This window comes from Pristiophorus japonicus, unplaced genomic scaffold (assembly GCF_044704955.1).
Source record: "Pristiophorus japonicus isolate sPriJap1 unplaced genomic scaffold, sPriJap1.hap1 HAP1_SCAFFOLD_465, whole genome shotgun sequence".
NCBI classification, from domain to species: Eukaryota; Metazoa; Chordata; class Chondrichthyes; family Pristiophoridae; genus Pristiophorus; species Pristiophorus japonicus.
In genome coordinates, this window is record NW_027254369.1 from 19033 (window position 1) to 162400 (window position 143368).

Genomic DNA, 143368 nt, shown 5'->3' on the forward strand with positions numbered 1-143368 from the left:
GTTGGCCATTTAGGACTGAGGAGGAACTTCTTCACTCAAAGGGTGGTGAATCTTTGGAATTCTCTACCCCGGAGAGCCGTGGAGGCTCAGTCGTTGAGTATATTCAAGGCTGAGATCGATAGATTTTTGGATCCTAATGGAATCAAGGGATATGGGGATCGGGCGGGAGTGTGGAGTTGAGGTCGATGATCAGCCATGATCGTATTGAATGGCGGAGCAGGCTCGAGAGGCCATGCGGTCTACTCCAGCTCCTATTCTTAAATATTTTAATAAGGCCGTTTGACTGGGTGGGCCAGTTGGAGGCTGGAGGTCACGTGATGGAACCTCCAGGAATACGTCGGAACAGATTTGGTAACTCTCTGCTCCTCCGACCTGACGTTCCTGCTCCAGCCAGTCCTAGCTCAACTGTGGGCACAAAGCAAATGGACAGGGGAGGAAGCAAAACAGACGAAGCCCTTTAATGCACTTTTGTTTTACTCAAAGTGAATGTCTAAATAAATTATATATCTAACGTGGACCTCACAGATATGTTAATATAATTGTGGGACTTGAAATACCAAAGTTTGATGCGTCATAACTCTGCGCTTTTTTTTTTCTACAGTGAACCCGATTTGCGACCTGGGCTGGGGCTGCCTCTACACTGATTCATCGTGTTTGTTTTCTTTCGGATGAGCCGTTAAACTGAGACCCCATCCGCCCTCTCGAATGGACGTCAAGGATCCCACGGCACTGTTTCAAAGAAGTGCAGGGCAGTTATCCCCGGTGTCCTGGGGCCAATATTTATCCCTCAATTAACGTAATAAAAAACAGATTATCTGGGTCATTATCGCATTGCTGCTTGTGGGAGCTTGCTGTGCACAAATTGGCTGCTGCTTTTCCTACACAAAGTCTCAGTGCTTATCATTCAGTGAGATCATAAGAAATAGGAACAGAAGTCAGCCATTCAATAAGATCATGGCTGATCTGATCATGGACTCGGCTCCACTTCCCTGCCCGCTCCCCATAACCCTTCACTCCCTTATCGCTCAAAAATCTGTCTATCTCCGCCTTAAATTTGTTCAATGACCCAGCCTCCACAGCTCTCTGAGGCAGAGAGTTCCACAGGTTCACGACCCTCAGAGAGAAGAAATTCCTCCTCATCTCAGTTTTAAATAGGCGGCCCCTTATTCTAAGACTATGTCCCCTAGTTTTAGTTTCCCCTATGGCTGATCTGTATCCTAACTCCATCGACCGGCTTGACTACATAGCCCTTGATATCCTTGTCTAGCAAAAATCTATCGATCTCCGATTTAAGATTATTAATTGAGCTAACATCCACTGCATTTTGTGGGAGAGAGTTCCACACTTCTACCCCACTTTGCCTAAAGAAATGTTTCCCAACTTGTCTCCTGAATGGCCTGGTTCTGATTTTAAGATTATGTTACATAAGAAATAGGAGCAGGAGTAGGCCCCATACGGCCCCTCGAGCCTGCTCCACCATTTAATAAGATCATGGCTAATCCGATCATGGACTCAGCTCCACTTCCCTGCCCGCTCCCCATAACCCCTTAATCCCTTACTGGTTAAGAAACTGTCTATTTCTGTCTTAAATTTATTCAATGTCCCAGCTTCCACAGCTCTCTGAGGCAGTGAATTCCACAGATTTACAACCCTCAGAGAGAAGAAATATCTCCTCATCTCAGTTTTAAATTATCGGCCCCTTTTTCTAAGATCGTGCCCTCTAGTTCCAGTCTCCCCCATCAGTGGAAACATACTCTCTGCATCCACCTTGTCGAGCCCCCTCATAATCTTACACATTTTGATAAGATCACCTCTCATTCTTCTGAATTCCAATGAGTAGAGGCCCAACCTGCTCAACCTTTCCTCATCGGTCAACCCCCTCATCTCCGGAATCAACCGAGTGAACCTTCTCTGAACTGCCTCCAAAGCAAGTATATCGTTTTGTAAATATGGAACCAAAACTGTACGCAGTATTCCAGGTGTGGCCTCACCAATACCCTGAATAGCTGTAACCAAGATGTAGTCCTTACTACTAGGGGGATCAAGGGGTATGGCGAGAAAGCAGGAATGGGGTACTGAAGTTGCATGTTCAGCCATGAACTCATTGAATGGTGGTGCAGGCTCGAAGGGCCGAATGGCCTACTGCACCTATTTTCTATGTTTCTAACAAGACTTCCCTGCTTTTATACTCCCTCCCCTTTGCAATAAAGGCCAAGATTCCATTGGCCTTCCTGATCACTTGCTGTACCTGCATACTAACCTTTTGTGTTTCATGCACAAGTACCTCCAGGTCCCACTGTACTGCAGCACTTTGCAATCTTTCTCCATTTAAATAATAACTTGCTCTTTGTTATCTTGATTTCGACTCCCCTGCCGGTGCAAAAAATGCTTCTCCGCCCTATCAATCCCTTTTTAAAATCCTAAATGCCTCAATTAAATCGTCATTTAGGAGGTGCGCTACACACACAACATATTATAAAATGTTAGCAATTTATATAGCACATTTTACGACCTCGATGTCCTGGATGGCGTTAGGATACAGATCAGCCATGATCTCACTGAGTGATGAGCACTGAGACTTAGTGGTTCAAAGCTCAATCAGGATGTCTCAAAGCGCTTCGCAGCCAATGAAGTACTTTTGGAGTGTAGTCACTGTTGTAATGTGGGAAATGCGGCAACCAATTTGCGCACAGCAAGCTCCCACAAACAGCAAGGCGATAATGAGCCAGATAATCTGTTTTTAGGGATGTTGGTTGAGGGATAAATATTGGCCCCAGGACACCGGGGATAACTCCCCTGCTCCTCTTCAAAATATTGATGTGGGATCTTTTACGCCCACTCGAGAGAGCAGACGGGGGCATCGGTTTAATGTCTCATCCAAAAGGCAAGAAACAATACGATTCAGTGTGGAGGCAGCCCCAGCCCAGGTCAAAATTCGGGTTCACAGTAGGGTGCGGAGTTATGACTCATCAAACTTTGGTATCTCAAGTCCCACAATTACAGTATTTTTGAAGTGCAGTCACTGTTGTAATGTAGGAAACGCAGCAGCCCATTTGCGCATAGCAAGCTCCCACAAACAGCAATGTGATGATGACCAGACCAGATCTGTTTTGGGGGGTGTTTGGTGTTATGTATGCTCCCATGAGTATGCTCACAGATGTGTACAGCTGTTAAGTTGTGAGTGGTTTAGCCAGTCACGTGATGTTTACAAGACTCAATGAAACCCCAGCCAGTTGGTTCTGGGTCATCCACGATGAGGTATGCAGTTGTGAGCCTTGTGGATGAACTGGTAATGTGTAGTGTGATTGTCAAACCTTTGTTAATAAACCAAATAGTTCTTAATAGCAATGTGTTGCTATGAATTCTTAAACAAAGAACCCTTAAAGCAAATACATTACAGTTGGTTATGGATAAACATTGGCCAGGACACCGGGGAGAACTCGCCTGCTCGTCTTCAAAATAGTGCCCATGGGATCTTTTTCATCTACCCGAGAGGAGAGACGGACCTTGGCTTGACGTCTCATTTGAAATGCTGGCACCTCTGACAGCACAGCGCGCTCTCAGTCCCGGTGTTGGAAGCGTCAGCCTGGATCGTGTGCTCGCGTCTCTCGACTGGGGCTTGAACCCACGACCTCCTGACTCGGGCGAGTGACGAAGCCTTTGGGAATGGAGAACGGAAAAGCCGCAAACAGCTTTTGTCAAGGCTGGCATTGTGTGTATCTTCCCCCCCCCCCCCCCCCCCCCCCCCCCCCCCCCCATTTCATCGGGCCCAAGGGGCCCCGCAGTAGCAGCTTGCGGAGCGAGATTGATGTGCTGCCTTGCGACTGTCACACTCCGAGGCATCAACTCGGTGTTTTAAATCGTGATCAGAGCCTTGATGGTCTCGCCGGTTCTTAGTGTCGTTAAGGTCACACATCCTTTTCGACAAGGAAATGCTGCTGTAATCCTTACAGTTATTACCCTGGGACATTGTGTAACTGTTCAGAGCTGTCTTGTGTTTTAAGTAGAACGTGTTGTCAGTTTGGGACTTTGCCATTCCTTTACTGCAGCTGTAAGGGTGAAAGTCCAAAACTGTATTTAGCATTAGGCACCTGTGGTACAGAGGGAGGGTGTGTGTGTGTGTGAACAATAGTTAGGCCACAACTGTAATACTGCGTGTAGTTCTGCTCACCCACAATACAGGAAGGATATGATTGCACAAGAGAGGCTACAGAGGAAATTTACGAGGATTGGAGAATTTTAGCTATTTTAGGCTGGGTTTGTTTTCTTTGGACTAGAGGAGGCTGATGGGGGACCTTATTGAGGTGTGTAAAGTTATGAGGGGCTGAGATCGAGTGGATAGGAAGGACCTGTTTCCCTTAGCAGAGAGGTCAACAGCCAGAGGGCACCGATTTAAAGTAATTGTTGGGAGGTTTTGAGGGGAAATGTCTTCACCCAGAGGGTGGTGGGGGTCTGGAACTCGCTGCCTGAAAGGGTGGTAGAGGCAGAAACCCTCATCGCATTTAAAAAGTACTTGGATGTGCACTTGAAGTGCCGTAACCTACAGGGCTACGGACCGAGAGCTGGAAAGTGGGATTGGGCTGGATAGCTCTTGGGTCAGCGGGCGCGGACACGATGGGGCGAAAAGGCCTCCTTCCGTGCCGTAAATTTCTATGCTTCTATGAAGGAGGAAAGAGAGGTAGAGAGGCAGGGCCACCGATGGTTGAGCAATTATATTCAGGGATGCTCAAGAGGGCAGAACTAGAGGAGCGCAGACATTTCGGAGTGGAGTGGGGGTTGGTTGTGGGACTGGAGAAGGTTACAGCGATAGGGAGGGGCGAGGCCATGGAGGGATTTGAAAACAAGGATGAGAATTTTGAAATCAAGCCGTTGCTTAACCGGAAGCCAATATTGGTCAGCGAGCACAGGGGGTGATGCTAGAACATAAGAAATAGGAGCAGAAGTAGGCTATGCGGCCCCTTGAGCCTGCTCCTCCGCACCTGCCTTCCGCCACAGCTAGGGGGAGTTCAAATTGAGACCGCGGTTTCTGTCTTCAGCGGGGTGGGGTGGGGGGGGGGGGGGGGGGGGGATCAATGGATGGTCGTTGGGCCAGTACTTTTCTCTAGCCAAAACCAAAATTTCTCCCAACATTTCAGCAAAACAGCCATTCATAGATGCGTCGCCCAAGGTAGTGCGTGTCTGGAGGGGATTTGACCACTGGGTTATCGAGGCAAGACCATGCCATTCTCATAAGAACGTAAGAATTAGGAGCAGGAGTAGGCCATTCGGCCCCTCGAGCCTGCTCCGACATTCAATAAGATCATGGCTGATCTACCTCAACTCCACTTTTCTGCACTATCTCCATATCCCTTGATTCCCTTAATATCCAAAAATCTATTGCGTATATGCAACGACTGAGCTTCCACAGCCCTCTGGGGCAGAGAATTCCAAAGATTCACCACCCTCTTGAGTGAAGAAGTTTCTACTCATCTCAGTCCTAAACAGCCGACCCCTTATCCTGAGACTATGACGCCTGGTTCTAGACTCCCCAGCCCGGGGGAAACATCCTCCCTGCATCTACCCTGTCAAGCCCTGTAAGAATTTTGTATGTTTCAATGAGATCACCTCTCATTCATCTAAACTCCAGAGAATATAGGCCTAGTCTACTCAATCTCTCCTCATAGGACAATCTCCCGCCCCCCGCCCCCCCCATCCCAGGAATCAGTCTGGTGAACCTTCATTGCACTCAATCTATGGCAAGTATATCCTCCTTTGGGTATATCCTTCTTTGGGTAAGGAGACCAAAACTGTGCACAATCCAGGTTGCGGTCTCACCAGGGCCTGATATAATTCTCGTGAAGCCCTTTCCCACCAGGAATCACTCGACAGTGATCAGGATCAGTCACCCCGCCCTTCCTCCTCCCTTGGGACTCCCGGTACTTTCTCCTGCCTTTTAGGATTGAGTCGTGGTTTCTTGGGCGAGGTTCTAGAATGCTGTTAATACCTGTGGCACCCGAGCCTCTGCACGGGCAGCGTTTCAACAAGAACGGTTGAACACTACCAAGAGGTGCTTCAGGTAACAGCAGGCGGCCAGGAAGGGAGAGATTAGCGCGGGCGAGGAGAGACGTGAGAATCTGGCAAAGAGTGGAGAGGCATAAATTGGTTCCGGGAGTGAGCAGCTGAATGTTCTCTTACCTAGGCTGGCCAAAGTCACGATGACACAAGAGCTTGTTCTGCGTCTCGCGTGTTTACAACTCCAACCGCATCTTTTTATGTTAATTTAGACTTGTTTCAGCTCGACACCAGCTTATGCAAATCTCCACCAGAGCAGTGATTTTTTTAGCGCCTTTCACAACCGCAGGGCGTCACAAAGCGCTTTACAGCCAATTAAGTACTTTTTGGGGTGTAGTCACTGTTGTAATGTAAGAAACGCGTCAGCCAATTTGCACAAAGAAAGATCCCATAAACAGCAGTGTGATATTGACCAGATAATTTGTTTTTTTTAGTGATGTTGATTGAGTGAATGGCCCCAGGACGCCAGGGATAACTCCCCTGCTCTTCTTCGATATAGTGGCTGTGGGATCTTTTACGTCCAACTGAGAGAGCAGACGGGGCCTCAGTTTAATGTTGCATCTGAAAGACGGCACCTCCGACAGCGCAGCACTCCCTCAGCAGTGCACTGGGAGTGCCAGCCTGGATTTTTATGCTCAAGTCCCTGGAGTGGGACTCGAACCCACAACCTTCTGACTCAAAGGCGAGGGTGCTGCCCACTGAGCCACAGCTGACACATGAGTAACTAGTTGTGTGCGGTTTGAGAGCGTGCGCTCAGGGCTGGGAGTGACTGTGGGCTTATGATTGGGATGTCGGTTGTTTCCTGGCATTATAAATGAGGCCGACTGATGACTGATTGATTGATGAATTGGCAGTGAGCAGGACGGAGTTCGATTGCAAGGTAAAAGATAGTGATGAAGCTGGACCACACGATAAAACGAGAGAAGACATTTGGTCCGTCCAGCTCATCCCTCCATTGAGAGATTCAATCCACCATTGCTCCCTCCCGTTGCCGCTTGAATGACTCTCATCTCTGAGTCAGAAGGTTGTGGGTTCAAGGCCCACTCCTGAGACTTGAGTACCAAATCTAGGCTGACACTCCAGTGCAGTGCTGAGGGAGCGCCCGCACTGTCGGGTGAGAAGTGATTCAATGGAGGGGGAGAGGGAGAAAGTTGTCATTCCACTCCCACCGGAGGAGACCACCCCACTGGACGTCAGTCCACTATTCAGAGGGTGGATCTGTGGGGTTGCCTGGAAACATAGAAACATATAAAGTAGGTGCAGGAGTAGGCCATTCGGCCCTTCGAGCCTGCACCACCATTCAATATGATCACGGCTGATCATGCAACTTCAGTACCCCATTCCTGCTTTCTCTCCATACCCCTTGATCTCTTTAGCCGTAAGGGCCACATCTAACTCCCTTCTGAATATATCTAACGAACTGGCCTCAACAACTTTCTGCGGTAGAGAATTCCACAGGTTCACAATTCTCTGAGTAAAGAAGTTTCTCCTCATCTCGGTCCTAAATGGCTTACCCCTTATCCTTAGACTGTGACCCCTGGTTCTGGACTTCCCCAACATCGGGAACATTCTTCCTGCATCTAACTTGTCCAATCCCGTCAGAATGTTATGTTTCTATGAGATCCCCTATCCTTCTAAATTCCAGTGAATATAAGCCTAGTCGATCCAGTCTTTCTTCATATGTCAGTCCTGCCATCCCAGGAATCAGTCTGGTGAACCTTCGTTGCACTCCCTCAATAGCAAGAATGTCCTTCCTCAGATTAAGAGACCAAAACTGCACACAATACTCCAGGTGTGGCCTCACCAAGGCCCTGTACAACTGCAGTAAGGCATCCCTGCTCCTGTACTCAAATCCCCTCGCTATGAACTTGAACTGAAAGTGGGACTTGGGGCGGGGCACTGAGGGAGGCGTTGCACACCCCTTTTAGGGCGCTAGGCCGGCTGAGCAAGGGAAAATCCCAAGCTAAGCAGCCGGCCTCGGAGCGCCATAACGGAGGCCGCGGAGGGGGGGGGGGGGGGAAGAAAACCTGGAAAAAAAACCCCATCAAAAAACATTCCCAATATATAGCTCACGCCACCACAACATAAATTGCCCAAAAAAAATGTCTTGACCCGAGGTCGACATTACTTCCCTCGCTGAGGCCGCGACAGCTCGGACCACCCGCTTTCACAGGCGGTCCCAGCAGGCCGCTTTACGGAGCGCTACGGGTCGGGCGGCAACCAAGCATCGAGCCGGCGCTGCACACCGGCTCGCCACTTTCGGGCGGTAATGGTCCGCTCCCCGTCGATACCGGCACCGAATGTCCCAGCGGGGCGCAGGAAGCTAACGGGGCCGGCAGAAGGCTGAATTTCCACCCCTTGGTGTCTTATGACCTATATAAAAGCCTCTCCCATCCAACTGCTGTCAAGGCAGAAAGTTTTTCATCGTAACAGTCCTCTGTCTGGGGACTCGCCCCGGCCATTTACAACTCCTGGCACCGGTGGCACTCGGTCACCTTTCTGCTCCGTGGACATTTCAACTTATTTTTCATTCTCCCTCTCAACAGATCCCTCTCCCTCAACCCCAAGCAACGGGACAGCAGTCACCAAATCTTCACAAGCTGACCACTTGAAGATGTGCATCAGTGATCCACCGGAACTTGGTAAGTGATGAGAGGAAATCGATATAGCCGAGGTTCGGTTAGTCGTGATTAACGCAGTGGGTTTAAAACACAAAAAACACTTGCATTTATATAGCGCCTTTCACGACCAACGGCCATCTCAGTGCTTTACAGCCAATGAAGTGTAGTCACTGTTGTAATGTAGGAAACGCAGCAGCCAACTTGCGCACAGCAAGCTCCCAAAAACAGCAATGTGATAATGACCAGATAATCTGTTTTTGTTATGTTGATTGAGGGATAAATATTGGCCCCAGGACACCGGAGATAATTCCCCCTGCTCTTCTTCGAAATAGTGTGTGGGATCTTTTACGTCCACCTGAGAGAGCAGACGGGGCCTCGGTTTAACGTCTCATCTGAAAGACGGCACCTCTGACAGTGCAGCACTCCCTCAGCACTGCACTGGGAGTGTCGGCCTGGATTTACGTGCTCAAGTTGCTGGAGTGGGCCTTGAACCCACAACCTTCTGACTCCGAGGCGAGAGTGCTGCCCACTGAGCCACGGCTGACAGAATAAAAAAGTTGGCTGTCTTCGTATCTTGTCCGCCATCCAGTACAGGATGAGCAGAAATTTCCTCCAACTAGATATCGAGAAGAGCGAAGCCAATGTTTTTGGTTCCCGCCACAAACTCCGTTCCCTAGCTACCGACTCCATCCCTCTCCCGAGCAACTGTCTGGGGGTGAACCAGACTGTTCGCAACCTTGGTGTCATATTTTGACCCCGAGATGAGCTTCCAACCACATCCGCGCCATCACAAAGACCGCTTACTTCCACCTCCGTAACATCACCCGACTCCGCACTGCCTCAGCTCATCCCTCAGCCACTGCTGAAACCCTCATCCATGCCTTTGTTACCTCTAGACTCGACTATTCCAAAGCACTCCTGGCTGGCCTCCCATCTTCCACCCTCGGTGAACTTGAGGTTATCCAAAGCTTTGCACCAAGTCCCACTCACCCATCACCCCCTGTGCTCGCTGCCCCGTGTCCTAACTCGCACCGAGTCCCGCTCACCCATCACCCCCTGTGCTCGCTGTCCCCGTGTCCTAACTCGCACCGAGTCCCACTCACCCATCACCCCCTGTGCTCGCTGTCCCCGTGTCCTAACTCGCACCGAATCCCACTCGCCCATCACCCCCTGTGCTCGCTGCCCCGTGTCCTAACTCACACCCAGTCCCACTCACCCATCACCCCCTGTGCTCGCTGTCCCCGTGTCCTAACTCGCACCGAGTCCCACTCACCCATCACCCCCTGTGCTCGCTGCCCCGTGTCCTAACTCGCACCGAGTCCCACTCTCCCATCACCCCCTGTGCTCGCTGTCCCCGTGTCCTAACTCGCACCGAGTCCCGCTCACCCATCACCCCCTGTGCTCGCTGCCCCGTGTCCTAACTCGCACCGAGTCCCGCTCACCCGTCACCCCCTGTGCTCGCTGCCCCGTGTCCTAACTCGCACCGAGTCCCGCTCACCCATCACCCCCTGTGCTCGCTGCCCCCGTGTCCTAACTCGCACCGAGTCCCGCTCACCCATCACCCCCTGTGCTCGCTGTCCCCGTGTCCTAACTCGCACCGAGTCCCGCTCACCCATCACCCCCTGTGCTCGCTGACCCCGTGTCCTAACTCGCACTGAGTCCCGCTCACCCATCATCCCCTGTGCTCGCTGACCCCGTGTCCTAACTCGCACCGAGTCCCGCTCACCCATCACCCCCTGTGCTCGCTGACCTACACAAGGTTCCAGGTTAAAACAATGGCTCGATTTAAAAATTCTCATCCTTGTTTTCAAATCCCTCCGTGGCCTCGCCCCTCCCTATCTCTGAAACTTCCTCCAGCCTCAAACCCCCCCCGAGATCTCTGTGCTCCTCTAATTCTGCCCTCTTGAGCAACCCTGATTATAATCGCTCCACCATTGGTGACTGTGCCTTCTGTTGCCTGGGCCCCAAGCTCTGGTACTCCCTCCCTAAACCTCTCCTTTCCTCCTTTAAGACACTCCTTAAAAGCATACCTCTTTGACCAAGATTTTGGTCATCTGCCCTAATATGTGGCTCGGTGTCAAATTTTGTTTGATAATCGCTACTGTGAAGCGCCCTTGGGATGTTTTTTTACTACATTTAAAGGTGCTATATAAATGCAATTTCTTGTTGCTCTGGTTGTTATAGCTGAAACGCTTTCTGAGCCATTTCTGAGCGAGCTGCCGCTCAAATGTAATTGGCGCGTATTTCCCTTGTGTTGAGTCGGTATAGATCGAACTAACAAAAGCTCTCTGGCTTCCCGGTTGACAGTCGGCCCCCTGAGGATCGTGTTTGATAAGGAGCATTCGTTTGAGCAGTTGGCAGAATTGAATCCCTATGTGGAGTTTGGAGGCCACTACAAACCCAAGGACTGCGTCCCCCTGCAGCGAATCGCCATCATTATCCCTTTCCGCAATCGGGACCATCACCTAACACACTGGCTCTACTACCTACACCCTATCCTACGCCGACAGCAGGGTGATTATGGGATTTACATCATTGAGCAGGTAGGAGCCACTTGGGGGCAGTACTCTTAAAAGGCTCAGGGACTTCAGCTGTGTGAACGTCACCCGCCTCCGCCCCTGCCTCAGCTGTTCCGCTGCTGAAGCCCTCATTCCATGCCTTTGTTACCTCTAGACTTGACTATTCCAACGCACTCCGGCTTCCCAAATTCTACCCCACCTAAACTAGAGTTGATCCAAAACTCTGCTGCCCCGTGTCCTAACTCGCACCGAGTCCCGCTCACCCATCGCCCCCTGTGCTCGCTGCCCCGTGTCCTAACTCGCACCGAGTCCCGCTCACCCATCACCCCCTGTGCTCGCTGCCCCGTGTCCTAACTCGCACCGAGTCCCGCTCACCCATCGCCCCCTGTGTTCGCTGCCCCGTGTCCTAACTCGCACCGAGTCCCGCTCACCCATCACCTCCTGCTGACCTACATTGGCTCCCGGTTAAGCAATGCCTCGATTTCAAAATTCTCATCCTTATTTTCAAATCCATCCATGGCCTTGCCCCCTCCCTATCTCATCTCCTCCAGCCCCACAACCTCCCCCCTCCCCCCCGAGATGTCTGCACTCCTCTAATTCTGCCCTCTTGAGCATCCCTGATTATAATCGCTCCACCATTGGTGGCCGTGCCTTCAGCTGCCTGGGCCCCACGCTCTGGAACTCCCTCCCTAAACCTCTCCGACTCTCTACCTCTCTCTCCTCCTTTAAGACACTCCTTTAAAACCTACCTCTTTGACCAAGCTTTTGGTCACCTGCTCTAATTTCAACTTGTGCGGCTCGGTGTAATTTAAAAAAAAATCTCATACTACTCCTGTGAAGCGCCTTGGGACATTTCAGCACGTTAAAGGCGCTGTATAAATACAAGTTGTTGAGACTGGAAAAACCTGGCTTGTTCTCTTTAGAGCAGAGACAGTTAAGAGGATGTGTACAAAATCTTGAAGGTTTTTGATGGAGTAAATAAAGAGAGACTGTTCCCATTGGCGGAAGGGTCAGTAAGCAGAGGACACGGATTTAAGGTGATTGGTAGGAAAACCAGAGGCGACAGGAGGAAGCATTTATTTAAACAGGGAGTTGTTGTGATCTGAAATGTATTGGAGCGTCGTCCTCAAATTTGGCTGCCCCCAAAATTTTGTCGTCATTCTCTGCCTGCTGCACGATGACATGCAGGCCGTAATCCTGACCAACGGATCCATCACAGATCCGTTCTACGTTCGTACTGGGGTCAAGCAGGGCTGTGTCATCACACCAACGCTCTTTACGATCTTCCTTACTGCAATGCTCCATCTCACCCTCAGCAAGCTCCCCGCTGGAGTGGAGCTAAATTACAGGACAAACGGGAATCTGTTCAACCTCTGCTGCTTGCAGGCCAGATCCAAGGTTGTCCCATCCTCCGTCGTCGAACTTCAGTACCCGGACCACGGCTGCATCTGCGCACACTTGGAGGCCGAACTCCAAGCCATCGTCAACACCTTCACCGAGGCGTACGCGAGCATGAGCCTTACACTAAACATTCCGTAAGGCAAAGGTCCTCCACCATACCTGTCCCTGCCACACAGCACCACCCCCCCACCCGGCCCCCGGTGGTTATCAAAATTCACGACGAGGTCTTGGGACAACATGGACCATTTCCCATATCTCGGGGAGCCTACTGTCAATAAGGGCAGACCGACGACTAGATCCAACACCGCCTCCAGTGCGCCAGTGCAGCCTTCGTTCTCCTAAGGAAGACAGTGTTTGGAGACCAGGACCTCAAACCCAGCACCAAGCTCATGGTCTGCAGAGCACTGGTGATACCCGCCCTCCTATATGGCTCAGAGACGTGGACTATGTACAGCAGGCACCTCAAAACACAGGAGAAGTACCACCAACGCTGCCTCCGCAAGATCCTGCAGATCTATTGGCAGGATAGACGCACCAAGGTCAGTGTCCTCGCTCAGGCCAACATCGAAGCACTGACCACGCTCGATCAGCTCCGTTGGGCGGGCCACGTCGCCTGACACGAGACTCCCAAAACACGCGCTCTATCTACTCTGAGCTCCGACACGGAAAACGCGCCTCAGGTGGGCAGAGGAAACACTTCAAGGGACACCTCAAAGCGTCCTTGGAAAAAATGTAACATCCCCACCGACACCTGGGAGTCCCTGGCCCAAGACCGCCCAAAGTGGAGGAGTAGTATCCGGGAGGGCGCTGAGCACCTCGAGTCTCATCGCCGAGAGCAAGCTGAAGCCAAGCGTCGACAGCGGAATAAACGTCTGGCAACCCATTGTCCCCACCCACCCTTTCCTCCAACCACGGTCTGCCCCGCCTGTGACCGAGACTGTAGATCCCACATTGGACTCTCAGTCACCTGAGAACTCATTTCTAGTGTGGAAGCAAGTCGGCCTCGACTCCGAGGGGCTGCCGATGATGATGATTAGATAAATACTTGAAGGGAAAAACTTTTCAGGTACAAGGGGAAAGAGCGGGGGATTGGGACTGATTGGATCGCTCTACCAAAGAGCCGGCACAGACTCGATGGGCCGAATGGTTTGCTTCTGTGCTGTATTGGTCTATGCCTCAAGAAACATTGACCTGAGCTGCATTTATCCGGGGGCGTACTTCAGAAAGAAAGAAAGAAAGAAAGAAAGAAGATTTAGAATCTCCAACACTGTCTCTGGTCTGAACTCACTCAAGCCCCGAGATCTTTGTGTCTTCATTCCAAACCGATTCTACACTGAACCATTAAGGGATGTACTGAAACTCAGTAAATTAGAATGATTGCCTTTAAGGGGAAGCATGAGGGAGAAAGGAATACATAAGAAAATAAGAAATAGGAGCAGGAGTCGGCCATTTGGCCTCTCGAACCTGCTCCGCCATTCAGTAAGATCATGGCTGATCTGATCCTGGTCTCAACTCCACTTCCCTGCCCGCTCCCCATAACCCATGACTCCCTTATCATTCAAAAATCTGTCTGTCTCTCCGCCTTAAATATATTCGATGACCCAGCCTCCACAGCTCTCTGGGGCAGAGAATTCCAAAGATTCACGACTCTCTGAGAGAAGAAATTCTTATTTTTGTTGTAAATGGACCACCCCTTATTCTGAAACTATGCCCCCCCTAGTTCTAGAATAGGAGGATATGCTGATAGGGCGAGATGAATTATGGGTGCAAGGAGGCTTGTGTGAAGCATAAACTCCGACATGGACCAGTTGGCCTGTTTCGCCGCCATACACTCGATGTGACCGACAGGGAAATGTGACACAGTGTGATTTAACACTGAGTAAACGTTTACATCGGATTCAATCCCTCGATGGTGTACTGAGATTGGGGTGGCCAAACATTGCTCAACCAAGACCATTTGTATTTCCGAGTGTCATGTTTAATCACTCATTCACCTTGTTGGTCAGATTTTCCGATTGGGTCTACCTGATTTATAGCATCGTAGAACAATACAGCTCACAACAGGGCCATTCGGCCCATTGAGTCCGTGCTGGCTCTTTCGAAGAGCAATCCACTTAGTTATATACGGGTACGGTAGCATAGTGGTTATGTTACTGGACTTGTAATCCAGAGGCCTGGGCTAATAATCTGGAAACAAGAGTTCAAATCCCACCACGGCAGCTGGGGAATTTAAATTCAGTTAAATAAATCTGGAATTAAATGCTAGTATCAGTAATGGCGCCCATAAAACTACCGGATTGTCGTTAAAAAACCCATCTGGTTCACTGATGTCCCTTGGGGAAGGAAATCTGCCGTCCTTACCCGGTCTGGGCCTAAATGTGACTCCAGACCCACAGCAATGTGGTCAACTCTTAACTGTCCTCTGAAATGGCCCAGCGAGCCACTCCGTTGTATTCAAGAAGGTGACTCACCACCAACACCTCACGGGCAATTGGGGAATGGGCAATAAATGCCGGCCTTGCCAGCGACTTTCACACCCCCTGCACTTTCTCCATATCTCTGCGATTATTTCTCCTTCAAGTCTTTATCCAATTCCCTTTTGAAGGCTACGACTGAATCTGTATCCACCACCCTGTCAGGCAGTGCGTTCTAGATCCTAACCACTCGCTGCGTAAAAAAGGTTCTCCTCCGGTCACCTTTGATTCGTTTGCCCTTGAAACGTTTCCTCTGCCCACCTGGGGCTCGCTTGCCGTGTCGGAGCTCTGAGTAGAGCGCTTGCTTTGGGAGTCTCGCGTCGGGCGTGCGGACAATGTGGCCCCGCCCATCTCGATGTGTAGCTCGTTGGCGACCAGCAGCGCTGCAAGACGTGCCCTTCCCACGGTCCCTTTATTTTAAGGCAGTCCGTCGTCTCGCTATCCTTTGACCTGGCTTCAGGGAGATAAAACTGTCCTCTGTCGCCATGGCCACTGACGCCTGTGCAGTTACCTAGGATATGAGCTGGTTGCCCCGGAAGGTCCATTCAGCTACCTGAGTAATCACTGAAAACGGCATTGACATGTTGAAGGTGCAAATAACATTACAGCACAGAAGAAACCATTCAGCAATAACTTGTATATATACAGCCCCATTAACCTAGTAAAACTTCCCCCATGGTGCTTCACAGAGGACATTATAAAACAACATTTGATCTTGGGGGGGCAGGTGACCAAAAGCTTGGTCAAAGAGGTAGGTTTTTAAGGAGCGTCTTCAAGGAGGAGAGAGAGACGGAGAGGTTCAGGGAAGGAATTCCAGAACTTGGGGGCCCAGGCAGCTGAAGGCACGGCTGCCAATGACAGAGCGATTATAATCAGGGATGTGTCAGAGGCCAGAATTAGAGGGGCGCTGAGATCTCGGAGGGTTGTGGGGCCATCGAGCCTGTGCCCGGCTCTCTGAAAGAGCTGTCCCACTCCTCTACTCGTACCCCATATCCGATTTCTTTTTCAAATATTTATCCACTTCCCTTTTAAAAGCTATTCCGAATTTGGGTTCCACCACTGTTTCTGGTGGAGCATTCCATGCCCCAAAGTGCTGTACAGCCAGTGAGGTTCTTTTGGAGTGTAGTCACTGTTGTCATGTGGGAAACGCGGCAGCTGATTTGTGCACAGCAAGCTCCCAAAGACAGCAATGTGATAATGACCAGATCATCTGTTTTAGTGATGTTGACCGAGGGATAAATATTGGCCCCAGGACACCGGGGATAACTCCCCTGCTCTTCTTCGAAAAAGTGGGATCTTTTACATTCACCTGAGAGCGCAGACGGGGCCTCGGTTTAACGTGTGCATAAGTGTTTCTAATTACTAAACAGGACAAAGCAGCCCACTTAATTGACCCCCTGTCATCCACCACCTTCAACACTCACTCCCTCCACCACCGGCGCACCGTGGCTGCAGTGTGTACCATCTACAAGATGCACTGCAGCAACTCGCCAAACCTGCGGCCTCGACCGCCTGGGGAGAGGGAGGGGGGAGAGAGAGAAGGAGATGGAGAAGAGAGAGAGATAAAGAAAAGAGGAGAGAGCCTCCCTCTCTTTCCTCTCCTCCCCTCTCTCTCTGTGTCCTTCTTGCCTTCGAGCTAGCATTCTTCACTTGAATTACCTCTGGGAGCGATCAGCCGGCCTCGAGATTCGCAGCGCACATATTTCTTGTAGGGGGTGTCACAACGTGTTTTTAAAAAAAAAAAAAAAAAAAAAAAAAATGAGGTTGCGACGACTGTTGGATTCTCTCCGCTCCCCCGGTAAATCCTGTAGGCCAAGGCCAGTGACTGGCTGAGCTGCACCAACTGAGAGAGCGCCGGGTTTGACCCCTGGACTGTGTTGGGTTGGTGAATCGGGGACAAGGGCAGCAGGGGCATGGGAACACCACCACCTCCCAGGTTCCCCTCCCAGTCACACACCATCCCGACTTGGAAATACATCGCCCGTTCCTTCATCGTCGCTGGGTCACAATCCTGGAACTCCCTCCCTAACAGCACTGTGGGAGCACCTTCACCACACGGGACTGCAGCGGTTCAAGGCGGCGGCTCACCACCACCTTCTCGAGGGGCAATTAGGGATGGGCAATAAATGCCGGCCTTGCCAGCGACGCCCACATCCCGGGAACGATTTTTTTTAAATACCAGCGGTTGAGGGGTGGGGGTCGAGCTGCTGAGTGGTTGAGGTTGTGCGGCAGTAGTTATTAATTTGTCTGTACTTTTACCAAAGGCTGGTCAAGACACCTTCAACCGAGCGAAGCTGCTGAATGTGGGATTTGTGGAGGCTTTGAAAGAGAAAGATTACGACTGTTTCATCTTCAGCGATGTGGATATCATCCCCGAGAATGACAAGAACCTGTACCGCTGCTCCCATAATCCTCGCCACCTGGCCTGTGCCATGGACAAGTTTGGATACAAGTGAGTACCTGGGCTGGAGCCGGGCATCGCGAGGTTGGGCTGGGGGTTTCTCTCTCGCTCCCCTCCCCCCCCCCCCCCCCCCCCCGCGCTCCCCTCCCCACCCCCCCTCACGCTCCCCTCTCCACCCCCCCTCACGCTCCCCTCTCTCCTCCCCCCCCCCCCCCCCCTCGCGCTCCCCTCACCTACTGTTGGTTTCTGTCCGCGCACCCGGTAGATCCCGTGGGCCAAGGCAGTAACTGGCTGAGCTGTACCAGCCGAGAGAGCGTAGGGTTTGATCCCTGGACTGTGTTGCGTTGGTGAATCAGAGCGTCTGCGCCAACGTTGTTGGGCTGGCATTCTGTGCGCTTTGGCGGGGGGGGGGGCGAGGATGGGAACCTTGCTAGAGTTCCCGCTGCCCTTGCCCAAGCTGGGACGTGCACGTGTGTGAATGTTGCTCAACTTGTGAAGCCTCCCGTGGGTGAATAGTCTGCATTGGTTCAATGGCTCCTTCCTCAAGCTAATTGGCCCCCAGTGAGGAGGCAATGTATTCAGGAGGGAATGGGGAGATAATAGACGGAGCGAGAGAGGCATTTTTGAAACCTGCCTTGACATGTTGTCGTTCCGCTATTCAAATTGTTGGTGAGATGTCTCCTCTTGGGGGTGTGGTGAGCCAATCAGACAAAAGCTGCAGTGGGATCAGGTTTCATGAGTTGTTGCAGCAGACATTAGATTCCTGGGTGTGTTATTAAAGGAGGCATAATTGGGGTAATGTAACAGCTGCTTTCTGCCAGGCTGAAATGGAAGAAGTGTCAAATTTACAGGCGGGGCAGAATTGATGGGCATGGGAGGAATATGCCAAGACTGATTTGCAGAAGTAGCGCTTCACCACGGTTCCGATAAACTTGCAAGGGAGGGGGGAACAACGGATGTAACTGATCTCTCAAATCATTCTGTGTCAAAGCAAAAAGGAAGGGGAAGAAAAGGTCAAGATTTGCATTCTAGGGCTGAGCGAGGCCGCAATTAAACGTTCATAACGCGAGGTTTCGATTCGCCAAATGCTGACCCGGTGAGGGAGAACTAAAGCGGAGGGGGGGGCAGTGAGGTTATCTCGGCAAAGGAGCGACGAGCGATTGCAGAGGGACGGGATCGGGGCCCAGAAGAGCCGAGGGCCCAGGGGCAGCACGGGCCCAGCCCACACTGTGCGACATGTGTGCGCGCACTGGGTCCGTGCAGCCGAGCAGGTCTCCAGTCGTCCTGGGTAATCCTCGCCACTGGGCCAAGGCCGAGCTCTGTCAAGCCCGTGTGGTGGCTGGTGTGCAACGGTCACCCCACGTTAAAAAAATCCACGCACAGGCATCTTCCTCCCTTCAGGATGTAGTTCGGGATCCGGAATATTAGGTCCTTCATCGAAACACCTGTGAACTCGTCCTTTTTTGGTGTGGAAGCAAGTCATCCTCGCTTTGAGGGACTGCCTATGATGATGACGATGATGTTTCCTTGCACAGCTTGTTAACGTTTTCCGTCTGTCGGATGAGATGTTAAAACGAGACTCCTGTCTGCCCTCTCAGGTGGCCGTAAAAGATCCCACGGTCACTATTTCAAAGAAGAGCAGGGGAGTTCTCCCCGGTGTCCTGGGGCCAATATTTATCCCTCAATCAACTTCACCAAAACAGATTATCTGGCCGCCATCACATCGCTGTTTGTGGGAGCTTGCTGTGCGCAAATTGCCGACCGCATTTCCCGCATTACAACAGTGACTACACTCCAAAAGTACTTCATTGGCTGTAAAGCGCTTTGAAAGGATCCGGTGGTCATGAAAGGCGCTATATAAATGCGAGTCTTTTTTAAGTCGACCCATCCCCTGATACAACGGTGTTTGCTAATGTTGACATGTTGCTGGCCCTATGCCCTAATATATCCCGATGTGGTTCCACCCATCCCTCCGACCAACCCTCTGCCCCACCTGTGACAGAGACTGCAGATCCCGCATTGGTCTCATCAGTCACCTGAGAGCTCATGTTAGTGTGGAAGCAAGTCATCCTCGACTCCGGGGGACTGCCTAAGAAGAAGAAGTGGTGCCTTGGGACGTTTTACTATGTTAAAGGCGCTATATATGCACGTTGTTGTTGTGCAGTGAGAATGTCCCTGGTGTAGCACCTTGGAGGAGTTAATGAGTCTGACGGTGCGGAGGAGTTAATTTCCCCACACTCGTGGTTTTGTCAGCGACTATTTATCAAGCTCGTTAAATCACTGGCACAGAATGCATCTGTCGGTTTTCATTTGTAGGAGTTTATATTTTCAATTTAAAATAGCGGTCACTTTTACTTTCCCACCAGTGTCAGTTTAGTCGCCACACACTATGCCAGCCGGGCGCCCAAAGAACATAAGAAATAGGAGCAGGAGTTGGCCATTCGGCCCCCTCGAGCCTGCTCCGCCATTCAATACGATCATGGCTGATCTGATCATGGACTCAGCTCCACTTCCCTGCCCGCTCCCCATAACCCTTCACTCCCTTATTGTTCAAAAATCTGTCTCTCTCCACCTTAAATATATTCAATGACCCAGCCTCCACAGCTCTCTGAGGCAGAAAATTCCCAAGATTCACGACCTTCAGAGAGAAGAAATTCATTCTCATTTCCGTTTTAAATGGGCGGCCCCTTATTCTGAAATTATGCCCCCTAGTTCTAGATTCCCCCATGAGGGGAAACATCCTCTCTGCATCTACCCTGTCCAGCCCCCTCATAATCTTATATGTTTCAATAAGGTCAACACTCATTCTTCTAAACTCCCAACCTGCTCAACCTTTCTTCATCTCTGGAATCAACCGAGTGAGCCTTCTCTGAACAGCCTCCAATGCAAGTATATCCTTCCTTAAATACGGAGACCAAAACTGTACACAGTACTCCAGGTGTGGCCTCACCAATACCCTGTACAGTTGTAGCAAGACTTCCCTACTTTTATACTCCATCCCCCGTGCAATAAAGGCCAATATTCCATTTTCCTTCCTGATTACATGTTGTCCCTGCATGCTAACATTTTGTGTTTCATGTACAAGGACCCCCCAGGTCCCTCTGTACCGCAGCATTCTGTAGTCTCTCCATTGGAACTGATCACAGACCTAGGAAAGAATTTTCTAAAGCTGCTATCCCCTCAATTTCCCGCACCCTCGAACATCTACCCAACGTTCCCGCTAAGCCGCGCAGCCGTCTAGAGGTCCCGCATGGGCCACTCACCGGCTCTTCAATGGAAGAAACAGCACACTTTAAAATAGCTTACGGGATCCTGGACTTCGTGAATAGAGGCATAGATTACAGAAGCAAGGAAATTATGATGAACCTGTATAAAGCACTGGTTTGGCCCCAACTGGAGTATTGTGTCCAATTCTGAGCACCGCACTTTAGGAAGGATGTGAAGGCCTTGGAGAGTGAGCAGAAAAGATTTACGAGAATGGTTCCAGGGATGAGGGACTTCAGTGACGTGGAGAGACTGGAGAAGCCGGGGTTGTTCTCCTTGGAGCAGAGAAGGTTGAGAGGAGATTTGATCAAGGTGTTCAAAATCATGAGGGGTCTGGACAGAGAGAAACTGTTCCCGTTGGTGGAAGGGTCAAGAACCAGAGGACACAGATTTAAGGTGATTGGCAGAAGAACCAAAGGCGACACGAGGAAACACTTTGGTCGGAAGAATGAGGAGAGGCAATATAAACTAAAGGATACAATCATAAAGTGGGTGCCTGAACAGAGAGACCTGGGGTATAGGTGCACAAATCGTTGAAGGTGGTAGGGCAGGTTGAGAAAGTCGTTAAAAAAGCTTACGAGATACTGGGCTCCATAAGTGGAGGCATAAAGTACAGAAGCGTGGAAGTTATGATGAACCTGTATAAAACCCAACTGGAGTATTGTGTCCAATTCTGGGCCCCGCACTTTAGGAAGGATGTGAAGGCCTTAGAGAGGGAGCAGAAAGGATTGACGAGAATGGTTCCAGGGATGAGGGACTTCAGTGACGGGGAGAGACTGGAGAAGCCGGGGTTGTTCTCCTCCGAGCAGAGAAGGTTGAGAGGAGATTTGATCGAGGTGTTCGAAATCATTCACTATAAGCAGAGAGACTTGCACGTGCTCTGACTGGATTCACTGGAGACTACATTCTCAGCGATGCTTTCTCCCCCCTCTCTCTCTTTAATGCAGGTTGCCATACACAGGGTATTTTGGAGGCATCGTGGCATTCACAAAGGAACAGTACTTGAAAATAAATGGCTTCTCCAACAGTTACTGGGGCTGGGGTACTGAAGATGACGATACATACAAGAGGTAAAATTTACCGCATGAATGAAACTGGTGTTTATAAAATAACGCCATTATCAGGGGCATGTACGTTCGATGGTTTTCCAAGTCCATGTGCACTCTTGCTTTGAGTAAGGTCATCTCATTTTTACCTATTTTTAAAAATAATATTTTAGACTTTGGACCGGTGAAACCGAATTGAGACAAAAGATTTTTGCAACTTGTACAAACTTTGGAAAATGGATTTCCTGCTGTTTGAGTTGAGGGAGCTGTCACCAAGTCTACTTCAGTGTAATGCGTGGCTCAGTTAGAAGCAACGCGCGCTCTTGCATCTGAGCCAGAAGGTTGTGGGATCAAGCCCCACGCCAGACAAACCGAAGCCCCGTCTGACGCCTCGGGGGCACATAAAAGATCCCTATTTTAGAGAAGAGCAGAGGGAGTTCTTCCCGGTGTCCTGGCCAATATTTACCCCTCAATCAACACCACCAAAAACAGATTATCTGGTAATTTATCTCCATGCTGTTTGTGGGAGCTTGCTGTGCGTAATTGTGACTGCTGCCTTTCCCACATTACAACAGTAACTGCACTTCAAAAAGTACTTCTTTAGCTGTAAAGCGCTTTGGGACGTACTAAGGTCGTGAAAGACGGTGTATAAATGCAAGTCTTTATTTCCTTCTAACTTCTTTCATGCTTTGACATGAAACATAGAAAATAGGTGCAGGAGTAGGCCATTCGGCCCTTCGAGCCTGCACCACCATTCAATAAGATCATGGCTGATCATTCACCTCAGTACCCCTTTCCTACTTTCTCTCCATACCCCTTGATCCCTTTAGCCGTAAGGGCCATATCTAACTCCCTCTTGAATATATCCAATGAACTGGCATCAACAGCTCTCTGCGGCAGGGAATTCCACAGGTTAACAAGTCTCTCAGTGAAGAAGTTTCTCCTCATCTCAGTCCTAAATGGCCTACCCCTTATCCTAAGACTGTCCCCTTGTTCTGGACTTCCCCAACATCGGGAACATTCTTCCCGCATCTAACCTGTCCAGTCCCGTCAGAATCTTATACATTTCTATGAGATCCCCTCTCATCCTTCTAAACTCCAGTGTATAAAGGCCCAGTTGATCCAGTCTTTCCTCATATGTCAGTCCAGCCATCCCAGGAATCAGTCTGGTGAACCTTCGCTGCACTCCCTCAATAGCAAGAACGCCCTTCCTCAGATTAGGAGACCAAAATTGAACACAATATTCCAGGTGAGCCCTCACCAAGGCCCTGTACAACTGCAGTAAGACCTCCCTGCTCCTATACTCAAATCCCCTAGCTGTGAAGGCCAACATACCATTTGCCGCCTTCACCGCCTGCTGTACCTGCATGTCAACTTTCAATGACTGATGAACCATGACACCCAGGTCCCGTTGCACCTCCCCTTTTCCTAATCTGCCACCATTCAGATAATATTCTGCCTTCGTGTTTTTGCCCCCAAAGTGGATAACCTCACATTTATCCACATTATACTGCATCTGCCATGCATTTGCCCACTCACCTAACCTGTCCAAGTCACCCTGCAGCCTCTTAGCGTCCTCCTCACAGCTCACACCGCCACCCAGCTTAGTGTCATCTGCAAACTTGGAGATATTACACTCAATTCCTTCATCCAAATCATTAATGTATATTGTAAAGAGCTGGGGTCCCAGCACTGAGCCCTGCGGCACTCCACTAGTCACTGCCTCCCATTTTGAAAAGGACCCGTTTATCCCGACTCTCTGCTTCCTGTCTGCCAACCAGTTCTCTATCCACGCCAGTACATTACCCCCAATACCAAGTGCTTTGATTTTGCACACCAATTTCTTGTATGGGACCTTGTCAAAGGACTTTTGAAAGTCCAAATACACCACATCCACTGGTTCTCCCTTGTCCACTCTACTAGTTACATCCTCAAAAAATTCCAGAAGATTTGTCGAGCATGATTTCCCTTTCATAAATCCATGCTGACTTGGACCGATCCTGTCACTGCTTTCCAAATGCGCTGCGATTTCATCCTTAATAATTGGTTCCAACATTTACCCCACTACTGATGTCAGGCTAACCGGTCTATAATTACCCGTTTTCTCTCTCCCTCTTTTTTTTAAAAGTGGTGTTACATTAGCTACCCTCCCGTCCATAGGAACTGATCTAGAGTCGATAGACTGTTGGAAAATGATCACCAATGCATCCATTATTTCTAGGGCCACTTCCTTAAGTACTCTGGGATGCAGATGATCAGACCCCGGGGATTTATCGGCCTTCAATCCCATCAATTTCCCCAACACAATTTTCCGCCTAATAAGGATATCCTTCAGTTCCTCATTCTCACGAGACCCTTGGTCCCCGAGTACATCCGGAAGGTTATTTGTGTCTTCCTTCGTGAAGACAGAACCAAAGTATTTGTTCAGTTGGTCTGCCATTTCTTTGTTCCCCATTATAAATTCACCTGAGTCCGACTGCAAGGGACCTACGTTTGTGTTCACTAATCTTTTTCTCTTCTCATATCTATAGAAGCTTTTGCAGTCAGTTTTTATGTTCCCTGCAAGCATCCTCTCGTACTCTTATTTTCTCCCTCCTAATTAAACCCTTTGTCCTCCTCTGCTGAATTCTAAATTTCTCCCAGTCCTCAGGTTTGCTGCTTTTTCTGGCCAATTTATATGCCTCTTCCTTGGACCTAACACTATGCTTAATTTCCCTTGTTAGCCACGGTTGAGCCACCTTCCCTGTTTTATTTTTACTCCAGACAGGGTTGTACAATTGTTGAAGTTCATCCATGTGATCTATAAATGTTTGCCATTGCCTATCCACCGTCAACCCTTTAAGTATCATTTGCCAGTCTATTCTCGCCAATTCACGCCTCATACTGTCGAAGTTAGCTTTCCTTAAGTTCAGGACCCTAGTTTCTGAATTAACTGTGTCACTCTCCATCTTAATAAAGAATTCTACCATATTATGGTCACTCTTCCCCAAGGGGCCTCGCGCAACAAGATTGCTAATTAGTCCCTTCTCATTACACATCACCCAGTCTAGGATGGCCAGCTCTCTAGTTGGTTCCTCAATATATTGGTCAAGAAAACCATCTTTAATACACTCCAGGAAATCCTCCTCCATCGCATTACTACCAGTTTGGTTAGCCCAATCTATATGTAAATTAAAGTCGCCCATGATAACTGCTGTACCTTTATTGCACACATCCCTTATTTCTTGTTTGATGCTGTCCCCAACCTCACTACTAGTTTGGTGGCCTGTACACAACTCCCACCAGCGTTTTCTGCCCTTTGGTATTCCATAGCTCCACCCATACTGATTTCACATTATCCAAGCCAATGTCCTTCCTTACTATTGCATTAATTTCCTCTTTAACCAGCAACGCCACCCCGCCTTCTTTTCCTTTCTGTCTATCCTTCCTAAATGTTGAATACCCCTGGATGTTGAGTTCCCAGCCTTGGTCACCCTGGAGCCATGTCTCTGATGTCAATTACATCACATCCATGAACTGCTATCTGCGCAGTTAATTCGTCCACCTTATTCCGAATACTCCTCGCATTGAGGCACAGAGCCTTCAGGCTTGTCTTTTTAACACACTTTGCCCCTTTAGAATTTTGCTGTAATGTGGCCCTTTTTGTTTTTTGCCTTGGGATTCTCTGCCCTCCACTTTTACTATTTTCCTTTCTATCTTTTGCCTCTGTCTTCCATTTATTTCCCTCTGTCTCCCTGCATTGGTTCCCATCCCCCTGCCATATTAGTTTAACTTCTCCCCAACAGCACTAGCAAACACTCCCCCTAGGACATTGGTTCCGGTCCTGCCTAGGTGCAGATCGTCCGGTTTGTACTGGTCCCACCTCCCCCAGAATCTGTTCCAATGCCCCAGGAATTTGAATCCCTCCCTTCTGCACCACTCCTCAAGCCACGTATTAATCTGAGCTATCCTGCGATTCCTACTCTGACTAGCACGTGGCACTGGTAGCAATCCTGAGATTACTACTTTTGAGGTCCTACTTTTTAATTCAGCTCCTAGCTCCCTAAATTCGTCTCGTAGGACCTCATCCCATTTTTTACCTATATCGTTGGTACCTGTATGCATCACGACAACTGGCTGTTCACCCTCTCTTTTCAGAATGTCCTGCACCCGCTCCGAGACATCCATGATCCTTGTACCAGGGAGGCAACATGCCATCCTGGAGTCTCGGCTGCGGCTGCAGAAACGCCTATCTATTCCCCTTACAATCGAATCCCCTATCACTATCGCTCTCCCACTCTTTTTCCTGCCCTCCTGTGCAGCAGAGCCACCTATGGTGCCAGGAATTTGGCAGCTGCTGCCTTCCCCTGATGAGTCATCCCCCCCAACAGTACTCAAAGCGGTGTATCTGTTTTGCAGAGGAATGACCGCAGGGGATCTCTGCACTACCTTCCTTGCGCTGCTCTTCTTTTGGTCACCAATCCCTATCTGGCTGTGTACCCTTTACCTGCGGTGTGACCAACTCACTAAACGTGCTGTTCACGTCATTCTCAGCATCGTGGATGCTCCAGAGTGAATCCACCCGCAGCTCCAGTGCCGCAATGCGGTCTGTCAGGAGCTGAAGGCGGATGCACTTCCCGCACACGTAGTCGTCCCTGACTTCCCACATTTATATTAATGCTCGAAGGCAGAAGGTGTGAATCATGTCCCAAAATAGGGTGTCTTCGGCAGCACCTCTCAAACCCGCAACCTCTACCAACCAGAAGGACAAGGGCAGCAGCGCATGGGAACACCGCCACCTCCAAGTTCCCCTCCAACTCGCACACCATCCCGACTTGGAAATATATCGGCCGTTCCTTCTTCGTCGCTGGGTCAAAATCCTGGAACTCCCTCCCGAACAGCACTGTGGGAGCACCTTCACCACACGGACTGCAGCGGTTCAAGAACGCGGCTCACCACCACCTTCTCGAGGGGCAATTGGGGATGGGCAATAAATGCTAGCGACAGCCACATTCCATGAACGATTATTCATATAATTCAAACAGGACAAACCATGAGCAAGAAATAGAAGTGGAAATAGGACAGAATTGATGGCTTGAGGGAGAAGGTATCTGGTTCAGTAACCAAGCTATTTGCGACCTTGTTAAATAGTTGATCTGATTTAGTGGATTTTACATGAGAACATAAGAATTAGGAGCAGGAGTAGGCCATACGGTCCCTCGGGCCTGCTCCGCCATTCAATAGGCTCATGGCTGATCTTTGACCTCAACTCCACTTTCCCCATATCCCTCGATTCCCTTATTGTCCAAAAATCCTTCCTTGGGTACGGAAACCAAACCTGTACAGAGTACTATGCCCTATATAATTGCAGCAAGGTGTCCTTACTCTTATACTCCAACTCCTTCGCAATAATAACTTTTATTTATATAACGCCTTTATGTAATAAATCGTCCCAAGACGCTTCACAACAGTGTTACAGAACAAAACAGATAAATTTGACACCGAGCCACAAAAGAAGAAATTAAGGCAGAAGCTTGTTTAAAGAGGTAGGTTTTAAGGAGTGTCTTAAAGGAAGAAAGAAAGAAAATGTACCATTTGCCTTCATAACTGCTTGCTATAGCTGCAGGGTAACTTTCCGTGAGCCATGTACAAGAACACACAACTCCCTCTGAATAACAACATTTGCTAGTCTCGAACACACTTGTTCTTTTCATTTGCTTTTCTTCCAAGTATTGTACGGACTACTCAACAGGATTGTTGGAAATGGCGAATTAGTGCCAATGGAAGGTGCCTCGACACAATTTTCCTCTCCGCCATAGTCCGATAACTCCCCTGCTCTTCTTCGAAATAACTCCTTGGGATCTTTTACGTCCAGCTGAGAGGGCATTTTTCTTTTAAGTGTCAGCTGGGAGCACCCTCGCCTCTGAGTCGGCAGATCATGTTGCAATGTGGGAAACGCAACAGGCAATTTGCGCACAGCAAGCTCCCACAAACAGCAATGTGACAATGACCAGATAATCTGTTTCTGTTGCGTTGATTGAGGGATGAATATTGGACCCAGGATAGCGGGAATAACTCCCCCTGCTCTTCTTTGAAATTGTGCCGTGGGATCCAGCACTGTGCTGGGGCGTCGGCCTAGATTTTTTGTGCTCGGGTCTCTGGAGTGGGACTTGGACCCACGACCTTCTGACTCAGGCGTGTGATTATGGTACAAATAGCCCGAAAAGCATGTTATCTCAGAGCAGTAACAGCAACTAAAAGCAGCCGAGCACCTTGGGGGATAAATTTGGTCGCGCCTCGGATGTGCGTTAACCCGGGCGGGGCGGTAACTTTTGCGCCGGGAAATGGTTTGCATCTCCAGCCGCAAAATTCACCAGCCGGGCCCGGAGTGTGGGGTGGGGCGGGGCGCTAAGGGAGACGTTGCACACTTGGCTTAGGCCGGTTGAACAACTGAAAATCCCGAGCTAAACAGCCGGCCTCAGAGCGATCCAAGAGAGGCCGGGGGGCGGGGGGGGGGGTGAAATCTGGAAAAAAAAACACCAAAAACAATCCCAATATATTACTCACGGACACCACAACATAAATCGCAGAAATAAAAAAACAATCCCCGTTACCTCAGGTCAACATTCCTTCCCTCACTGCTGCCGCTACAGCTCGGACCGCCCGCTTTCCCAGGCGTTCCCACTAGGGGGCGCTACGGATCGGGCGCCAACCGAAAATCGAGCCAGTGTCGCGACCAGGGGCGTTGCACACTGGCTCGCCTCCCCCATGGCGGTAATGCTCCGCGCCCCGCCCAAACCGGTCCCGAAAACCCCGTCGGGGTGCAGGGAAGCTGGCCGGCCCGCCCGGAAATGCTTACCGCCACCATTGTCGCCCCTCCAGGGCGCTAACAGGGGGGCGGCAGAAGGCCGAAAATCCAGCCCACTAAGCGAAAATAAAGCCGATCGTTTCCTGCAGTCAATATTTGCCACGAAGCAGCTCAAAGTCAGCCAGGTGCTTTCTAAATCGAGTTGGAGGAGGCGAGGGGAGCAGTGAAATGGATTGCAGACTTTATAATCTCCTGTGAGCTTTCACAGATGCATTTAAGGGGAAAGAAAGAAAGACTTACATTTATATAGCGCCTTTCACAACTACCGGACGTCTCAAAGCACTTTACAGCCAATGAAGTACTTTTTGAAGTGTCGTCACTGTTGTAATGTAGGAAACGTTGCAGCCAACTTGCACACAGCAAAGCCACAGTGCAACAGCTCTACAACTATTTGGTTAACAAATAAAGCCATGTGCCCCCTTATTAAAGGGACACTAGAACCCACAAATTCACAAATAAAACTTTACCTGAACCTTAAACGATCAAATTTAAATTTGGTTGCCGGGCGTGACGATGCACTCCAGTCCCTCCGGCGCCCACCTCTCGCGGAAGCCCGCGAGCGTACCGGTGGACACCGCGTGCTCCATCTCCAGGGACATCCTGGTGCGAACATAGCCGTGGAAGAGAGGCAGGCAGTCGGGCTGAACGACTCCCTCGACCGCCCGCTGCCTGGACCGGTTAATGGCCACCTTGGCCAGGCCCAGGAGCAGTCCTACGAGGAGGCCCTCCGACCTGCCCGCTCCCCTCCCCACAGGGTGCCCAAAGATCAGAAGCGTGGGACTGAAGTGCAACAGCTCGACAAACCTGTGAGCATACTCTCGGGTGCGAACATTACACTATGTCGCTCTCCCTTTGTACTGACTGAGGGTATAGCAGTCAGGTACGGGAATGGTCGGTAGCGATCCCCATCAGTTCATAGCACTGAACATCTCCCCTCCGTTAAGTGGTACAGCCCAGCCAGGATGCAAGTCCGCACCTGCAGAACTTCCTGCCCATGCAAATGGCCGGGGCTGAGGGGGAGAAACGATACAGCCAGCTGCTTCCTCCCAAGACGCAGGCAGCATCGGCTCCACCGTGACCACAGAGCAACATCTCCCTTGAACATCATTCTGCCCAGTCATTACGGTGTGACTCAGTGGGCGGGCTCTCGCCTCTGAGTCTGTGGGTTCAAGCCCCGCTCCAGGAACTTGAGCACATAATCCCGGCTGACACTACCGAGGGAGGTGCTGCACTGTCGGAGGTGCCGCCTCTCAGATGAGACGTTAAACCGAGGTCCCTCTCGGGTGGATGTAAAGGATCCCACGGCACTATTTCAAAGAAGAGCAGGGAGAGTTATCCCCGGTATCCTGGGTAGCCAACATTTACATAGTACAGCACCACAGAGGGCGCTGAGCACCTCGAGTCTCGTCGCCGAGAGCGTGCAGAAACCAAGCGGAAGGAGCGTGCGGCAAACCAGTCCCACCCACCCTTTCCCTCAACGACTATCTGTCCCACCTGTGACGGGGACTGTGGTTCTCGTATTGGACTGTCCAGCCACCGAAGGACTCATGTTAAGAGTGGAAGCAAGTCTTCCTCGACTCCAAGGGACTGCCTATGATGATGATGATGATGATGACAGCACAGAAACAGGCCATTGGGCCCAATGGCTCCGTGCCGGGGTTTATGCTCCACACCAGCCCCCTCCCACCCCTCTTCATCTCAACTCATCAACATATACCTTCTATTCCTTTCTCCCTCATGTGTTTATACAGCTTCCCCTTAAATGCATCCACGCTATTCGCCTCAACCCCTCCCTGTGGCAGCGAGTTCCACATTCTCACCCCTCTCTGGGTAAAGAAGTTTCTCCTGAATTCCCCATTGGATTTATTAGTGAGCATCTTGTCTTTTTCGCCCCTAGTTCTAGTTTCCCCCACAAGTGGAAACAGCTTCTCTACGTAAACTCTATCAAACCCTTTCATAATCTTAAAGACCTCTATCAGGTTACCCCTCAGTATTCCCTTTTCAAGAGAAAAGAGCCCCCGGGCCTATTCAATCTTCCCTGATTGGTATAACCTCTCAGTTCTGGTATCATTCTGCTATAATATCTCCTCCTTGGCGCACATGTGTGTCTGGCTTATACCCCTGTTTGAGCGCCTTGGGACATTTTTCAACTTTATGGTCCCTTAAAATGCCAGCTGTTGTTGATATGGTCTCATGGCGGACATATCTTTAGGCACAAAGTTTTATTAATCAAATCCCTCCATGGCCTCGCCCCCTCCCTCTCTCTCTGTGACCTCCTCCAGCCCTACAACCCTCCGAGATCTCTGCGCTCCTCTAATTCTGGCCTCTTCCGCATCCCCCGATTTTAATCGCTCCACCATTGGCGGCCGTGCCTTCAGCTGCCTGGACCCGAAACGCCGGAATTCCCTCCCTCGGCGCCTCCACCTCTCGCTCCTCCAAGGCGCTCCTTAAAACCTACCTCTCTTCTCTCTCCTAATATTACGTAGCTCGGTGTCAAAGTTTCTTTGATAACGCTCCTGTGAGGCGTCTTGGGACTTTTAAAAACGTTAAAGGCGCCATATAAATGAAAGTTGTTGTTGTTGTTGTTAAATCGAGACTTTAAATCATACTCATCAGATCCTTGTATTGAGGAAGTGTCACTGCTCTAAATCTCGCAGGGTGACGTTGAACGGGATGACTGTGGATCGACCCGATCGCAACATTGGAAGAACTAAAATGATACGGCACCAAAGGGACAAAGGAAATGAGGTCAACGAGAAAAAGTGAGTCGTAAAAAAACTGTCCCATTGCACACCTGGGTCCGGTGGGCAAACACATTGGATCACCGAGAATGGAGGCATTCAGGGTTACATGAGCATGATGACATTCACATCGAAAATGCAGCAACTTTTATCTCCGTAACTTCACTCTCTCCCACCGCTGCTTCGGCACATCTGCTGCTGAAACCCTCATCCGTGCCATTTGTCCATCTCCAGGCTTGACTATTCCAGTGCTCTCCTGGCCTCTGTAAACTTCCAACTCATCCATAAACGCTGTCGCCCGCATCCAATCCCGCACCAATCTCCACTTGCCCGCTTATGGGCATCGCTGGCAAGGCCGGCATTTATTGCCCACGAGAAGGTGGTGGTGAGCCGCTGCCTTGAACCGCTGTTCTTTATAGCGGTTTGGTACAACTGAGTGGCTCGCTGGGCCACTTCAGAGTTGCTGTGGATCAGGAGTCACATACAGGCCAGACCCCGGGTAAGGGCGGCAGATTTCCCCTTCCCTGTTGCATAGGCACCGGCAGCAACTCCTGTACTTGCTCCAGTGGCCAACCTTCGTCGGAGGCTTGGCAGGCTAGTCGAGGATGGAGAGAGCATCGCAGCCCGTTGCAATTCTGTCCTCATACGATATCCACACACACCTGTACACTCCCGCAGAGGGGGGTCACTGGATACTGATGGGCAGGAACCCTGGCTCATTCTCTTCCCCCGGATCTCCCAACAAACAGGGCCACGGTTTCTGCTCACCGCAAAGCTTGTTTACTGGCTCTTGATCCACCAGGAGTTGGATGAGGCCTGAGACTAGGCCGCACGCCCTCTCAGCTGGTGCTCTTAATTAAACTTAAGAACATAAGAATTAGGAGCAGGAGTCGGCCATTCGGCCCCTCGGGCCTGCTCCACCATTCAATATCACAGCTGATTTTCTACCTCAATTTCACTTTCTTCTACTATCCCCATATCCCTTGATTCCCTTAATATCCCCAAATCTCTGCCTTGAATATACTCAACGACTGAGCATCCACAGCCCTCCAGGGTAGAGAATTCCAAAGATTCACCACCCTCTGAGTGAAGAAGTTTCTCCTCATCTCAGTCCTAAATGGCTGACCCCTTATTCTGAGACTGTGACCCCTGGTTCTAGACCCCTCAGCCCGAGGGAAACATCCTCCCTGCATCTACCTTGTCGAGCCCTGTAAGAACTTTGTATGTTTCAATGATGATATCCCTCATTCTAGAGTATATACCCAGTCTACTCAATCTGTTGCACCTCATTGCACTCCCTCTGTGGCAAGTATATCCTTCCTTGGGGAGGGAGACCAAACTTGTACACAATACTCCAGGTGTGGTCCCACCGGGGCCCTTAACGTAGCAAAACATCCCAAGGTGCTTCTCGAGTGCGGAAGGAACCTGTTGAAGGAGCTAGGATTGCGGGGGGGGGGCAGGCAGAGAGGGTGGGGTGAAATGCAGATGTGGTGGGGGGCAATGATGGGCCTAGAAGAGTTGGACCGTATTCGCCGGGACATAGGCTGAAGAAAGATGAACATAAGAAATAGGAGCAGGAGTCGGTCATACGGCCCCTCGAGCCTGCTCCGCCATTCAATAAAATCATGGCCGATCTGATCATTTGCTCAGGTCCACTCCCCATAACCCCTTTATGTTTAAGAAACTGTCTATTTCTGTCTTAAATTTATTCAATGTCCCGGCTTCCACAGCTCTCTGAGGCAGCAAATTTCACAGATTTACAACCCTCTGAGAGAAGAAATTTCTCCTCATCTCTGTTTTAAATGGGCGGCCCCTTATTCTAAGATCATGCCCTCTAGTTTTAGTCTCCCCCATCAGTGGAAACATCCTCTCTGCATCCACCTTGTCAAGCCCTCTCATCATTTTATACGTTTCGATAAGATCACCTCTCATTCTTCTGAATTCCAATGAGTAGAGGCCCAACCTACTCAACCTTTCCTCATAAGTCAACCCCCCTCATCCCCGGAATCAACCGAGTGAACCTTCTCTGAACTGCCTCCACAGCAAATATATCCTTTCGTAAATATGGAAACCAAAACTGCACGCAGTCTTCCAGGTGTGGCCTCACCAATACCCTGTATAACTGGAGCAAGACTTCCCTGCTTTTATTCTCCATTCCCTTTGCAATAAAGGCCAAGATACCATTGACCTTCCTGATCACTTGCTGTACCTGCATACTATCCTTTTGTGTTTCATGCACAAGTACCCCCAGGTCCCGCTGTATTGCAGCACTTTGCAATCTTTCTCCATTTAAATAATAACTTGCTCTTTGATGGAGCAAGACTAAAAAAAAAGGATCAGGAAACAAAGTCATGAATTTTGAATTCAGTGCATTGAGGGCTGATGGGACGTTGTCAGGGTTGGGGGCAGGTGCAGAAAAACATTCTGTTAAAAACAAAGTGTGCTTTAAAACTTGAAGTTCAGGACATGCTTGAGTTAGATTCACCATCTATTTACAGTCAATGGGTGGAACATTAAAACACCTGAAAAGACTATTCCAACAAACTCCTGGCCGGCCTCCCACATTTTACCCTACGTAAACAAGAGGTGATCCAAAACTTGGCTGCCCCGTGTCCTAACTCCCACCAAGTCCCGCTCACCCATCATCCCCTGTGCTCGCTGACCTACATTGGCTCCCGGTTAAGCAACGCCTCGATTTCAAAAATTCTCATCCTTATTTTCAAATCCCTCCATGGCCCTCGCCCCTCCCGATCTGTGTAATCTTCTCCAACCCTCCCCCCCCCCCCGAGATATCTGCGCTCCTCTAATTCTGCGCTCTTCAGCATCCCTAATTATAATCGTTCAACCATTGGTGGCCGTGCCTTCTGTTGCCCGGGCCCCCAAGCTCTGGAACTCTCTCCCTAAACCTCTCCGCCTCTCTACCCCTCTCCCCTCCTTCAAGACGCTCCTTAAAACCTACCTCTGTGACCAAGCCTTTGATCACGTGCGCTAATCTCTACTCGGTGTCAAATTTGTATCTCCGCACTCCTGTGAAGCGCCTTGGGAGGTTTCACTACGTTAAAGGCGCTATATAAATTCATCGTGTTGTTTTTGAAATAATTGCAAAATATTCTCATAAAACCAGTCCTTTTTTTTTCTTCTCCAGTTACGTCATTTATAATCGGATGAAATATACGAGGCACCAGGATGGCTACAAATCTCTTAAATATTCAGTGGTCAAGTTGGAAAAAAGACAACTTTACACCAAAATAACGGTTGATATCGGAAAACCCCCGTCGTAAAGAACCGGGAATGTGCCTTTTCTACCTCCATCTGGCGTGGAATCAACCAAAGAAATGTGTGTGGTTGCTGCTTGGGACTACTGCTCACACATTTGAACAAAAAGAAAAACACACACACACACACACACACACAATACGGAGTTCTGTGGCTGAAATCTCCTCACTTTGAAGACAATGGTGTTCGATTCTGTCTCTTCCTCCTTTTAGATGTGAGGGAAGGGGTGTGGTGGGGGGCACTGAAGCTGGTTTGCTTCAACCTTCCCCTGGACAGGCAAAGGGATTCCAACACTTACTTGGGCAACGGGAAGACTCGTGAGAGTATGAATACGCCCGAGTGCTAAGGAACGATATGTCGCTCGCACCAAGCCTCCGATTCGAATGTTATCTTGCATCGATCCTGTGCACCTCTTTTGAATCTCTCTCTCTTTGGACGTAAAGGGAGGGGATCAACCATGTGACTGAAATGCGAGTTTGTTTGTGGGAGATGTCTTATGACAGGAGACCCCCCCGCCCCCCTCTCTCACATTTGCAGTTTACTGCATTCTGTATCGGGGAGGGGGACCGAGACTACCAGGGAGGGAAGTGAATTCCTCACTCCATTCACAATCCGTATAATCTCTCAGGTACGCCGCTTAAGTTTTATTTTGTAAATCAACCATTTATTTTCTTCATCCCAGCTTTCCCCCCCCGCCCCCCCCCCCGCACGCGGGAGCAGCCCGATGTTTTGGCTGGCTGGCTGTAGATAGCGGGGGGGGAGCAGATATTGTCTCGCGTGAAAAACACTCCCCATCGACGCTATCCACGGTGACCTTGACTGTTGCCACCACTGCGTTGGCACCCCAGCCTCTCTCACTCCGGGAGTCGGCTCCATCTCGCGGAAGGTGCTGGCTCGCCCCCCCACCCCCCCGGAGTGTACAGTTCCACAGGCACCTGCTTATTCCTTCACTACTTCACCCAAGTGCCCCACTCGTGACGCCTGCGGCCCCAGAACAACGCTCATTCAATTATCGAGCCATTCTGTGCAGCAGAGCAGGTCTCCAGTCGTCCTGGTTAACCCTTGTCACTGGATAAAGCTCTGTCAAGCCCCGTGTGGTGGCTGATGTGCAACGGCCACCACACGTTAAAAAAAATCCACGCACAGGCATCTTCCACCCCCTCAACTGGAGTTCAGGACATGGAACATCGGGTCCTTCATTGGAACAGCTGCCAACTCGTGTGGAAGCGAGTCACCCTCGTTCGAGGGATTGCCTGTGATGATTATGACCCGACCCTGATCTTGTCCCCACTCGCTTGCTCCCACACGAGCCCCAGACACACGGGTGTCCCAACAGGGAGAATGAATCACTGATTCGGTGCAATCGGTCGCGGGGAAAACCCTGGGTTAGATTCTCCTCCGTTGTAAGCACACTCCGGAACACAGGTCTGGCCGGGGATGAAGCAACTCGCCCTAGGGATTGAAACTTCAACATTACTTACTTTTTGGGCTCGGGACCCACAACCGAGCAGTGCTGTAAAAGGTGAGTTGGGGCACCCTTTTGAACCGAGTACGGTTTATTTATTTTTTTTAAATAAAAATGTGTTGCCTGACTTTGTATTCCATTTGTTTCCAACACGTTCTGTAAATGACATCATGCGTACAATCATGTGACTTCTGACCAATAGAATCGTTCTTGATCCAACCTTTTCCATATTCCCCCTCCCTCACCCCAACATTTTATTCACAAAGGTTTGTCATGCACGATGGCACCACTTTAATCGGGACAGGGTGGGGCCAACACATGTCCAAGCATTTTTTTAATCTTCCAATACAACTGTCCAGCTCCCCCCCCCACCCCCGGCCCATCTGCCGGGAGCAATGCCGTTCATATTTCCGTCTCCACTACCAAGAGGAAAATTCCTCTCCTGTGTGCAGTGCAAGGGACATGCCTTGGAAGAAGCGTTACTTTGCGATCGTAAAGCTCAATTTGTAACCTTTTTTTAAAAAAGAAAAAATGTTAATTGTAAATGAACCAAAGATCTCTGTGCAAAAATGTTTAAATTAAAATTATTTGTCAAATGGAATGATATTTATTGAATTATGTGCCCCACAGTATTGGAGGTGAAACTCTTGTGGGTTTTAAGTTGATCATAGAATGAAGGATGTGGTGGATGTAAAATGTTGATCCCTTTTTAACGGCCTTGTTATTGGATTCATTCTGTGTAAATGTGTTGGGCCCCGGTATCTGATGGATGTCTGCCTCCTTGGGACAGGAACACTTCGTTTCTGCTCCAGCAAGGCTCAGCCATCGCCCTGCTCCAGCACTCGTTCGTGCGCTCCTGAAGTATCGTCTGTTTGTTTCTTATTTCTCTCGGCTCCATTTCACCGACCCTGGCTCGACTGGCTGAAGCAAGCAGTAACTGAGCCACTCTGGGCTAGGGAAGGGAATGCTCATCCAGGGTTCCTGCTCCTAGTCACTGTGCAGCGATCCTGTGGGATGTGTGTGTGGGGACATTGGGAGAGATCAGGATCGAGACCATGTGTGTGTGTGTACAATGGTACAACCAGACTGATGTGTGTGTGTGTGTACAATGGTACAACCAGACTGATTGTGTGTGTGTGTACAATGGTACAACCAGACTGATGTGTGTGTTTGTACAATGGTACAACCAGACTGATGTGTGTGTGTGTGTGTGTGTACAATGGTACAACCAGACTGATTGTGTGTGTGTGTGTGTACAATGGTACAACCAGACTGATTGTGTGTGTGTGTGTGTATAATGGTACAACCAGACTGATTGTGTGTGTGTGTGTGTGTGTGTGTACAATGGTACAACCAGACTGATTGTGTGTGTGTACAACCAGACTGATTCCTGGGATGGGGGGTGGGGGGGATTGTCCTATGAGGTCTATATTCTCTGGAGTTTAGAAGAATGAGAGGTGATCTCATTGAAACATACAACATTCTTACAGGGCTTGACAGGGTAGATGCAGGGAGGATGTTTCCCCCGGGCTGGGGAGTCTCGAACCAGGGGTCACAGTCTCAGAATAAGGGGTCGGCCATTTAGGACTGAGATGAGGAAAAACCTCTTCACTCAGAGGGTGGTGAATCTTTGGAATTCTCCAACCCAGAGAACTGTGGAGGCTCAGTCTCTGAGTATATTCAAGACAGATCGATAGATTTTTGGATATTAAGGGAATCAAGGAATATGGAGACAGTGCAGGAACATGGAGTTGAGGTAGATCAGCCATGATCTTATTGAATGGCAGAGTAGACTCGAGGGGCCGAATGGCCGACTCCTAATTCTTATGGTGAGACACTGATCTAGATCCGGTGTGTGGACATTGGGAGAGAGCAGGGTCTGGATCCTATGTGTTTGGTCAGACTTTGGGTGAGCATGATCTGGACCCTCGCAAGAATCTCCACCTTCAGCCAGAGAGAGGAGAAGAAATTGGACACACTTTCCTTGAATCTAAGTTTTGTTCACCTCAAGGTTCAGAATGTCAGTGCTGGCAAGTGTAACACTGGCCACTTCCATTATCTGGCGTGAGAATGAAATAATCGGTTCCTGTCGAGTAGTTAGACGCGCAGAGTAAACCTTCCATTAACCTGCTCCAGTCCAACCTCCGAAGTGCACACCCTCCTGTACCAGTGTGACCTGTGACCCATACCACCCTGTGTCCTCTCGAGCAGGATTGGCGATGTAATCCCAAATAAAGGGGTATTTTTGTTGGAATTGGATTGGGTGCGTCCAAACAGATTTAACCGGGGAGGTGGGGGCCTTCCAACAGACACGGGAGACTTCCATCTTATCAGTCTGAGGTCCTACAGACGCCTTGCCGTTCAGTCCGCAAGTGTGACCCTGAGCTTCCGGTTGCCTGTCACTTTAATTCTCCACTCCACTCCCACTCTGACCTCTCTGTCCTCGGCCTCCGACACTGTTCCAATGAAGCTCAACGCAAGCTCGAGAAACAGCACCTCATCTTTAGGCACTTTACGGCCTTCTGGACTCAACATCGAGTTCAACAGTTTCAGAGTAACCGCTGGCCATCTTTGGCTCCCTTCGCCCCCCCCCCCCCCCCCCCCCCGCCCCAGAGCTTGTCTCTTTTTTTTCTCCTTGTCTCTAATGGCAGCTGATCATTATTCATTGTCCCACCATTCACACCCTATCTCGACTCATGTTTTTCTAACTCCTGGCATTAGCATTTGAATTTGGCCCATCATCCCTTTTGTCTCTCTAATCTCTCCTGTCTTCCAACCTATCACAGACCTTCCCTTTTGTTCTTTCCTCCCCTCCCCCTTTCAGGGCTTGTTAAGAATCTGTCCTGTCCGAACACTCCAGTTCTGACAAAGGGTCGTCGACCCGAACCGTTAATTCTGACCACACTCGACCAGCTCCGCTGGACGGGTCACATTGTCCGCATGCCTGACACAAGACTCCCAAAGCAAGCGCTCTACTCTGAACTCTTTCACAGCAAGCGAGCCCCAGGTGGGCAGAGGAAACGTTTCAAGGACACCCTCAAAGCCTCCCTGATAAAAATGCAACAGCCCACCGACACCTGGGAGTCCCTGGCCCAAGACCAGTCCGCCCTAAGTGGAGGAAGTGCATCCGGGAGGGCGCTGAGCACCTCGAGTCTCATCGCCGAGAGCGTGCAGAAACCAAGCGCAGGCAGCGGAAGGAGCGTGCGACAAACCAGTCCCACCCTCCCTTTCCCTCAACCACTGTCTGTCCCACCTGCGACAGAGACTGTAATTCCCGTATTGGACTGTTCAGTCACCTGAGAACTCACTTTTAGAGTGGAAGCAAGTCTTCCTCGATTCCGAGGGACTGCCTATGATGATAACTCTGCTTTCTCGCCACAGATGCTGCCTGACCCGCTGAGATTTCCAGCATTTTCTGTTGTTATTCCAGATTCCAGCATGCGCAGTATTTTGCTTTTGTACTTGCTGTGAGCCTGTCCAAAGCAGACATGGCCGGCCATGTTGAATCACCCTCTGGCCCAGCTCCACACAGCCACACAGTTGGCGCGCTGTCTGCATTACCTTGCCAAAACACTGAGGGGTTTATTTTTCTCTTTGAACACTATTTAGTGGTGACAATTATATTGTCCTTCCCAGAATACGTTGCACGAAGCAGAGAGGGAATGGGAAGCCCTCTGCTGGGGCAGGGAGGGAAGAGACAATGTTGTGAGCTGGTTTCATTTATGGCATAAAAAAAAATATATCCTTCAAACCATGTATTCGCTTTGGAATTAAAACTTAAAATGTGTAACTTTTATGTAGAGTTCCACTTTAATTGTTTCAAGAAATTAGTTATCTATAGCCAGCCAGAGGGCCATTATTAAAATATTGTGCACGGTTACTAATCTATTTCCCCCTCCCCACCTTCGCTCTGTGCCTTCTCCCCAAGATGGCGCGGGAAGATTATCTGAGATTACATTTCTATAGCGCCTTTCACGACCACCAGACGTCCCAAAGCGCTTTACAGCCAATCGTGTACTTTTTGACGTGTAGTCACTGTTGTAATGTAGGAAACGCAGCAGCCATGTGATTAAGACCAGATCATCTGTTTTAGTGATGCTGGTGGAGGGTGCAGATGTCGCCATGTCTCTGTATTTTATTTCATCTCAGTGAAACGTATAAATATTGGCCAGGTCATTGGGGAGAACTCCCCTGCTCTCTTCAAATCGTGGCCGTGAGATGTTAACTGATGTCAGTACAGCGGTGTAAAAACAGGCTCAATGGCCTTCGAGACTCTAGCGGGGCAGAACTTCTTTTATCACCGCAAAACAATACCAGTTTCACTAGCTGGCTGCAGTTTATCTACAGCAATTAATGGCTTGCAAGCCAGAAAGTGAAGACAATGTACATAGTTCCTCGATTACAACCGCGACTATACTGCTTAATTGGCTCTAAAGCACTTTAGGATGTCCTGAGGGCGTGACAGGTGCTATATAAATGCACAGTCTTGATTATTTGGTTCCTCCAAAGTCCCCTCAACGCCAACAAAAGCCTCTAGAGTCAGCTGTGGCTCAGGGGTTAGTGCACTCGCCTCTGAGTCAGGAGGTTGTGGGTATCAAGTCCCACTCCAGATTCTTGAGCACAAAAATCTCAGCTGACACTGCAGTTAAACCGAGGCTCCGTCTGCTCTCTCAGCTGGATGTAAAAGATCCCACGGCGCTATTTCAAAGAAGAGCAGGGGAGTTATCCCCGGTGTCCTGGGGCCAATATTTATCCCTCAATCAACATCACGAAAACAGATTATCAGGTCATTATCACATTGCTGTTTGTGGGAGCTTGCTGTGCACAAATTGGCTGCCGCGCTTCCCACATTACAACAGTGACTACACTCCAAAAGTACTTCATTGGCTGTAAAGCGCTTTGAGACATCTGTTGGTCATGAAAGGCGCTATATAAATGCAAGTTTTTCCTTTCAGTAAAGGTTGCAGTGGCAATTGGGAACAGGAGCTCGGTTGGTTATTCCGAAGGATATTTTTATATCATTAATTCTTTGCTAAAGATGCTAAGTATGAGTTTGTTTTCTGTGTTGAAACTTAATTCTTGTGGTTTAGCGAGGTGGGTGGAGGAGAGGGGGGTAGGGAGCTCCTTTTTTTGTCCAGTTTTTTCCCCTCTTCTGAAGACACTGGCTCATGGTTTACAGAGACATAACCCCCAGCTTGTACATGAGACCATTCCATATGTGTGAATCTGGACCATAAGTGCAGGCTTCTGAAAACTGGAGAAAGAATCACAACCACGTTCCCTTCTAGCCTCATTCACTGACCACACACCCTCCTCATCATCATAGGCAGTCCCTCGGAATCGAGGAAGACTTGCTTCCACTCTAAAAGTGAGTTCTCAGGTGGCTGTACAGTCCAATACAGGAATTACAGTCTCTGTCACAGGTGGGACAGACAGTGGTTGAAGGAAAGGGTGGGTGGGGAGTCTGGTTTGTCGCACGCTCCTTCCGCTGCCTGCGCTTGCTTTCTGCATGCTCTCGGCGACGAGACTCGAGATGCTCAGCGCCCTCCCGGATGCACTTCCTCCACTTAGGGCGGACTGGTCTTTGGCCAGGGACTCCCAGGTGTCAGTGGGGATGTTGCACTTTATCAGGGAGGCTTTGAGGGTGTCCTTGTAACGTTTCCTCTGCCTCCACCTGGGGCTCGCTTGCCGTGTAGGAGTTCCGAGTTGTGTGACCAACACAGGCCTGTTCCAGCAGGATTTCTGGGTTATCCATGAGAAGTAGTTAGCCAGTAGCGTTGATTTTTTTTAACCACTTAATAGTTCAGGGGCACGGAGTGCTGTCTTGGCCACCTTGCTGTTGTCCAACGTTGGATGGGTTAACACAGCATGGCCCAGGTATTGAATCTGGCAACATCCTAATCTGTGTGGCTCAATATTGTCTCATCCAAAAACACTTGACGATTCCAACGCACTCCTGGCTGGCCTCCCACATTCTACTCTACGTAAACTAGCAGCCAACCATAACTCGGTTGCCCCACTCACCTATCACTGGCTCCCGGTTAAGCAACGCCTCGATTTCAAAATTCTCATCCTTGTTTTCAAATCCCTCCATGGCCTCACCCCTCCCTATCTCTGTAATCTCCTCCAGCCCCACAACCCCCTCGAGATGTCTGCGCTCCTCTAATTCTGCCATCTTGAGCATCCCTGATTATAATCGCTCCACCATTGGTGGCCGTGCCTTCTGTTGCCTGGGCTCCAAGCTCTGGAATTCCCTGCCTGGACCTCTCCACCTCTCTTTCCTCCTTCAGGGCGCTGCTTAAAACCTACCTCTTTGGCCAAGCTTTTGGTCACCTGCCCTCATTTCTCCTTCTGTGGCTCAGTGTCAATTTGTTTGTCTGAAAATACTCCTGTGAAGCGCCTCGGGACATTTCACAACATTAAAAGTGCTATATAAATACAAGTTGTTGTATTGTATTCAAACACGTCCAGAGAGTGAGACTGGTTTGTTAGCTGTGAAACACTCTGCCGACTCAACTTTCGGTGAGAAGAACAAAGAGGGAGGAGATCACACTGTAATGGGTGTAAGTCATGTGTTTTGGTCAACAATGAAATTATTGTTCCATGTTGCATGTGTTATCATTTGCTGAGGCAACATTTGCAAAGTGAATTTTTATTAAAATTTGATGAGTCTTGGCTTTTCTATGTACTGCTGCAATTAAGTAGGCCGGGGTTCTCGATGAGGGGAGTGAGTTGAATGACTTTACTGAGCAGAGCTGTGTGGGAAGAGGGCATTTGTGGGGGATGGTGGTTGTTTGCAGTTGAAGCCAACTCATTAAGAACTAAAGACCTTTCTTCCGAATATGCAACCTTGCCTGCCAGAGACGATATCTTGGGAAATCACAGCCACATGGCCCACGCTGCCGACAATGTACCAAGACATTTATGCTTGCATAGCCAGTTTTCCTTTCTAGATACCTCTCTCCGAGTGAAGAAATGCAAAAAAATTCATAAGACAATTTACAAACTTTCCTTTCATGCCTGCACAACATCCCAAAGCTCACAACCAACTTTTGAAGAGTAGTCGCCCTTGTTACATCAGCTAACATGGCAGCCAATTTTCACACCGCAAGACCCCACAAACAGCAGCTATAAATGACTAGATAATCTCTTTTTTTTTTGGTGGAGTTGGTTGAGGGTTGACCAAAGCACTGTTCTTCAAAGTCTTGCGTTATTTTTTAACATTCACCCGAACGGGCAGCTGGGGCCTCGGTTTGATGCCTCATCCAAAAACCCGGGCAACTCCCACAGCGTAGCACTCCCTCAGCGACAGTCTAGGTTTTTTTTTGTGCTCAAGTCCCAGGAGTGGGTCTCGAGCCCGCAACCTTCCGACTCGGAGACACGGCTGCTGCCCACTGAACCACAGCTGAGCAGATAACGTGAAATGCTGGAAGTACACAGCAGATCAACCCCAACTTTAATGTCGCGAAACGTCGCAAGGCACCCGACAGGAGTATTATCGGACAAAAAAGGTTGGCGCCCGGCCGTGTACGTAGTGAGAGGCGACCAAAAGCTTGGTAAAAGAGGCGGGTTTTTAAGGAGCGTCTTAAAGGAGGAGGAGGAGAGAGAGAGAGAGAGGCGGAGAGGTTCAGGGAGGGAGTTCCAGAGCTTGGGGCCCAGGCGGCTGAGGGCGGGGCCGCCGGTGGCGGAGCGATTACAATCGCAATGCTCAAGAGGCCGGAATTGGAGGCGCGCGGATCGCCAACATTCGGGGGTAATGTTGGTTTGTATCCTTGATTAGGATTTTTTTTTAAGTCAATGCTTTTTTTATATATAACGATGTGGAGAATTATTGTGAATTAAAAAGGAATCTGCCTGGACTATACTTCCCCTTTAAGAGTAGTTATTTTATTGTGGCCAACACAAAAGTCTTGGCCGTCCCTTTAAATGGGTTTTTGCGGTTGCTCGGCAACCAGGACCGGGTGATCGTTGGCGCATGCGTGGGTCTGTCGGCATGTCCCGCCCTCCTTTCGGTTGATTGACGGCTGCGTCATAAAGGAGTCTGTCCTGCGATTGGCTTGTCTGAGCGGAGATGTGAGTCAGTCAGAGCGCAGCGGGCTGCTGATTGGCGGACGGCGCTGTCAGTCAGAGCGCTGATTGGCGGGCGGCGCTGTCAGTCAGAGCGCTGATTGGCGGGCGGCGCTGTCAGTCAGAGCGCTGATTGGCGGGCGGCGCTGTCAGTCAGAGCGCTGATTGGCGGGCGGCGCTGTCAGTCAGAGCGCTGATTGGCGGGCGGCGCTGTCAGTCAGAGCGCTGATTGGCGGGCGGCGCTGTCAGTCAGAGCGCTGATTGGCGGGCGGCGCTGTCAGTCAGGCGACGGAGTCCGCTCGGGGATGGAGGCGGCGGCCGACGCGCTCGAGTCGCACCGGGGCCGGGACCGCCTGGTGCGGGCCGCCGCCTACAGCTCGCGGCTGCTGGGCGGGCTGCTACTGGCGGCGAGGGGAAGCCGCCCGGACCCGGACCCGGGCCTAGGCCGCCGGATGCTGCTCGCCTCGCGGGAGCTCAGCAACTGCCGGGCGGCGCTGCGGCTCTTCGATGACCTGCCCGCGTTCCTGTACTCGCGGCGGTACGGGCTGGGCGCGGCGGTGAGCCCGGGGCGGGGCCTGCGGGGCAGGGGGCGGGGTCTGTGGGGCAGGGGCGGTGCCTGCGGAGCAGGGGGCGGGGGCCTGGTGCAGGGGGCGTGGCTTGTGGGGCAGGGGCAGGGGTGGGATTTGTGGGGCGGTGTCTACAGGCAGGGGGTGTGGCCTGCGGAGCAGGGGGCGGTGCCTGCGGGGCAGGGGGCGTGGCTTGTGGGGCAGGGCCTGTGAGGCAAGGGATGTGACCTGTGGTGCAGGGGCGGTGCCTGCGGGCAGTGGGTGTGGCCTGCGGAGCAGGGGGCAGTGCCTGTGGGGCAGGGGCGGGATTTGTGGGGCAGGGCCTGTGAGGCAGGGGGCTGGGCCTGTGGGGCAGGGGGTGTGGCCTGTGGGGCAGGGAACGGGGTCTGTGGGGCAGGAGCGGTGCCTGCGGGCAGGGGGTGTGGTCTGTGGGGCAGGGGGTGGTGCCTGTGGGCAGGGGGGTGTGGCCTGTGGGGCAGAGGCGGGATTTGTGGGGCAGGGGGTGTGGCCTGTGGTGCAGGGGCGGGGCCTGTGGGGCAGGAGCGGTGCCTGCGGGCAGGGGGCGTGGGCTCTGGGGCGGGGGTGTGGCTTGTGGGGCAGGGGGTGGTGCCTGTGGGGCAGGGGTGTGGCTTGTGGGCAGGGTGTGGTGCCTGTGGGGCAGGGGTGTGGCTTGTGGGCAGGGTGTGGTGCCTGTGGGGCAGGGTGTGGCCTGTGGGGCAGGGGGCGGGTTCCCTGGGTTGGGTGAGTGTGGGTGAGTGGTGAGTATGGCGAGACCTGCAGGCACTGGTGAATCCCATGCAGAGATGATCAGGCTGGGGCAGAATATAAACAGCCCAAGGTGTGTCACGGGGTGTGCTGAAGAATAAAATGGTGTTCACGGATAGTTGGCAAACCCACAGCCTAACGTGGAGCTGGGGCGTACCGAGGACCCGAGCCCACTTCCCCCCAATCCAAAGCCCTGACTCTTACACAGAAACCGGCCATTCGACCCAACAGGTCCATGCCGTGTTTATGCTCCACACGCGCCTCCTCCCGCCCCTACTTCCTCTCACTGTATTAGCATGTCCTTCTACTCCTTTCCCCCTCATGTACTTACCTAGCTTCCCCTTAAGTGTTTCAGGCAGTGTCTTGGTGAAGCTGCTTGAAATGAGAAGGAGTCTGACTCCTGACTGCTCTCTCAGGTGGACGTAAAAGATCCCACGGCACTATTTTGAAGAAGAGCAGGGGAGTTCCCCTGGTGTCCTTGATAATATTTATTCCTGCAGGAAACGCAGCAGCCAGTTGCGCTCAGCAAGCTCCCACAAAACAGCAATGTTTTGGTGATGTTGATTGTGGGATAAAAATTGGCTCCAGGACACATAGAAAATAGCAGTAGTAGGCCATTCGGCCCCTCGAGTCTGCCCCGCCATTCAATATGATCATGGCTGACCCTCTATCTCAACGCCATATTCCCGCTTTTTCCCCATACCCCTTGATGCCTTTTGTTTCTAGAAATCTATCTATCTCCCTCTTAAATATATTCAGTGACTTGGATAGAAACATGCTGACTTAGATAGACACCGGGGATAACTCCCCTGCTCTTCTTCGAAATAGTGCCATGGGATCTTTTGCATCCACCTGAGAGAGCAGACGGGGCCTCGGTTTAACGTCTCATCCGAAAGACGGCCCCTCCGACAGTGCAGCAACAGTGATTGCACTTCAGAAGTAACCTATTGGCTGTGAAGTGCGTTGCGATGCCCTAAGGAGGTGGAATACATTGCATAAATATTAAAAGTTTAGCGTTGATGTAAGGATTGCTTCTTATCCTCAACAGGAGGAAGATGCTATTGTGCGGTTGCTCTCCGTGACTGGGAACCTGGCGGATCAACTCTATTACCCTTGTGAGCACGTGGCTTGGGCCGCGGACTACAAAATCCTCAGCATTAACTCGGACAAGTGGTGGACGCTAAGTAACACACTGTGGAGTCTGTCGCTGGCCCTGGGAGCTCTGCGGTGAGTGACCCTGACGGCTTAAACTTGTCTCCCTCCTCCTTTTCTGTCGCCGATAGAGAGAGCGGCTCCATTCTTACCTGGGCGCTGAGAGGGAGGGAGGGGTGCAGCCAGTCTGGTCCCACAAGCATCATCGTCATCGTAGGCAGTCCCTCGGAATCGAGGAAGACTTGCTTCCACTCCAAAAGTGAGTTCTCAGGTGACTGAACAGTCCAATAGGGGAATTACAGTCTCTGTCACAGGTGGGACAGACAGTGGTTGAGGGTAAGGGAGGGTGGGACTAGTTTGCCGCACGCTCCTTCTGCCTGCGCTTGGTTTCTGCATGCTCTCGGCAACGAGACTCAAGGTGCTCAGCGCCCTCCCGGATGCTCTTCCTCCGCTTAGGGCGGTCTTTGGCCAGGGACTCCCAGGTGCCGGTGGGGATGTTGCATTTTATCAGGGAGGCTTTGAGGGTGGTCCTTGAAACGTTTCCTCTGCCCACCTGGGGCTCGCTTACCGTGTAGGAGTTCCGAGTAGAGCGCTTGCTTTAGGAGTCTTGTGTCGGGCATGCGGACAGCGTGGCCCGCCCAACATTGTTCGCATGCCCGACACAAGGTCCCACAAGCAGCAATGTGGTGACGACCGGATAACCTGTTGTCGGTCAAGGGGTAAATATTGAGCCAGGACGCCTGGGGAGAACTCCTCAACGCTTCTTCAAGACAGTGGCCATTGGGATCTTTCACATCCACCTGAGAGGGCAGACGGGGCCTCGGTGTAACGTCTGATCTGAAAGACGGCAGATTCCCCCCCCCCCCCCCCCCCCCCCACCATGAGGCTCAAGGACATGCACCTCAGCACTCCGAGAAGCTGAAACGGTTGGGACACTCCCGGGCTAGTGGATAAAGCCTGTGCCAGCTGTTGTACTGAGCCATACTGGACAGACTGGATGCGGGGAGGATGTTTCCCCCGGGGCTGGGAAGTCTAGAACAAGGGGTCACAGTCTCAGGATACGGGGTAGGAAATTTAGGACTGAGATGAGGAGAAATGTTTTCACTCCGAGGGTGGTGAACCTGTGGAATTCTCTACCACAGAAGGCTGTGGAGGCCAAGTCACTGAATATATTTAAGAGGGAGATAGATAGATTTCTAGAAACAAAAGGCATCAAGGGGTATGGGGGAAAAGCGAGAATATGGTGTTGAGATAGAGGATCAGCCTTGATCATATTGAATGGCGGTGTAGACTCGAAGGGCCGAATGGCTACTCCTGCACATATTTTGTATTTTCGATATAGACCTGGGGCTGCATGTTAGGTTCCGCTCATTTCGGGACGGTAAAGTTTGCGCCCGGAAACAGCTTGCGCCTTAGTCAGCAACATTCATCGGCTGGGCCCTGAGTGTGGGGCGGAGCGCTAATGGGGGCGTTCCACACCTCTCTCGGGGCGCTAGGCCGGCTGTGCTTTGGGAAAATCCCGAGCTAAACAGCGGGCCACAGAGCGCTGTGCGAGGGGCCTGGGGCAGGAGGCGGACCTGAAAAAAAAACACCACCAAAAACATTCCCAATAAATACCGCACGGCACCACAACATAAATCGGCCAGAAAGAAACAATCACAGTTACCTGAGGTCGACGTTTCTTGCCTTGCTACGGCCGCTCCCAGGCGTTCCCACCAGGGCAGCAGCCAAAAATCGAGCCGGTGTCACAACCCAGGGGCGTTGCACACGGGCGCGCCTCTCCCGGGCGGTTAAGCTCCGCGCCCCCCCTCCCCCGTCGACACCGGCACCGAATGTCCCGGCGGGGCAGTTGGCCGCCCGCTCGGCGCAAGTGCTCGCCGTCACCATTGTCGCCCTTCCAGGGCGCTAACAGGGGGCGGCAGAAGGCCGGAAATGCAGCCCTCTGTCTGGTTCCCAGTTGGTGCTGAGGTGACCGAGCGCGGCAGAATGGCAGTGTCTCCGTGAGGGGACAGAGAGCGGCCAGGGCTCCAGCGATTGAGCCTTGCCGGGTCGGGTTTGGCTGTGATGCTGCTCACGGTCGGATAGCCAGTCACTGCTTACTGTTTCAATGGCGAACGGTGAGGGGCCGAGGGGCCACCTTTTGGGAGGGTGCGGGGGATGGATTCTATTTTTAAATCTTTCTGTTTTGGGATTTAGTAAATACACAGTCGGCTAACGCACCGGCTGAAATAATGTGCTTTTTCCCCTCTTCTCCTTTACGTTGGCAGATCGTTTAGAGTTGTTCAACTGCTGATGAAGAAACTGAAGGGAAAGCAGACTAAAGGTCACCTCGGAGCAGAGTACGGTGAAAAACCTGGTTATTTATGTTGGGTGTTGCAACGTGCTGCAACAAGGAAACGTAGCTGACATACGGTTAAAGGAGGGAACTTTGACTGGCGGGGCGGGGGGGGGTTGCCAAACCAGAGAAATTCAGCACTTGGTGCTTTTTTTTGGAGCAGGGCAGAAGTGGCCACATCATCGGGGCGGAGTAGCCGTCACTAGGGGGGGGAGAGTCAGAGTGGTCGTCACTAGGGGGGGGAAGGGTCAGAGTGGTCGTCACTAGGGGGGGGGAGGGTCAGAGTGGTCGTCACTAGGGGGGGGGAGGGTCAGAGTGGTCGTCACTAGCGGGGACAGAAGTGGGGGGGAGGGTCAGAGTGGTCGTCACTAGCGGGGGGGAGGGTCAGAGTGGTCGTCACTAGGGGGGGGGAGGGTCAGAGTGGTCGTCACTAGGTGGGGGGAGGGTCAGAGTGGTCGTCACTAGGGGGGGGGAGGGTCAGAGTGGTCGTCACTAGGGGGGGGAGGGTCAGAGTGGTCGTCACTAGTGGGGGGGAGGGTCAGAGTGGCTGACGCTACACGTCATCGCGCTGGTGCGTCACAACGCCCCTCCCCTTCAGTTAAAGGGGAGGGCCGCTGCCGACTCTGCAGCTACTTTGGTGGCAAACACTGGGCCACCAGGGCGGGTTTCGGCCGGGCCAGCGGCCTGGCACCCGATCATTGCCGGCCCGATCTGGCAGTCGGCCGACGAAACAAAAACGTGGGAGTCGCCGCCACCTCCCCTTTAAGGGCGGCCACCTCCCCTTTAAGGGCGGCCACACCAGCAAAAGCTGTCTGGCGCTGACCGGTGGGCAATTTCCCGCGGGGCAATTTCAGGAAGGGGCCACCCACCGCCAGTCGGTAAGGGGGTCGGTGCGTGCACGCCGCGGCGGGCAAACGGGCGGAGCAGTCCCCTAAACCGCTCCAAAACCGAGGAAGGACAATTTGTAAAATGGCGGCCCCTCCGCAGAGAATCAGCGGCCAGTCCGCACCGACCCCGTGGCTGACGCTGGCAGGCGGCCACGGGCCTTATAGAAAGGGGCACTTTCGACCCCCGGGTATCGCGGGGCTCTGAGCGGTGAGATGCCAGCCTTCCCAGATTATTGGTATTTTATTCGGAGAGGGGAAAATTGAAAGAAAAAGACTTGGATTTCTCTGCCGCCTTTCACAACCTCAGGACGTTCCAAAGCGCTTTACAGCCAATGAAATACTTTCGGAGCGTTGTAATGTGGGAAACCCGGCAGCCAATTTGCGCACAGCAAGCTCCCACAAACAGCAATGTGATGATGACCAGATAATCTGTATTTTTTTTGTTATGTTGATTGAGGGATAAATATTGCCTGGAACACCGTCTTCGAAATAGTGCCGTGGGATCTTTCACGTCCACTTGAGAGAGCAGACGGGGCCTCGCTTTTAACGTCTCATCCAAAAGACGAGACATTGCAAAGGAGTGGTTTAATAATCTGAAGAGATTTTTATGATTGTCATTCTCATTTCAAGAACCTGCACACAATTATTTTTGCCCCTGTTGACGTCTGATTAACAGTTCCCCGCGGGTCCAGTTTGGGAACTTGGGAACAATGAACCGACATTCTGAGCTCCCCACAAAGAACTCGCTAACTGCTACCTCGTCGTCTGAGTGCTTGTGGCCACTTTCAGCGCATGCCAGCCAATTATTGAGGCCCCTGGGGCAATGTGAACGAGACAGTGTGTGAAAGCTTTACTGGCAGGGGTGTAAACACATTGCATCAGTCTTCTGTGGATCGGCACTAAGTGGAAGCCTAGTGCCACGCTCCCTGGGGGATGTACACTTGTTTATCTCCTTTCTTGCATCTTGGCACCTCTCTACACGGGGTGGAGATGTGGAACCCCAAAGGCTATGGCTCAGTGGGTAGCCCCCTCGCCTCTGAGTCAGAAGGTTGTGGGTTTAAGTCCCACTCCAGAGACTTGAGCACATAAATCTAGGCTGACACTCCCAGTGCAGTGCTGAGGGAGCGCCGCACTGTCGGAGGTGCCGTCTTGCGGATGAGACGTTAAACCGAGGCCCCGTCTGCGCTCCCAGGTGGATGGAAAAGATCCTGTGGCGAAGAAGAAGAGTGGGGGAATTCTCCCCGGTGTCCTGGGGCCAATATTTTTTATCCCTCAATCAACATAACAAAAACAGATTATCCGGTCGTTATCACATTGCTGTTTGTGGGAGCTTGCTGTGCGCAAATTGGCTGCCGCGTTTCCAACATTACAACAGTGACTGCACTCCAAAAGTACTTCATTCTCTGTAAACCGCTTTGAGATATCTGGTGGTTGTGAAAGGCGCTATATAAATGTACGTCTTTTTTTCTTTCAGCGTTCCCTGTAATTTATTTGGGTGTCACCCGCCCGCTTTAAGGAGCTGCACAGGCCATTCCAAATCCCATGCATGCACGGTTTCTGCATTCACAAGCCGGCTGCGCGGGTCCCTGGGACGCAGTGCAGCCGCGCAGCTTACGGGGAACTTTGCTGGGGGTTCAATTGGAGCTTTCAAGGCTGAGATTATTTGTTGGTTTGAGGCCATGCAACAAAGGCAGGGAGATGGAGTTAAGGTACAGATCAGCCATGATCTAAATATAAGCTAGTCGCTAATAAATCAATTAAAGGATTGATCAGAAACTTCTTCACCCCAGAGAGAGGTGAGAATGTGGAACTCTCTACCACAGGGAGTGGTTGAGGCGAATAGCACAGATGTATTTAAGGGGGAGCTGGATAAACACATGAGGGAGAAAGGAATAGAGGGATATGCTGATAGGGTTACAACACCAATTTGCATCAAGGTCCAGGTCGGTGATTGGAGCGTGGGCAGGTACAGCAGGAGCGATGAGGTCGGGGCGAAGGAGCGGCGAGAGAATGTAGAGGGACGTGATCGGGGCCCAGGTGAGGCGTGAGTTCGGGGCCAGAAGAGGCGAGGGCCCAGGGGCAGCACAGACCAGCCCACACGGCGATATTTGTGCACACTGGGTCCGTGCAGCAGAGCTGGTCTCCAGTCGTCTTGGTCAACCCTTGCCACTGGACCAAGACCTAGCTCTGTCAAGCCCGTGTGGTGGCTGGTGTACAACGGTCACCCCACGTAAAAAAAAAAAATCCAGGCACAGGCATCTTCCACCCTTCAACGTGTAGTTCGGGATCTGGAATATTAGGTCCTTCATTGGAACACCTGTGAACTCATCCTTTTTTGGCGTAGAAGCAAGTCATCCTCGTTTCGAGGGACCGCCTATGATGGTGAGATTTATAGAGCGCATTCAATGTAGCAAAAGGTCCCACGTCACTTAACGAGGACCACATAAGGAGACATTACAACAGGTGGCCAAAAGCTTGGTCAAAGAGGTAGGTTTTAAGGAGCGTCTTAAAGGAGCGAGAGAGACGAGGAGAAGTTTAGGGAGGGCATTCCAGAGCTTGGGGCCCAGGCAGCTGAAAGCACGGCCGCTGATGGTGGAGCGATTAAAATTGAGGATGCGCAAGAGACGCAGAGATCCAGGGGGTTTGTGGGGCTGGAGGAGATTACAGAGATAGGGAGCTGACGAGGCCATGGAGGGATTTGAAAACAAGGATGAGGATTTTAAGCTCGAGTTGTTGTTGGACCGGGAGCCAGTGTAGGTCAGCGAGCGCAGGGGAGTGATGAGTGAACGTGACTTGGTGAGGGTTTTGGACGAGCACAAGTTAATGTAGGGTGGAAGATGGGAGGCTGTCCCAGAGACCACTGGAATAGTCCAGTCTAGAGGAAACAAAGGCATGGATGAGGGTTCCAGCAGCAGATGAGCTGAGGCAAGGGTGAAGAGACGGAGTTGGGGGGGAGGGGGCTTGTGTGGAGCACAATCACCGACACAGACCAGTTGGGCCAAGCGGCCTGTTTGTATAGAATCGTAGAAATTTACAGCATTTCGGCCCATCGTGTCCGCGCCGGCCGACAAAGAGCTACCCAGCCTAATCCCACTTTCCCGCTCTCGGTCCGTAGCCCTGCAGGTTACGGCACTTCAGGTGCACATACAAGTACTGGTTAAATGTGGTGAGGGTTTCTGCCTCTACCACCCTTTCAGGCAGTGAGTTCCAGACCCCCACACCACCCTCTGGGTGAAGAAATTTCCTCTCAAACCCCCTCGAAACCTCCCCCCAATTACGTTAAATCTATGCCCTCTGGTTGTTGACCCCTCTGCCAAGGGAAACGGGTCCTTCCTATCCACTCTATCCAGGCCCCTCGCAATTCTATACACCTCAATCAGGTCTCCCCTCAGCCCCCTCTGTTCCAAAGAAAACAGACCCAGCGTCTCCAATCTGCCCTCGAGTTTTTACGTGCTGTAATTTCTACGTGTTTACAGATATCAGCAGGCACTGTCCTAGTAATGCTATTTTAACAATAAATGTCACCCCCTCCCCCCCCCCCCCTCCGCAGAGAACCGAGCAGACGGGCGTACCGAATGCGGCTGCGGGCGGAGATCCTCCACATCATCAGCAGCCTGGCTGACCTGGCAAACGCCGTGCACTGGATGCCGCCCGGCTTCTTGTGGGCGGGGAAGTTCCCCGAGTGGCTGGTCGGACTGATGGGGACGCTCTCTTCGGCGATCGGTCTCTATCAAATGTCCCACGGGAGCGACAGCGCCACGGAACCCTGAGAAGAGGGCCGGTGGGGAGGGGGGGGGGGGGGGGCGCGTGACTTCGACCCGGTAATCTGGCACCTCGGTTCAGTCTGTCGGTGGATTCGGTGACGTCGGTGGGGGAGGGGGGTGCACTGGCTGTCGTTTTTGGCGGGACGACTGGGGAGGGGGGTGAGTTGAATGTAAGTCCTATCGCCCCCCCCCCCCTACCACCCCACCCAGCTGGACCCTCCGGCGAGATGAAACAGTTACGTTGGGGCTTGATCCCAGTGAAACCTTGGCTCTGTCCCCAAGTTTGTCATCAACCGGCCCGACACTGGCAAGGCACCCTGCTACCGAGCTGGCCGAGCTCAAACATGTCTGAATTTTGGACCCAGATTAGCAATCTCCCACCCCGCCCTCACCCTTTACCGTAGAATCTTACAGTGCTGAAGAAGGCCATTTGGCCCATGGTGCCTGCTTTGCCTCTCCGAGAGAGATATCCAATTAGTCCCACTCCCCATTGTTTTATTTTTACTCAGAGCAGTGTTGAGGAAATTTCCTTTACCCCACTTGCCTGCTTCCGGGGACAACCGAGAAGAAATGTGTGTCAGGGGCTCTCCCCATGACCTCGAGGGGGGGGGGGTGCGCCCTTTGCTCCAGTGCAGACTAGGGAGGCTCAGGATTGGACCGTGGGTCTGTACTGAGTTAGCCAACCTCGCCGCTGGGCTGGGCGGGGGGGCGCTCCACAAACGGGCTCCCTTGGGTTAGCGAGCGGAATAATCGATCAGGGAGGGAGCCGCTCCTGGCCGCTGCCCTTGCTGGGATTGTGCGTGTTGTGGGCTTTTGGGGCGAGATCGCAGGTGGGTTCGGCTGCGAGGGGGGCTCCTGTTGCGACACTCCCGTGTCTCGGCAGACTGGCGGAGAACGGCTACCCTGGAGGGCCCCTGCCGAAGTGATTCTCCACTTCTGGACGGGGTTAAAATATCGGGTAAAAATAAAAACTGGGGACCTTGAGCATGCCTACTTTGGGACGTCACTAACTGCCGATTGTCGGTGATGTGAAGTGGTTTGTACCACACGGAAATCCAAACACTGAAACCTCGCGTTTAAAACTGGGTTAAAAGGCAGCAAGGCATTTATTTTCAGGTACACACACACACACATATTTTTTTTAATTACTCCAGCAGAGCCGGGCTGTGTACAAGGGGATAGCCTCCCAGGGACTCCCCCCTCACCTCCATCCTAACTTACTAAAGACAAGTGCTTATAGACAAGCAGAGCTACCATTGCAAAAAACATAGCGACAAAAATAGCATTAATCGCTCAACAAATGTGTAAAATGATAACCGATGGACAGAAATAGAACCTACGGTGTAAAGAAAAGTGTTTGAGAATTTAAAAATCTAAATGTAATTTTTTTTCAATTAACAATATTCTTATTTCAAGTTTCACATTTTGTTTGCGTTTTTCTGATTCTGATTATAAACCTTTGTGCCCTCCGTTTTCTCGGAATCATTCATAGGCTGTAGCGTTTAAAGTCACCTATTTTCCACTAAAAAAAATTGTTAATTACTTTTTTAAATTATCCATTCATGCGGGCGTCGCTGGCAAGGCCGGCATTTATCGCCCGTCCCCAGTTGCCCCTTGAGAAGGTGGTGGTGAGCCGCCTTCTTGAACCGCTGCAGTCCCGGGTGGTGAAGGTGCTCCCACAGTGCCGTTGGGTAGGGCCGCATCCAATGCCAAGGTCGATGCCGCGTGTTCCATCCACTTTATTTCACATGATGCGGTTTTTGATGCAACTGAGCGTCTCGCTGGGCCATTTCAGAGGGGCAGTTCAGAGTTGCCCACATTGCTGTGGGTCTGGAGCCACATGTAGGCCGGACCGGGTAAAGACGGCAGATTTCCTTCCCTAACAACAACAACAACTTTTATTTATATGGCGCCTTTTATGTAGTAAAACGTCCCAAGGCGCATCACAGCAGTGTTATAAAACAAAGCAGATAAATTTGACACCGAGCCATACAGGAAGAATTTATATGGCAGATAGTCAAAGAGGTAGGTTTTAAGGAGCGTCTTTAAGGAGGAAAGAGAGGTGGGGAGGTTTAGGGAGGGAGTTCCAGAGCTTGGGGCCCAGGCAGTTGAAGGCACGGCCACCGATGGTTGAGCGATTATAATCAGGGATGTTCAAGAGGGCAGAAGGTGAGGAGCGCAGAGATCTCGGGGTGGGGGGTGGGGGGGGGGGGGGGGTTGTGATGCTGAAAGAGATTACAGAGATAGAGACATTAGTGATCCAGACAGGCTTTGACAACAATCCGGTAGTTTCATGGCCACTATTACTGAGACATAGAAACATAGAAAGTAGGTGCAGGAGCAGGCCATTCGGCCCTTCGATCCTGCACCATCATTCAATAAGATCATGGCTGATCATGCAACTTCAGTACCCCATTCCTGCTTTCTCTCCATACCCCTTGATCCCTTTAGCAGTAAGGGCCACATCTAACTCCCTTTTTGAATATATCTGACGAATTGGCCTCAACAACTTTCTGTGGTAGAGAATTCCACAGGTTCACAATTCTCTGAGTGAAGAAGTTTCTCCTCATCTCAGTCCTAAATGGCTTACCCCTTATCCTTAGAATGTGACCAACATCGGGAACATCCTTCCTGCACCTAACTTGTTCAATCCCGTCAGAATTTTATATGTTTCTATGAGATGCCCTCTCATTCTTCTAAATTCCATTGAATATAAGCCTAGTCGATCCAGTCTTTCCTCATATGGTCAGTCCTGTCATCCCGGGAATGAGTTTGGTGAACCTTCGCTGCACTCCCTCAATAACAAGAATGTCCTTCCTCAGATTAGAAGACCAAAACTGTACACAATGTTCAAGGTGTGACCTCACCAAGGCTTTGTACAACTGCAGTAAGACCTCCCTGCTCCTATACTCAAATCCCCTAGCTATGAAAGCTAACATGCCGTTTGCCTTCTTCACCGCCTGCTGTGCCTGTATACCAACTTTCAATGACTGATGTACCATGACACCCAGGTCTCGTTGCACCTCCCCTTTTACTAATCTGCCTGCCTGTTTTTACCACCAAAGTGGATAACCTCACATTTATCCACATTATACTGCATCTGCCATGCATTTGCCCACTCACCTAACCTGTCCAAGTCACCCTGCAGCCTCTTAGCATCCTCCTCACAGCTCACACCGCCACCCAGCTTAGTGTCATCTACAAACTTGGAGATATTACATTCAGTTCTTTCATCTAAATCATTAATGTATATTGTAAATAGCTGGGGTCCCAGCACTGAACCTTGCGATACCCCACTAGTCACTGCCTTTATATTCCAGATTCATTCAATTAGCAATTCAAATTCACAAACTACCATGGTGGCATTTGAACTCCTGTGTGCGGATCATTAGCCCAGAGCTCTGGATTACTAGCCCAGTATCCCAACCATTTGAATGAAGCAATGTAAATTACACAGCGTAGTGGGACTTTAAAAATGTGAATTATCGGATCATTTAAAATAAGCGAGCCTTGAATTGAGAAGGGATAGCTGTACATCTAACTAAAATAATTGTGGGAGGGGAACAGAACCAAACCTATGGCGAGCTGGTTATATCATCATCATCATAGGCGGTCCCTCGAACGAGGATGACTTGCTTCCACGCGAGTTCGCAGATGTTTCAATGAAGGACCCGATGTTCCAGTCCTGAACTCCAGTTGAAGGGGTGGAAGATGCCTGTGCGTGGATTTTTTTAACGTGGGGTGGCCGTTGCACACCAGCCACCACACGGGCTTGACAGAGCTCGGCCTTTATCCAGTGGCAAGGGTTAACCAGGACAACTGGAGACCTGCTCTGCTACACGGACCCAGTGCGCACACAAATCGCAGTGTGGGCTGGGCCCGTGCTGTCCCTGGGCCCTCGGCTCTTCTGGGCCCCGTACCCTCATTCACCGCACCTCCGCCTTATATAGCACGGATCTTGGGCAGCAGACAGCAAGTGAACCACCAGGCTCGCCTGCCTTTTATTTAAAGCTGCACCTTGCCAGCCACTGGCCACGTCAGCCGTGGTTCAGTGGGCAGCACCCTCGCCTCTGAGTCACACAGTTGTGGGTTCAAGTCCCACTTCAGAGACTTGAACACAAAAATCCAGGCTGACACTCCCAGTGCAGTGCTGAGGGAGCGCTGCACTGTCGGAGGTGCCGCCTTTCAAACGAGACGTTAAACCGAGGCCCCGTCTGCTCTCACAGGTGGGCGTAAAAGATCCCAGGGCCACTATTTTTGCAGAAGAGCAGGGGGAGTTCTCCCCGGTGTCCGGGGGCCAATATTTATCCCTCAGTCAACACCTAAAAACACGATGGGGCTGAAATTCAGGGTCCGGATAAGGCCTGTTACCCCCCCCCCCCCACCCTGTTTGGCGGCGGAATCGATGGGGCGGTCCCCACTCCCGATCCGCTGCTGCCGACTGCCCCAAGCGCGTCATCAAAGCGCGCACCTCCGTAACACTCCGCCCCAAATTTACCTTCAAAAACCCTTGACCTGCCGCGCGGTGCCCCTGACAGCTTTATCGGTCGGTGCACCTGGTCCTGTGTGTGTGCAGCGCGGCGGCCGCCATTTTTTTTTTTGCCGGCCAACTTGCCGATCGGCCGGACGATTATGGCCCTCCGGAGCAGCCCGGTAAACCGCCCGCCCCCCCCCTCTTGGATGCCAGGCCACTGGCCCGGCTGAAACCCTTCCTGGTGGCCCAGTGGGCCGATCTTAAATAATCGCCAATTCTCTCCCCTTTAAACGTCAGCATCCGCTCCGCCACTGACTGACAGTGGCGCTGACTCGGTCCCGCCCCTCACCAGCACTTATCGCCGCACCACCGTCCCCATTATGACCGAATTCCAGTCTTCTCAAAAATAAAAGACAAGGACCTGAATATGGATCAAGTGTCGACCTCTTCCGAGACGGCGGTAAAAACACTTCAAAAACCCTAAGCGCACCAACTTTCTGCCCCGATGTCCTGGTCATCATCACATTGCTGTTTGTGGGAGCTTGCTGTGCGCAAATTAGCTGGCGCGTTTCCCACAATACAGCAGTGACTTCACTCCAAAAAGTGCCTCATTGGCTGTAAAGCGCTTTGAGAGACGTCCTGAGGTTGTGAAAGCCGCCATATAAATTCAGGTTCTTTTATTTTTCGAACGTGGGAAGTTGCCTTTGGCGTCCCTGCGGGAGACTCGAAACGTTTCGAAGAATATAAAAGCAGGTTGGCAGGTTGCTGACCGAGTGTCACGTCTGAAGGCAACCTGTGAATGCAGCAACGCTGCTGAAGTAAAAGGCAGAAAAAACTGGTAATAGGCAGCGCCTGAGAAGAGAAGAGGCTGCCCCTGTGTATTTATCCTTTGTTGCTGATTCCCCAAGTGGCCCCCAGGGTTTTTAATGCAGAGGCGCCTTCATAATTGGAACTTTGTGCTGGTTTTATTTGCAAACTTGACGCAAAGCTGTGAATTGTGCCTACGCATTGCCACGGTAACTATATATCCTGACTGAAATAAAGCCTTGTCCACCCTCAAACAAAAAGGCTTGAAAAAGAAGTGTCAGGGCAGAGCTTATTAAGATTCTACGGGCATCAATACATTGAATACACGGCTGCGGTAGTGTAGCGGTTATCTTACTCGACTAGTGATCCCACCGTGGCAGTTTGAGGGAAAGAAATCTGGAAATAAAAAGCTGGTACAGGTTGAACCTCTCTTATCCGGAACTCTCGGGACCCGGCCTGTTCCGGATCAGGGATTTTTCCGGACAAGGGGTGGTCACATTAAATTGGATGGTACAGGTACTGAGCAAGGGGATATTGGGGCTGGCTGGCTTGGGGCTGGGAGTACGGCAGAGAGATCGTGGGGGGGGTGGATCGCGGGGTCAGGCCAGCGATTGCGGGAGTCGGCCGTGAGGAAGGGCTTCAATTTGTTCGTGTCGGAGTTCTGCGCATGCGCCACCCGGTGGCCGGGAATGGTTCTGGACGAGGGGTGGTTCTGGATAAGGGAGTTTTGGATAAGGGAGGTTCAACCTGTACCCGTAACACTAGACAAATGTGGCCACCAAGCTGTCGGATTGTCGGAAAAACCCAACTGGTTGACTAATGCCTCTTGAGGGATGGACATTACCGTTCTTACCTGATCTGGGCCTAGACGTGTCGCCCGTCCCATGCCAGCATGGTTGACTCTGAAGTTGACCCGAGCGAGCAGTCTGAATGTCCCGTGCAGCCGGCTCTTGAATGGAAAAAACGCACATGTGTGGAAATTTGAGCGAGCTGCGCAGCCCATTAAAGAAGATTTACATTGATATAGCGCCATTCACGACCGCCGTACGTTCCAAAGCGCTTTACAGCCAATGAAGTACTTTTGCAACGTAGTCACTGTTGTGATGTGGGAAACGTGGCAGCCAATTTGCGCACAGCAAGCTCCCATAAACAGCAATGTGATTCTGACCAGATAATCTTTTTTTCTTGTTATGTTGAGGGATAAATATTGGCCCAGGCCACCCTGCTCTTCTTTGAAATGGTTACCATGGGATCTTTTACATCCACCTGAGACTAGGCGGAGCCTCGGTTTAATGTCTCATCTGAAAGACAGCACCTCCGACAGTCGATTTCCCCCCGCCCCCAAAATTAGAGGGAACATTGCAAGCAAGCCACTCTGTTGTATCAGACCAAGGACGGACAATAAACGCCAGCCTTGCCTGCGATGCCCACATCTCAAGAATGAATTTAGGAAAATAACCACAATCTCTGTAACCAGGGACGTGACCTCAAGGGGATGGGGAGGTGAAGGGGCAGTTTGGATATATACACAGTGCGTGGTGAATATACGGAACAGTGCATAGTGTCAGTAAATTCAGGAGGTATCCTGGTAGATATTTGGTAGAGAAGGCTATAAAAGAGAGTATGCATGTAATGTTTTTCCAAATTTGTATTTATCATCATCATTATCATAGGCAGTCCCTCGAAATCGAGGAAGACTTGTTTCCACTCTAAAAGTGAGTTCTCAGGTGGCTGAACAGTCCAATACGGGAATTACAGTCTCTGTCACAGGTGGGACAGACAGTGGTTGAGGGAAAGGGTGGGTGGGGAGTCTGGTTTGCCGCATGCTCCTTCCGCTGCCTGCGCTTGCTTTCTGTATGCTCTCGGCGACGAGACTCGAGGTGCTCAGCGCCCTCCCGGATGCTCTTCCTCCACTTAGGGCGGTCTTTGGCCAGGGACTCCCAGGTGTCGGTGGGGATGTTGCATTTTATCAGGGAGGCTTTGAGGGTGGTCCTTGTAACGTTTCCTCTGCCCACCTGGGGCTTGCTTGCTGTGTTGGAGTTCCGAGTAGAGCGCTTGCTTTGGGAGTCTCGTGTCGGGCATGCGGACAGTGTAGCTTATAGCACCTTTAATGTAGCAAAACATTCCAAGGTGCTTCACAGGAGCGTAAATCGGACAAAATAAGAGATTTAGGACAGGTGAACAAAAGCTGGGTCAAAGGGGTAGGTTATAAGGAGCGGTTTAAAGGAGGAGAGAGAGACGGAGAGGTTTAGGGAGGGAGTTCCAGAGCTTGGGGCCCAGGCAACAGAAGACACGGCCGCCAATGGTTGAGCGATTATAATCAGGGATGCGCAAGGAGCCAGAAATCTCAGCGGGCTGGAGGAGGTTGCAGTGGTGAGAGGCGAGGCCATGGAGGGATTTGAACATGAAGCACAACGGTCTCTTGTGGTCCTGTGGTGAGCGATATTCAGGGATGGTGTCCCTTTAAAACAAATCGTCTCAGTGCCAGTTCACAAAAAATTAGCCAACAGCTTAAGACTTTTGTTTGTTTCTGACGCAATGGTTGGTGTTTTCACCCAAACAATCCCCGAGTCAGAATGTTCTGAGAAAATTTACCTCCGTTTGAGGTGGCTCGGTGGGTAGCACTCTCTCTCTCGCCTCTGAGTCAGAAGGTTGTGGGTTCAAGTCCCACTCCAGAGACTTGAGCTCAAAGATCTAGGCTGACACTCCCAATGCAGTGCTGAGGGAGTGCTGCACTGTCGGAGGTGCCGTCTTTTGGATGAGACGTTAAACCGAGGCCCCGTCTCTCAGCTGGGAATGGCACTATTTCGCTTGTTGCATGCTCCTGCTCCTGCTCTTATTTCTTATGCATGGCGTGATTGTAAAGGGTTGATGTGAATAATATGTGAGCTATCATAATAAGAACATAAGAAATAGGAGAAGACCATTCGGCCCCTTGAGCCTGCTCCGCCATTTAATAAGATCATGGCTGATCTGCTACCTCAACCCCACTTTCCCACCCGATCCCGGTATTCCTTCATTCCCTGAGTGTCCCAAAATTATTATTGAATGGCGGAGCAGGCTCGAGGGGCCAGATGGCCTACTCCTGCTCCTATTTCTTATGTTCTTATATCGGCCGTTCCTTCCTCGTCGCTGGGTCACAATCCTGGAACTCCCTCCCTAACAGCACTGTGGGAGCACCTTCACCACACGGGACTGCAGCGGTTCAAGAAGGCGGCTCACCGCCACCTTCTCGAGGGGCGGTTAGGGACGGGCCACAAATGCCGGCCTTGCCAGCGATGCCCACAACCCATGAATGAATTTTTTTTTTTAAAGTCATGCTATGAGGGACTTCAGTTCCCTGGAGAGGCTGAGGTTGTTCTCTTTGGAGCAGAGAAGGTTACGGGGCGGTTTGATAGAGGTGTTCAAAATCGTGGAGGTTTTGATGGAGTAAATAAGGTGAACCTGTTTCCACTGACGGGTGGGTCGATGAACAGAGGGCACAGATTTAATTGGCCAAGAACTGAACCTTACCCAGTACAAACCCTCGTTCATCTATCATCCTCGTCCTCACTAATTCTGAAATTTATCTGTGGGTGGGAGGGCTGGTAATTGAATAAATCTGAAAAATCAGTCGGCTTAATTATAAAATTATCTAGTTATTTTAAACTACATCTTTTAAAGGGGTATTAAAAACCTCAGAATAATACACTGCTCAATCAGCACTGTACGTACTCTGTTAATCTATCAGTAGTCACATGGGGCTCGCTACAAGCACATACTCTAATCTCGGAGTAAAAACTCATTGAAATTGCAGTTGTATCCAAACTCCCGCCGCCCCCATGAGATTACTGCCTTGTAAACACTGCCAGGTAACCACACCAGCCTGGAGTTTCCGAAAACAGATCGTCAGTGAGGTAATGGTCTATCGGAAAATCTCAGAGCCTGCCAGAGATGGAAAAGCATTTGCAGGGCCCTGGGGAACGAGCAGGAGCGAGTGGAACTAATTGGATCGCTCTGTCACAGAGCCAGCATGGGGACGATGGGCCGAATGGCTGCCTCCTGTGCAGTGAGATTCCATGAATTCTGTTTCTTTAGAACGTAAATTTTAGGAATTTTATTTAATCATATCCCACTGTGTGTTGTGGCTGCATGCTGGAGTACTGCGTGCAGTTCTGGTCACCACATTACAGTAAAGATATGATTGCACTGGAGAGGGTGCAGAGGAGATTCACAAGGATGTTGCCTGGACTGGAGAATTTTGGCTACGAGGAAAGATTGGAGATGCTGGGTCTGTTTTCTTTGGAGCAGAGGAGGCTGAGGGGAGACCTGATTGAGGTGTATAAAATTATGAGGGGTTTAGATAGAGTGGATAGGAAGGGCCTGTTTCCCTTGGCAGAGGGGTCAACAACCAGGGGGCATAGATATAAAGTAACTTGTAAGAGCTATAGAGGATATAGGCTGGGTTTGTTCTCCTTGGAACAGAAAAGGCTGAGAGGAGACCTCATTGAGGTGTGTAAAATTTTGAGGGGTCTGGATATAGTGGATAGCGAGGGCCTATTTCCCTTGGTGGAGGGGTCAATTACGAGAAGGCATAGTTTTAAAGTGGTTGGTGGAAGGTTTCGAGGTGATTTGAGGGGAATTTTCTTCACCCAGAGGGTGGTGGGGGTCTGGGGCGGAACTCGCTGCCTGAAAGGGTGGTAGAGGCAGAAACCCTCACCACATTTAAAAAATACTTGGATGTGCACTTGAAGTGCCGTAACCTACAGGGCTACGGACCGAGAGCTGGAAAGTGGGATTAGGCCGGGTAGCTCTTTGTCGGCCGGCGCGGACACGATGGGCCGAATGGCCTCCTTCCGTGCTGTAAATTTCTATGATTCCATAAGAGAAGCTCGGCTTCAACTCCCAGTCTGAACAGAACCAATAGGGACCAGGAGAGTCTTGCATTGGATCCTGGTCTGTGCTGATCCGGGTTAAGGTAAGGATGCTGCCATTTCACAGAATCAGGCAGCGAGGAAGGAGGTGTCCGGCACACTCACGCTTGTGCCTGCTCTTTGAGAGCGTTTATCCCACACCCCCTGCTCTTTCCCCAGAGCCCTACAAGTGTTTCCCTTTCAAGTATACATCCAATTATCCTTCTCAAAGTTCCGATTTATTTTTTTATTTGCTCCCGGAATGTGGGCGTCGCTGGCAAGGCCGGCATTTATTGCCCGTCCCTAATTGCCCCCTGAGAAGGTGGTGGTGAGCCGCCTTCTTGAACCGCTGCAGTCCCGTGTGGTGAAGGTGCTCCCACACGGTGCTGTTGAATCTGCATCCACCATAGGCAGGCAGTGCATTCCAAAAGCAAGGTTTGCATTTGTATCAGCCGTGGGCTCAGCGGGTAGCCCCCTCGCCTCTGAGTCAGGAGGCTGTGGGTTCAGGTCCCACTCCAGCGACTTGAACACAAAAATCAGTGCAGTGCCGAGGGAGTGCTGTACTGTCGGAGGTGCCGTCTTTCAGATGAGATGTTAAACCGAGGCCCCGTCTGCTCGCTCAGGTGGACGTAAAAGATCCCATGGTACTATTTTGCAGAAGAGCAGGTGTCCTGGCCAATATTTATCCGTCAATCAACGTCACTAAAACAGATTATCTGGGTCATTTGTCACATTGCTGATTGTGGGAGCTTGCTGTGCACAAATTGGCCATCATGTTTCCTACACTTCAGTAAGCACTTCATTGGCTGTAAAGTGCTTTGGAACGTTTGGTGGTTGTGAAAGATGCTATAGAAATGCCACTCTTTATTTATATAGCGCCTTTCATGACCTCAGAATGTCTTAAAGCACTTTACAGCCAATGAAGTACTTTTTGGAGTGTAGTCACTGTTGTAATGTAGGAAATGCGGCAGCTAATTTGCGCACAGCAAGCTCCCACACTGTGATAATGACCAGATAATGTTTTTTTAGTGATGTTGATTGAGGGATAAATATTGGCCCCAGTACACTGAGGATAACTCCCCTGCTTTTCTTCGAAATAGTGCAATGGGATCTTTTACATCCACCTGAGAGCAGAAAGGGCCTTGGTTTAACGTTTCATCCCACTGCCCTATTTCGAAGAAGAGCAGGGGATTGCTCCCTGGTTAGCTGGGGCCAATATCTATCCCTCAAAAACAGATTACTGGGCTGTTTGTGGGAGCTTGCTGCGCGCAAATTGGTTGCTGCATTTCCTACATCACAACAGTGACTACGCTCCAAAAAGTACTTCATTGGCTGTAAAGCGCTTTGGGAGGTCCGGTGGTCTTTTCTCTCCCATCGACCATTTGCTTGAAGTGGTGAAATTGCAGTTAATGAAGGTTGCCACAAGGAGGCACCAACATCAAGGATCTGATTCGTTGTAGTAACTTGCTGTGACCAGCAGAGGGAGGAGGAGAGTCATTCCTGCTGAGAAACTGCTGGTTTTGACAGAGCAGAGAGCATCCTCTTTGTACCATGTTAAATGTGAGCAACACAGTGGTGGGGTTTTTTTTTTGAGGAGGTGATGTTTCTGTGTTGTGATACCTTTACTTTTTCCACTTTCCTTACCCACTCAAGTCAATCAACTGAGAAGTTTTAACGCTTGAAAATAATATTTTGAAGGACCAGATTTTTAAAGGGAAGGTCATAGCTGGGCTGCTGGGATTGTGTGCGGGACGAGTCTTTGGGAAGACGAGGATCTATTCCAAAACCCATGTCCGAAATAGGTCCACTGCAACGGCAGAGAAAAACAGGCACACACACACACACACACACACAGAAAACAGGCTTCATCATCATCATCGTCACAGGCAGTCCCTCGGGGTCGAGGAAGACTTGCTTCCAAACTAGAAATGAGTTCTCAGGTGACTGAGGGGTCCAATGCGGGATCTACAGTCTCTGTCCCGGGTGGGGCAGACGGTGGGTGGGGGGGGGGGGAGGGGGTGGCCTGGGTTGCCGCGCGCTCCTTCCGCTGTCGACGCTTGGCTTCAGCTTGCTCTTGGCGACGAGACTCGAGGTGCTTGGCGCCCTCCCCGGATGCTTTTCCTCCGCTTTGAGCGGTCTTGGGCCAGGAATTCCCAGGTGTCAGGGTGGAGGGATGCTACATTTTTTTTCAAGGAGGCTTTGAAAACAGGCACTCGCACCAGAAAACACGCACACACACACACACACACACAGAACGCAGGCACACGTGCGCTCACACACACACACACACAGAACGCAGGCACACGTGCGCTCACACACACACACACACAGAACGCAGGCACACGTGCGCTCACACACACACACACTCTCACACCTCTCTGCCGACATCTTTCCCGCTAAGCTGCCAATTAAAGGGGCCACGCATGGAAAACAAACGAGAGGGAACCTTTCCCACCGACACAAAACCAGCACACTCACAGGACCAACACCAAGAAGGCAGCTTGGCACACGCCAAATGACATGCACACCCGGGGTGGGGCAAAGGTGAAATCAGCCGGAGTAGTGCCCCCGAATTGTTCTTCTGCGACCCCCCCCACCCCACTCCCCCCCCCACCCCGGGGTGAGATTGACGGGTGAGCGCGGGCTCAGAATTCAGCAGCGACGCCTCCTCCACAGTCGAATAGCTGGCCGGCACTTGCTGACCGGGCTCGTTGATCGGGCTGTGCTGGGCGAGGCACCGGGGCTATTCTCCGGCAGGAGTCGCCACCTTCGCAAGGAGCGAGCAGGTGAAGCAGCTTGCTTAAAAGGGCAACGGATAAATAATGTGCGTTGAAATAAATTCAATGCCCCCCCCCCCCCACCACCCCGTTAAATTAAAGGCAACGCGCGCCCTTCACTCCAACCCTGATCAATGCAGCGTCTGTGCTAGTGCGACATCGCTCAGCCTAAAGTGAGGATGGGATTGAACGCGCTTTCTCAGCAGATGTGTCCAGTCAATCTGCAACGACAGCTAACTGCCGAAATACAGCACCCTCGTTAAATTGGAGCACCACCCCGGGGGTTGCAAATCAAACAGTAATTACTTGGATTAGTAACACCATTAGCCAGCCCTCTCCACCTCGGTCTAACTGACATTGCTCAATGGGCCCCACCAGCCTGGGAGTGGACTGAAACCCATTGCTCATCTGTAAATGGGGAGGATTTCTTCCGGAGTAATAACTTTTAACAAATGGGATAAAAACACAGCAGTACGGAGTGCCTCCCCACCCTCACCCGCCCCAACCCACCTCAACAGTGCTGGAAGGATAGAAGGAAAGATTCCATTTCTCTTCTTCGGCAGAGAGGATGACTTGCTTCCACACTACTGTGAGTTCTCAGGTGACTGATGAGACCAATGCGGGACCGACAGTCTCTGTCACAGGTGGGGCAGACGGTGGTTGGAGGGACGGGAGGGTGGGTTGCCGTGCGCTCCTTCCGCGGTTTGCGCTTGGCTTCCGCGTGCTCCCGGCGAAGCGACTCGAGGTGATCGGGCGCCTTCCGGGATGTTCCTCCTCCACTTTGAGCGACCTTGGGCCAGGGATTCCCAAGAGTCGGTGGGGAAAAGAGCGTGTTGCATTTCTACAGAGTCTTTCGCAACCACCGGACGTTCCCAATGTGCTGTACAGCCAATGAAGTACTTTTTGCCGTGTAGTCACTGCTGTAATCATACAATAGAATTATAGAAAGTTACAGCGCGGAAGGAGGCCATTTCGGCCCAGCGTGACCGCACTGGCTGACAAAGAGCTACCCAGCCTAATCCCACTTTCCAGCTCTTGGTCCGTAGCCCTGTAGGTTACGGCACTTACGGTAATGTGGGCAATGCAGCAACCAATTTGCGCCCAGCAAGCTCCCACGAAAACGTGATAATGACCAGATAATTTGTTTTTTTTGTTACGTTGATTGAGGGATAAATATTGGCCCCAGGACCCCGGGGATAACTCCCCCTGCTCTTCTTTGAAATCGTGCCCACGGGATCTTTTACACCCACCCGAGAGAGCAGACGGGGCCTCGGTTTAATGGCATCTCCGACAGTGCAGCACTCCCTCGGCACTGCACTGGGTGTCAACCTGGATTTTTGCACTCGGGGCTCTGAAGTGGGACTTGAACCCACAATCTTCTGACTCAGAGGCCAATGTGTCATGGCTGATGGTGAACAGTCGCAATAATTTACTTCAAAGCCACTTCCCTCAAACAAGTCCTCCTGACCTAACCGTTCTCAAATCCTTTGAAGAGTCGGTTTATAATGGTTACCTTTCTATATTATAGTTGATCCATCCCTCTACCTATGTTTATTACCCTGGTCACTAACGCTACACTTTAATCACTTACAGTTGACGTCACTTATTTCCTTGCACAAGCATTTGCCCTTTGCAGCACTCAGACACTAAAAGCAGAAGGTAAGCCATGCTTTCATCTCAGGACACTTCAAAGCTGCCCTGCTTTATCTTGGAAAGACACAAAGCAGTTTGACTATTAACCCTTAACTCCCCGCGGTGTCCAACATACAGCCCCCCAGGGTGTCCAGCAAAAACGATGCATCCTGGGGAGTTAGGTAGACCACACAGGCTCGGAGCACACAATCCACCTTCAGCTCACAGTGTCGGGGCTCTGGGTAAAACATATCCACTCTGAGAACAGGCTTTTGGGAGAGGCTGAGGCTTTCAAATGAAAACTTTAAATCAAGCAATTACAAATTTACACAGAGTGTATGTGACAGAAACAGGCCATTGGGCCCAGCGGCTCCGTGCCGGGGTTTATGCTCCACACCAGCCCCCTCCCCACCCCCGCTTCATCTCACCCCATCAACATATCCCTCTGTTCCTTTCTCCCTCATGTGTTTATCCAGCTTCCCCTCAAATGTCTAGAACTAGGGGCCATCAATATCAGACAGTCACCAATAAATCCAATGGGGAATTCAGGAGGAACGTCTTTCCCCAGAGCGGGGTGAGAATGTGGAACTCGCTGCCACAGGGAGGGGTTGAGGCGAATAGTGTCGATGCATTTAAGGGGAGGCTAGACAAGTATAGGAGGGAGAAGGGAATAGAGGGATATGGTGATGGGGTGAGATGGAGAGGGGTGGGAGGGGGCTGGTGTGGAGCATAAACACCGGTTGAATGGCCTATTTCTTTGCTGTAAATTTCATGTAAATTCTGTGTAAATTATGTAAATTCTATGTAAAATATATGTAAATTATGTAAATTCTATGTAAAATCTATGTAAATTCCATGCCTTCCGGGAATGAACTAAAGAGAGGCAGGAGGCCAGCGATCCCCCCCCCCCCCCCATGGGCCATACCCATCCGGGACCCATGAATGGCCATCTCTGCCAGGCCCAGGAAAAGACCCATGAGAAGTTCCTCCGACTGTGGCTGATCTTCAACCGCAGCTCCACTTTCCAGCCTGATCCCCACATCCTTTGATTTCCCCAAGAGTCCAAAAATCTATCGATCTCAGTCCTGAATATACTCCATGACTGAGCCTGCACGGCCCTCTGGGGCAGAGAATTCCAAAGGTTCACCACCCTCTTGAGTGAAGAAATTCCTCCTCATCTCAGTCCTAAATGGCCGACCCCTTATCCTGAGACTGTGACCCCTGGTTCTGGACTCCCCAGCCCCGGGGGAAACATCCTCTCAGCATCTACCCTGTCAATCCCCCTCAGATTCCTGTCTGTTTCACTGAGATAAAATAAATAGATATGGAGGTCTTCATCCATCCATACCTTCACCCTCAATCAACATAACAAAAACAGATTATCAGCTCATTATCACATTGCTCCTTTGTGGGAGCTTGCTGTGTGAAAATTGGCTGCCGTGTTTCATTGCAACAGTGACTACACTCCAAAAGTACTTCATTGGCTGTGAAGCGCTTTGGGACTTCCTGAGGTCGTGAAAGGCGCTATATAAATGCAAGTCTTTCTTTTGGACCGCAGAAGGGGCATCGATGAAGTGGCTTAAAGCGACATTGGTTGGCACTGCTCCGTGCAACACACCCAGATCCCCAGTGGGGGGGAACACATTGGGGCCCCTTTACCCGACAAGCCATTTCGCACTGCTCAGCTGCCAGTCTCGGGCGGAGCACCTGCCCGCTCCAGGTGCAGCCTTGACCACCTTGGCAACTGGCCCGGGGTCAATCCCACGCTCTCGCTGAACCAGGTACGGCAGAAACTCACAGCAGACCTTTTATTTGCATTTGCCTTTCATTCACAAGATTAATGGTGTTTGCTTCTGAGTCAGCTGGGATCAGAGGGAGAGGTTTAGTGCGGCAGAGAGTTCCATGAATGCGTTCCACTTAGCCTAGTCATTAGCCTTTTAAAAAGAAAGACTTGCATTTACATAGCGCCTTTCACGACCACCGGACGTCTCAAAGCGCTTTACAGCCAATGAAGTATTTTTGGAGTGTAGTCACTGTTGTAATGTGGGAAAGGCAGCAGCCAATTTGCGCACAGCAAGCTCCCACAGGCAGCAATGTGATAATGACCAGATAATCTCTTTTTTGTTATGTTGATTCGAGAGATAAATATTGGTCAGGTCACCGGGGATAACTCCCCCTGCTCTTCTTCGAAATAGTGGCCGTGGGATCTTTTACGTCCACCTGAGAGAGCAGACGGGGCCTCGTGTTTAACGTCTCATCCGAAAGACGGCAAAAAAAAAATGAAAAAAGGCTGGTGGGATATTGGCCTTTTTCTCAAGGGGGTTTGGAATTCCAGAGTGAGGAAGAGAGCCTTCATGTGCACAGAGCCTTGGTTCAGAACACATCTGGAGTAACTGCGTTCAGCTTTGGGCCCCACACCCCAGGGAGGGTACGTTGGCCTCAGAGGAGCGGGGATGCAGCACAGGTTCACCTGAATGGTGAGCGGGCTCAAAGGGTTAAACGATGAGAGCAGGTTGCATGCATTTGGGTTGTATTCCCTTGAGTTTAGAGGGTTGAAGAGGTGACCGAATCGAGGTGCTTAAAATTTTGGGAGGATTCCATAGAGTCGACGCAGAGAAATTATTACCTCTGGTTGGGGGAGTGGTGAGCAAGGGGTCCGAATCTTAAAATTAGAGCTAGACAATTTAGGAGTTGAATCAGGAAGCATTTGTTCACACAATGGGTAGTGGAAATCGCTCCACCGAAAGGCTGTGGATGCTGGGGGCGGGGGAGGGGGGGGGGCGAGTCAATTGAAATATTCAAGATGGAGATCAATAGATATTTGTAGGGTAAGGATATCCAGGGACATGGAGCTAAGCCGGAGGAAGGAAGTCGAGATATAGATCAGCCATGGTCTAATTGAATGGCGAAACAGGCTCAAGGGACTGAACGGCCTGCTCGAGTTCTGATGTTCCCCCTGCATCGGAATGGGAAAAATAAGCAATGAAAAGCAGTGTGAGTGTAGGGGGTAAATACAATGAGTGATTTGTGCTGCAACACGTCGGCAATCCTTTGGTGTCGGGTCGGAATAAGCGTACGCTTCCATTTCCAAAACACACAGCTCGTCTCAGTCTGGGTATTGTGGGGCAAGATCAGCATGCCCCACCCAGTCCCCATTCATTATGTGTTTTTACTGCCTCTTGTTCACTCCGGCTCCGAGTTATTACTCTGCCAAATTCAGCTCCTTGGTCCCAGCGCGGAAACGTAGACCCAGTTTTTCACGGGTCTCCCGTTGCGCCAGTAAGTTAAGTCGGTCAGTTTTTACAGAGAATTCAATAGAATTTACGGCACTGATTCAGGCCATTGGGCCCAACAGGTCCGTGCCGGTGTTTATGCTCCATAAAAGCCACCCTGCTTCTTCTCACACTCTCTGCAAAATCTTCCATTCATTTCTTCGTCCTGTACTTATCCAAGTTGCCTTTAAATGCATCTATGCTCAACTGTGCCTCAACTACTCCTTGTGGTAGCAAGTGTCAGCGGCCAGCACCCTGGCCTCTGGGTCAGAAGGTTGTGGGTTCCAGTCCCTCTCCAGAGACTTGAGCACATAAATCTAGGCTGACACTCCCAGTGAGGGAGTGCTGCACTGCCGGAGGTGCCGTCTTTCAGACGAGACGTTAAACCGAGGCCCCGTCTGCTCTCTCAGCTGGATGTAAAAGATCTCACGGCACAATTTCGAAGAAGAGCAGGGGAGTTATCCCCCGTGTCCTGGGGCCAATATTTATCCCTCAATCAACGTAACAGAAACAGATTATCTGGGTCATTACCACATTGCTGTTTGTGGGAGCTTGCTGTGCGCAAATTGGCTGCCGCCTTTCCCACGTTGCAACATGATCTTCCGACTCAGAGGGGAGGGTGCTACCAGCTGACACTGAAAAGAAAAATGCAGAAGGCTGCGGGAAAAGGCAGAGGAAAAGGGGCTCGGTGGATCGATCTCTCGGACAGCCGGCACAGGAGCGATGGGCCGAATGGCCTCCCTCCCTGCTGTGTGAAATTCCACCCGCTCAGAAATGCGGCAGTTTCCGTGGAATTTTTGTCCCAAACTGCGACGCTTGGGCTGAGTCGGGCACTAGGCGTTAAGTGCGCCGGCCCCCTGGCGAGAGAACGTGTAACGTGCTGTGGTACGCTCGAGGCTCTCCGTGACCGGTAGGCGCCGCAAGGTATAGATCGCCTGGCGGGCACGAGCAACGATGGTCACAATTTTGTTTTATGTGTCCTTTTGTTTGGGGGGGCGGGTGGGGGGTACATGGCCCCTTTAAGGGCCTACTGCGCATGCACGTTTTTTCCTATTTAAAAGCCTGATAAGTACACTTTGGGCCAGACTTTTGGCTTCATTGTCGGTGATTTTCTCGGCGGTACAGCTGTTCTTCCGCCCGGCGAAAGTTTGCTCATAAGTTTTTTCAATATTATCGCCCACATCTGGAGTCACCCGCCGGGACCAAACCGCCCGCGTGCAACGCCAAGAACAACCGCCAGGGCGTAAGTTTGGCCTCAACCGCCGACGTCCAGATCGGCGAGAGACCCGCCCGGTAAACGCTGCTTAAACCGGGCGGTAAGGGGGGTATTCTGCAAAGAAAGGTCAGTTAAAGGTTCTTTAATTATTTTTTAATTTTAGGCGCTTAGGGTTAAAACTGTCTTGGGAATGCTTTGTACGTTTTTTTTTTAATGAAATTTTAAAAAAGTATCCCCCCTCCCTGGGCCCAACCGCAGCCTCGGGCTAAATTTTAAATACTTAGCGTCCATTCTGGTAACGGCTGCCCATGGTACTAACTTTCCACTTACCCGCTGAGAAACCCGCCAACAATGAATGTGCAATGCCCATTTTCTCGCCGGGCGATTAGTTTTAATTATTCTAAACATAAAAATGGAAATTCTCCCCAGCGTTACTCGCCGAACATTAGCGTTTCTTCTCAGTGGGCAATCAGGCGTTGAGGGCCTTTAGGGAAAGTCCGGCCCTTAATTTTTAAGTTGTTTTATTAGCTGCGCCCCGTTAAAAATTAAGCATGGCGCATGTAAACTTGTCTTTTTCTGTTGGTAACACAGGGGCAACTTTATGGACCATTAAAACAAAACACACCCTTTAAACAGACGGGAAAAACGAGGAAAGGGCTTTGCCCCCTAAAGGCCTTGGAGAGGGTGCAGAGGAGATTTACTGGAGTGGTTCCAGGGATGAGGGACTTCAGTTACGAGACTGGAGCAGTCGGGTTTGTTCTCCTTGGAGCAGAGAAGGTTCAGGGGAAATTTAATAGAGGTGTTCAAAATGATGAGGGGTTTTGATGGAGTAGATAGAGAGAAACTGATACAGTGGCGAGAGAGTCGGTAACCAGAGGACACAGATTTAAGATCATTGACAGAAGAACCAGAGGCAAATGACGGTTTATTTTTACGCAGCGTGTTGTGGTGATCTGGATCGCGCTGCCTGAAAAGGCGATGGAAGCAGATTCAATAGAAACTTTCATAAAGGATTTGGATAAATACTCGAAAAGGAAACATTTGCTGGGCTATGGGGGAACGAGCAAGGGAGTGGGATTAATTGGATAGCTCTTTCAAAGAGCCGGCACAGACACGATGGGCTGAATGGTCTCGTTCTGTGCGGTATCATTCTATCACCATTTGCCCGAACTAGTTCTGCCTATTTCAGTGAATAAGAAATCCCCTTTTTTTTAAAAAGAGACACAAAAAGATTAAACCAGATAATCTTTGCCCTGGAATAAATGCAAACCTTCTGTGCGACTGAATGAACAGTGAGTGAGTAGCAGGAAGTGTCTGGAATATCCTGGGGGACAGATCATCTTCCAACGATCGCTCTCCACAAAGCTGATTTGACGAGAATTCAATTCGAGAGATCCTGCCTCCTGATTTGCCAGGACCTGTGTCAGTCACAAGTGAAGCTTTGTGTTTTGTACATGAACAAAAATTGTCCTGATATCGGACAAACTGTGAAAGGGGAGGTGTGAGCTTTGCAAAGATGGTTTTGGGGAGGTGGTGTGGGGGTGAGATGCAGATAAATGTACTTTTATCTGCACTGTGCATTTCAGTGCTTGCTTTGAAATTGATCCGGTCTGTTTCAGGAGGAGGGCTGTCCCACTGAGTCCGGGATCCTCCCAGTGGGCGGGGATTGTTGCTGGATAAATGAGTTGCCAGACTGGGGCAAGTGCTGACTTGCAAAGACAGTCGAAATCCCCCCCCCCCCCCCTTGTGTGGGATCCTGACAACGAGCGGAGGGAGGAAGAGAGAGACAGAGCGAGAGAAGTAGCCATGAGCGCTTGATCAAAGTGCAGCGCCAAGTTTGCAACACAAAAAAGTTACAAAGTTTGGCTGCTGCCACTTTGTTTCCCTCTCGCCGCTCCCTACATTTTTTTTCCTCTTTTTTTTTCCATCGGCCCCAAACTGCGATCTGTGAATAAAGGCTCAACACGCGTGCTTTCGGGGCCGAGAGGTAGGTCGACCGAGCTAGCTTTAACTTGGAAAGTTGCGCTGGTTCTCGGGCAAATCTTGAATTGCGGACTGCTTGCTATTAATTTTATGCTTGAAAGCTTTTCTAGGAAGCGATAGACCGGTGCATCGCCTCATTGTGCAACCAAGTGCATTTTATTTGCATATATATTTGCTAATATATATATTGCAGTATTGTTAAATTATTGCATTTCTGTTTTCTTGGTTTTTAAAAAAATTATAAAGCCTTTTGCAGAGTGATGCAAACGTGTGCACCATTGCATTCTCCCGAACTGTATCGCGACGGTCCTTTTGTCATATACTGGAGGTGCAGTTTATTCGGCCACTTTGCAGCGAATGAATACATTACAAAGGATCACAGGATTATTATTTTTTAATTGGCCTTTAAATTGGCATTCCACAATTCCGTCCACTTAATTCTGCAAAAACCGCATTTTTAATCGTTGTTCGGGTCTCGCCCATGAAAAGTGATTGGTGAAGGTTGTGTGTGTAATAGCTTTTTCTGTCTGTGATGCAGTAATCAATCGGGGGCTGTTTTTGGTTTAAACACTGAGAGCTGTTCAGTTGCAAGGGTTTGCACAAAACTGGGTTCGCGTTCCCTGGAGTGGAGAAGGGGGCCGACTGAGGTTCAGAATGATCCAAGGGGTTTGATTAAACAGTCGATACAGAGAAGCTTATTTCCCCTGGTGGCCGAGTCCAGAACAAAGCGGCTGTAATCTTCAAATTAGAGCCAGGCCCTTCAGGAGTGAAATCTGGAGATACTTTGTGCATCACACAAAGGACAGTGAGAATGTGGAACTCCTACCCGGAGGGCACCGTGCTGGGGATCAGTTGAAATTCTTAGCACAGATTTTCATTAAGTAAGGGTCTCAGGGGAGACTAAATAAAGGAAGATAGCCAATGAAGTACTTTTTGGAGTGTAGTCACTGTTGTAATGTAGGAAACGGGGCAGCCAATTTGCGCACAGCAAGCTCCCACAAACAGCAATGTGATAATGACCAGATCATCTATTTTATTGATATAGATTGAGGGATAAATATTGGCCCCAGGACACCGGGGAGAACTCCCCGCTCTTCTTCGAAATAGCGACATGTGAATTGTTTTAAACGTCCGCCTGAGAGAGCCTGGTTTACCGTCTCATCCAATAGACGACGACTCCGACAGCACAGTGCTCCCTCGCTGTGTCAGCCTAGATTTTTTTTAATGCTCACATCTTGGGAGTGGGGCTTGGGACTGCTACCCACTGAGCCACGGCTGACATCCCAAACGGAGTTGAGAGACATAAGAAACATAAGAAATAGGAGCAGGAGTCAGCCATTTGGTCCCCCGAGCCTGCTCCGCCATTCAATAAGATCATGGCTGATCTGATCTTGGCCTCCACTCCACTTCCCTGCCCGCTCCCCATAACCCTTCACTCCCTTATCGTTCAAAAATCTGTCTATCTCCACCTTAAATATATTCAATGACCCAGCCTCCACAGCTCTCTGGGGCAGAGAATTCCACAGATTCACAACCCTCTGAGAGAAGAAATTCCTCCTCATCTCAGTTTTAAATGGGCGGCCCCTTATTCTGAGACTATGCCTCCTAGTTGTAGATTCCCCCTCGAGAGGAAACATCCTCTCTGCATCTACCCTGTCTAGCCCCCTCAGAATCTTGTACAGATCAGCCCCGATGGAACCGAACAGCGGGAGAGGCTTCAGGGGCTGAATGGCCTCCTCCTGTTCCTGCGTTCCCATCGTGGGGAGGGCCAGTCTGTCCCCCAGATGCTTTTATTTTGCCCGGCTGTGATCATCTGCGCAGTGCTCTCTGCCTGTTTCCACAGGATTGGGGTGGTCGCTCTGGCAAATGTTGAGACGTACTTTCTGCGGATGTGGCAGTGGGAATACCGAGCTTCTGGGTAGAGTGTGCCAAAAACACGGCCCCCTGGAATTCGCCCGGCATGTTTGTGGGCTTGCGTTGTCCGTGGGCGTACGGTGCCCGAGTGTGTGGGCATTTGTTCCGTGGAGCCTGGCGGAGAGAGAGAGAGACCAGTGTGTTGCCCAAGGCCTGCACTCCTGTCCTATGAAAGCTCCGTCGGCCGTGTTGAGATTGAGTTGGGCGTTGAATGTGGTCGTGTCGTTACTGGGCACGCTCCTTTGTGCTAGTGTAGGAACAATCACACCACGGTCAATGGGGATGATTCCACATTCCAGCCGGGAATTTGCAGGTGGGCGTGGCTCCGGGGTGGCCGGGGCTGGGGGCTCGACATCTGGGGGTAGTCAGCATTTGGGAAGGATTCTGACGGGATGGGGCGGGTTGGGTGCGGGTGGAGTGTTCCCGGTGTTGGCTGAGTCCGGAGCCGGGGGGGTGGGGGCATGCTCTTGGGATGGGGGGTGGGTTGTTTGGGGCTGGGATTGGGAGAGACTGCTTCACTCGGGGAGTTGTTGGCCTGTGGGGTTCCCTGCCGCGGAGAGTTGTTGATGCCAGTTCACTGGATGTGTTCGGGAGGGAGTTGGATGTGGACCTTGCGGCTGGGGGGGGGGGTCAGTAGGGTGTGGAGGGGGCGTGGGGGGGAGGTGCTGGGGTGAATGATCAGCCATGATCTTGTTGAATGGCGGTGCAGGCTCGAAGGGCCGAATGGCCTACTCCTGCACCTATTTTCTATGTGCCCGTGCGACCCCCGTCTGTTAAAACTAATGGATGGGAAGGACATATTTATTTCTATAGCATCTTTCACGACCTCCGCAACTTCCAAAGCGGTTTGCAACCAATGAAATACTCTTTTTGGAGTGTAGTCACTGTTGTAATGTAGGAAATGCGGCAGCCAATTTGCGCACAGCAAGCTCCCACAAACAGCAATATGATAATGACCAGATCATCTGCTGGTTGAGGGATAAATATTGGCCAGGACACTGAGCGGGGGCGGGGTGTAAATCGTTTAGTTCCTTCAATAAAGGTGAAAGGTCAGGGAAGATGTATAACAGGCGTCCGAATCACTATCACCCATTTTATCTCAAAATCAAAATGGCCCCGCAGGAGCCCATGCTCTCCTTCAAACCGTTCTGTTGGGATCTCGGTGAGATTTCCTCTTTGAGCATTACTCCCCGTTTTGAGGGTGAGGATTGTATAAATATTTTGCTGGGTTTGTGATGCTCTGTTTCGAGTCGATTCGATCTCTTTCCTCCCCCCCTCCCCCTTCCCCATTCTCTCCTCCTTTTGCTCGTGAAGCCTGTGACTCACTGGTTCCTGGTCTCGGCTGCTTGGCCAGGTTTCATGTATGATCCCAGACAACGAGCGTACTCAGGCTGCTCAGGAAATGGAACCAGTTGGAAGCAATTTACTGAAACTTGCCTTTTTTTTTTCTGTTTCTTTTGAAAGAGTGCTGCCATAACCGCGATGTTGTGTCTAGGTTAATACTCGTCATGCATGTTCGCACCAGTGGGTCCCGGCGAGGGGAGCCTGATTCTGTCTTCGCCAAGTGGGCTCAACAACCAGGTGGCATAGATTTAAAGTAATTGGTTGGAGGTTTGAGGGGAAATTTCTTCACCCAGAGGGTGGTGGGGGTCTGGAACTCACGGCCTGAAAGGGTGGTAGAGGCAGAAACACTCACCACATTTAAAAAAAGTACCTGGATGTGCACTTAAAGAACCGTAACCTGCAGGGCTACGGACCGAGAGCTGGAAAGTGGGATTAGGCTGGATAGCTCTTTGTCGGCCGGCGCGGACATGATGGGCCGAATGGCCTCCTTCCATGCTGTAACTTTCTATGATTCTGTGATCAAGTCTGCAAGAGGTCAAGGGTTACTACATTTCGGTCAGGAGTAGATTTATTTTCTGCTTGCCTCCTTCCCCCCCCCCCCCCGCCCACCCTCCACGACAACCCAGAACACCAACGCTTCCCAACTATCAATCGTGTGGTATCCCTTTCTAAATCTCTCCACCTCATTCTCCCCCTGTAAAACCCTCCTTAAAACCCACCTCCCTGACCAAGCCTTTGCTCACCTGTCCAATTACGTATCTGATTACGCTCTTGTGAAGCGCCTTGGGACCTCTTCCTAATGTTAAAGGCGCCGTATAAATGCAGGTTGTTGTTGAACTTGTCACCTTCCTGCTCTGTGCAGCTCAGCCCCCACACCCCAAACGGTGAGTTCAACAAATGGGAATCTATGTCATGTGAGCGAGTTCTGTCGCCGAGTGCTGCAGGGAAATTCTTCCTCTGCATTTCATTCGTTGCCTCTGGGCTGTCTGTCTCCCTGCCTCTGTGTGTGTGTGTGTGTGTGTGTGTCTCTCCCTGTCTGACACTGTGTGTTTGTCTCACTGCCTCTGTCTCCCTGCCTGTGTGTGTGTGTCTCTGTGCCTGTGTGTGTGTGTCTCCCCCTGCCTGTTTCTGTCTCCCTGCCTGTGTGTGTGTCTCTCTGTCTGTGTCTCTGTGCCTGTGTGTGTGTGTGTGTGTCTCCCTGCCTGTGTCTGTCTCTGTCTCCCTGCCTGCCTGTGTGTCTCTCTGTCTGTGTCTCTGTGCCTGTGTGTGTGTGTGTGTGTCTCCCTGCCTGTGTCTGTCTCTGTCTCCCTGCCTGCCTGTGTGTCTCTCTGTCTGTGTCTCTGTGCCTGTGTTTGTGTCTGTCTCTGTCTCCCTGCCTGTGTCTGTCTCTGTCTCCCTGCCTGTCTGTGTGTCTCCTTGCCTTTGTGTATGTGTCCCTGTGTTTGTGTCTCCCTGTCTGTCTGTGCCTGTGTGTGTGTGTCTCTCTGTCTGTCTGTGCCTGTGTGTGTGTGTCTCTCTGTCTGTCTGTGCCTGTGTGTGTGTGTGTCTCTCTCTCTCTGAAAAGAATCTCCCCTCATAGTGTAATTATATATAATTTCAGCCAAATGCAGGAAATGGGTCTGAACCACTGACTCTTTCTTTATTCCCATGGACTTCAATCCTACACAGATGAAAAGGCATCTTTAAATCTTCAAAAGGATTATGACTGCCCTCACAAGGCCCTGGATCAAGGGATTCAGCCACTTTAAACATAAGAATTCCACGCATGTTCCTTTATTTCTCAGTTCAAGAGAGCAATCTTCTCCCCACTCCCCTCCCCCCCCATCAATGGTGACTTCCTCTGCGCCCTGTCTATTGGGGACTAACTTCGTCTCTCCATTTGGCTGCAGGCGTTGGTTCTATTCACGTACACTGTCTGCTGAGGCTGAGTGGGTCGCGCACTCCTCCCGAGCTAGAAGGCCATGGGTTTAAGATACTGAGAGTGCGCGACAAGATAGATACAGAGAGAATGTTTCCCCTCGTGGGGGAATCTAGAACTAGGAGGCATTTTTTTTTTTTTAATTCGTAGCCAATCTTTCCAATTCTTTGTCAAATCACAAACGCCAGAGGTCACCTTGCACACATCAAGGATCACTCTGCGCCAATGCTCTTAGCCAAAAGGCCGAGAGCCACTGCACCGTTCCTGGAAGTACTGCAATACCAGGTTCGTGCCATGGAGGTGGATGGGTCAGGCCCCCCACACACCTCCGTGGAGGTGGATGGGTCAATCCACCCCACCCACCTAGAACGGAGATGAGGAGGAATTTCTTCCGAGGGTTGTGAATCTGTGTCATTCTCTACCCCAGAGAGTTGTGGAGGCTGGGTCGTTGAATATATTTAAGGCGGAGATGGACAGATTTTTGAACGATAAGGGGGTCAAGGGTTCTGGGGAGCGGGCGGGGAAGTGGAGTTGAGGCCAAGATCAGATCAGCCATGATCTTCTTGAATGGCGGAGCAGGCTCGAGGGGCCAAATGGCCGACTCCTGCTCCTGTTTCATATGCTCAAGCTCGCTCCGCTCTGGAGACATGAGCCCATAATTTAGGCTGACGCTTCATCGCCGTACCGAGGGAGCGCTGAAACAACAACAACTTGCATTTATATAGTACCTTTAACGTCGTAAAACGTCCCAGGGCGGTTCGCAGGAGCGATTTATTAAACAAAATTTGACACCGAGCCATAGAAGGAGAAAGTAGGGCAGATGACCAAAAGCTTAGTTTTAAGGAGCATCTTAAAGGAGGGGAGAGAGGCGGCGAGGTTTAGGGAGGGAGTTTCAGAGCTTGGGGCCCAGGCAGCAGAAGGCACGGCCACCGATGGTGGAGCGATGGAAATCGGGTAAAGAGGCCAGAATTGGAGGAGCGCAGAGATCTCTTGGGGGGGGGGTTTGTACGTTTGAAGGATGTTACAGAGCTAGGGACTGTTGGAGATGCCGTGATTTGGACGCGACGTTAACCCGAGGCCAGGGTGGACGTAAAAGATCCAGGCGCGCTCGTCCCCTGGGACGTTTTGCGACGTCAACGGCGCTATATAAATGCGAGTTCTTGTTATTCGAAGAGGAGCGGACGAGTCCTGGCCACGTTCCCTTGACCAACAGTTTCCCTGGTCATCCGCCTAGGGTCTTGCTGTGCCCAAAACATTGATTGGTGCGTTGGCCGACCGAGCGCTTTGCAAGTAATGAATTGGCTGTGAAGTGCTGGGGGACGCCCCAAGGATGGGAAAGGTGGTTTATAAACGCAGGTCCAGTTGGGATGGTGGACTTGGCCTCAATAATCCAGGTGGGGGGGGGGGGGAAATCAGCCAAGCTTCCCGCTCCAGACCACTTGTCCAGTCAGCTCCCGTTGGGGAGGTACGGATGTCGGATGCGATCCGGTCGGATGGGAGTTGTCCTGTGGGTCCGTGCCGTGGGAGGGAGTCGGCCCCCTTCCGGTCAGGAGGGAAGGATAGAGGGCTGCTGGCCCAGGAGTTGTCCGCAGCGAACTCTGTTGTTCCTTTTGAGGGAGGACAAGGCGTGAAATCCAGTCTAGCCGGGTGCAGTTTGCCGCAGCACAAAGCGGCCAAAAGCAATTGCTGCTTCATAGCAACAACCGAGGCTCAGTGGGCAGCACACTCACCTCTGGGTCAGAAGGTTGTGGGTTCAAGTCCCACTCCAGGGGCTTGGGCACAAAAATCCAGGCTGACACTCCCTGTGCAGTGCTGAGGGAGTGCTGCACAGTTGGAGGTGCCGTCTTATCTGCTCTCTCAAGTGAGCATAAAAGATCCCATGGCACTATTTCGAAGAAGAGCAGGGGAGGTGTCCTGGGCCAATATTTATCCCTCAATCACCATAACAAAAACAGATTATCTGGTCATTATCACATTGCTGTTTGTGGGAGCTTGCTGTGCGCAAATTGGCTGCTGCGTTTCCCCACATTACAACAGTGACTACACTCCAAAAAAGCATTTCATTGGCTGTAAAGTGCTTTGGGACGTCCGGTGGTTGTGAGAAGTGCTATATAAATGCAAGTCTTTCTTTGCCGGAATAAACTCTGGGCACAATGGCTTTTTTTAATAAAAGAGGAGAAACTGTTTTCCTTTCCCTTGGATTAGCTCCGGCTGGCTGGGAATTTCATCCCAAGTTGTCCCTGTTGACTGGGTGTGGGCTGTTATTATGGCACTGTCTGCTCCACGAAGGTATGTAAGTGCTCGGAGTATTGACAGCAGTTCCCCAGTGCGCGTCTCTGGAATGTTAAGTGTACAGAATTGTGGGCTATACCCGCTCCATCAGCAGTGTAACCTTCAACCTGCCAGATTCGTCTCTGTGCTCCATGGCCCAGTGAGTGTGCAGCAGATACCGTTCTCCAGCTCTTCAAGCGGTTTTCCTCCTCTCTTCCCCCTAGCCCATCCACTACAACATTTCTTGTCTCTATTTACCATTGCTTCTGTGGCCAGTATTGCTCTGAGCTGTGTTTGTGTGATTTTCACATTCTTACCTCTCTCTCTCTCTCCCTCTCTCCCTCTCTCTCTCTCTCTCTCTCTCTCTCTCGCTATATCTCTCTGACCTCCTACAGCCCTCCCAAGTACATGCACTCCACTGGATTCCTGGTGGGCGCAGAACTGCACATGTTTTGGCACACCGTCTTATTAGTCAAATCCCTCCATGGCCTAGCCCCTCGCTATCTCTGTGACCTGCTCCATCCCTCCGAGATCTCCGCGTTCCTCCAATTCTGGCCTCTTGTGCACCCCAAACGTCCCTCCCTCCCCCCCCCCCCCCCCCCCCCATTACTGCTGGCCGTGCCTTCAGCTGTCCAGACCCCAAGCTCTGGAGTTCCTCTTCAAACCTCCGCCTTTCTCTCCTCCTCAAAACCTACCTCTTTGCGCAAGCATTTGGTCACCTGCCCTAATATCTCCTCCTTTGTGTCAGCCGTGGGCTCAACGGGCAGCACTCTCGCCTCTGAGTCAGAAGGTTGTGGGTTCAAGTCCCGCTCCAGGTACAAAGCGCTTTACAGCCAAAAAGGCACTTTTGGAGTGTAGTCTCTGTTGTAATGTGCAAAACGCAGCAACCAACTTGCGCACAGCAAGCTCCCACAAACAGCATTGTGATAACCAGATAATTTTTTTTTTTTGCCATGTTGGTTAAGCGATTAAATATTGACCCCAGGACACTGGGGATCACTCCCCTGGCTCTTCTTCGAAATAGTGCCATGGGATCTTTTACGTCCAGCTGAGAGAGCAGACGGGGGCCTCGGTTTAACATCTCCTCCGAAAGGCAGCAACTCCGACAGTGCGGCACTCCCTCAGCACTGCACTGGGAGTGTCAGCCTAGATTTATGTTCTCAAGTGCCTGGAGTGGGACTTGAACCCACGACCTTCTGACTCGGGCGAGAGTGCTGCCCACTGAGCCACGGCTGACTCTGTGGAAGCCCAGTGCACCGTGCCCCACGCGGAGTTCTGCGATCCGTGCTCGCGTCGAGCAGGACTCCACAGCAGGAAGCACACTCACTGAAAGCGGGAACTGATACCCGGACTTCAAGGGTTAAGTTACGAGGAGAGATTACACAAAGTAGGGTTGTATTCCCTGATCGAAAGTTTCAGGATATTAAGGGGTATCGACCGGGTGAGGGAAGCTATTCTCCGCTGGTTGGGAAGTCGAGGACTAGGGGGCATAGTCTAAACAATTAGAGCCAGACCTTTCAGGAGTGAAATTAGGAAACACTTCTACACACACACAGGGAGGTAGAAGTTTGGAACTCGCTTCCACAAACGGCAATTGATGCTAGATCAATTGTTAACTTTAAATCGGAGATTGTTAACCAAAGGGATATGGGCCAAAGGTGGGTACATGGAGTTAGGTCACAGATCAGCCCTGATCTCGTTGCATGGCGGAACAGGCTCGAGGGGCTGAATGGCCTCCTCCTGTTCCTACGAAAAGCCTTCCTTTTACTGTCCTTAAACTTCCCACTATCCCAGCAAAAGCTGCTGACTTTTCCTCCCTGATTTTTAACAGGGCGTGTAACTTGTATCGTGTATTTACATAGCACCTTTAACGTAGTGAAACATCGCAGGAGTATTATGAGATTAAAAATTTGACACCGAGCCACATAAGTAGAAATTGGGGCAGGTGAGCAAAAGCTTGGTCACAGAGGTAGGTTTTAAGGAGCGTCTTAAAGGAGAAAAGAGAGCTTTAGGCGGGGAGGTCCAGAGCTTGAGGCAACAGAAGGCACAGCCACCGATGGTGGAGCGATGATAATCAGGGATGCTCAGGAGGGCAGAATTAGAGGAGCGCAGAGATCTCTGGAGGGAGGCAGGGGGGAATTACAGAGATAGGGAGGGGGCGAGGTCATGGAGGGATTTGAAAACCAGGAAGAGAATTTTGAAATCGAGGCGTGGATGGCCTGAGGGCCATGCGGCTGCTGTTCAGCCAGCGCGGACACAGTGAGCCGAAGTGGCCTCTTTCTGTGAAAGTTTCTGTGTGTAACCAGGAGCCAGTGCAGGTGAGCGGCGAGCACAGTGAAAGGAACGCTCACTCGCTCTCTGACTGCTCCCAGTTGTGCCGGGGGTAGATGCTGCGTTTTCCGAATGAATGACCGATGCCCTTGTGTTTTTTTTTGTTCCCCAGCAGCCCTGCGCCCAGGATGTCCGTCACCGTTCACGAGAACCGCAAGTCTCGCTCCAGCTCGGGCTCCATGAACATCCACCTGTTCCACAAACCCTCGCACGCCGACAGCCTGCTCACCCACCTCAACCTGCTGCGCAAGCGGTGCCTCTTCACCGACGTGACCCTGCACGCCGGCAAGCGGTCCTTCCCCTGCCACCGGGCGGTGCTGGCCTCCTGCAGCCGCTACTTCGAGGCCATGTTTGCCGGCGGCATGAAGGAGAGCCGGGACAGCGAGGTCAACTTCCACGACTCCCTGCACCCCGAGGTCCTGGAGCTGCTGCTGGACTACGCCTACTCCTCCCGCGTCCTCATCAACGAGGAGAACGCCGAGTCGCTGCTGGAGGCCAGCGACATGCTGCAGTTCCACGACATCCGGGACGCCTCGGCTGAGTTCCTGGAGAAGAACCTGCACCCGCTCAACTGCCTGGGCATGATGCTGCTCTCCGACGCCCATCAGTGCGAGCAGCTCTTCGAGCTCTCCTGGCACACCTGCCTGGCCTACTTCGCCGCGCTCTCCCGCACCGAGGACTTCCTGGACCTGCCCAAGGACAAGCTGGTGGAGCTGGTGCTGAGCGAGGAGCTGGAGGTGGAGGACGAGAGCCTGGTCTACGAGGCGGTGCTGGGCTGGGTGAAGCACGACCTGCGGCGGAGGCGCGAAGACTTGCCGGAGCTTCTCCGCTGCGTGCGCCTGGCCCTGCTGCCCGAGTCTTACCTCTACAACAGCGTGCTGGGCGAGGAGCTGGTGGCCAACCACCGGGCCGGCAAGGGGGTGGTAGAGGAGGCCATCTGCTGCAAGATGCGCATCCTGCAGAACGACGGGGTGGTGACCCTCCTCTGTGCCCGGCCCCGCAAGGTCAACCACGACGTCCTGCTGCTGGGCGGCCAGACCTTCATGTGCGACAAGGTCTATGCCATCGACCAGAAGACCAAGGCCGTCATCCCCAAGACCGACATCCCCAGCCCGCGCAAGGAGTGCAGCGCCTGCGCCATCGGCTGCAAGGTCTACGTCACCGGCGGCCGAGGCTCGGAGAACGGGGTCTCCAAGGACGTCTGGGTGTACGACACGCTCCACGACGAGTGGACCAAGGCCGCGCCCATGCTGCTGGCCCGCTACGGGCATGGCTCGGCCGAGCTGGAGCAGTGCCTGTACGCCATCGGCGGCCACACGGCCGTGGCCGTCTCCTTCCCCGCCTCGCCCTCCGTCTCCCTCAAGCAGGTGGAGCAGTACGACCCCCAGTCCAACAAGTGGACCCTGGTGGCCCCGCTGCGTGAGGGGGTCAGCAACGCCGCCGTGGTGGGCGCCAAGCTCAAGCTCTTCGTCTTCGGCGGCACCAGCGTCCACCGCGACAAGCTGCCCAAGGTGCAGTGCTTCGACCCCGGCCAGAACCGCTGGTCGGTGCCCGCCAGCTGCCCGCAGCCCTGGCGCTACACCTCGGCCGCCGTGGTGGGCGAGCATGTCATCGTCATCGGCGGCGACACCGAGTTCTCCGCCAGCTCCGCCTACCGCTTCAACAGCGAGACCTACCAGTGGTCCAAGTTTGGCGACATGGCCGCTCGGCGCATCAGCTGCCACTCGGTGGCGTCCGGCAACCGGCTATACGTGGTGGGGGGCTACTTTGGTGCCCAGCGCTGCAAGACCCTGGACTGTTACGATTCCTCGACCGACACGTGGAGCAACATCACCACCGTGCCTTACTCGCTCATCCCAACCGCGTTCGTCAGCACGTGGAAGTATCTCTCGGTCTAGCTCCGCGGCAGCCGTGCACACCACGAACTGAGGTGAGAGCCCTATGTGTGCTGACGTTTGTCTCTCCCGACATTCGTCCCGTGGCCAAACTGACAAAACACAACTTGCATTCATAATAGCGCCTTTCACGACCACCAGATGCCTCACAGCGCTTTCCAGCCAATGAAGTACTTTTTGGAGTGCAGTCACTGTTGTAGGAAACGCGGCAACCAATTTAGCGCACAGCAAGCTCCCACAAACAGCAATGTGATTGTGACCGGATAATCTGTTTTTTTTGGTTGAGGGATAAATATTGGCCGAGGACACCAGGGATAACGCCCCTGCTCCTCCTTTGAAATAGTGCCGTGGGATCTTTTTTGTCCGAGCTAAGTAAGAGAGCGGTCGGTTTAATGTCACATCCGAAAGACAGCACCTCCAACAGTGCGGCACTCCCTCAGCACTGCACTGGGGTGTCAGCCTAGATATATCATGCTCCCTAAACCTCTCTGCGTCTCCAGCTCTCTCCTCCTTTTAAGATGCTCTTTAAAACCAACCTGTTCCACCTGTTCTAAAATCTCCTTTGTGGTTCGCTGACACAATTTGTCTGATATGCTCCAGTGAAACGCCTTGGGAATTTTACTACATTTAAAGGCGCTATCTAAATGCAAATTGTTGGTATTATCTCTGGAGTTTAGAGCGTTCAGAAGCACTGGTGTTGGAGCGTCTCTGATTTAAAATAATTTTTTATTGGTAGAATTTAAAGATTTACATTTATATAGCGCCTTTCACGACTGGGCATCTCTCGGCGCTTTACAGCCAATTAAATAATTTTGAAATGTCGTCACTGTTGTAATGTGGGAAACGCGGCAGCTAATTTGCGCACAGCAAGCTCCCACAAACAGCAATGTGATCACGACCAGATCATCTGTTTTTAGTGATGTTGGTTGAGGGATAAATATTGGCCCCAGGACCCCGGGGATAACGCCTCCTGCTCCTCTTCGAAATAGTGCCATGGGATCTTTTACATCCACCTGAGAGAACAGACGGGTCCTAGATGTCTCATCCGAATGACGGCACCTCCGACAGTGCAGCACTCGAACCCACAACCTTCTGACTCAGAGACGAGGGTGCTGCCCACTGAGCCACAGCTGATGGTTAAATGAAGTAGTTGAGAGAGGTTTTCCTACAGTTCCCCTCCATGTAGGAGGACAGTTTAGACGCTGTCCTACCCTCTCCAAATCTATGACTGTTTCCCTCCCGTTCCACCCAAGATGTTTCAGAGCCCATCGGATGATGCGATGGTCGGTATTGCTGATATTTCTGGTGGGCAGAAGGACCCATACTTAACCTGTAGCTCACTGAAGTTGCTGACAGTGTCGCAAGTGCTGACCACTCGTGGTACCTTCCCCAAAGCGGGCTTTTCCGTGTGTGTGAGACTAGACTGTGTGTATCCGGGAGTTACACGACGGTCAGTCCTGACCTTATTAGCTGATGCACATTTTTGAGCAGGAGTCACAGGATTACATGGGATATACGACACAGGAAACGGGCCCATTCGGCCCAACCAGTCCATGTCGGCGTTTATGCTCCACTCGAGCCTCCTCCCGTCTTTCCTCATCTAACTCTTATCAGCATAACCCTCTATTCCCTTCTCCCCCATATGTTTATCCAGCCTCCCCTTAAATACGTCGATACTATTCGCCTCAACCACTCCCTGTGGCAGCGAGTTCCACATTCTCACCGCTCTCTGGGTAAAGAAGTTTCTCCTGAATCCCCATTGGATTTCTTGAATTTCAAATTTGGTTTCACTGGATAATTCTCAGGAGGAGTAACCCTTGCCGTAATCCAGGGATTTCAGTTACGGGGAGAGACTGGAGAAGCTGGGGTTGTTCTCCTTAGACCAGAGAAGGTTGAGAGGAGATTTGATCGAGGTGCTCAAAATCATGAGGGGTCTGGACAGAGTAGAGATCGAGAGAAACTGTTCCCATTGGGGGTAGGGTCGAGAACCAGAGGGCACAGATTTAAGGCGATTGCAGAAGAACCAAAGGCGACACGAGAAAAAACTTTTTTACGCAGCGAGTGGTTAGGATCTGGAGTGCGCTGCCTGAGAGGGCGGTGGAGGCAGACTCAATCGTGGCTTTCAAAAGGGAGTTGGATAAGTATCTATCTGACGGAAAAAAATTGCAGGGCTACGGGGATGGGGCGGGGGGAGTGGGGCTGAGGTGCTCTTGCAGAGAACCGGCACGGGCTCGATGGGCCGAATGGCCTCCTGTGCTGTAACCGTTCTATAATGCGTTGGATTTACTTTTGTCCCATATCCATGGCGGGGGCAGAGGGTGGGGGGGAAGTTGATATTGTTGGGATCTGGGCTTTTTTTGGCCTCATTGTCCTTTAAAAATGTGTTCTAGGGATGTAGGTAGTATTTATTGCCCATTCCTAAGAGTCAACCACATAGAACATTGGAACTGAGATGAGGAGAAATTTCTTCTGAGGGTTGTGGATCTGTGGAATTCGCTGCCTCGGAGAGCTGTGGAAGCTGGCTCATTGAATAAATTTAAGACCGAAATAGACAGTTTCTTGAGCGATGAGGGGATATGGGGAGCGGGCGGGGAAATGGAGCTGAGTCCATGATCAGATCAGCCATGATCTTATTGAATGGCGGAGCAGGCTCGAGGGGCCTTATGGCCTACTCCTGTTCCTATTTCTTAATGTTCTTATAGTCATCACTCGGCCCAGACCGGATAAGCACAGCGCGTTCCCTTCCCCGAGGAACAATTGAACAGCTTTCATGGTCACTTTACTTCCTGGGACAACCCTCCAATTATTGGATTGATTGGGTTCAATTTCACGACTTGTCACCGTGGGACACGAACCCCCGGCCTCTGGGGTTGCTGCTGGTCCAGTGTCCTAATCGGTCGGCCGCCGTGCCTGCAATCAAAGCACTTCCAGGTCGAGCTTTGGTGCGGGTTAAGTTCAGGGAAAAGGTCACTTGCTCCCAAATGTGTTGTAAAGTGATCTGATTCGCACATCAGTGCATCGACATTCCCAGACTATCGGGCGGCATTCCGACTGCAAGAGTTGGGACTTTCCCGAGCTCCTGCTTATCTCTCGGCTGTGGGTGGTCCCTGTGATTCCAGATTAGGTGCAGGGTTACTGTCCTGTGGTGTTGCCCGCTGCATGAGGCCTTGTCTTCTCTGGGAGGGTTCGGACTGTGATAAGACCTGACAGACATCACCACAGAGCCACTGACGCTGATAAGGGACTCTGCCACTGTATCTTAAAGCAGCCCAGACAGCTGAAGAAAAGCCTTGCACAGATTGTCCAATCTTTCATTCTTTCACTCGCAGTTTTTTTTGCAAGTATCTGCTTTGAGAATACAATAGCAATTTACTCCGTGCCAGTGATGAGGGAGCGCCGCGCTGTCGGAGGGGAGGGGAGGGGCGGTGCTGAGGGAGCGCCGCGCTGTCGGAGGGGCGGTACTGAGGGAGCGCCGCGCTGTCGGAGGGGCGGTACTGAGGGAGCGCCGCGCTGTCGGAGGGGCGGTGCTGAGGGAGCGCCGCGCTGTCGGAGGGGAGGGGCAGTACTGAGGGAGCGCCACGCTGTCGGAGGGGCAGTGCTGAGGGAGCGCCGCGCTGTCGGAGGGGCAGTGCTGAGGGAGCGCCGCGCTGTCGGAGGGGCAGTGCTGAGGGAGCGCCGCGCTGTCGGAGGGGCAGTGCTGAGGGAGCGCTGCACTGTCGGAGGGGCGGTGCTGGGCTGAGGGAGCGCCGCGCTGTCGGAGGGGCGGTGCTGAGGGAGCGCCGCGCTGTCGGAGGGGCGGTGCTGAGGGAGCGCCGCGCTGTCGGAGGGGCGGTGCTGAGGGAGCGCCGCGCTGTCGGAGGGGAGGGGAGGGGCGGTGCTGAGGGAGCGCCGCGCTGTCGGAGGGGCGGTACTGAGGGAGCGCCGCGCTGTCGGAGGGGCGGTGCTGAGGGAGCGCCGCGCTGTCGGAGGGGCGGTACTGAGGGAGCGCCGCGCTGTCGGAGGGGCGGTGCTGAGGGAGCGCCGCGCTGTCGGAGGGGCGGTACTGAGGGAGCGCCGCGCTGTCGGAGGGGAGGGGCGGTGCTGGGGGAGCACCGCGCTGTCGGAGGGGCAGTGCTGAGGGAGCGCCGCGCTGTCGGAGGGGCGGTGCTGAGGGAGCGCCGCACTGTCGGAGGTGCAGTACTGAGGGAGCGCCGCGCTGTCGGAGGGGAGGGGCAGTGCTGAGGGAGTGCCGCGCTGTCGGAGGGGAGGGGCAGTGCTGAGGGAGCGCCGCGCTGTCGGAGGTGCCGTCTTTCGGATGAGACGTTAAACCGAGGCCCCGTCTGCTCTCTCGGGTGGACGTAAAAAATCCCACGCCACTATTTTGAAGAAGAGCAGGGGAGTTATCCCCGGTGACCTGGACAATATTTATCCCTCAATCAACACAACAAAAAAAGATTATCCGGTCAATATCACATTGTTATTTGTGGGAGCTTGCTGTGCGCAGATTGTTTGCCACGTTTCCCACGTTTACAACAGTGACAGTGACTACACTCCAAAAAGTAGCCAAATTGAGGCAGGGCCCAGCGAGTAGGGTGGAGCAATCTGCTGATAAATTTCAGCTGGGCTCTGTACAGTTTGCAATGGGACAACCCACGCGACGAAGCCATCGAATTCTGTTCTTGGCTTATCGCTCGAGGTCAAGGGTAGTGTCTTAATTTCAAGCCTAACCAGCTGTTCACAGCAAGCGACCGAGAGGCAGCGGAAGCCATTGCAGAGGCGTGGGACAGGCCGGGCGGAGAGGGAACTGTGTGTTTTGACTGGTGTCTGATTACTCTCCTGTGAAGCGCATCGCTACAGTTTACTTCCTTCAAGGACTGTATATACTTGTGAAGTTTCTGCCAACTACTGCGATCAGATCCTGTTTTAGCATAAGATTAACTGTCATGTTGTCCTTTATTGCAAAGTGGTTGGAGTACAAGAGTAAGGAAGTCTTGCTACAATTACACAGGGCCTTGGTGGGCCCACACCTGGAGTACTGTGCACAGTTTTGGTCTCCTTATCTAAGGAAAGACATACTTGCCGTGGAGCCAGTACAGCGGAGGTTCACTAGATTAATTCCTGAGATGAGAGGGCTGTCTTATGAGGAGTGATTGAGTAGATTGGGCCTATACTCTCTCTGGGGTTTAGAAGAATGAGAGGTGATGTCATTGAAACATAGAAGATTCTGAGGGGGATTGACAGGGTAGATGCAGGGAGGATGTTTCCCCCGGGCTGGGGAGTCTAGAACCAGGGGTCACAGTCTCAGGATAAGGGGTCGGCCATTTAGGACTGAGATGAGGAGAAATTTCTTCACTCGGAGGGTGGTGAATCTTTGAAATTCTCTGTCCCAGAGGGATGTGGAGGCTCAGTCATTGAGTATATTCAAGGCTGAGATCGATAGATTTTTGGAGTCTAGGAGAATCTAAGGATATGGAGATTGAGCGGGAAAGTGGAGTTGAGGTCAAAGATCAGCCATGATCTCATTGATTGGTGGTGCAGGCTCGAGGGGCCGAATGGCCTACTCCTGCTCCTATTATATTCTTATGTCATCATTTCAAAAGAGAGATAATACTCCTTTAAACCCCAGGATTCAAATATTTTTTCTCTCTTCAATTTTTAATTAGCTCGTCTATCAAAGTACTAAGCTGCCAATTCAGCTGCAGTTCTACAGCACCTCATCACTGTCTCTCTCAGACCTGTCTCAAAACACCTGGATTGGACTGACTGCTAAAGAACCGATTTATAGAGCACCTTTCATAACCTGGACGTCCCAAAGCGCTTTACAGCCAATGAAGTACTTTTGAAGTGTAGTCACTGTTGTAATGTGGGAAATGCGGCAGCCAATTTGCGCACAGCAAGCTCCCACACACAGCAATGTGATAATGAGCAGTGGTATCAGTTGAGGGGTAAACATTGGCCAGGACATCAAGGAAAACTCTCATGCCCTTCTTTGAAATAGGACCTTTTGCGTCCACCTGAACAAGCAGACGAGGCCTCGGTTTAACGTCTCATCCAAAAGACGGCACCTCCAACAGTGCAGCACTCCCTCGTCACTGCACTGGGAGTGTGTCAGCCTAGATTTACGTGCCGAAGTCTCTGGAATGGGACTTGACCCCACAACCTTCGGACTCGAGAGACGAGAGTGCTGCCCACAGCCACGGCTCACAACCTTTGAAGCCGTTTCTGGCTGTATGCAGGAAAATATGGCAGCCATATTGGTGCACAGCAAGATCCCACAGACAGTGAGTGAGATAAATGACCAACTAATCTGTTTTTTGATCCTATTGACTGGGGGAGGTATGTTTCCCCACTTTTTAAAAAAAATATATATATATATATATTTAAAACAAACCGTCAGCTAATTGAGCACAGGCCCGGCTCAAACAGAGGACTTTTCCTGCTCAGTATGACTCCGTCTTCTCTGCCGTTACTAACTGAGGTGTGATGGGGAGCTGAGATTTAGAAGTGTAGGGATACAACACTCTGAGACTACCAAGGCGCACTGGGGGGGGTGGAATATCCACCTTCCTTTAAAACCAGGGGGGCACGTAAGCTGACATTTTCAGTTCGACCGGGTGTGGGGGAGGGGAGGGGCTGCACCTCTTGACATTCGTATTAATTTGAGATTGTGTGGCTGTAGAGACTCGACCGTATCAAATAACAAACTACATATACGCAAGTACCAGCAGATGACTCCAGGGTTTTATTCCGAGAAGCCTGACTGGAGGCCCACAGTGCAGGAAAAGACCACAGTTTAAAACAAGAACTGGTGGTTCCGTGACCCCTTACTAGATTTTAAGCCTTAAGATCGCAGGACCTCTCTAAGGACAAGGGCAGCAGGCGCATGGGAACACCGCCACCTCCCAGGTTCCCCTCCCAGTCACAGACCATCCTGACTTGGAAATATATCGGCCGTTCCTTCATCGTCGCTGGGTCAAAATCCTGGAACTCCCTCCCTAACAGCACTGTGGGAGCACCTTCACCACACGGACTGCAGCGGTTCAAGAAGGCGGCTCACCACCACCTCCTCGAGGGCACTTAGGGACGGGCAATAAATGCCAGTGATGCCCACATCCCGTGAAAGGGAAAACTGAGGGAGGTTTCGAGATCCACAGCTTTGCTGTCTTGGGAAAGGATGAGTTAGGGTGGGAGGCTGGGTGATGGTTGTTCAATTCGACTCCAGTGAGGGGGTAGAAAGATGTGCTCAAAGCTGCTTCTGGCTGGGTTACATGCTGGAGAAGGTGTAACGTAGATTCACGGGGAGAGGAGGATGCTGTTCATTGAAGCAGACAAGGTTGGGGAGGGAATGTAAATGTTCAACAATATGAAAGGGTTGGAGAGTCACTGGGGTATTGTTTCCACTGCTCAGTGAACCAGGAAGCATCAAGGTGGGATTGGTAACGGAAACATACGGGGCAAGGGTTGAAAGAAATGTTTTCGTGCCAGGATTATTGGGATTATTGGGTGTGTTACCCAAGTGGCCATTGAAAGTGAGTTGATCATGATGATTACAAGGGAATTGGATAAACCCATCGCCGTGTTTAAGCGTCTCCGAGCCAAACTTCTGAGGAATCCCTGCATAAATGTTCTGTTTTCCCAATGCGGAGAGCATCCGCTCCCTCTCGGGGTCACGCCCCACTTACCCAAGACCAGAGAGGCTGGGAGCAAGGGGGCTGAACCTCGGCCTGGGGGCTCTCGGGTGTGTGCAGGGAGGCTAACTGTTGAACCAGCATAGTTAAACTTCCTGCAGCCAGAAGCAGCTTTGAGCACGTCCTTCTTCCCCCTCACTCGAGTCGAATTGAAGAACCATCACACCGCCTCCCACTCTAACTCATACTTTCCCAGCAAAGCTGTGCACCTCGAAACCTCCCTCAGTTTTCCCTTCCTCCTATTTATTTTTTTAATTATTTGTTCATGGGATTATAGGCAGCACTGGCCAGGCCGGCATTTTTTGCCCATCCCGACCTGCCGGGGAATGGCTATCTGGGATCGAGTGGGGAGAACTGCAACCCTGTTTCCCCTAGTGACCAGCCTACCCCACCCCCTCATTATTCAGCAATCCTGGCTGGTCAGTTATCAACAATGGAATGTTGACCAGCCAGATCCAATTGCCGAGTCTGCAGCAGTGGGTTAACTTGGTGCCAAATTTCTACTGCCCAGGCGTGTGTCACTTGGAGCCTTCTCGACCTCCAGAAGACCCCAATGACACCCCAATCCAAGAGGGATGCTTACTCATCGCCCATTTAGACAGCTGGCCACTGTGGGTTTGAGGAGATCCTCCGCAGTCACAGCTTACTATAACTATGTGATCACACTGCCACGTCCTCCTGACCATACCTCGGCACCTGCCGTTGCTCGGTGATTATATCGAAGGTCGAAGGTCGGCCATGATCTCATTGAATGGCGGAGCAGGCTCGAGGGGCCGAATGGCCGACTCCAGCTCCTCCTACTTATGTTCTTGTGAATGGTCGTTCCACCCGCTGGAGGTGCAGAGCTTCAGCACCGATCCCTAGGTTACAGGAGACTTCTTTAGACTATGTAATACCCGACAAAGAGAAATGCCGAAGGGTATGGGAGAAGAGTGGGGAAAATGGGATCCGAGTGGATAGCTTCTGTATTGATTTCACTGCTTTCCGATCTGATAAATATACCTTACCATTTGTAATTTTTGTTTCCGACCTAGGGTTGAAGGATTACCCGTTGCCGTTGAAAGATGGAGAATTTAGTGAAGAACTTCCGATGGTATTGCTGTGCTCACCACCCTTTGCCTTGACACTGGGAGTCGTCGAGAGTTAGTGAGGACCAGGCTCGGCCCTCCGGATAAGGATTGGCGCACCACGCGATTAGAGTTTGGCGCTTCTGCGGTTTGGGACAGACGGCCTGACAGCGCCATTCACGCGGGGGGGGGTTTTAGACTTCGTCTCTTCGCGCGTTTTGAGGTTTTTTAATCTTTTTTTTGTTGGTCCAATTTTAAGGCGCAATATTCGCCTGTTCCAAAAACACTATTGTCATGGCAACTGGCTGAGTAACTGCGTCCGGTTTATGATGCTACGTCCCAACAAAAAAAAAACTATGTTGGATTCACTGCGTTAACGGGGCGGGCATCGCCCCTCAAACCTGCGAGCTCCACCGAGAAGGATAAGGGCAGCAGCTGCATGGGAACGCCATCACACCCCGAGATCCGCCCCATCCTAACCTGGACATCTGCTTCGTGGCTGCTGGGTCAAAATCCTGGAACCCTCCACCAAACCGTGTCATGGGAGATGGGAGCACCTTCACCCCACGGACTGCAGCGGTTCAAGAAGGAGGCTCAAGGGTCAACTGGGGATGGACAATAATCACGTGACGTCGACATCCCAAGAATTAACATTTTTGAAAAACTGCGACTAACTCGTTTTTTGCCAAGACTTCCGAGCTGTGGAATTCCTTGGCCCTCCGTGTCCTCCCGCTCTCCTACAGTCTTTTGGAACCCAAAGATTCTGAGGGGGGGACGTGACAGGGTGGATGCTGAGAGGGTGTTTCCCCTCGTGGGGGAATCTAGAACGAGGGGGGGGCATAATTTCAGCATAAGGGGTCGCCCATTGAAAATAGAGATGAGGAGCAATAATTTCTTTAAGGGTCGTGAATCTTTGGAATTCTCTGCCCCAGAGAGCTGTGGAGGCTGGGTCATTGAATATATTTAAGGTGGAGATAGACAGATTTTTGAACGATTGGGGAGTGAAGGGTTATGGGGAGCGGGCGGGGAAGTGGAGTTGAGGCCAGGATCAGATCAGCCATGATCCTATTGAATGGCGGAGCAGGCTCGAGGGGCCGAATGGCCGACTCCTGCTCCTATCTCTTATGTTCTTATAAACTGGCAGGGGTCACCTAATTGGACGCTAATTCTTGATTTGCCTCCACGTCACTCCTACACGAGTTGTCCTGCGCTGTGAGCTTTTGTTTGGTTCCCCATTCGCTACCAATTGAGAAGGGGCAGTGAAGACAACTTTGTTGGATTTAATTCTGGTTCGTTGTCGTTCTGTTGCCCTAGATAGGTATAACTAAACTCTTTCCCCCTCACCATAGCCTAGTAGATTTGCAGCTCACGTCTCTATGCTGCTTTGTGATGTTACAAGCCGATCACGTGCTTCCTGTGTTTATTTTTATGATGGGAGGTTTTCTGGCTGACTCTTCAAAGACAGTTGGATTTCTTGAGGGAACGCCCTGTCTATTTTTTTTCCCCCAGTATGATCTTGCCTGCTGTCTCGGCTAAATCTTTGGTTTATGTTCCACGATGGACAAAGTTGGCTTTCCCCTCCCAACCAAACGGTGGGTGGGGTGGGGGTGGGGGGGGAGCCGTGGGTTGGCTCTGAATTGGCCAACAGGGAAAACACTCTCCTGGGGGAGGGCTCCGCCCGCATCACCTTGGAAACCACCGTTTCCGCTCGCAAGCCGGAGCGGAAGAAAGAAACCTCCAGGGATTTTACCCCCTGGTTCTCCCGATGGCTCATCTGGATGAATCCCGTGGATCCAGGTAAGCCATCGGGAGAACCAGGTGGGGGGGGGGGGAGGGGGAGGGAGGGAGGAAGACACAAGGCTCCAGTCCTGGTCTGATGCAGTTGGCCTCGGTGCCTTTTGGATCGGGGAGCGGAAAAATAAGCCAGAATTCCTGCTGGAGAAAGGCACACGGACGAGTGTCGGGGGAAGGGCAGGGAGTCCAGTTTGGTTAGTTGTGATGGCCACCACGGTGGATCAGCACACTGTCTACATTCAAGATGTGAAAAGTAATCTCTTGATGGTGTGGAGGCCATTTGACTTCCCCCCCCCCCCCCCCCCCCCCAACAAACCCAGTGCACAGCCCCCTGTCAGAAGCAGAAGGACGGGGAGAACAAAATGGCTGAAAGCCCATCGAGTGATTCTACTCTGGCATCCATCTTTGGCCGCTCAGTCGGTTAGCCAACCTTTATCCTTGTGTATAAGAGCTTGAGCAACCGTTGGCATAATCTCTTGGGGAAGGCGGTTACCCCCTGGACAAACAAAATGGCCGACTGTTGGTGACCGTTTTTCTGGCAGTTTCTGCCACTTCGTCTTGGCGGGGGGGGGGGGGTGGAGGGTAAGAGAGGGAAGGCCCACAGACCCGGCTGACAGGATCACGTAGTTTAAAAATAAACCCCACCCCTGCCTTCTTTGGTTCCGGCCCACCCGGCGATTCTGGTTGCCGAGTGTGGCCGCAGGTCCGAGGCAAGGCCCCGGCTGACCAGGCCTCGCGGTGGGAAACCCCCCCCCCCCGAGCCTTTTTGAATCGGGCACCCGTGGCGGGTTGGGTTGCCGGGCCCGGGACACCAACTCCTGCCCACGCTGGGCCCATTGTCGCAAAAGCTTCTGCCCGCCAGTGTCGCGACTAACAGGCGAATGTTTGAGCTCCTGGGATGGTGTTTGGTTTAAATTTTAAAAATCATCTAAAGACTATCTGATGTGCCTCTTGGCAGAATCCTGTTGAAAGTTTGGATGAAGGAAGTAATTGAGGTTTTTTTTTACTGTCAATGTGTTTGAGTGACTCTGTTCTCGGTGGGTTTTGTTTAATAACAAGGATCTCGGGAGAGAGAAATTTTTCTTTTGTCTTCTCCGTCCTCCCCACATTTGATCTGTACAGTTGGATATGTCTCTCATTTTCTGTCTGTGACTGTATTTCTGTGTCCTGTACCTGTGAATGTGTGCTTTTTAATTTATGATGTCCTGTCACTTTAAATTTGTTGAAGAGCGATTTTGTTTTTGACAGCCTGCTGCTGTGTTGGAAGATTTCGATAAATAGTCAGCCAAACTAAAGGTCTCGCCCTTACTTTCTGCTTAAAGCGACAAGATGGGGTGGGACACGATGTGGAGTATAAAATGGCCGCTGCATGCACCTGACACACACCCTGCACAATTTCTCCCCAATCGGGCGCGCCACTTGTTATCGCTCAGAAACGGGTCATTTCGCGCACTCTGGAGAACATTTAATGCAAACTCGAAATCATGCAAAATATAGAAAACTTGCATTTATAAAGCGCCTTTCACGACCACCGGACGTCTCAAAGCGCTTTACAGCCAATGAAGTACTTTTTGGAGTGCAGTCACTGTTGCACTGTGAGAAACACGGCAGCCAATTTGCGCACAGCAAGCTTCCACAAACAGCAATGTGATAACGGCCAGATAATCTGGCTTTTGTTATGTTGATTGAGGGATAAGTATTGGCCCCAGGACATCGGGTATAACTCCCCTGCTCTTCAAAATAGTCCCATGGGATCTTTTAAGTCCACTTGAGAGAGCAGACGGGGCCTCGGTTTAATGTCTCATCCGAAAGACGGCACCTCTGACAGTGCGGCGCTCCCTCAGCACTGCACTGGGAGTGCCAGCCTGGATTTTTGTGCTCAAGTCCCTGGAGTGGGGCTTGAACCCACGACCTTCTGACTCCGAGGCGAGAGCGCTGTCCACTTTACCTGGACAGGGGTCTAGGACGAGGGCACATACCCTAAAATAATTAGAGCCAGTCCTTTCAGGAGTGAAGTTGGGAGACACTTCTTCAGGCAAAGGGTGGTAGAAGGTTTGAACACACTTCCACAAACGGCAATTGATACTAGATCAATTGTTAATTTTAAATCGGAGATTGATAGATTTGAGGTATGGCGGGATTATGGGTCCAAGGCGGGTATATGGAGTTAGGTCACAGATCAGCCATGATCTCATTGAATGGTGGAGCAGGTTCGAAGGGCCAAATGGCCTACTCCTGTGAACATAAGAATGAGGAGCTCGTTCTGGAGCAGAAGTCTTCAGCACGACAGCCGGGATGTTGGGGCCCGTAGCCCTTGCTGTATCCAGTGTGCTCAGCTCTTGATATCATGTGGAGTGAATCGAATTGGCTGAAGACTGGCTTCTGTGATGGTGGGGACCTCATGAGGAAGCCAAGATGGATCATCCACTCGGCACTCCTGGCTGAAGATGGTTGCAAACGCTTCAGCCTTGTCTTTTGCTCTCGTGTGCTGGGCTCCGCCATCACTGAGGATGGGGATATTCATGGAGTCTCCTTCTCCCGTTAATTATTTAATTATCCACCACCATTCATGACTGGATGTGGCGGTACAACAACAACTTTTATTTATATAATGCCTACAAGGTAGTGAAAAGTCCCAAGGCGCTTCACAGGAGTATTATGGGATTGAAAAAATTTGACATCGAGCCGCATAAGTAGAAATTAGCCCGGGTGACCAGAAGCTTGATGAAAGGTATGATGCTTAAGGGGTTGACAGTGGATGGGCAATGGCAGACATTTAGAGATCGCATGGATGAACTACAACAATTGTACATCCCTGTCTGGCGTAAAAAAAAAAGGGAAGGTGGCTCAACCGTGGCTATCAAAGGAAATCGGGGATAGTATTAAAGCCAAGGAAGTGGCATACAAATTGGCCAGAAATAGCAGCGAACCCAGGGACTGGGAGAAATTTAGGACTCATCAGAGGAGGACAAAGGGTTTGATTAGGGCAGAGAAAATAGAGTACAAGAGGAAGCTTGCAGGGAACATTAAAATGGACTGCAAAAGCTTCTACAGATATGTAAAGAGAAAAAGGTTAGTAAAGACAAACGTAGGTCCCCTGCAGTCAGAATCAGGGGACGTCATAACTGGGAATAAAGAAATGGCAGACCAATTGAACAAGTACTTTGGTTCGGTATTCACTGAGGAGGACACAAACAACCTTCCGGATATAAAAGGGGTCAGAGGCTCTAATAAGAAGGAGGAACTGAGGGAAATCCTTATTAGTCAGGAAATTGTGTTGGGGAAATTGATGGGATTGAAGGCCGATAAATCCCCAGGGCCTGATGGTCTGCATCCCAGAGTACTTAAGGAGGTGGCCTTGAAAATAGCGGATGCATTGACAGTCATTTTTCAACATTCCCTAGACTCTGGATCAGTTCCTATGGAGTGGAGGGTAGCCAACGTAACCCCACTTTTTAAAAAAGGAGGGAGAGAAAAAACAGCGAATTATAGACCGGTCAGCCTGACAACGGTAGTGGGTAAAATGATAGAATCAATTATTAAGGATGTCATAGCAGCGCATTTGGAAAGAGGTGACATGATAGGTCCAAGTCAGCATGGATTTGTGAAAGGGAAATCATGCTTGACAAATCTTCTGGAATTTTTTGAGGATGTTTCCAGTAGAGTGGACAAGGGAGAACCAGTTGATGTGGTATATTTGGACTTTCAGAAGGCTTTCAACAAGGCCCCACACAAGAGATTAATGTGCAAAGTTAAAGCACATGGGATTGGGGGTAGTGTGCTGACGTGGATTGAGAACTGGTTGGCAGACAGGAAGCAAAGAGTAAATGGGTACTTTTCAGAATGGCAGGCAGTGACTAGTGGGGTGCCGCAAGGCTCTGTGCTGGGGCCCCAGCTGTTTACATTGTACATTAATGATTTAGATGAGGGGATTAAATGTAGTATCTCCAAATTTGCGGATGACACTAAGTTGGGTGACAGTGTGAGCTGCGAGGAGGATGCTATGAGGCTGCAGAGTGACTTGGATAGGTTAGGTGAGTGGGCAAATGCATGGCAGATGAAGTATAATGGGATAAATGTGAGGTTATCCATTTTGGTGGTAAAAACAGAGAGACAGACTATTATCTGAATGGTGACAGATTAGGAAAAGGGGAGGTGCAACGAGACCTGGATGTCATGGTACATCAGTCATTGAAGGTTGGCATGCAGGTACAGCAGGCAGTAAAGAAAGCAAATGGCATGTTGGCCTTCATAGCGAGGGGATTTGAGTACAGGGGCAGGGAGGTGTTACTACAGTTGTACAGGGCCTTGGTGAGGCCACACCTGGAGTATTATGTACAGTTTTGGTCTCCTAACTTGAGGAAGGACGTTCTTGCTATTTTGGGAGTGCAGCGAAGGTTCATCAGACTGATTCCCGGGATGGCGGGACTGAATATCAAGAAAGATTGGATCAACTGGGCTTGTATTCACTGGAGTTCAGATGAATGAGAGGGGATCTCATAGAAACGTTTAAAATTCTGATGGGTTTAGACAGGGTAGATGCAGGAAGAATGTTCCCAATGTTGGGGAAGTCCAGAACCAGGGGTCACAACCTAAGGATAAGGAGTAACTCATTTAGGACCGAGATGAGGAGAAACTTCTTCACCCAGAGAGTGATGAACCTGTGGAATTCTCTACCACAGAAAGTTGTTGAGGCCAATTCACTAAATATATTCAAAAAGGAGTTAGATGTAGTCCTTACTACTAGGGGGATCAAGGGGTATGGCGAGAAAGCAGGAATGGGGTACTGAAGTTGTTTATTCAGCCATGAACTCGTTGAATGGCGGTGCAGGCTCGAAGGGCTGAATGGCCTACTCCTGCACCTATTTTCTATGTTTCTATGTTAAGGAACATCTTGAAGGAGGAAAGAGAGGCGGAGAGGTTTAGGGAGGGAGTTCCAGAGCTTGGGGTCTAGGCAACAGAAGGCACAGTCAAAAATGGTTGAGCGATTATAATCAGGGATGCTCAAAAGGGCAGAATTACAATTATGTTACAGCAGTGACTATGCTTTAAATGTACTTCATTGGCTGTAAAGCGCCTTGGGACTTCCTGAGGTCACGAAAGGCGCTATAGAAACAGGAGTTCTTTCATTAATTTATAGAATAGGTGCTATCGTACACGGCATGTTTAAAATCTAAATTCTGAAGTTGTTATCAGATCTTTATTGAAAGGGTTTCTCGTGGAACTGGGGATCAGACCCGGTGAGTTGGAGCCTGATTTATTCCAGGTCTCAATGCAGTACAGAAACTCTTCAACACTCTTGACTCATTCATTGCTCAAGCCTTCAGCATTCCAGCGGCTTCCAAAGAAATATTGCCCGACTCAAGTTGGCTACTTACTAGTCACCCAGTTAGTTCCCTTTGGCGCTCCCGTGTGTCATGAGGTTTCAGAAAGCGTTCCTGGCTGAGGAGACGAAAACACTTCATCGTGCAGGAATGCAGCCGCACCAAAGGAGGTTATGAAAAAGCCAGCTGGAATCGACAGGCTGGGGCACCATGTGAAAGGCAGAAGAGTTGAGGCAGTGAGTCATGCGGCAAGAATTTCTCGCCTGGACTGAAGCCTGGGAGAACCCAACCCATCACCTGTGAGCCTTTGTACAAGACCAAACTCCTTCTCCACAAACAGATGGTATGCTCTCGGTCAATAGACAGCACTTTTCAAAATGAGGAACCATGGGCATCGAATAGAACGTTACAGCACAGAAGGAGGCCATTCGGCCCATCGTGTTCGTGCCGGCCATAAAAGAGCTATCCAGCCTAATCCCTCTTTCTAGCTCTTGGTCCGTAACCCTGTAGGTTACGGCACTTCAGGTGCACATCCAGGTACTTTTTAAATGCGCTGAGGGTTTCTGCCTTGACCACCCTCTCAGGCAGTGAGTTCCAGACCCCCACCGCCCTGTAGGTGAAAAAGGTGCTCCCAACTTCCCTCTAATCCCGCTAGCAATTACTTTAAATCAATGCTCCCTGGTTATTGACCGCTCTGCTAAGGGAAATACGTCCATCCCATCCACCGTCACTGTCAGCCGTGGCTCAGTGGGTGAAACACTTGCCTCTTGAGTCAGAAGGTTGTGGGTTCAATTCTGACTCCAGGCACGTGAGCTCACAAATTTAGGCTAACACTCCAGTGCAGTGCTGACGGAGTGCTGTACTGTCGCAGGTGCCGTCTTGTGCAAGGTGGACCTAGAAGATCCCATGGTACCATTTCGAAGAAGAGCAGGGGAGTTATCCCCGGTGTCCTGGGCCAATATTTATCCCTCAATCAACATCACTGAAACAGATGATCTGGTCATTATCTCATTGCTGTGTGTGGGAGCTTGCTGTGCGCAAATTGGCTGCCGCGTTTCCCACATTACAGCGGTGACTACACTTCAGAAAGTACTTTGTTGGCTGTAAAGCATTTGAGACATCTGGTGGTCGTGAAAGGTGCTATAGGCCCCTCATAAATTTATACACCTCATTTAAGTCTCCCCTCAGTCTCCTCTGTTCCAAAGAAAACCAAGCCAGCCTATCCATTCTTTTCTCATAGCTAAAATTCTCCACTCCATGCAATGTCCTCGGAAATCTCCTCTGTACCCTCTCCAGTGCAATCACATCTTTGCTGTACTGTGGTGACCAGAACTGCACACAGTACTCTAGCTGTGACCTAATTGGTGTTGTATACAGTTTGACATAACCTCCCTGCTCTTGTATTCTATGCCTCAGCTAATGAAGGCAAATATCCTGCATGCTTTCTTAACCACCTTATTAACCACCAAGGTGGAAGGAGGGTAGGAGAGTCAATTGGGCAAGTCAAGAGGTAGAGGCAAAGTGATGCTCGGATTGAATTTTAAATGTCCATAGACTGTCAGGAAGGGAAAACCAAGGGTACTTCGGAGGTACACAGGTGTAAGATCTTGGTCAGGAATGGATTGGATTAGTAAGATGTTGGGAGGAGTTTTAGCAGAACATAAGAAATAGGAGCAGGAGTAGGTCATACGGCCCCTCGAGCCTGCTCCATTATTCAATAAGATCATGGCTGATCTGACCTTGGCCTCAACTCCACTTCCCTGCCCGCTCCCCATAACCCTTCAAAAATCTGTCTATTTCCACCTTGAATATATTCAATGACCCAGCCTCCACAGCTCTCGGGTAGAGAATTCCAAAGATTCACGGCCCCCTGAGAGAAGAAATTCCTCCACATCTCTGTTGAAATGGGTGACCCCTTATTCTGAAACTATCCCCCCTAGTTCTAGATTCCCCATGAGGGGAAACATCCTCTCTGCATCGAACCCCTTTATATGCTTCAATAAGATCACCCCTCATTCTTCTCAACTCCAGTGAGTACAGGCCCAACCTACTCAACCTATCTTCATAAGACAACCCCCTCATCTCCGGAACCAACCTAGTGAATTCTGAACTGCCTCCAAAGCAAGTATATCCTTCCTCAAATACGGAGACCAAAACTGTACGCAGTACTCCAGGTGTGGTCTCACCAATACCCTGTACAGTTGTAGCAGAATGAAGAACTGAGATTTTTAATTTGGGGCTTTATTTTTAAGTTTCCCCGGCAAGAGAAACACCAAGAGGGCTGTTTCTGTGCCATTTTGGGAAACGTCTTTCCTTCCCCCCCCCCCACCCCCAGATCCCAATGCAGTCTTATGGAATTCTCTACCCAGAGGGCTGTGGATGCTGAGACATTGAGTATTCTCAAGGCTGAGAGCGCTAGATCTCCAGGGATATGGAGATCGGGCAGGAAAGTGGAGTTGAGGTCGAAGATCAGCCATGATCTTATTGAATGGCGGAGCAGGCTCAAGGGGCCAAATGGCCAACTCCCGCTCCTGTTGCTTATGTTCTTACGGAGGCTGAGGTGTGCCCTCACAAAGAGGGATGGACCCCAATTATTCATATTGTAAATATTGGCGTGGAAAAAGACAGCCATATGCTGTATGAATTCATCCCCAACATCGCCAGCATCGAAGCACTGACCACACTCGACCAGCTCCGCTGGGCAGGCCACATCGTTCGCATGCCAGACACGAGACTCCCAAAGCAAGCGCTCTACTCGGAGCTCCTTCACGGCAAGTGAGCCAAAGGTGGGCAGAGGAAACGTTACAAGGACCACCCTCAAAGCCTCCCTGATAAAGTGCGACATCCCCACCGACACCTGGGAGTCCCTGGCCAAAGACCAGTCCGCCCTCAGTGGAGGAAGTGCATCCGGGAGGGCGCTGAGCACCTCGAGTCTCGTCGCCGAGAGCATGCAGAAACCAAGCGCAGGCAGCGGAAGGAGCGTGCGGCAAACCAGTCCCACCCACCCTTTCCCTCAACGACTATCTGTCCCACCTGTGACAGAGACTGTGGTTCTCGTATTGGACTGTTCAGCCACCTAAGGACTCATTTTTAGAGTGGAAGCAAGTCTTCCTCGATTCTAAGGGACTGCCTATGATGTTGACGAATTCATGATCAGGTGAACAGGTTATTGATATCCACTGTAATTCCCATATTCCAATAGCCCCCTCCAACTCCGCAGATGAGGAATGGGCATCTGGGTGAATTTCTGTTGGGCATCTGACATCTAGGGTTCAGCACGATTTAAGCAACCTTCAGGGGAAACAAAGGAAAGATTGCATTTATATAGCGCCTTTCACGACCACCGGACGTCCCAAAGTGCTGTACAGCCAATGAAGTACTTTTTGAAGTGTAGTCACTGTTGTAATGTGGGAAACGCGGCAGCCAAATTTGTGCACAGCAAGCTCCCACACACAGCAATGTGATAATGACCGGATAATCTGTTTTAGTGCTGTTGGTTGACGGATAAATATTGGTCCCGGGACACCGGGGTAACTCCCCGAGGAGGGAAGATAATCAGATACCACAGTGATTATGTTACTTGAGCAGTAATCCAAAGAATGTGAGTTAAATCCCGCCATGACAATTTGAGAATTTGAATTCATTTTTCTTTAATCTGGAAATAAAGAGCTGGAATCAGTTAAAGTGACCATGGAGCTGTCGGATTGTCATAAAACCCCAACTGGCTCACCAATGTCCTTTTGGAGGAGCAATCCTGCCGTCCTTACCCGTTGTGGGCCTATATGTGACTCCATTCCCACACCTATGTGATTGACTCCATTGCCCTCTGAGGTGATCTCAAGCTCTTCGGTTGTATCCAAATCACAAGCAGCAGTTCAGGGGAGGAATGAAAATTCTTGAGTGGGGTGTAACGTCAACATTCTGACCTCAGACTTAAACAGTAACTTGCACTCAGCGAACCCCGCCGATGTGGTGAAACGCCCCATGAGGTTTTGCAACAAGGGAGGGCAGGAGGAAGAGATAGCAAACGTGAGTTTGGGGAGGTGGGTTTTCAGGCTTTTGAAGGGGGAGAGAGTGAGAAAGACTTGCATTTATATAGCTTCTTCCGCAACCTCAGGGTGGCTCAAAACGATTTACAACCAACAAAGTACTTTTGAAGTGTAGCCAATGTTGTAATGAAGGAAATGAGGGAACCAGTTTGTGCACAGCAAGCTCCCACAAACAGCAATTTGATAATGACCGGATAAGCTGGGTTTTTTTTGTGACGTTGATTGAAGGATAAATATTGACTCGGAGATATCTCCCCTGCTCCTTTTAGAAAGAGTGCCGTGGGATCTTTTACGTCCACCTGAGAGAGCAGACGGGGGCCCTCGGTTTATCCGAAAGACGGCACCTCCGACAGTGCAGCACTCCCTCAGCAAGTGCCTGTGTGCAGCATTTAAGTGAGGACAAGGATTGAGCGTGGCTGGGACACCCAGCATAAAAGGAAAAAAAAGACTTGCATTTATATAGCGCCTTTCACAACCTCAGGACGTCCCAAACCGCTTCACAGCCAATGAAGTACTATTGCAGTGAGGTCACTGTTGTAATGTGGGAAACGCGGCAGCCAATTTGCGCACAGCAAGCTCCCACAAACAGCAAAGTGATAACAACCAGATAATCTGTTTTAGTGATGTTGGTTGAGGGATAAATATTGGCCCCAGGACACCGGGGAGAACTCCCCTGCTAGGGTTAAGTTATATAGTAAATTACAGAATTACTTAGCTAGAACTGAACAAAAAATGAGGCCCAAAATCTGAAAGTACCTGGAATCCTGGCTGTTCAAAGTGAAACACGGGCACCTTTGAATTCGCATCTACTCTCATAGGAACAGGAGGAGGCCATTCAACCCCTCAACCCTGTTATCATAGGAACAGGAGGAGGCCATTCAGCCCCTCGGCCCTGTTATCATAGGAACAGGAGGAGGCCATTCAGCCCCTCGACCCTGTTACCATAGGAACAGGAGGAGGCCATTCAGCCCCTCGACCCTGTTACCATAGGAACAGGAGGAGGCCATTCAGCCCCTCGACCCTGTTACCATAGGAACAGGAGGAGGCCATTCAGCCCCTCGACCCTGTTACCATAGGAACAGGAGGTGGCCATTCAGCCCCTCGAGCCTGTTACCATAGGAACAGGAGGAGGCCATTCAGTCCCCGACCGTGTTACCATAGGAACAGGAGGAGGCCATTCAGCCCCTCGACCCTGTTACCATAGGAACAGGAGGTGGCCATTCAGCCCCTCGAGCCTGTTACCATAGGCACAGGAGGAGGCCATTCAGCCCCTCGACTCTGTTACCATAGGAACAGGAGGAGGCCATTCAGCCCCTCGAGCCTGTTACCATAGGAAAAGGAGGAGGCCATTCAGCCCCTCTCCCCTGTTACCATAGGAACAGGAGGAGGCCATTCAGCCCCTCGAGCCTGTACCACCATTCAATCAGATCATGGCTGATCTGCGACCTATCTCCATATACCCACCTTTGGCCCATGTCCCTTAATACCTTTGGTTGACAAAAATCTATCAATCTCCGATTTAACATTAACAATTGACCTAGCATCAATTGCCATTTGCCAAAGAGAGTTGCAAACTTCTACCACCCTTTGTGTTTAGAAGTGTTTCCTAATTTCACTCCTGAAAGGTCTGGCTCTAATTGTTTAGACTATGCCCCCTAGTCCTAGATTCCCCAACCAGCGGAGAATAGTCTCTCTCGATCTACCCTGTGTGTTCCCCTTAATATCCTGAAAACTTCGATCAGATCGCCCCTTAACCTTCTAAATTCCAGGGAATGCAACTCTAATTTGTGTAACCTCGCAATTTAACCCTTGGAGTCTGGGTATCATTCTGGTAAATCCACGCTGCACTCCCTCTATGGCCAATATATTCTCCCGACGGTGTGGGGCCCGGAACGGCTCGCAGTGCTCCAGGTGTGGGGCCTAGAACTGCTCACAGTGCTCCAGGTGTGAATTCAGAAGAATGAGAGGTGATCTTATCGAAACGTATAAGATTATGAGGGGGCTTGACAAGGTGGATGCAGAGAGGATATTTCCACTGATGGGGGAGACTAGAACTAGAGGGCATGGTCTTAGAATAAGGGGCCGCCCATTTAAAACAGAGATGAGGAGAAATTTCTTCTCTCAGTGGCTCTGTGGAATTCGCTGCCTCAGAGAGCTGTGGAAGCTGGGGCTTTGAATAAATTTAAGACAGAAATAGACAGTTTCTTAAACGATAAGTGGATAAGGGGTTATGGGGAGCGGGCGGGGAAGTGGAGCTGAGTCCATGATCAGATCAGTCATATTTTATTAAATGGCGGAGCAGGCTCGAGAAGGCGTATGGCCGACTCCTGCTCCTATTTCTTATATTCTTAGGTGTGGTCTAACCAGGGTTTTGTACAGTTGCAGCATAACTTCTACCTCTCTAGTCCTCCAGATATAAAGGCCTTTCCCCCAAATCTTACTGTCGGCAACTCTGACCCTCGCAGAGTAACAGACCAAAGCTAAATCTGAGATAACATCGCTGTTCGAATGAATGGGTTGAAGGAATGAGTCTGAATGTTCAGCACACGGATGGCAGATGGAATGTCCAGACGGGAAGCACTCGAGGAATCCTGCGAGACAAACTCAGCGCTGATCTGGGACCAAGATCGTTCACACAATCAGTAAGCAACACAGGCTACACAGCGTGATGCTGAAACTATCAGACAACTCGCAAACCATTTCGAAACAAAAAAAAATGAATTACTTCTTAAAATGTTCCGGCAGTGCTCCCCCGGTAGTTCTGTTGCGAAGCATCTGGGTTAACACTGATCCACAGATCAGTAGTCTGCTATCTAGTCTGACAGGCACGGGTATGTGAGCGCTGCGTGAGTGTCCCTCCGTCTCGTCCAATGGCGCTAAAGCCAAACTTATAAGAACATAAGAAATAGGAGCAGGAGTAGACCATTCTGCCCCTCGAGCCTGCTCCGCCATTCAATAAGATCACGGCTTATCATCGACATCAACTCCACTCCCCGCCCGTCACCAAATCCCTTGATTCCCTTAGTGTCCAAAAATCTATCAATCTCAGTCTTGAATATAAACAATTCTGCATCCACAACCTTCTGGGGCAGAGAATTCCAAAGATTCACCACCCTCTGAGTGAACAGGTTTCTCCTCATCTCCGTCCTAAATGGCCAACCCCTTATTCTGAGATTGTGACCCCTGGTTCTAGACTCCCCAGCCCGGGGAAACATCCTCCTTGCATCTACCCTGTCAATTCCCCTCAGAATCTTATATGTTTCATAAAAACATAAGAACATAAGAATTAGGAACAGGAGTAGGCCATCTAGCCCCTCGAGCCTGCTCCACCATTCAAAAAGATCATGGCTGATCTGGCCGTGGACTCAGCTCCACTTACCCGCCCGCTCCCCATAACCCTTAATTCCCTTATTGGTTAAAAATCTAGCTATCTGTGATTTGAATACATTCAATGAGCTAGCCTCAACTGCTTCCTTGGGCAGAGAATTCCACAGATTCACAACCCTCTGGGAGAAGAAATTCCTTCTCAACTCGGTTTTAAATTGGCTCCCCCGTATTTTGAGGTTGTGCCCCCTAGTTCTAGTCTCCCCGACCACTGGAAACAACCTCTCTGCCTCTATCTTGTCTATCCCTTTCATTATTTTAAATGTTTCTATAAGATCACCCCTCATCCTTCTGAACTCCAACGAGTAAAGACCCAGTCTACTCAATCTATCATCATAAGATAACCCCCTCATCTCCGGAATCAACCTAGTCAATCGTCTCTGTACCCCTTCCAAAGCTAGTATATCCTTCCTTAAGTAAGGTGACCAAAACTGCACGCAGTACTCCAGGTGCAGCCTCACCAATACCCTGTACAGTTGTTTTTGTACTCCATCCCTCTCGCAATGAAGGCCAACATTCCATTCACCTTCCTGATTACCTGCTGCACCTGCAAACTAACTTTTTGGGATTCATGCACAAGGACCCCCAGGTCCCTCTGCACCGCAGCATGTTGTAATTTCTCCCCATTCAAATAATATTCCCTTTTACTGTTTTTTTCCCAAGGTGGATGACCTCACATTTTCCGACAATGTATTCCATCTGCCAAACCTTAGCCCATTCGCTTAACCTATCTAAATCTCTTTGCAGCCTCTCTATGTCCTCTACACAACCCGCTTTCTCACTAATCTTTGTGTCATCTGCAAATTTTGTTACATTACACTCTGTCCCCTCTTCCAGGTCATCTATGTATATTGTAAACAGTTGTGGTCCCAGCACCGATCCCTGTGGCACACCACTAACCACCAATTTCCAACCCGAAAAGGACCCATTTATCCCGACTCTCTGCTTTCTGTTAGCTAGCCAATTCTTGATCCATGCTAATACATTTCCTCTGACTCCGCGTACCTTTATCTTCTGCAGTAACCTTTTGTGTGGCACCTTATCGAATGCCTTTTGGAAATCTAAATACACCACATCCATCGGTACACCTCTATCCACCATTCTCGTTAGATCCTCAAAGAATTCCACTAAATTAGTTAAACATGATTTCCCCTTCATGAATCCATGTTGCGTCTGCTTGATTGCACTATTCCTATCTAGATGTACCGCTATTTCTTCCTTAATGATAGCTTCAAGCATTTTCCCCACTACAGATGTTAAACTAACCGGCCTATAGTTACCTGCCTTTTGTCTGCCCCCTTTTTTAAACAGAAGCGTTACATTAGCTGCTTTCCAATCCGCTGGTACCCCCCCAGAGTCCAGAGAATTTTGGTAGATTATAACGAATGCATCTGCTATAACTTCCGCCATCTCTTTTAATACCCTGGGATGCATTTCATCAGGACCAGGGGACTTGTCTACCTTGAGTCCCATTAGCCTGTCCAGCACTACCCCCCTAGTGATAGTGATTGTCTCAAGGTCCTCCCTTCCCACATTCCCGTGACCAGCAATTTTTGGCATGGTTTTTGTGTCTTCCACTGTGAAGACCGAAGCAAAATAATTGTTTAAGGTCTCAGCCATTTCCACATTTCCCATTACTAAATCCCCCTTCTCATCTTCTAAGGGACCAACATTTACTTTAGTCACTCTTTTCCGTTTTATATATCGGTAAAAGCTTTTACTATCTGTTTTTATGTTTTGCGCAAGTTTACTTTCGTAATCTATCTTTCCTTTCTTTATTGCTTTCTTAGTCATTCTTTGCTGTCGTTTAAAATGTTCCCAATCTGCTAGTTTCCCACTAACCTTGGCCACCTTATACGCATTGGTTTTTAATTTGATATTCTCCTTTATTTCCTTGGTTATCCACGGCTGGTTATCCCTTCTCTTACCACCCTTCTTTTTCACTGGAATATATTTTTGTTGAGCACTATGAAAGAGCTCCTTAAAAGTGCTCCACTGTTCCTCAATTGTGCCACCATTTAGTCTGTGTTTCCAGTCTACTTCAGCCAACTCTGCCCTCATCCCACTGTAGTCCCCTGTGTTTAAGCATAGTACGCTCATTTGAGACACCATTTCCTCACCCTCAATCTGTATTACAAATTCAACCATACTGTGATCACTCATTCCGAGAGGATCTTTTACTAGGAGATCGTTTATTATTCCTGTCTCATTAGAATCTTTTACTAGGAGATCGTTTATTATTCCTGTCTCATTACATCAATGAGATCACCTCGACTCCAGAGAATATAGGTCCAGTCTACTCAATCTCTCCTCATAGGACAACCCGCTCATCCCAGGAACTCAGCGCCACTGGATGAGGAAGGGGAAAAAGCAAGCCTGAGTTGGTGCCCTGATAGTTAAGTGGTGAGCCGTCGCTGTGGAGTGCCTACACATGTGGATGTCAAGTGAGAATAGGAGCGAGCTAAGCTGTGATCTGAGGTCGTGAAAGGCACTATATAAATGCAAGTCTTTCTTGCTTAGGGTCTGTGGGGCGGGAATTCGGTTGTCTATAGACTCAGTTAGCGGCCAGAAGCGGCGTTAAAGCGTGCGCAATCACTTAGCGAGCGGGCGGAGAGTTCAGTTGAGGGCTAACTGGGACGCGAAACGCTAGCGCCCGACTGCTGGCCACCCGTCCGATCACGACATCAGTCCTGGTGCAACGAGCTCGCTAGCGTCCCGCTCACTAAATTCGGCCCTGCCGCCTCATTTAGCAAACGCCACTAATCACGTCAGGAAAAATAGTCGGTACAGCCTTCCATAGTCGTTAACTGGTGGCGAGGTCGGGGCGAAGGAGGGGCGAGAGATTGTAGAGGGACATGATTGGGGTCCAGGAGAGGCGAGAGTTTGGGGCCTAGAAGAGGCGAGGGCCCAGGGGCAGCACAGGCCCAGCCCACACTGCGATATGTGCGCGCACTAGGTCCGTGCAGCAGAGCTGGTCTCCAGTCGTCCTGGTTAATCCTTGTCACGGGACCAAGACCTCGCTCTGTCAAGCCCCGTGTGGTGGCTGGTGTGCAACGGCCACCCCACGTTAAAAAAATCCACACACAGGCATCTTCCACCCTTCAGGATGTAATTCGGGGCCTGGAATATTAGGTCCTTCATTGGAACACCTGTGAACTCATCCCTTTTTAATGTGGAAGCAAGTCATCCTCGATATGAGGGACCACCCATGATGATGATGATGACTTAAAGGGGTGAGGTAGGGCTTCCCTCGGAGATCACAGTCAGTGCAACGTTTGCTCAGAGCACGGTGCGTGAGCCTCCAAGTTTTCAGGGGCAGACAAACGTGACAGTACAGCTTGTAAACTTTAATGGGTGCATTACTGTGCCGTGCCTTTCAGACTCAGCTTTTCCCGGGATTTCAAATCGGACTTCGGAACATGCGCGATGGATTCCAGAATTTAACGCAAGCATTTTTGTTAGCGCCCCCCCACCCCCCAGGTCAAGTGTGTAATGACTGACTTCGCGCCCCGTCAGCTCTTGGCCCGATTCTAACAAATTTCTCAGCGGAGGACGCAAACCTTTTCAAGGCATTATACTTACCGCTCCGCCTAGATTAACGCCTCAAAATGGGCGGTTATCATCATCATCATAGGCAGTCCCTCAAAAATTGAGTTCTCAGGTGACTGAAGAGTCCAATACAGGAATTACAGTCTCTGTCACAGGCGGGACAGACAGTGGTTGAGGGAAGGGGAGGGTGGGACTGGTTTGCCGCACGCTCCTTCCGCTGCCTGCGCTTGTTTTCTGCACGCTCTCGGCGACAAGACTCGAGGTGCTCAGCGCCCTCCCGGATGCACTTCCTCCACTTAGGGCGGACTGGTCTTGGGGCCAGGGACTCCCAGGTGTCGGTGGGGATGTTGCACTTTATCAGGGAGGCTTTGAGGATGTCCCTGTAACGTTTCCTCTGCCCACCTGGGGCGCGCTTGCCGTGTAGGAGTTCCCGAGTAGAGCGCTTGCTTTGGGAGTCTTGTGTCGGGGCATGCGGACAATGTGGCCCGCCCAGCGGACATGGTCGAGTGTGGTCAGTGCTTCGATGCTGGGGATTGTTGGCCTGGTCGAGGACACTGATGCGTCTGTCCTCCCAGGGGATTTGCAGGATCTTGCGGAGGCATCGTTGGTGGTATTTCTCCAGTGTCTACTGTATATGGGCGGTGACGAATTTCCAGCCCTATAGGTCTGAAGGCCCAGCAACCGTTGGCCCCAGCACCATCCTAACACAGAGTCTCCGAAGGGTGACGCGTCTCCCAGCAAAGTGGAAACGAGTTCAGCAGCACCATTAACTCCATTGTTAGCACACGGCAGCAAGGCTGCTTAATCAGAGGTTCTATTTCATTACGTCCGGGGCCGTGAATGGAAATCAGAGAATGTTTGTTGCAGTTAAGGTGGACCTCTAACCTCACATGTACACACAGCTTGTGTCTGAGGTTTTGCAGTAAACAGCTGCTCCTTTGTACAAAGGGAAAAAAACAGCAGTAACCGGATCACGTTTAAACAAGAGGTCCTTCTGTCTGTGCTGCCGGCAGTAACCCCCCCCGGACTCGTCTGTTTGTGCTTCCATTATTATCAATGTCTCTCTCCCTTTCTGCTTCTCTATTCTTCTCCCCAATTTCCTCATTGAATTTCCCTTCCCCAGCATCTATTACACTTTTGTCTGTGTCTCTCTAATCTTCTCGTTTGTAGACTGACGAGTTGAGCCAAATGACCTGTATCTGTGCCCTAGATACAATAGAATTCTATTGGAGCACAGAAAGAAAGACTTGCATTTCTATAGCGCCTTTCACAACCACCGGATGTCCCAAAGCACTTTACAGCCAATGAATACTTTTTGAGGTGTAGTCACTGTTGTAATGTAGGCAACGCAGCAGCCAATTTGTGCACAGCAAGCTCCCACACACATCAACGTGATAACGACCAGATAATCTGTTTTTGTTATGATGATTGAGGGATAAATATTGACTCCCACTCTTCTTCTAGCACAACAGTGCCATGGGATCTTTTACATCCACCGGAGAGAGCAGACGGAGTCTCTGTTTAACATCTCATCCAAAAGACACATTGGCACCTCATAGAGCAGCACTCCCTGGGAGTGTCAGCCTAGATTTTTGTGCTCAAGTATCTGGAGTGGGACTTGAACCCACAACCTTCTGACTCAGAGGTGAGTGTGCTGCCCACTGAGCCACAGCTGACATATATAACCACTGTATAGAACAGTTGAGCCTGTTTCTGTGAAATAGATTCTACACACTCGGATGCTCTCACTGACACTTACTCTGTCACTGTTATGTATGTAACTATGTAATACTTGCCACCAGAGGGCACGACTGTTGGAGTCCTAATGGTCACCTGCACACACGTGTAGGGCCAGAATAAAAGGTTGGCTGCCATGTTGTTTAGGCACTCAGGAGTTGTAATAAAGAAGACTAAGGTCACACTAAGTTTAGCTCACAGTACTCAGCCTCGTGGAGTTCTTCTATACACAACAGTCACATTAACAGCAACGTACATTTATAGAACTTCTCAACCGATGACGTGTAGTCACTGCTGTTATGTAGGTAAACACAGCAACCAACTTGTGCACAAACGGTCTCATTAACAGCAATGGGATTCATGCGTTTTAGTGATGTTGGTTGAGAGATAAAAATTGGCCAGAACACCAGAACTCCCCTGTTGCTTTTCAAATTGTGCTGTGGAAATTGTGACATCCACCCAAGCAGGCAGACATTGGATCCTCTGACAGTGCAGCACTCCCTCAGTCATCATCATCATCATAGGCAGTCCCTTGAAATCGAGGAAGACTTGCTTCCACTCTAAAAGTGAGTTCTCAGGTGGCTGAACAGTCCAATACGGGAATTACAGTCTCTGTCACAGGTGGGACAGACATTGGTTGAAGGAAGGGGTGGGTGGGGAGTCTGGTTTGCCGCACGCTCCTTCCGCTGCCTCCGCTTGATTTCTGCATGCTCTCGGCGACGAGACTCGAGGTGCTCAGCGCCCTCCCGGATGCTCTTCCTCCACTTAGGGCGGTCTTTGGCCAGGGACTCCCCAGGTGTCGGTGGGGATGTTGCATTTTATCAGGGAGGCTTTGAGGTTGTCCTTGTAATGTTTGCTCTGCTCACCTGGGGCTCGCTTGCCGTGTCGGAGTTCCGAGTAGAGCGCTTGCTTTGGGAGTCTTGCGTCAGGCATGCGGATAATATGGCCCGCCCAGCAGAGCTGGTCGAGTGTGGTCAGTGCTGGGGATGTTGGCCTGATGGAGGTCACTAACGTTGGTGCGTCTGCCCTCCCGGGGGATTTTCAGGATCTTGTGGAGACATCGTAAAAATTGGACCCTCTGAAATTGCAGCACTCCCTCAGTACTGCACTGAAGTCCCTCATCCCTGGAACCATTCCGGTAAATCTCCTCTGCACCCTCTCCAAGGGTTTGACATCCTTCCTAAAGTACGGTGCCCAGAATTGGATACAATATTCCGGCTGAGGCCTAACCAGTGTTTTATAAAGGTTTCGCATAACTTCCTTGCTTTTTTACTCTATGGCTCTATTTATAAAGCGAAGGACCCGTAGGCATTTTTCACAGCCTTCTCAACTTGTTCCACCACCTTCAAAGACTTGTGTACATACACCCCCAGGTCTCTCTACTCTTGCGCTCTTTAAAATTGTGCCATTTAGTTTATATTGCCTCTCCGCATTCTTCCAATCTGAAGTCTTTATCCTCCTCATTGTTAACTTCAATTCTGAGTTTCATGTCATCTGCAAACTTTGAAATGATATCCTGTACACCCAACTCCAAGTCATATATATCAGCGAGTTATTGTGATCTTAGACGTGCTGCCTGAAAGGGCGGTGGGAGCAGATTCAAAGTAACTTTCAAAAGAGAATTGGATAAATACTTAAAAGGAAAAAACAATTACAGAGCTAAGGGGAAAGAGTGGGGCAGTGGGACTGATTTAAATCGCCCTACCCAGGAGCCAGCACAGACACGATGGGCTGAATGGCCTCCTTCTGTGCTGTATCATTCTATAAGATCAGCTTGGGAAGTAGTCTTGACACCACTGCACCATCCACAGTATAACTTCAATCAGTGTAAGGCAAGCTTAAAAAAAATGTTCATGTAATTTTTTTTAGTATTAGTATTTGGTACTGTGAGACCAAATCTTTTTCAGGGAGGAAAGCTCTGTGGGTTGTATCAGTCTTCACGGTAGAAGACACTAAAAACATCCCAATAGTGGATAATCAAGAGGCTACAAGGAGGGAGGAACTTAATACAATCACTATCACTAAAGAAGTAGTACTTAGTAAAATAATGGGACTAAAGGCAGACAAGTCCCCTGGACCTGATGGCTTACATCCTAGGGTCTTAAAAGAAATGGCTGCAGACATAGTGGATGCATTGATTGTAATCTACCAAAATTTCCTGGATTCTGGGGCGGTCCCAGCGGATTGGAAAATCCCAAATGAAACGCCCCTATTTAAAAAAAGAGGCAGACAAAAAGCAGGAAACTATAGACCAGTTAGCCTAACATCTGTGGTTGGGAAAATGCTGGAGTCCATGACTAAGGAAGCAGTGGCGGGACATTTGGAAAAGCAGAATTCAATCAAGCAGTGTCAGCATGGTTTTATGAAAGGGAAATCATGTTTGACAAATTTGCTGGTGTTCTTTGAGGATGTAACGAGCAGGGTGGACAAGGGGGAACCAGTGGATGTGGTGTATTTGGGTTTCCAGAAGGCATTCGATAAGGTGCCACATAAAAGGTTACTGCACAAGATAAAAGCTTACAGGGTTGGGGGTAATATATTAGCTTGGATAAAGGATTGATTAACTAACAGAAAACAGAGAGTCGGGATAAATGGGTCATTTTCCGGTTGGCAAACAGTGACTAGTGGGGTGCCACAGGGATCGGTGCTGGGTCCTCAACTATTTACAATCTATATTAATGACTTGGATGAAGGGACCGAGTGTAATGTAGCCAAGTTTGCTGATGATACAAAGATGAGTGGGAAAGCAAATTGTGAGGAGGACACAAAAAATCTGCAAAGGCTCAGTGAGTGGGCAAACATTGGGCAGATGGAGTATAATGTAGGAAAATGTGAGGTTATCCACTTTGGCAGAAAAAATAGAAAAGAAAATTATAACTCCTTCAGTACAGAGGGAGCTGGGGGCGCTTGTGCATGAAACACAAAAAGTTAGTATGCAGGTACAGCAAGTGATCAGGAAGGCAAATGGAATGTTGGCCTTTATTGCAAGGGGGATAGAGTATAAAAGCAGAGAAGTCCTGCTACAACTGTACAGGATATTGGTGAGGCCACACCTAGAGTACTGCGTACAGTTTTGGTTTCCGTATTTAAGGAGGGATATACTTGCATTGGAGGCTGTTCAGAGAAGGTTCACTAGGTTGATTCCGGAGATGAAGGGGTTGACTTATGAGGAAAGATTGAGTAGGTTGGGCCTATTCACATTGGAGTTCAGAATGATGAGAGGTGATCTTATTGAACATATAAGATAATGAGGGGGCTCGACAAGGTGGATGCAGGGAGGGTATTTCCACCCATAGGGGAAACTAAAACAAGGGGACTTAGTTTGCCCCTCTGGTTAAAACGGCGCACCTACCTGAGGTGCGGCGACTTTGTACACGAAAAACGGCGCCGAAAACTTACTTCGGTATTCTCCCCGCTCCTTGGAACGTCGCAGGCCTTGGCCTGGCGCAGCACAAGCAGTGGGGCGCGGAGCCAGGTCCCGGCGCTGAAAACAGTGCCGGGACCTCTGCACCTGCGCGCTAGAGTGTGTGCGCATGTGCAGTAGCTCCTCGCCCCCACAATCTCTGCGTGTGCTCTGCAGGCTGTGTGGGAGGGGCCCGAAGCACGCCGCCCCTAGCCCTGGTCCAATGGGCTCCCTCATCGGCGGCCAGGGTTTGCAGAGCTTGCTATAGACTCTGTGCAGCAGTACCCAGCTGCTCGTGTTTTTCTGCAGTAAAGCTTTGCTGAAGGTAGGACTTCTATTTTTTTATTTGTTTATTTATTTATTGATTGATTGATTATGTGGTCCTAAATTCTTGTTTGATTCACATTCAAGTTTACCCTTCATCTGCTTTCAAAAGGAATTCTGTAAAATAGTTTGGCTGAAACTTTTATTTACAGGACCTGCTATAATGTATTTGCTAGTTTGCCAATCCATTTTTAATGTAGTTATTTAGTGCTTTGTAAGTCTTAGTGCTAGATATAGGTCCTCTCAGCTTCCTTGTATTTTTTATTTATTATTGAATACTTATTTTTGTGCTTTGTTTAGTGCTTGGTGCTTTAAATGTACTTATGCTTCTTTAATATTGTTGTGAAGTGCTTTGCATGGTCCTCTCACTTCCCTTCCCCCCCCCACCCCACACCATCTCTGGCTACCTGCGCTGATTTCTTAACTCACCGCAAGGTTTTTCTGTGCGGCCACAAGTGGCCACATACGCTGGTCTATGTTAGTTTGGAGTAACTTTTAGCTGTCTAAACTTGCTTAAATGGCCAAAACAGGCGTAAGTGGCTGGTAACGCCCCCTTTTGGAAAAAAAAACTAAACTTAAAAAAAAACCTAACTAACTCACTTACACTGGAACAAATTAAATGGGCAGAATTGCGATTTTTCAGATACTCCAAAAATATCCAGTTGCTCCAAAAAAAACGGAGCAACTTCTGGGCAAACTTGGGCCCATAATCTCAGAATAAGGGGCTGCCCATTTAAAACAGAGACAAGGAGAAATTTCTTCTCTCAGAGGGTTGTAAACCTGTGGAATTCTTTGCCCCAGAGAGCTGTAGAGGCTGGGTCATTGAATATATTTGAGGTGGAGATAGACAGATTTTTGAGTGATAAGGGAGTCAAGGGTTATGGGGAGCGGGCAGGGAAGTGGAGCTGAGTCCATGATCAGATCAGCCATGATCTTATTGAATGGCGGAGCAGGCTCGAGGGGCCGTATGGCCGACTCCTGCTCCTATTTCTTATGTTCTTATGTTCTTAAAGGGTAAGAGAGCATCTTTCAGCAGTTAGTGCTTGATATGGGAGATGAAAGAAAGAAGAATGGAAGGAAACTTGCATTTATATAGCACCTTTCACAACCTCAGGATGTCCCAAAACGTTTTACAGACAGTGAAGTACCTTTTGAAGTGTAGTCACTGTTGTAGTGCAGGATACACAGCAGCCAATTTGTGCACAGCAAGCTCCCACCAGATAATCTGTTTCAGTGATGCTGATTGAGGGATAGATACAGGCCTAGGACACCGGGGCTAACTCCCCTGCTCTTCTTCGGAATAGTGTCGTGGGATCTTTTACATGCACCTGAGAGCGCAGACGTTGGTTTAACTTCTCATCCAGAAAACGGCTTTGATATGGGAGATGTGGTGGGTAAGCTCGGCCATTTTCGGCACAACAAGCATGATGATGCAGTTTGGTGCCATTTGTGTCACTGGATTCTGTGCGTTTATGAACGGACAATGGGCCAAAGCATTCGCCAAGTATATCTCAGGAAGGTAGGCCCCTTAAAGAGGGAAGGGCCGTATAAATTAAGTCAGAGTATGCTGCATAACGATTCTGTATAAAGTATCTCACACAGTTGGTCAGTGTGCGTTATATTTCATACAATCATAGAAGAGTACAGCCCAGAAGGAGGGCATTCGGCCCATCGAGTCTGCACCGGCTCTTTCTAAGAGCAACCCAGTCAGTCCCACTCTCCTGCTCTTTCCCCTTATCCCTGCAATTTTTTCTCCTTCACGTATTTATCCAATTCCCTTTGGAAGATAACTATTGAATCTGCCTCCACCACCCTCTCAGGCAACGTGTTCCAAATCCTAACCAAAACATTTTTCCTCATGTCGCCTCTGGTTCTTTTGCCAATCACCTTAAATCTGTGGCCTCTGATTGTCGACCCTTCAGCCACTGGAAACCGTTTCTCTTTATTTACTCTATCTAAAGCCTTCATGATTTTGCACACCTCTATCAAATCTCCTCTTAGCCTTCTCTGCTCCAAGGAGAACAAGCCCCAGCTTCTCCAGTCTAGTTCGACATCCACCTGAACAGGCAGATCGAGCCTCCTTCTAACATCTCATCCAAGAATTGGCTTCTCTGACAGCGCAGCACTGCCTCAGTACCGCACTGAAGTCCCTCATCCCTGGAACCATTCTAATAAATCTCCTGCACCCTCTCCAAAGCCTTCACGTCCTTCCCAAAGTGTGATGCCCAGCATTGGGCACATATATAATATTTGGAGATAGATAGATATAAGGACAGGAACATGAACATACCTACACACAAACCGCAGAGTAATATTAATGTCACATCTAGTTTTCAGTGGAATGGAAAGGATTAGGACACTTGGCAGACGTTAGAAGAGTGAAAGACCCCCATTCATACTATCATTGCAGCATTGGTTTGAGCCAACATCGCAACCCAACCACAAATTCCTCGGATTTCTGCCTGGTTACAGCATGAAAAATCCAAGAACATCTGGGGACAGAGGCAAAGTGATGGCAAAGCGCGGCCTCGGACGAGGGTGTGGCTCCACCAGGAGGCAAGCCCACAGTGGCACTTCCACCGTCTCGGCGAGGTGTGGGTTCTGTGAGATGGTTCTGCTCCCATCAGCTCCAGAGGCAAAATGTTGCACTCTACCACTTGATGCCATTTTGTCCCCCCCACCCCCCCACCCCCCCACTCGCCCCTGCCTTGGGTGGGCTGCACCCTCAGCCCACCTGCAGAGGGCCATAACAGCGTAATCGCATGAACGGCCAATAGGGACCTTTCCCAACATTGCCCAGAATAGTAAGTGCTTCTATTGAACAACCGAGCACCGAAGTCCTGTAATAGGGTCACTTTGATGTCTCCATTTCTCCAAATCCACCCTGTAATATATGCACCTGCGCGTATGCTCACAGGTTTGTAGAGCTGTTGCCATGGCCAAGGTGGCCATTAATCGGTCCAGGCAGCGGGCGGTCGAGGGGGTCGTTCAGCCCGACTGCCTCTCTCTTCCGCGGTTACATCCGAGCCAGGGCGTCCCTGGAGATGGAGCACGCGGTGTCCACCGGTACGCTCGCGGCCTTCCGCGAGAGGTGGGCGCCGGAGGGAGTGGAGTGCATCATCACCCCCGGCAACCAAATTTTAATTTGATTTAAGTTTACAGTAAAAAGTAAATTTGTTTATTTGTCGATTTTAGTACCCCCTTTAATAAGGGGGGGACTTGTTTTATGGTTTCAACTAAAAATAGTTGCAGAGCTGTTGAGCTGTGAGTGGCTTAGCCAGTCACGTGACGTTCACAAGACTCAATAAAACCCCAGCCAGTTGAGTTCAGGGGATCCACGATGGGGCAGGTGGTTGTGAGCCTGGTGGATGAACTGGTAATGTGTAGTGTGATTGTTAAACCTTTGCTAACTTTGTTAAACCAACTAGCTCTTAATAGCGATGTGTTGTTATGAATTCTTAAGCAAAGAACCCATGAAGCAAATACATTACACGCCCCACAATGTATGAGGTGTCAGCCATGGCTCACTGGACAGCACTCTCGCCTCTGAGTCAGTAGGTTGTGGCTTCAAGTCCTGCGATAGTACACCTGAGCCCATAATCTAAGCCAACTGCTTGAGGGAGCGCTGCACTGTCGGAAGTGCAGTCTTTTAGATGAAACGTTAAACCGGGATTGTTATGTTTTCAGTACGACACCACAAACACACAGGCTGTAAGATGGCTGATAACGTCAGGAAGCCAGTTACGTGACTTGTTCCCTCTTTATTGTTGTAAACAGCAATGGCTGCAGTGCCACAGTGGTCCACTGGGTGGAGCCATATATATTACAGAGACCACTGTCTGCTCCCTTGGGTGGATGTAAAAGATCCCGTGGCCACTATTTTGAAAGAAGAGCAGGGGAGTTCTCCTTCGGTGTCCTGGGCCAATATTTATCCCTCAATCAATATCTGAATCAAATTAACCGGTCAATATCACATTGCTGTTTGTGGGAGCTTGCTGTGCGCAGATTGGTTGCCCTTTCTCCTACATCATCATCATAGGCAGTCCCTCGGAATCGAGGAAGACTTGCTTCCACTCTAAAAATGAGCCCTTAGGTGGCTGAACAGTCCAATACGACAACGACAGTCCCTGTCACAGGTGGGACAGACAGTCGTTGAGGGAAGGGGTAGGTGGGACTGGTTTGCCGCACGCTCCTTCCGCTGCCTGCGCTTGATTTCTGCATGCTCTCGGCGATGAGACTCGAGGTGCTCAGCGCTCTCCCGGATGCACTTCCTCCACTTAGGGCGGTCTCTGGCCAGGGACTCCCAGGTGTCGGTGGGGATGTTGCACTTTATCAGGGAGGCTTTGAGGGTGGTCCTTGTAACGTTTCCACTGCCCACCTTTGGCCAACATCCCCAGCATCGAAGCACTGACCACACTTGATCAGCTCCGCTGGGCAGGCCACATTGTTCGCATGCCCGACACGAGACTCCCAAAGCAAGCGCCCTCCTATAATACAGCATTGACTACACTTCAAAAAGTACTTCATTGGCTGTAAAGCGCTTTGGGACATCCCGAGATCATGAACGGCGCTGCAGAAATCCTCTCCCATTCTATGGAGCAAATACAGAGCACCAGAATGTAACAGCAAGCAAAGAGAAGATGCACTGTGAGACGACCCTGTGCCTTCAGAGGGCTTCAGCGATTAACGAGGATTAAAAAGCCACATGCCAATGCTTTCATGGTCTAATTGCTTAGACCCATCCCGGCCAGGCATGGTGTGAAATGCTTGAGGTGAAATTAAGACCATTGGAATCTTATGCATGAGATAAGCTCATTCAGGCGTCAAACAGGCTGGCTGGGGACTCGTCGCGACCCCACCCATCATTATCCTCCATTTCCCACAGCTCATTAGTTCTAACCGCTGCCAATTAATTGCGCCAATTTTCCCTCCTCCTCAAGGCGTTGACTTTTGTTCTCAGGTGTGGCAAAGACACATTTATTGCCCATCCCTAGCTGCCCTGGTACAAGAAAGTACCACCTCAGATGGTGTAAAGTATTTGCTACATGGGTTTTTTGCTTAAGCATTCATAGCAACACATCGCTATTAAGGACTAGTTGGTTTATTAGCAAAGGTTTAACAATCACACTACACATTACCGGTTCATCCACCAGGCTCACAACCACCTGCCCCATCGTGGATCCCCCGAACCCAACTGGCTGGGGTTTTATTGAGTCTTGCGAACATCACGTGACTGGCTAAGCCGCTCCCAACTCAACAGCTCTACAACTATTTTGGTAGAAACTTTCATTCAAGTGCCCCCTTGTTTTTTTGAGGGCACCAAAAACCACAAATTAACAACTGAACATAAAGGGAACCTTTGTCAAATCAATTCAAATTAAAATTCTGTTCCGGGGGTGAAGATGCACTCCAGTCCCTCCGGCGCCCACCTCTCGCGGAAGGCCGCGAGCGTACCGGTGGACACCACGTGCTCTGTCTCCAGGGACACCCTGGCTCGGATGTAACCGCGGAAGAGAGGCAGGCAGTCGGGCTGAACGACCCCCTCGACCACCTCTACAAACCTGTGCGCGTACATTACATTACACAGGTGCATACATTGAGAGGCATTGAGAGGCAATACATAGTGTGAGATGGCAGTCACATCCATTCCTGGGCAGGGTAACAGTCCCCTTTCCCAAACCAGCAACAAGTTACCAGATTTATTGAGTTTGATTTCGCACCTCAACATGGTGGGATTTGGGACACTTGACCTCTGGGTTACCAGTCCAGAATCATAGTCACTACACCACCCTACCTGACTCTCTACCATTGCAGAATACCATCAAAATGGCAATCAGTTATGTATAACACAAGCCAGCAACCAATCATAGAATGATACAGCACAGAAGGAGGTCATTCGGCCCATCATTCCTGTGCCAACTCTTTGAATGAGGTGGACTAACTATCCAGTTAGTCCACCTCCTCAGCTCTTACCCCAGCAATTTAAAAAAAATTTGTTCCTTGGATGTGGGTGTCTGGCAAGACCGGCATTTATTGCCCATCCCTAATTGCCCTCGAGAAGGTGGTGGTGAGCCACTTTCTTCAACCGCTGCAGTCTGTGTGGTGAAGGTGCTCCCACAGTGCTGTTAGGGCGGGAGTTCCAGGATTTTGACCCAGCGACGATGAAGGAACGGCCGATATATTTCCAAGTCGGAATGGTGTGTGACTCGGAGGGGAACGTGGAGGTGATGGTGTTCCCATGCGCCTGCTGCCCTTGTCCTTCTAGGCGGTAGAGGTCGCGGGTTTGGCAGGTGCTGTCGGAGAAGCCTTGGCGAGTTGCTGTGGTGCGTCTTGTAGATGGTACACACTGCAGCCACGGTGCGCCGGTGGTGGAGGGAGTGAATGTTCCTATTCAAGTACACATCCAATTTCCTTTTGAAAGTTACTATTTAATCTTTAATAATATGGTTCAGAAGAGGCTTCGCATGGAAAGAGTGAAATAAACCCCATTCAGGGGAATCAAGCGGAAATTATCGACACTGCAAACAGAAGCCAAAAGCTGAGTGCCAGAAATTAGTGTCCTGTCACACAGGAATGCAAACAGGAAATAGGCAACAATCAAGCAAATAACTTGGGGCAGTTTCATTGAAACCCAGTCAGCGAGGCTTGAAGCACTTTCGCAATTCCATGAAGAAATCGTACCCCTGTAGAATAAGCTAATGATTCTACTTGCCTACGTAACCACAGTCACTGCATTTCAAAAGAAATTAATTGTGCGTGAAGTACCTCCAGGTGTTGTGACGTGATAAGGTCTTATATAAATACAAGTATTAATATTAATGTAATTGTTTTTTGTTACATTCATTGTGTGTCAGCTGTGGCTCAGTGGGCAGCAGGGCTGTGGGTTCAAGTCCCACCCCAGAGACTTCAGCATATAAATCCAGGCTGACTCTCCAGTACCGTGCTGAGGGAGTGCTGCACTGTCGGGTGAGACGTTAAACCGAGGCCCCGTCTGCTCTCTCAGGTGGAAGCAAAAGACCCCGCGGGCACTATTTTGAAGATGAACAGGGGCGTTCTCCCCGGTGACCTGATTACCTCTCAATCAACATCACTAAAACAGATTATCCGGTCACGGTCACATTGCTGTTAGTGGGAGCTTGCTGTGCGCAAACTGGCCGCTGTGTTTCCTACATTCCAACACTGACTACACCAAGATCCAGGTTGGTGATTGGAGCGTGGACAGGTACAGCAGAGGAGCGACGAGGTCGGGGCGAAGGAGGGGCGAGAGATTGTAGAGCTACGTGATCAGGGCCCAGGAGAGGCGCGAGTTTGGGGCCCAGAGAGGCGAGGGCCCAGGGGCAGCACGGGCCAGCCCACACTGCGATATGTGTGCGCGCACTAGGTCCGTGCAGCAGAGCTGGTCTCTAGTCGCCTTGGTTAACCCTTGCCACTGGACCAAGACCTGGCTCTGTCAAGCCCGTGTGGTGGCTGGTGTGCAACGGTCACCCCACGTTAAAAAAATCCACGCACAGGGATCTTCCACCCTTCAGGATGTAGTTCAGGATCCAGAATATTAGGTCCTTCATTGAAACACCTGTGAACTTTTTGATGTGGAATCAAGTCATCCTCGACTCGAGGGACTGCCTAGGATGATGACGATATTTCAAAAAGTTCATTGGCTGTAAAGCGCTTTGGGATGTCCGGTGTTCGTGAAAGGCACTATATAAATGCACGTCTTTCTTTCTTGGACGAGAAGTGTGCATTTGTGGACATCAGGTGAAGATTTGGCTTGGTTACTGTGCTCCCCATGGCCAAATAGCCGACAAAACTCATTTTCTAGTCCTGAGGGATGATCAGTGGGACAAGGATTTGGAGACCACCTTGACACCTGTAAGAGTGTAACCCAGCGTGAATCAGAGTGTTCCAGGGCAAAAGTTAGTAGCGAACCCCCTCCCCCCAAAATGAACCGCGTGCCAATGTCCCCCTGCAGGCTCTCATGTTGAAACTAATACAAAGGAACAGGCTCCTGAAGGGGATAATGCAACAGGACGACCTTGTCACGGAAGGTTAAATTATGGAGCATGGTTAAGAGCCTTGAAATATCCGCCCTGACATGGTGCAGCCAACTGTGAATGAAAAAACTGCTGCAGAGGCAGAGGTCGAAGGACTCCGGGGCTTTGAGAGGGAGCGAGAGAGAGAGAGAGAGGCAAGAACTGATTCCAAGTGTGCAGATACAACTGCTGCTCGGGAGGGAGAAAGGACAGGGAGAGGCAGTCAGCGAAACAGGAGGGCGGGAAGGCCAGGAAATAATCAAAGAGAACTCGTAAGAAGCTGTTGATACACAACAGCAACTCTGGCCCCAGTCAGATTGTTGTGGGTTCGAGTTCTATCGTCTAGTTCCACTCCAGCTTGTTGAGTGTGAGGTGGAGCATTGCAGCGAGGAAGATCGAGAAGAGGGTTTGTGCGATGACGCAGCTCTGCTTGACCCTGGTCCGGACGTTGATTGGGTCTGTGATGAATACGTTGGTCAGAATCACCCGCCCTCCTGTATGGCTCAGAGACATGGACCATATACAGTAGACATCTCAAATCGCTGGAGAAATACCACCAGCGCTACCTCCGCAAGATCCTGCAAATCCCCCGGGAGGACAGACGCACCAACGTCAGTGTTCTCGGTCAGGCCAACATCCCCAGCATCGAAGCACTGACCACACTCGACCAGCTCCGTTGGGCGGGCCACGTTGTCCGCATGCCCGACACGAGACTCCCAAAGCAAGCGCTCTACTCGGAACTCCTACACGGCAAGCAGGCCACAGGTGGGCAGAGGAAACGTTACAAGGACCACCCTCAAAGCCTCCCTGATAGAGTGCAACATCCCCACCGACACCTGGGAGTCCCTGGCCAAAGACCGCCCTAAGTGGAGGAAGTGCATCCGGGAGGGCGCTGAGCACCTCGAGTCTCGTCGCCGAGAGCATGCAGAAATCAAGCGCAGGCAGCGGAAGGAGCGTGCAGCAAACCAGACTCCCCACCCACCCTTTCCTTCAACCACTGTCTGTCCCACCTGTGACAGAGACTGTAATTCCCGTATTGGACTGTTCAGCCACCTGAGAACTCACTTTGAGTGGAATCAAGTCTTCCTCGATTTCGAGGGACTGCCTATGATGATGATATGATGATGATGGGTTCAAGTCCCACTCCAGAGACTTGAGCCCATAATCTCGGCTGACGCACTCAGTGCCAGTACTGAGAGAGCGCTGCGCTGTTGGAGGTATCATCTTTTGGCTGAGATGTTAAACCGAGCACCCGTCTGTCCTCATTGAAATAGTGCCACGGGATCTTTGACATCTACCTGAAAAGGACCACTGAGACACGGCTAATAATCTTCTGACATCAGAGGTCCTGAGACAGGGTTCACGAGAGAGAGTCCCTGTAGGTGCCGAAACAGATTATAAGAAATAGGAGCAGTAAACATAGAAACATAGAAAATAGGAGCAGGAGTAGGCCACATGGCCCCTCGAGCCTGCTCCACCATTCAATACTTAAATATGGAAAACAAACCTGCACGCAGTATTCCAGGTGTGGCCTCACCAATATCTTATATAGCTGTAGCAAGACTTCCCTGCTTTTATACTCCATCCCCTTTGCAATAAAGGCCAAGATTCCATTGGCCTTCCTGATCACCTGCTGTACCTGCATACCAACCTTTTGTGTTTCATGCACAAGGACCCCCAGGTCCCGCTGTACTGCGGCACTTTGCAATCTCTCTCCATTTAAATAATAAAGTGCTCTTCGATTTTTTTTTCTGCCAAAGTGCATGACCTCACACTTTCCAACATTATACTCCATCTGCCAAATTTTTGCCCACTCACTTAGCCTGTCTATGTCCTTTTGCAGGTTTTTTGTGTCCTCCTCACACATGGCTTTTCCTCCCATCTTTGTATCGTCAGCAAACTTGGCTACGTTACACTCAGTCCCTTCTTCCAAGTCACTAGTTGTAAATAGTTGGGGTCCCAGCACTGATCCCTGCGGCACCCCACTAGTTACTGATTGCCAATGGATTATATCATTCCTATGCCACCCTAGCAAAGGTTGGCTAACAGTATTACAGTCTGGCCATCAACTCTGGGGCCTTCCAGTCTAAATAGTTTGGGCACAAACTGCCTACATGCACTGAGCCACTGGAGGAGATCACCGGATGGGAAACGTATTCGTGGTGCAGTGGAGAGGCCTGCTCAAAATGGACACGGTTCAGATAATCATCACTCAAATGTTGCACCTGACCTCTGACCTTTCAAGTATCGCCCTTCACACATGCCCTTACCACCTAGAAGGTCAAGAGCAGCAGGCGCATGGGAACACCATTACCTCCAAACTCCGCTCCTGCTCACATGCACCATCCCGACTTGGAAATACATCGGCCGTTCCTTCATTGTCACTGGGCCAGAATCCTGGAACTCCCTCCCTAACAGCATTGTGGGAGCACCTTCACCACACGGACTGCAGCGGTTGAAGAATTGCACCTTCTCAAGGGGCAATTAGAGACGGGCAATAAATGCCGGCCTTGCCAGCGATACCCACATCCCATGAATGATAAAGAAAAACTCAGAGTACTGAATGTGCCTAAACATGTCGTGTGAAATAAGTCGGCAGCCTGGAGGGACACGCTCAGTGCAAAGTACAGTCCCCACTTCCCATGTTAATGGAGGAACACCAGGCAGCCATTCAGCCCCTCGCTTCCCACCATTCCCATTCAATTAGATCATGGCTGATCTGTACCTTATCTCCACCCACCCGCCTTGGTTCAGTAACCCTGAATACCCTTGCCGAACAAAAATATATACAGTACTGGGCATATATCCCCCATAACCTTTCTCCACCCCCATCGGTCACAAAGGCCCTGCTTACAGCGTACTTAAAACCCGGTTATTTTGGACCAAGACCTAGCTCTGTCAAGCCCGTGTGATGGCTGGAGTGCAACGGCCACCCCACGTTAATAAAATCCACGCACAGGCATCTTCCACCCTTCGGGATGTAGTTCAGGATCTGGAATGTTAGGTCCTTCATTGAAACACCTGTGAACTCATTCCTTTTTTGGCGTTGAAGCAAGCCATCCTCGATACGAGGGAGCGCTTATGATAATGATGATTTGGAGCCATTCAATAAGCTTCTCCAACATCGTTAAAGTGTGATTAGCTTAATTACTTAATCCTCTCTACTTACCGTTTTAAAAGCTCGGCTGACTTGAGGCAAATTGAAGTATTTATTAAATGTTTTGGACTGCCAGCTGATACTAGGAGCTGAGTGTGTGTGTACTGCATTGTGGGCAGACATTGCCACCGTTTATATCGCGGCAGCTTGGTAAAAGTGGATGACATGCATTTACTCATTTCAGGGCCTGACTCCCCTACTCAGGATGTTGGTGATGGCTATAGGAACAGCAACAACAACACAAGTATTTATATAACGTAGTAAAATGTCCCAAGGCGCTTCACAGCAGTGTTTTAAGGCAAAACCAACAAGTTTGACACCAAAACACATAAGAAGACATGACGACAGATGACCAAAAGCTTGGTCCAAAGAGGTATGTTTTAAGGAGCATCTTAAAGGAGGAAAGAGAGGTAGAGAGGCAGAGAGGTTTAGGGAGGGAGTTCCAGAGCTTGGGGCCCAGGCAGCTGAAGGCACGGCCACCAATGGTTGAGCGATTAAAATCAGGGTACAAACAAGGTAAAAGAAAGAAAGACTTACATTTATATAGCGCCTTTCACGACCACTGGACGTCCCAAAGCAACTTTACACCCAATGAAGTATTTTTTGAAGTGTAGTTACTATTGTAATGTGGGAAATGCGGCAGCCAATTTGCGCACAGCAAGCTCCCACAAACAGCAATGTGATAATGACCAGATAATCTGTTTGTTTAGTGACGTTGGTTGAGGGATAAATATTGGCCCCAGGACACTGGGGATAACACCCCTGTTCTTCTTTGAAATAGTGACCATGGGATCTTTCACATCCACCTGAGGGGGCAGGCGGGGCCTCGGTTTAACGTCTCATCCGAAAGACGGCACCTCCGACAGTGCAGCACTCCCTCAGCCCTGCACTGGGAGTGTCCAGCCTAAATTTTTGTGCTCAAGTCCCTGGAGTGGGACTTGAACCCACAACCTTCTGACTCAGGGCCGGGTGTGCTGCCCACTGAGCCACGGCTGACACTAGGGCTGGAAAATGGTGCCATGTTGCAATTTTGGGCCAATTTGTTGAGCGTGACCAAATACTTTCTTTATTCTGCACTCCTCGGTTTTACCGTCTACGCAGCCACTACACAAGGTGGGGAATGTACGGCTATGTCTACGTAATCTAAAAAAATATTGTGGAGCACCGCTCCCTGTTCCGCCTGCTCTCTCAGATGGACGTAAAAGATCCCACGGCACTATTTCAAAGAAGAGCAGGGGAGTAATCCCCAGTGTCCTGGGGCCAATATTTATCCCTCAATCAACATCACTAAAAACAGATTATCTGGGTCGTTAGAAACATAGAAACATAGAAAATAGGTGCAGGAGTAGGCCATTCGGCCCTTCTAGCCTGCACCGCCATTCAATGAGTTCATGGCTGAACATGCAGCTTCAGTACCCCATTCCTGCTTTCTCACCATACCCCTTGATTCCCCTAGTAGTAAGGACTTCATCTAACTCCTTTTTGAATATATTTAGTGAATTGGCCTCAACAACTTTCTGTGGTAGAGAATTCCACAGGTTCACCACTCTCTGGGTGAAGAATTCCTCCTCATCTCGGTCCTAAATGGCTTACCCCTTATCCTTAGACTGTGTCCCCTGGTTCTGGACTTCCCCAACATTGGGAACATTCTTCCTGCATCTAACCTGTCTAACCCCGTCAGAATTTTAAACGTTTCTATGAGGTCCCCTCTCATTCTTCTGAACTCCAGTGAATACAAGCCCAATTGATCCAGTCTTTCTTGATAGGTCAGTCCCGCCATCCCGGGAATCAGTCTGGTGAACCTTCGCTGCACTCCCTCAATAGCAACAATGTCCTTCCTCAGGTTAGGAGACCAAAACTATATCACATTGCTGTCCGGGAGGGCGCTGAGCACCTCGAGTCTCGTCGCCGAGAGCATGCAGAAACCAAGCGCAGGCAGCGGAAGGAGCGTGTGACAAACCAGACTCCCCACCCACCCTTTCCTCCAACCACTGTCTGTCCCACCTGTGACAGAGACTGTAATTCCCGTATTGGACTGTTCAGTCACCTGAGAACTCACTTTTAGAGTGGAAGCAAGTCTTGCTCCATTTCGAGCGACTGCCTGTGATGATGATGATGCTGCTGTCTGTGGGAGCTTGCTGTGCGCAAATTGGCTGCTGTGTTTCCCACATTACAACAGTGACTGCGGCTCAGAGGTACGTCATTGGCTGTAAAGTGGTTTGAGACGGCTGGTGGTCGCGAAAGGCGCTATATAAATGCAAGTCTTTCTTTCACCTCCTCAAACACTGATTAACTGGTCTTTCGTGTCACTGTAGTTTGAGGGACCTTTCTGTGTGCAAATTGAGTGCTGTGTTTGCCTACAGAACCCCAGTCACCGCACCTCAACGCAATTCATTGTGTATGACGCGAGACATGTTAAGACACTGTATAAATCTAGGTTTTTCCTCATACACTGCCTCGCAGGAGGGGGGAGACAGTTCAAATTGAATTTAATGCTTTGCCAAAGATAAACATCTTGTAAAGATCCCGGAAAGCTCTTACACTGCAGTACACAGGATTACATTGGGTATACGGCACAGAAACAGGCCGTTCGGCCCAACCAGTCCATGCCGGCGTTTATGCTCCACTCGAGCCTCCTCCCCTCATCTAACACGATCAGCGTAACCTTCTATTCCCTGCTCCCTCGTATGCTTGTCTAACCATTCTAACCACTCTCTGGGTAAAGAAGTTTCGTCTGAATTCTCTATTGGATTTCTTGGTGACTATCTTATATTGATGGCCTCTAGTTATGCTCTTCGCCACAAGTGCAAACACTCTCTCTGTATCCACTCGATCCAAACCTTTCATCATTTTCATCAACAGTGACTACACTTCAAAACGTGCTTCACTCAGACGTCTAACACCGAAAGGGATGATTCCTGTGGCTATTTGTTGCTTAGTAACCTCCCTGCTTTGTGTCAGCCCTGGCTCAGTGGCTAGCACTCTTGCCCTTCAGGTAAAAGATGCCATTGCACTATTTCAAGGGGCCCTCCCCAGTGTCCTGGCCACTATTTATCCCTCAATCAATATCAATTAAAAAAAAACAGATGATCGGGTCATTATCACGTTGCTGTGTGTGGGAGCTTGCTGTGCGCAAACTGGCTGCCGCGTTTCTCATAGAAACATAGAAACATAGAAAATAGGTGCAGGAGTAGGCCATTCGGCCCTTCTAGCCTGCACCGCCATTCAATGAGTTCATGGCTGAACATTCAACTTCAGTACCCCATTCCTGCTTTCTCGCCATACCCCTTGATCCCCCTAGCAGTAAGGACCTCATCTAACTCCTTTTTGAATATATTTAGTGAATTGGCCTCAACAACTTTCTGTGGTAGAGAATTCCACAGGTTCACCACTCTCTGGGTGAAGAAGTTCCTCCGCATCTCGGTCCTAAATGGCTTACCCCTTATCCTTAGTTCTGGACTTCCCCAACATTGGGAACATTCTTCCTGCATCTAACCTGTCTAACCCCGTCAGAATTTTATATGTTTCTATGAGGTCCCCTCTCATTCTTCTGAACTCCAGTGAATACAAGCCCAGTTGATCCAGTCTTTCTTGATAGGTCAGTCCCGCCATCCCGGGAATCAGTCTGGTGAACCTTCGCTGCACTCCCTCAATAGCAAGAATGTCCTTCCTCAGGTTAGGAGACCAAAACTGTACACAATACTCCAGGTGTGGCCTCACCAATGCCCTGTACAACTGTAGCAACACCTCCCTGCCCCTGTACTCAAATCCCCTTGCTATGAAGGCCAACATGCCATTTGCTTTCTTAACCGCCTGCTGCACCTGCATGCCAACCTTCAATGACTGATGTACCATGACACCCAGGTCTCTTTGCACCTCCCCTTTTCCTAATCTGTCACCATTCAGATAATAGTCTGTCTCTCTGTTTTTACCACCAAAGTGGATAACCTCACATTTATCCACATTATACTTCATCTGCCATGCATTTGCCCACTCACCTAACCTATCCAAGTCGCTCTGCAGCCTCACAGCATCCTCCTCGCAGCTCACACTGCCACCCAACTTAGTGTCATCCGCAAATTTGGAGATACTACATTTAATCCCCTCATCTAAATCATTAATGTACAGTGTAAACAGCTGGGGCCCCAGCACAGAACCTTGCGGTACCCCACTAGTCACTGCCTGCCATTCTGAAAAGTATCCATTTACTCCTACTCTTTGCTTCCTGTCTGACAACCAGTTCTCAATCCATGTCAGTACACTACCCCCAATCCCATGTGCTCTAACTTTGCACATCAATCTCTTGTGTGGGACCTTGTCGAACGCCTTCTGAAAGTCCAAATATACCACATCAACTGGTTCTCCCTTATCCACTCTACTGGAAACATCCTCAAAAAATTCCAGAAGATTTGTCAAGCATGATTTCCCTTTCACAAATCCATGCTGACTTGGACCTATCATGTCACCTCTTTCCAAATGCACTGCTATGACATCCTTAATAATTGATTCCATCATTTTACCCACTACCGATGTCAGGCTGACCGGTCTATAATTCCCTGTTTTCTCTCTCCCTCCTTTTTTAAAAAGTGGGGTTACATTGGCTACCCTCCACTCCATAGGAACTGATCCAGAGTCAATGGAATGTTGGAAAATGACTGTCAACGCATCCACTATTTCCAAGGCCACCTCCTTAAGTACTCTGGGATGCAGTCCAAATGGCCCTGGGGATTTATCGGCCTTCAATCCCATCAATTTCCCCAACACAATTTCCCGGCTAATAAGGATTTCCCTCAGTTCCTCCTCCTTACTAGACCCCCCGACCCCTTTTATAACCGGAAGGTTGTTCGTGTCCTCCTTCGTGAATACCGAACCAAAGTACTTGTTCAATTGGTCCGCCATTTCTTTGTTCCCCGTTATGACTTCCCCTGATTCTGACTGCAGGGGACCTACGTTTGTCTTTACTAACCTTTTTCTCTTTACATATCTATAGAAACTTTTGCAATCCGTCTTAATGTTCCCTGCAAGCTTCTTCTCATACTCCATTTTCCCTGCCCTAATCAAACCCTTTGTCCTCCTCTGCTGAGTTCTAAATTTCTCCCAGTCCCCAGGTTCGCTGCTATTTCTGGCCAATTTGTATGCCACTTCCTTGGCTTTAATACTATCCCTGATTTCCCTTGATAGCCACGGTTGAGCCACCTTCCCTTTTTTATTTCTATGCCAGACAGGAATGTACAATTGTTGTAGTTCATCCATGCGGTCTCTAAATGTCTGCCATTGCCTATCCACAGTCAACCCCTTAAGTATCATTCGCCAATCCATCTCAGCCAATTCACGCCTCATACCTTCAAAGTTAGCCTTCTTTAAGTTCTGGACCATGGTCTCTGAATTAACTGTTTCATTCTCCATCCTAATGCAGAATTCCACCATATTATGGTCACTCTTCCCCAAGGGGCCTCGCACAACGAGATTGCTAATTAATCCTTTCTCATTACATAACACCCAGTCTAAGATGGCCTCCCCCCTAGTTGGTTCCTCGACATATTGGTCTAAAAAACCATCCCTTATGCACTCCAGAAAATCCTCCTCCACCGTATTGCTTCCAGTTTGGTTAGCCCAATCTATGTGCATATTAAAGTCACCCATTATAACTGCTGCACCTTTATTGCACGCACCCCTAATTTCCTGTTTGATGCCCTCCCCAACATCACTACTACTGTTTGGAGGTCTGTACACAACTCCCACTAACGTTTTTTGCCCTTTGGTGTTCTGCAGCTCTACCCATATAGATTCCACATTACAACAGTGGCTACACTCCAAAAGTGCTTCATTGGCTGTAAAGCGCTATGAGACGAGCTGAGGTCGTGAAAGGCGCTATATAAATGCAAGTCTTTATTTTCTTTTTCTTCATTGAGATTTACAACACTACCTGATGTGCTACTGAACATGACAGACCCGGGTTCATTCTGAGTTAGGTATTTCCAATTGGAGAACTAACTGGAGCTCTTGATTGTTATCCACGAGACTCCCCTCCGGCACGTCACACAGATGCTCATTCTTCGTACGTCATCATTATCATCATCATAGGCAGTCCCTCGAAATCGAGGAAGACTTGCTTTCACTCTAAAAGTGAGTTCTCAGGTGGCTGAACAGTCCAATACTGGAATTACAGTCTCTGTCACAGGTGGGACAGATAGTCATTGTGGGAAAGGGAGGGTGGGACAGATTTGCCGCACGCTCCTTCCGCTGCCTGCGCTTGTTTTCTGCATGCTCTCGGCGACGAGACTCGAGGTGCTCAGCGCCCTCCCGGATGCACTTCCTCCACTTAGGGCAGTCTTTGGTCAGGGACTCCCAGGTATCGGTGGGAATGTTGCACTTTATCAAGGAGGCTTTGAGGGTGGTCCCTGAAACGTTTCCTCTGCCCACCTGGGGCTCGCTTGCCACGTAGGAGTTCCGAGTAGAGCGCTTGCTTTGGGCGTCTTGTGTCGGGCATGCGGACAGTGTGGCCCGCCCAGCGGAGCTGGTCGAGTGTGGTCAGTGCTTCGATGCTGGGGATGTTGGGCTGGTCGAGAACGCTGACGTTGGTGCGTCTGTCCTCCCGGGGGATTTGCGGGATCTTGCTTACCTTCCAGGTCGACCGCCCCACTGCCAAGTCCGTCCAGCCGGACCCTCACTTCTCGCTCCCCACTGGCCGATTCAGCTGCTCCAAGCGACCCCCGGCGATCTCTTCGTACTTCAGCCCAGACAGTGAGGGTCAACATACTACTTAACTGTGGGGAGCTTGACCGTCGAGCCGTCTGTTGTCTCCACCCGATGGCCAAAGACTCGCACTCTCCAGCAGGGAGCCCACAGCGGAATTTTACCCCTCATTACCACATTACAACAGCGGCTACACTCCAAAAGTACTTCATCGGCTGCCCATTTAAAACTGAGATGAGGAGGAATTTCTTCTCTCAGAGGGTTTGTAAATCTGTGGAATTCTCTGCCCCAGAGAGCTGTGGAGGCTGGGTCATTGAATATATTTAAGGCGGAGATGGACAGATTTTTGAGCGATAAGGGAATAAAGGGCTATGGGGAGCGGGCAGGGAAGTGGAGCTGAGCCCTTGATCAGATCAGCCCTGATCTTATTGAATGGCGGAGCAGGCCCGAGGGGCCATATTGCCGACTCCTGCTCCTATTTCTTATGTTCTTAAAGCACTTTGAGACATCCGGTTGTCGTGAAAGGCACTATAGAAATGCAAGTCTTTCTCCCTTTTCTTGCGCCCAGAGACAGTCAAGCCAGCTGCAGCAGCCCAACTCCCATTTGAGCTGAATTCAGCTGACAACGGAGAGCAGATCTCCATCAGGAAAGAGGCGGTGGGGGAGGGCGGGGGAATGTCCAGACACATCCTCACACTCCCAGTGAGCAATAACTTCCGGCATGCAGGTCGCTTTGTGTGAGCTTGCTCAGAAGTGCACCAGGCTGCCCGGAGTCTTACAAGCCTGGTGAGGTTAACCGAAAGTAGAAAGTGAGAACTTGCATTTAGATGGCGCCTTTCACATCCTCAGAATGACCCGAAGCGCCTTACAGCCAATGAAATACTTCTTGGAGTGCAGTCGCTGTTGTAATGTAGGAAACGCAGCTGCCAATTAGCACACAGCAAACACAAATGTGATAATGACCAGATAATCTGTTGATTGAGGGATTAAATATTGGCCCCAGGACACCGGGGTAACTCCCCTGCTCTTCTTCGAAATAGTGCCGTGGGATCTTTTACGTCCACCTGAGAGAGCAGATCATCATCATAGGCAGTCCCTCGGAATTGAGGAAGACTTGTTTCCACTCTTAAAATGAGTCCTTAGGTGGCCGAACAGTCCAATTATAGTCTCTGTCACAGGTGGGACAGATAGTCGTTGAGGGAAAGGGTAGGTGCCACATGGCGGATGGGGTAGCAGCTCTCTCGGGAGCTCTCCCTGAACAAGCATCCACCTGACCATCTGATGCCATCTCCCGCCACGTGCGTGCAGCCAATGGCCTCCAACAGTGACGCCATCTAGTGGCTAGTGATCCTAAAAGTACATACATAGCTCACATACAAATTTCTCTCTCCCTTTCTTGGGCATAACACCACGATTGCCCCACAGTACACAATCCGACTGAATAGACAGTTCGTCTTAGCGACGAATGTAAGGTTTGGTCTTCTCACACATTTGCCTGGGTATGGCAGACCAATCATCTTTGAGGATGCAACTCTTCACCACCGATAAAATCGGGCCCTGGCTGGTCCAGGTGTTAACTTGTTGAGCCGTGACAGGGCTTCCTTCACTCTCAAAAGCCTCCATAACTAACAATAGGTCCGCCGGTTGTGGCATTTCCACCTCCGGTGTGGGCAACGGCAGACGGTTCAGAGCATCGGCACAATTCTCGGTGCCAGGTCTATGGCGAATTACATAATCATAAGCGGATAATGTCAGCGCCCACCTCTGGATGCGGGATGAAGCATTGGTATTGATACCTTTGTTTTCAGAAAACAGTGAAATGAGCGGCTTGTGATCTGTCTCCAGTTCAAACCGAAGACCAAACAGGTACTGTTGCATCTTTTTAACTCCATTCACACAGGTTAATGCTTCTTTCTCTACCATGCTGTAGGCTCTTTCCGCTTTAGACAAACTTTTTGAAGCATACGCGACTGGTTGAAGTTTACCCGACTCATTAGCTTGTTGGAGTACACAACCAATTCCATATGACGAAGCATCACAGACCAATACTAAACGTATCATAATGTACCAGCAGCTTGTTAGAGCAAAGCAGATTAGTGGCTTTCTCAAAAGCTCTGACTTGAGACGCACCCCACACCCAGTTGTCACCTTTTCTTAGCAGCATGTGCAATGGTTCTAATAAGGTGCTCAATTTAGGTCGGAAGTTACCGAAGTAGTTGAGTAGACCCAGGAAGGAACACAGCTCCATCACATTCTGCGGCTTGGGTGCATTCTTGTTGGCCTTGGTTTTCGCGTCCGTGGGCCTGATGCTGTCAGCAGCAATTTTCCTCCCCAGGAATTTGACCTCTGGTGCCATGAAGACGCACTTCGAGCGTTTCAGTCTGAGTCCCACTTTGTCCAGACGATATAGAACCTCTTCCAGGTTGTTCAGATGTTCTTCGGAGTCACGACCTGTGATCAGGATGTCATCTTGGAACACGATGGTTCTGGGAATGGACTTCAGTAAACTCCCCACGTGCCTCTGAAATATTGCTGCAGCCGAGCGAATTCCAACAGGGCACCTGTGATAAATAAACAGTCCTTTATGCGTATTAATGCACGTATGTCTCTTCAATGTCCCCACCAGCTCCTGTGTCATGTAGGCTGACGTCAAGTCCAGTTTGGTGAACGACTCCCCCCCGGCTAGCATTGCAAACAAGTCATCAGCCTTCAGTAACGGGTACTGATCCTGTTTCGAAACCCTGTTGATCGTAGCCTTGTAGTCTCCACAGATTCTGACTTTGCCATCACTTTTCAGCACAGGAACAATGGGGCTGGCCCATTCATTAAATTCAACCGGTGGCATGATCCCTTCACACTGGAGTCTATCCAGTTCGATTTTGACCTTCTCCCTCATCATATATGGAACTGCCTGAGCTGAGATCGAGGTAGAGAGGTTGTTTCCACTGGTCGGGGAGACTAGAACTAGGGGGCACAGCCTCAAAATACGGGGGAGCCAATTTAAAACCGAGTTGAGAAGGAATTTCTTCTCCCAGAGGGTTGTGAATCTGTGGAATTCTCTGCCCAAGGAAGCAGTTGAGGCTAGCTCATTGAATGTATTCAAATCACAGATAGATAGATTTTTAACCAAGAAGGGAATTAAGGGTTATGGGGAGCGGGCGGGTAAGTGGAGCTGAGTCCACGGCCAGATCAGCCATGATCTTGTTGAATGGCGGAGCAGGCTCGAGGGGCTAGATGGCCTACTCCTGTTCCTAATTCTTATGTTCTTATGTTCTTATGATGGACGGGTCTTGTATCTGAGTCCACATGGATCTGCACCGTGGCTCCCGTGATGTTGCCGGTTCCTGGTTCGAACAGCGAGGGGAACTTGCTCAGTACTTGGGCATGTGTATCTTTCTCCGACGACAACGCCTTGATGTCGTTCCAATCGCATCTGATTTTTTTCAAGCCAGTTCCTGCCGAACAGCGTGGGCCATTGCCTGGGACAATCCATAACGGTAACTCGTGAACCGCACCGTCATACGACACTTTAATTGTGGCACTGCCAATCACCGTTATGAGTTCTTTGGTGTACGTGCGCAACTTCTCATTGACTGGACGCAGCTTGGGCCTCACAGCCTTAGTATCCCACAGCTTGTCGAATGCCCTCTGGCTCATTATCGATTGACTCGCCCCCATGTCCAGTTCCATCAATACCGGCATCCCATTAAATTTCACATTGATCATTATCGGTTTGCTCTTAGTTAGGAACGAGTACAGTCCATACTCTTCCTCCTCTGGTATCTCGGATTGCGTATCCGGATCCGCGCTAGTCTGACCATCATCCTCCACGTGGTGTGTTGCAGCACGCTTGCTCATCTGTGGACACTTGCGCTGGAGATGCCCCACTCTCAGACAGCCTTTGCAACTATATTGCTTAAATCGGCACTGCTGGTGCCGGTGATTTCCACCACAATGCCAACACGGAGAAATTGGATGCATTCCCGCTGGCGGACTTTGAGCAGCCACAGGTTTCGCGTACGCAGTCGGGTAGGCCCTGTCATGTGCCGCTCTGTCGAACGCCGAATCAATCGTATTGACAGTACTTGCCCAGTTTCGATTTTTCACTGATATTTGCTTTAGACTTCTATCCATCGTCATGCATGACTGAGCGATGGTGATGGCCCTGTTCAAGTCCAACGTCTCCACCGCCAGCAGTTTACCGCCAGCAGTTTAACTGGCTCAAACCTCGTGGTTGATGCCGATTACAAAGAAGTCCCGCAGCATGTCTGCCAACACAGTCCCAAACTTATACGGTCCTGCTAGACATCTCAGGTCGGCAATGAATTCCGCCGCATTCTGGCTCTCTGAGCGAACGTGCGTGTAAAATCTGTATCTCGAGATGATGATGCCTTCGTCTGGTTTAAGGTGGCCCTGTACCAGTGTACACAATTCTTCATACGTCTTCTCTGTTGGACTCACAGGCAGGAGTAGATTCTTTATCAGACCATAAATTTTTGGACCGCAAACCGTGAGGAACACCACCCGGCGCCGATCTGTGTCGTCGACATCCTCCATTTTGTTGGCCGCGAAGAACTGGCTCAAACGTCTCACAAAGTCTGCCCAATCTTCTCCTTCCACAAATCGCTCCAACAATCCAATTGTGCTCATTTTTGCATGCAAAGGTTCTTGTTGCCTCGTCACCAAATGTTGTGTATGCAATAACTGTCAGACTGAGTACTGTTAAACTACAAGAGGTATGACGTTGGCTCTGCTTTATTAAGGCCCAAAGTGACTAATATACAAAATGGCTGGCCTTTTATACTTGGGCTGCACACACATGCTTGCAGCCCAATGGCCTCCAACAGTGATGCCATCTAGTGGCTAGTGATCCCAAAAGTACATACATGACAGTTTGCCGTGAAGGAGTTCCGAGTAGAGCGCTTGCTTTGGGAGTCTCGTGTCTGGCATGCGAACGTTGTGGCCCGCCCAGCGGAGCTGATCGAGTGTGGTCAGTGCTTCAACGCTGGGGATGTTGGCCTGGTCGAGGACGCTAACGTTGGTGCGTCTGTCCTCCCAGGGGATTTGTAAGATCTTGCGGAGATATCGTTGGTGGTATTTCTCCAGGACTTGAGGTGTCGACTGTACATGGTCCATGTTTCTGAGCCGTACAGGAGGGTGGGTGTTACTACAGCCCTGTAGACCATGAGCTTGGTGGTATGTTTGAGGGCCTGGTCTTCAAACACTCTTTTCCTCAGGCGGCCGAAGGCTGCACTGGCGCACTGGAGGCGGTGTTGGATCTCGCCGTCAATGTCTGCTCTTGTTGATAGGGGGCCCCCGAGGAGGTCTTAAGTTTAGGCTCATCATGAAAAGAAGCAAAGGGGAGAGTTTAGGGAATGTTTGTTTAATCAGAAGTTGCTAGAATATGAAATGCCGTACAGGCAATAGCAGCGGGGAAATGGCAGGGGATTGGGAAGTCTTTCTGTTCTCTGCCACAGGGTCCTGCCGTGCTGTAAAATTCGCTGACTTGCTGAAACATTTTTTGCACGATGTAAAATCCTTCTCCTGTGACCCGAACTCCAGAAGCACGAAATGTAAAACCCGCTTGAAAGTTGGCTGCGTGTGACTCGGGCGAGGCCTGGGTTAGGATTGTGGTTCTCAACAAAACGGTAGGGAGTGTCCCTGAGTGAGGGGATAAATGAACCCATTCACCGCCTGACAGAACTTCCCAACCAGCCTCTGAAGAATGCTGCGTCTAGTTACATCACACGGCCCTTTAAAAGGAACATGCCAAGCCCTCAAGTATCAACTTACTGGCCTGCAAACCTTTCAGCTGTTTTGGCAACATCGAAGGCCACACCACAGCATTGTGCAAGGACAAATGTCACTGTTTTCAAAGTCAGTCGACAACTGTTGTCAACAGGGCTTTTGCCCTGTGGATTGTGGTTCCTGGGCCAGAAACGCGGGTGTAAAATGGGCGCAAAGCCGATCAATTCAGCAGGCCACCGTCACACTGCAAAAGTCGCGGTGCCCTTTTATTTGTTTGGGCCTTCCGGGTGGACAACAACAAAAGGAAAGTTTCAAAACTTTCTTTTCCTTAAAAAGTACTCTCCCTTGGAGTCAGGAGAAGCAGAAGTGCTGGCCCCACCCCCACTCCACAGGGAGTCGGGATCAGCCCCCTCTCGCAGCCCGCTCTTACTCCTATCCCTTCTCCCCAGGCCGATCGGAGGACCATGCCCAGTGCAGCAGGCAGCCTGACATGGACCCCTGCTCGGGCGAGCTGCCTGTGGGAGTGTAGCACAGTGGTAACTTCACCGGGCCAGTAATCCAGAGGTCTGGACTAATAACACCAGAGACATGAGTTCAAATCCCACCACGGCAGCTAGAGGGGAATTTAATTTAAGTTAATTGAGTAAAGCTAGAATTAAAAAGCTAGTACGTATCAGTAATGGTAACTACCGTGAACATTTTTGGATATCAAGGGATGTGGGGATAGTGCAGGAAAGTGGACGCGAGGCCGATGATCAGCCATGATATTGAATGTCGAAGCAGGCACAAGGGGCCGAATGGCCTACCCCTGCTCCTACTTCTTATGTTCTTATTGTCGTAAAAGCCCATCGGGTTCACGAATGCCCTTTAGGGAAGGAAATCTGCCGTCCTTAACCGGTCCGGCCTACATGTGACTCCAGACCCACAGCAATGACTCTTAACTGCCCCTCTGAAATGGCCTAGCGAGCCACTCGAGGGCAATAAGGGATGGACAATAAAATGGCGGCCTTGCCAGCGATGCCCACGTACCAAGGACAATGAGGCGCAAGGACCAGTTTCCATCGGGCCTTG

The 143368-nt window shown here is 50.4% G+C and overlaps 2 protein-coding genes across 4 annotated transcripts; both read left to right on the forward strand.

Annotated features, from left to right (window-relative positions):
• Positions 1 to 8282: 8282 nt before the first annotated feature.
• Positions 8283 to 36702, forward strand: LOC139252419 (beta-1,4-galactosyltransferase 2-like). The gene is made up of 6 exons (XM_070873407.1): positions 8283 to 8693; positions 10980 to 11215; positions 17331 to 17518; positions 21679 to 21801; positions 31282 to 31386; positions 34511 to 36702. Exons 1-6 carry the CDS (start codon positions 8420 to 8422, stop codon positions 34644 to 34646), a joined length of 1062 nt encoding a protein of 353 aa, XP_070729508.1. The 5' UTR covers positions 8283 to 8419; the 3' UTR covers positions 34647 to 36702.
• A 7735-nt stretch (positions 36703 to 44437) lies between these two features.
• On the forward strand, positions 44438 to 98178 carry LOC139252416 (ectoderm-neural cortex protein 1-like). Of its 3 annotated transcripts, XM_070873401.1 has the most exons (5): positions 44438 to 44730; positions 46553 to 46731; positions 48924 to 48995; positions 84586 to 86403; positions 95070 to 98178. In XM_070873401.1, the coding sequence occupies exons 1-4, from the start codon at positions 44479 to 44481 to the stop codon at positions 86369 to 86371; spliced, it is 2289 nt and encodes a 762-aa protein (XP_070729502.1). In that variant the 5' UTR covers positions 44438 to 44478; the 3' UTR covers positions 86372 to 86403; positions 95070 to 98178. The 3 variants fall into 3 exon arrangements, with proteins under 3 accessions (XP_070729502.1, XP_070729503.1, XP_070729504.1); XM_070873402.1 differs by lacking the exons at positions 44438 to 44730; positions 46553 to 46731; positions 48924 to 48995 and adding an exon at positions 74488 to 74699; XM_070873403.1 differs by lacking the exons at positions 44438 to 44730; positions 46553 to 46731; positions 48924 to 48995 and adding an exon at positions 74488 to 74699 and having other exon boundaries at positions 84589 to 86403.
• The last annotated feature ends 45190 nt before the right edge of the window (positions 98179 to 143368 follow it).

Bases quoted from the DNA above. Each gene is read 5' to 3' on its own strand.
- LOC139252419 (XM_070873407.1), top strand. From the start codon at position 8,420: ATGACCTATATAAAAGCCTCTCCCATCCAACTGCTGTCAAGGCAGAAA. The intron at 11,216-17,330 runs GTAGGAGCCACT...CTTTTACCAAAG, and splicing joins GGATTTACATCATTGAGCAG to GCTGGTCAAGACACCTTCAA. The intron at 17,519-21,678 runs GTGAGTACCTGG...TCTTTAATGCAG, and splicing joins ATGGACAAGTTTGGATACAA to GTTGCCATACACAGGGTATT.
- LOC139252416 (XM_070873401.1), top strand. From the start codon at position 44,479: ATGGAGGCGGCGGCCGACGCGCTCGAGTCGCACCGGGGCCGGGACCGC. The intron at 44,731-46,552 runs GTGAGCCCGGGG...TATCCTCAACAG, and splicing joins GGTACGGGCTGGGCGCGGCG to GAGGAAGATGCTATTGTGCG. The intron at 46,732-48,923 runs GTGAGTGACCCT...TTACGTTGGCAG, and splicing joins CTGGCCCTGGGAGCTCTGCG to ATCGTTTAGAGTTGTTCAAC.